Source organism: Elephas maximus, chromosome 20 (assembly GCF_024166365.1).
Source record: "Elephas maximus indicus isolate mEleMax1 chromosome 20, mEleMax1 primary haplotype, whole genome shotgun sequence".
NCBI lineage: Eukaryota > Metazoa > Chordata > Mammalia > Proboscidea > Elephantidae > Elephas > Elephas maximus.
In genome coordinates, this window is record NC_064838.1 from 39,464,023 (window position 1) to 39,607,503 (window position 143,481).

General features: G+C 50.6%; 1 protein-coding gene across 4 annotated transcripts; it reads right to left on the minus strand.

Annotated features, from left to right (window-relative positions):
• Positions 1 to 529: 529 nt before the first annotated feature.
• SLC6A6 (solute carrier family 6 member 6) lies at positions 530 to 94,479 on the minus strand. Of its 4 annotated transcripts, XM_049863486.1 has the most exons (16): positions 94,392 to 94,479; positions 79,257 to 79,294; positions 61,747 to 61,855; positions 47,692 to 47,931; positions 45,976 to 46,110; positions 43,969 to 44,212; positions 31,578 to 31,710; positions 23,172 to 23,306; positions 21,789 to 21,892; positions 21,528 to 21,652; positions 17,486 to 17,598; positions 11,289 to 11,420; positions 9,334 to 9,436; positions 8,669 to 8,769; positions 5,954 to 6,124; positions 530 to 985 (listed from the first exon to the last, which is right to left on the minus strand). In XM_049863486.1, exons 3-16 carry the CDS (start codon positions 61,763 to 61,765, stop codon positions 845 to 847), a joined length of 1,896 nt encoding a protein of 631 aa, XP_049719443.1. In that variant the 5' UTR covers positions 61,766 to 61,855; positions 79,257 to 79,294; positions 94,392 to 94,479; the 3' UTR covers positions 530 to 844. The 4 variants fall into 4 exon arrangements, with proteins under 4 accessions (XP_049719443.1, XP_049719444.1, XP_049719445.1 ...); XM_049863487.1 differs by lacking the exon at positions 61,747 to 61,855 and having other exon boundaries at positions 94,392 to 94,473; XM_049863488.1 differs by lacking the exons at positions 61,747 to 61,855; positions 94,392 to 94,479 and adding an exon at positions 94,138 to 94,367.
• Positions 94,480 to 143,481: the final 49,002 nt, after the last annotated feature.

The window sequence follows — 143,481 nt, forward strand, 5'->3', positions numbered from 1 at the left end:
AACCTGACCTCATTCTCACTGGCTCTGTCAGATCTCTCGCCCCTCCCTCTTGGATGAATGGTGCTGACAGTCCTACAGACAATCCTCTCTCAGTCTCAAAGTAGAAGACGGGATTTTGCTCCTTGTGCAACGGTTTCCACTGCTCTCAGAATCAGACTTCTGCAGGAAGGTCTCACCTTTCTTGGAGGCCTTGGTTCATTATTTTGGCATCTCTCTTCTTGGCTAAGACAAGTTTAATGAGGTGTCAACTTATGGCCCTACTTTCCTTCTGCCCCTCCAGATCTGGCCTGCAGGTGGGGCCCTCTCCCGTGCTGTTTTCTTCCACCTGAACCAGGCTTTGGAAGGTACTACACCTTTGAAATAGGTCTGCTGTCCCAGGGCAATTCCTCCCTGGGTGTATGGGGCAGAACATTCTGCCAGCCCCACAAGCACCAAAGAATTGCTTTTGAAATGAGATCTATTGCTGGCAAGGAGATTAATTCAAGTGGTCGAGTGTATACAATCTCTAAGTGTATATATAGTTATGTGTAAAAAAAAAAAAAAAACCCAAGAAAAATTTAACAAGTTCCCATAAAATACATCTAATTGGGTATGAAAGCTCTGTCGTTCCCCAGACATCTGCCTGGGGAGGGGCAGTTCTTTTTGTACAAAATATCCCCAGAACAAAACAAAACACACACGCACAACACACACACACATATATACCCCCCAATACACGGTAACATTTTCTGTGACAATTAAAAAAAAAAAAAAATCCTAGTGCAAATGTAAAGCTCTGTAAACCTGGTCCTATGAGAATCTAATGTTAGTAAACAGCAGGAAAGCGGCCCGTCGACCCGAGAGCTCACATCATAGTCTCCACAATGATGTGGGTCGGCTTCCTGAGAACGCCATTGATGGTGGAAGAGGAGTTATAGGGGAGGGCCCCCTCGTGTTCCACAGCCCAGCGGTTGGGGTCCCTTGGGGTCAGCAGGTACTTGAATCTCTGCAAAAGGAAGGGAGGAAAAAATCAGAGGCCTGGTTCCCTCATCACCTTGTCACCTTGTCATCTATCTCCTCTGGTCCTGCTCGTGTGCTGTTTGGCCCTTGTCCAACTGCTCTCTCTAGCCCAAACCCATCGCCATCGAGTAGACTGCGATTCATAGTGACCCTACAGGTCCCTCCCTTTTTCACCCTCTTGGGAAGTGAAGGGACTGAACTAAGGTGACTTCTAGGCTTCAATCAGGGCATAGCTCCTGGTCAGCCTCTGCTTACAGGTCTCCAGGTTTGGGGGCCCCACAACCTCCATGCTGTGGCTTCTTTCTCCTATGGAGCTGAAATATGCCTCCCTGTGAATTCCTTGCCCTGATTTCTCTGACTTGCAAAGCAGTCAAGTTTCAGCAATCTGTCAGTTTGTCGTACTTTGGTGGCTTGTGGGTTGCTATGATGCTGGAAGCTATGCCACCGGTATTTCAAATACCAGCAGGGTCATCCATGGTGGACAGGTTTCAGTGGAGCTTTCAGACTAAGACAGACCAGGAAGAGAGGCCTGGTGATCTAAACCAATAATTAGCCAATGAAAACCCTATGGATCACAACAGAACATTGACTGATATAGTGCTGGAAAATGAGTCCCTTACACCGGAAGGCACTCAAAACACACAGTGGCTGCAGCAGTGGACTCGAGCATACCACTGATGATGAAGATGGAGTAGGACCAAGTAGAATTTTGTTCTGTTGTACACGGGGGTCATCTTGATGGCAACTAACAACAACAACAACAGTGGAGCCACTGTCTTAAGCCTCCCATGACTCCCACTTTCCCCAAGGACAAATTCAACTCCTCTCAGCCTCCCACAAGCTACTTTTTTGCCTTATACCAGAGGCAGCTCCTGACCTTGCAGGCATCCCACTCTTCCCCTCATGCTTCATCTTAAAAGAGTGGGGACCACTGTAATCTTGAAACTTTAAACGAGAAATACCCCCGGAAAGTCTTTCTGGCTAAACGGGTAAAAAATGTCTGCCTTGAGCATTATGTTCTTTTAAGAGCTATCTATATGGAATTAAGAAGCCCTATGAGTCGGAATCGATTCAACGGCAGTGGGTTTGGTTTTTTTTTGGTGGCACAGTGGTTAAGCACCCAGCTGCTAACCAAAAGGTTGGCACTTCGAACCTACCAGAAGCTCTGTGGGAGGAAGATGTGGCAGTCTGCTTCCAAAAAGATTTACAGCCTTGGAAACCCCAGGGAGTAGTTCTGCCCTGTCCGATAGGGTTGCAACCAGTGGGAACCCATTCAATGGCAATGGATTTGGTTTTGGCTATGGGATCAAAGTGACAGGAGCAACTTGAAAGATTAGACAGGGACCTTAGCGGGCAGTGAGTTTATGTTAATGCAGGAAGAACTTGGAAAACGAGGGTGAGAATCATTGCACAACTCAAAGAAAGTAATTGGTGTTACTGGGTTGGACATGCAGAAGGGGTCAAATTGGTGTATGTTGCTGTTTATATCCTCAACAACGACAACAAAAAATTAAAGACGAAAGTAAAAAAAAAAGGCATGGGGACCACTGTTTGCATTTCCAACAGAGAGGAGCCACGGGATAGGCTGGATACAAATTCTCAGATGACTTCTGGGCAGGGTGATTTTTGGCCTCCAGCTGGTTGCCCGATCATGGAATCAATGTGGAAAAGGAGCTCGCCCTAAGGACACCCAGAAAATCAATGGGAGAACAGCTATTTGGTCCCAGGGCTCCTGCTTCCCAGTTCACCTCCTGCCAAGTATCCATCCAGAGACTTAAACAGGCCAGCAGCTGCAAACAAGTAGCCCTCTAGCATTTTACCTTCAATTAAAACTCCAAGACCTGGCAACCCCAGGCCAACACTCCCTCCTGGCCAGCACCGAGGAGGAGTATGACTGCCTGCTCCTGATGGGGGATGCCTTTTCCCCTTCACTGCCAGCTGCCAGGGGGCTTCCTGGTCCCTGAAGGGATCAGACTGGAGACCCCAGGTAAAGGGGCCAGAGGAAACACCAGCAGGAAGTGGCCTGCTTCTGCTCCTGTTTCTCCACTCTCCCCATTCTCAACATCTGTAAGATGGATGTGAATGCAGGAGTACAGCCAGGAGGCAGGCCCCGGAGGGGAGGGGGGCACCTAGGCTCCATCTGGACAGGAGACTCAGGTGCCACCACAGTCATCCCAGGACACAGAAAGCTGTGCTTGCCAGGGTCATGGCTGGGAGGTGCCTTGAGACACCTTGGCAACCTGTGCAGGTGGGAGTCCCTGAGGGACATGGGCAAAGAGGAAGGGGTTTGGTTAATGGCCAGGTCAGAATTCTAGATGTGGAAAGAGTGCAAGTCGGGGAGGGACTGGGATTCCTCACCTGTGCCCTCCCCCTTCCCCCATGCCAACCCCACTCTAACCAGACCTCTAAACTTGGGTTGTGCTAATATTGTATGGTGGAATGGATCACTTTTATATGCCCTTTCTTGCCATGGTCTTATAACTCCCCCCAAATGATGAGACTACGCAAATAAGGGGCTTGTGGCCCACCCAGGGGATTGGATAGCTTGCCAATAATGCAAATAAGGGGCATGGCAGCTTTGTGGGGGCAGGACCATGCAAAACAGTTATATGGAACCCTAACAAGGAGATTGGTCAGTTTTGCCATACCTCTAGGCTTAAAATGAGCCATCCCAGAGGCAGAAAGGGAGGACCTCACTAATGTCAAGAAGAAGAGATGGGAGTGGAACACATCCTTTGGACATGTGGTCCTTGTGCTGAGAACCTCCTAGACCCAGGGAGAAGAGAGTGAGAGAGCTGTAACACCACAGACAGAGCAAGACTGCGAAAGGAGCTCCAGAGAAATGGCAGCAGCAGAACCAGGAGATTGGTGTAAGATGGCACGGTGGGCTTTCCAGCCCACAGTGTGAGATGATTTCAACGGGTGTGCTGACCCACACAGAGAGAGCTGAGAACCTTTGGGCAGGAGGCTTCCTGGCTGAGTGGGGTGCCTCTGGGCCTTGGCGGCACAGCTAGGTGTGCCGATGCCAGGAGGGAGAGACCTGAGCACCTTTGGGCTGAGGCTTTTCAGCAGAATGGGGTGCCCTTGGGCACTCATTGGTAGAGCCGAAAAGCTTTGTAAAACTTGCCCAATCAGGGCAAGGACTGAGGGCAGAGGGGCTGAGAGGCCAAGGGCCAGAGAGAGGCCTGTCTGCAGGCACAGCTAAGAAGAAGCTAAGAAGTACTGACCGAAGAACTGTATCCTGAGTCATTCCTGATTCTGAACTGTAACCTGTGACTTCCTCAATAAACCCCATAACTGTGAGCACGGTCTATGAGTTCTATGTAGCCATTGCAATAAATTATCACCCAGCAGAGGAGTACAGGGTACCGTGGAAGGGATGGCTGGTGTCAGAATTGGTGAAAAGGCTGGAGAGTGGAGTTATGTTTGACCTCCACCTCATAGGAATCAACTTTGAGCTGATGCCAATAATGGTTCTCTCTCCTTCCCCTTTTGAAGTCAGAAAAGGAGGTCTGACGCCGTTGCCATACCATTTTTATAGTTAGCGCCATTTTTTATTTTTTACGTCTTGTAAAAATTTAAGTTAGTGGGTGTCCTGCTTCCCCCACCCAATATTTGAAATACAGCACTGCCATGGGCACTGACCAATCAGAACAGACATCTAGACACCCCCCTGCTGTGTCCAAATTAACCCTTTAGTTTCTGGGTGAGTACATACTGGAAGCCCCCAGGAAGAGGCTGGGCTGGCACGGAATATTTAGGGGAGAAAATGGGGGGCTCAGAGCAGTAGCTATTACCCCCTGACTTTAACAACTGATAGGCCATTCAGTCTCTGGCTGCATATTGGGGTCTTGCTGAAAAACAAAAGACAACAGGGGGTCCAACACTCCAGGAACACCCAGGGGCTGACTGGCTCAGACACACCCACACCCACACCCCAGCTTCATGGTTTCCTCCCTGCCACGCCCCGACTTCCTGAATCTCCGGAAAGCTGGTCCCTGTCGGCTCAGTCTCCCCTTTCCCCCCGATCAGGCCTCGTTGTCCCAACCCCACCTTCAGGCCATCTCCCTGTGATGAGGAAACGTGCCTCAGCCCAAGGAGGAGCCAGGCCCAGGACATCCTGGCTCCACATTTTTAAAAAGAGAATAACAATAAAATAGCTCAGAACAAAACAGGGACAACTTGGAGCCAGCCCAAGCCCAAAGGTTAAGGGCGATTCTGAGAAAAAGATTTCTTGGAAAGAGGCCCTGCTTTGCCAGGGCCTGGAGTCTCCAGTATTGTTAAAGGAGTTTCTCAGAGGAGGCTGGAGGAGGGCTGGAGGGCCTCGGGAGCAGAGATCTGGGGTAGGACATGGGCTGGCCCAGAGGTCTGGGCATGGGGAGGCTTGTCCTGGGCAGAGGTAGCATCCCAAGGTCTGGCCACAGAGCCGGCAGCAGACCCCACGGGAGGACACTGGCATGGGCTGGGCTTACCCTACACTTGGCTCCACAGTAAGGGGAGGCAACTGGGCAGAGCTCAGCTTCATTCCAGGGCCTGTCTCCCACCTCCCCACTTTACATACCTGGCCCCCACTGTTCCCGGATAAAGCCCGAGCTCGAGTGGGGCACTTAAAGCCACATCCATCTCTCCAGCCTCATCAGCCAACCCTGGGCTTGTCGCTGCTGCCCGAGCACTCTCATACCTCCCCACCTATGACTGCACTGTGCCCCATCCTCTCACACTCTCTGCTTGGTAAATTCCTCCTCTTGCTCAAAGGCCTGCTTTTGAAGGCCACCACAAAGCCTCCTCTGAGGTAAACTACTTCATCACCATTTTCCAGCATTGCATTCTCCTGCCCACAATCTCAACAACTCCATCCAGCAGGACTCAGAGAGGGCAAGCCACTGGCTCAAGGTCACACAGCAAACTGAGAGCCAGCCAGCCTCCCAGCCTCCCAGCTGCGGGGCCCACTTACCACGGAGAGAGGTCCTCGTGCCTGGCAAAGGGAGATGAGGAACACCAGGGGGATGCACACCATGGAGGACAGGGCCAGGCCCCAGCCCAGCCCAATGGCCCAGTCGGGGTACACGTAGACTTTGTTATACGTCAGGGGCTGGTACTTGACGAGAGAGAAGATAAAACATCCCTGCAGAGAGACGGAGGCAGTCAGGGGGGTCCTGGGCATGGGGGGCGAGGGGGCAGGGTAGTGTGCCCATGCAGGCCACAACCTGAGGGGAAGGCCTCTCTCCTTGGGCGAGGACCAGCTTTATGCCTTGCATCCTTCGCCACCCAGCTGCCATAAGGCTCTCCATCCAATGCAAATCTGACCATGTTGCTTCCCTGCTTCAAATCCTTGTATGGCTCCCCAGTACCTTCAGGATATGGTACAAACTCCTCAGCTTGGCCAGCGATGCCTGCCAGGAGCTATGCTCCTTCCCCTCTCCTCTCTTTATCTCCCACGCCCTCCTCCACATCTATACTCCAGCCACCTGACTTATTCCAGCTCCTCAGCCACCTGCCTCAGGGCTTTAGCACAGGCTGTTCCTTCTTTTCCCCTCCTCTTCACCTGACTGATGCCTCTTCATTCTAGCTTAGTTCCGGTGGCCCTGCGTCTCGGAAGCCTTACTTGCCCAGGCCCCACCCAGACTCAGGCGCCCATACTTTTCCTTCCCAGAACTACCTGTGGTTATCATCGCTTCTTCAGCACGCATCTCTCCCACCAGATTATGAGTCCATGAGGGTGTCTGTAATATCCCCCCTCCACTTCTGTAACACCTGGTGCAGTTCCAGGTACATACAATGGGTGTACAAAAAACGCTTGCTGCCGCACTAATCAAAGGCTTCCCGTCCCCTCCTCTCCGGTGCTGCCTGCCCAGCCCTGAGTCCACGGGCAGCCGGGTGAGCCCTAGGCCCAGCTGCCAGGACAGGGCGTGGCCCTGGGCCTTGCCCTGCTCAGTGGCACAGCACAGCCCTGACCCAGGCTCATGGCAGTGCCATTAGCGCCCACCAGTGGGGAGGCGGCTGGGGTCAGCTCTGGTCCTCAGAACCTGTGGAAAGCCCTAGGCAGAGACCATCTAGGCTGGCTAGAGGTCAAGGCTTTTGCTCTGGTTGGAAATGACCTGTCTCTGAGTTTCACCTGGGGCTGTCTTGGATCGATCCACAACATGAAAATGACTTAAATCCTCATTGTCTAATAACCAGAATTTGAAGAATTAAACTGGTTTAAACAAACCTACTTAAGTACAGAATTGACAATGGGGGTAGGGAGAGCATTCGGCTCCAGACACCTTCTATTGGTCACCTACCGGATGCCTGGGCTGTCACAGTTTCTGTCTCTTATACATGAGGCTGTGGCCCAGGCAAGGCTATGCAGACACTTCATACCCACCCAGGACCCGTACCTGCCCACACCACACTCCTCCCACGAGGGGGGCCCCATCCTGCTCTCGGAAGGCTGCCTAGCGCTAATCTATCTAACTCCTGAGGGGGGAGACAGGGAAAAACTGAGGGTCAGAGGTGAGAGGAGCTGCCCACAAACAAACATTAAGTGACTATGAGAACATGGGCTTGAACTCAACTCAGTTCATCTCCAACAACAAACTCACCAGCTGTTGTGGTTACTGGCTGCTAAGATTACTTATTTCTGTGGGGAAAACATGTACTGCTGGGTGAAAAGGGCATGATCATATTAAATAATAACAGTAATGACCTCGAGTTGCTAACTGCCCCTCAAGTCCCACTTAGGATCCTCCTTATTTTACAAATGGGGAAACTGAGGCCCAGAGAGGGGAAGTAACTTAAGGTCACATAGAGAGTTAATGGCAATGTTGACTTAGTCTGTGCTGGAAGCAGAGATCACCGGGGGGAGGGCCCGCTTATCCCTCAGCACCCGTTCCTAAAGGCAAGGCACATTCCTGCTATTTGTCTCCCCGCGCTGTGAGCTGACAAAGGCACAGCAGCTGTTGTCTTCCCCTGTGAAAAGCTCCGAAGCTCATAATTGGTTTCAAATACCAACGGTTAAGCAGCTTTTGCTGCAGAGGAATTCTCGTTAGCCGGAGCCTGAGTAGCACCTTGAAGGAGGGTGCCTGGCACACTCCAAAGCCACATTTCAAGACGAAGGGGCAAGACAGCCCTTGTGGGCAGAAGAATGTGGCACGTCACTGCCCTTGGCTCCTGGGCTGGTATAAAGTGTTCTTGTGTTTAGGATAACCCAGAGTAACCTTCTGCTGAGACTTCTCCTAAGACACCCCAGCCTGCCACAGAGACCCTATTTCCAATGTCCATGACCTGTCCATTAGATGTTCCAAAGAACTCTCAACTTAACCAACGACCCAGTCTAAGTTCATGAGCTCTGGAGGGCTTGAGGGAAAGGTCATGCACTCAGTCTCAGATCTCTGGATTTCTCAGTGTGCTCCAGGTACATACACCTTCCTCTTCCAGAGCTCTGTGCCTTTGCACAGGCTGGTTCCTCTACTGGAATGTCCTTCCTGACAATCTCCTACTCATCCTTTAAAACCCAACTCAAGGTAACCTTCTGGGAGCAGCCTTCCTCGACTCTCCCAGGCAGAGCTCGTCACTGGGCTTGCTACTGGCCAGCACTTAGCAGATGTGAATGGATGGTGATGAGCAGGTGACAACGTCAAGAACCAGGGAGAAAAGGCCACCCACAGACAGGTAGGATGAAACTCACAACACAGAGAACTGGAGTGACGACAGCCCAGCTGTACTTCATCCAGGGCCCAGGCCGATAGCCAATCATGTCCTCAATACCGTTATAAAAGTTATCAGCGCCTACAAGAGACAGAGATGGGTACAAGGTGACATGGCATCCAATACCAGCGTCATCCCTGGAAATGGCACAGCAGAGGATCGAGGGCCATGAGGGGGCATCTCTGGGGCCTGATCCAGGCCTCTGTCTCTATACCACGTAGACTCAAAGTGGCAGATCCTTATCTGAAATTATCTGAAATTCAAATTTAACTGGCCAACCTGTATTTTTCTGACAACGCCAGGCAGACCTCAAATCCTGGCGTGGCCAATCCAAGGTCTCAAGGAGGCTGAAATGGACCATTCTTGATTCCCAGAGCAATTAATCACAGTCCCCTGCATAGTCAAGTATGTGTTTGTCAAAAGAATATGGTCACATCTTGCATCATCAATATGGGGAAAATCTGTACTGTGGCTACAAAGATATTATTGTCGTGGGGAAAGATAATCTTGAGGAGGGGTCCACGTAGAAAGGGCCTCTGTGTTCTACTCAGGCTGAGTCCCTATTAGAATTCTCTGCTTCTGAAGTTTCTAAGTACAGTCCCAAAGGAGAAACTTGAGAAAGGATATGCAAAAATCTGTACTCACCATATACCCAGGCAATAGTAACACATTCAAAGAATGCAACCCACAAAAGGCATACACCGCTAGCTGCATAGTAGTCAAAGAGCTGAAACACATACATGCCACCCTGGGAAGAAAAAAACCACAGAGAAGGCTGATTTGTTATTTGGTATCTAATTTCCTTCATATATAAAGAGCTCTGGCATATCAATTAGAAATTAAAAAAAAAAAAAAAACCCCAAGCAAAAAATGAGCAAAAGCTGTATCCTGGTGGTTTAAAGATAAACACGTAAGAAGATGCTCGACTTATTTTTAAAAATTTGAATGAAAAACACACAAACAACCTGGAGCAAAGGAGAATGAAGAACACCAAAGACACAAGGAAAATATGAGCCCAAGAGACAGAAAGGGCCACATAAGCCAGAGACTCCATCAGCCTGAGACCAGAAGAACTAGATGGTGCCCGGCTATCACGTGATCGCCCTGACAGGGAACACAACTGAGAGTTCCTGACGGAGCAGAAGAAAAGTGGGGTGCAGAACTCAAATTCTAGTAAAAAGGCCAGACTTCGTGGTCTGACTGAGACTGGAATGACTCCAGAAGACATGGCCCCCAGACTGTTAGCCCAAAACTAAAACCATTCCCGAAGCCAACTCTTCAGACAAAGATTGGACTGGACTATAAGACATAAAATGATATTGTGAAGAGTGTGCTTCTTAGCTCAAGTAGATACATGAGACTAAATGGGCAGCTCCCGTCCAGAGGTGAAATGAAAAGGCGGAAAGGGACAGGAGCTGGTTGAGTGGACACGGGAAATACAGGGTGGAGAGAAGGAATGTGCTGTCCCATTGTAGGGAGAGTGGCTAGGGTCCCATAACAATGTGCGTATAAATTTTTGTAAGCCAAACTAACTGGAACTATAAACTTCCACTTAAAGCACAATAAAAAAACACACACACACAGAAAAATGAATGTGGAATAACATATATTTCCTAACAAAAAAATGATGGCTTCACTAAGGCCTGCTTTCAAAGGCAGTGCTTAAAACCAACTGCAGCGGACACAGGAGAGTTCAGGGGCGTCCAGCTGCTCAGTTCATGGAGCTGTAATCTGCCTTTATGGAAAGTTTTTTCAAAGGCATCGCCAGAAAAACATTTATTTTTACTCCTGGTAAGTGAAGTGGTGACTAAGAGGCTTAGAGTTGATTATTAAATGCAACCCTTTGCCAGAGAATACGGGGAGGAGGGGAGAGCAGGCAATCTTCTCTTAGCCCAATCATCTTTTTCTTTCTGGGCTGGCCTTTCACTAGATACGCTGATCTACCGATGCCTCTGACACTCTTGCCCTCTTCCTCTCTCTGCTTCCCTTTTTCCCATTCTGAACGGAGTCTCTCCACGGCCCCTACCACCCTGAACAGTGTGCCCTCCCCACCTGGCCCTGGCCCTGTGCAGGTGGTCTGCGCTAAGATGCTGGCCCAGGAATTGGTGAATCTTCACCAGGCACCACCTGCGGTATCTCCCTGGGAAGTCTGCATTCACCCTTGCAATTGTTCCACCAGCCTTCCCAGACCTGAGAAGGGCTGTCACACACAATCATGGGGGACAGAGCTATTGTTATAATGGATTTGGGCCCGAGCTCTCCTTCCTGGTGCCTCTCAGGGCAAGGGATGGGCCAGAAAGCAGAAGATAGCCACAGTAACAGGAAAAAGGGGCAGGGTAGTCTGAGGGTTGAATAGACTACATCTGGGTCAGCTGTTGGGTCCTGAGCCTCTTTGTGCTACCCCCAGTGTAGGCCCGAGACCCCTGGGCAGAGTGGGGCCCTTGAACTGGGGGTGCTGGGTAATCACCCCACCCTGGTCATCTCACCCATCTCCTGTCTCCACCCGTGGGTGGTGGTGGACCTGAACCACTCTGAGGGTATATCGGGGCACCATGCCTTGCAGAGAGAGGTCTCCTCTGCCAGGTGGGAGAGCCACTTACCTCTGTCACCATTGTCAGCCCCAGCAGGTAGCTGGCGCAACAGATGAGGGCGATGAAGATTTCCCGATGCTTCCTTAGGAAGGATGGGTAAAGGTCAACCAAGGACGTGATCTGTCCTTCAACTTCAACGAACTGAGGAGCAAGGGAGGTGGGAGAGAGAAAAAAAGAGAGTGGCTGAGTGTCAGATGCCCACTGACGCTCCTGCTCAGAGGCGGCCCAGGGACAAGGACAGCATGGCAAGGGGCAGAGAAGTGGGTCTACGTCCAGAATCGGCCTGTGGGATCAAGTCCAAATGTGTGAACCTGGCCCTCCAGGCCCTCTCTGCAGGGGGAGTCCCATCAGCTGCTCCTTGGAGCCAAGGCCCTGCACCATGTGGTCACCACACCCTGCACTGGCCCACTGACCCATACACGAAACCAGTTACCCAGTCACCATCAAGTTGACTCTGACTCAAGGTGACCCCATGTGTGTCAGCGTAGAAATGTGCTCCATAAGGTTTTCAGCGGCTGATTTTTCAGAAGTAATCACCAGGCCTTCCGAGGCACCTCTGAGTAGACTTGAACCTCTAACCTTTTGGTTAGCAGCCGAGCACAATTGCTGTTTGCTCCACCCAGAGACACTGATGCACACATAGCTTGCCAAATATTACACACCTCCATGTCTTCACTTAGGCTGTTCCTGCCACCAGAATACCTTTTCCTCATCACTGAAGAGTCTGCTCAAGAACTACTACTTCTCTGAAGCTGCTTTACCCTGGTACACCTGAGGGAAGGTGTGTGTTTACACGACTGCCTCCCGCACCAGTCTTGTCCCTCTCTGAAGGCGTGGCTGGTGCCACACTTGTTTCCTGGCCTCAAGTGTCTAGCTCAGGGTCAGGCACAGGTGGCTGCTCAACAAATATATGGCGAGTGAGTAAGTGGACCTCAGCATTAACTTGCTGGGTGCCCCAGGGCAAGTCTGGGCATTGGTTTCCCCATCAGTGAAATGGAGGGCATTCGTCAGGCTTGTGCAGTGATCCCCTTTGGGGGTTGTTAGGCCATTAGAGAATTTTACAGGCGTGTGTGCACCCCCAGGTCCACACATGTAAACCAAGTACTACCATGATTCCGGAGATCACATGGGCTCCAGAGACCCACCCGGGACTTTCAGAGATAAAGAAGGAAATGTGAAAAAGCCTACCCACAGGGAATGCTCTAGGACTGGACAATCTAAATCTATCTTTTCACCTGATCTCTATCCTGGAGGCTGTTACCTATCACTCCACAGAGAGCTGCCTCATTTTTTCAAATGGCTGAATAATACTCCAGCTTATGATACAGCATCAGGGATTTATCCAGTCCCCAAATGACAGGTATTTAGGCTGTTTCCAATCTCCTGCCACTTGTCTCTAGGCACACATGCATGGGTACCTGCAGCACAGTCTCAGAAGTAAAACTGCAAGGCTAAAGGGCCTGTTCTAGGACTTTTAGGATTTTAACACACAAAAATCCTCACAACTGGACTGATAAGCAACATCATGATAAAAGGAAAAAACACTGAAGTTGTCAAGGGTTTCATTTTACTTGGGTCCCCAATCAATATTCATGGAAGCAGTAGTCAAGAAATCAAATGACACATTGCATTGGGCAAAACTGCTGCAAAAGAGCTCTTTAAAGTGTTGAAAAGCAAAGACGTCACTTTGAGGACTAAGGTACACTTGACCCAAGCCATGGTATTTTCAATCACCTCATATGCATGTGAATGCTGGACGATGAATAAGGAAGACAGAAGAAGAATTGATGCCTTTGAATTATGGTGTTGGCGAAGAATATTGAATATACCGTGGACTGCCAGAAGAACAGACAGGTCTGTTTTGGAAAGTATAATCAGAGTGCTCCTTGGAAGAAAGGATAGAAAGACTTCATCTCATGTGCTTTGGACATGTTATCAGGAGGGACCAGTCCCTGGAGAAGGACATCATGCTTGGTGAGGTAGAGGGCCAGCGAAAAAGAGGAAGACCTCAATAAGATGGAATGACACAGTGGATGGAACAATGGGCTCAAACATAGCAATGGCTGCGAGGATGGGGCAGGACCAGGCAGTTTTCATTCTGTTGTACATAGGGTTGCTATGAGTCGGAACCAACTCGACAGCACCTGACAACAACAACAGCAACAACAAAGGGTATGTAGAAGCCTTTTTCATTTGGGTGGCTACTGCCAACTCACCCTGCCAGCCAACTGGAGTCCTTCACATGTTAAAAGGCTAAAGCCTTGTCCATCTATTGTTTGATCTGGGAGAGGCTTTTGTGAAGGATGTTTTCCCAACATTCCACAAGACAAATCTAACCACTTGCTCCTTTGGGACTCGTTATAGTAGGATCAAGGAAAGGAGTACCAAAAAAAGGAGAAAACTCTTTCATGTGCCGAAAGGCACCAGGAGACAGCACTTTGTTGCCAAGAATGCAGAGAAATTAAGGCTGAAGGTTCTCGGAAGTGCCTGGAGAGAGGGGTTGGCTTTTTGATGCCCGACTGATATGTCAACTGAAGGAGTTTGGAACATAAATAGCAAACTAATTATAGCAAACCTGCAGCTCAGACGTGCGTCTTAAGCTTCAGCAGGAGTTAAAATCAAGGGCTCTTTCCTTTCCTGAGATGGAGAATTGAGGACAGGAAGGTCCAGCAACGCTGGTGGCACAGACACCTGACTTCCAAGTTCCCCGAGCGTCTTCCGTGGAGAACTCTGACCTCGCCCCACACATGGGTGCAAATTCAGGCACCCTCACTTAATTACCACGTGACCCTGACGTCTCTGAGCCTCAACTTCCTCCTCTGTGAAATGGGAGGCTCTTGCTTACTCAGTAGGGACGATGAGAAAGACTTGGGATTCTAAGGGTAAATTGGCCACTGTAGTACCATGGACATGTTGTTGCTGTTGTTAGCTGCCATCAAGTTGGCCCCTCACTCATGGCAATCCCGAGCACAATGGAAGGAAATATTGCCCTCTCCTGCGCCCTTCCCATGATTGGTTGCAGATTGGATCGTTACGATCCACAGAGTTTTCATTGACTAATTTTTGGAAGTAGATTGTCAGGTCTTTCTTCCTAGTTCATCCTAGTCTGAAAGCTCTGCTGAAACCTGTTCAGCATCATAGCAACACAAGTGTCTTCAGTGACACATGGGTGGTGGCTGTTCATGAGGTGCATGGGCCGGGCACTGAGCCTGGGTCCCCCGCATGGAAGGGAGAATTCTACCACTGAGCGACCACTGCCCTGACCGTGCACGTACGGGGTTCAGTTCCAAGGAAGGGTGGTTACTGTCACCCCATGTCATGGGGAGCTGGGGGAGGTGAGCTTCTCAGAGATGGGCTCCAGCTCTGTCTGTTCACAACCTGTGTCCCTTGGATAACCCAGATATAAGCAGGCACCTGCCTCTATGGTGGTGACTTCCCTACCCCATCTCTCCAAGAAACATAGCCACATGGTGGTCCTGAGCCATAGTGCAACTCCCAAAATGATGCTCACTGAGCTGGGAACCCCGGGAGAGTAGTGCCTCTTCTGAGCGAGGCTCACGCTTCTTGGAATTTGATAACAAAGGTGAGAGGCCTCTGCCTGAGGTTGGTGGAAATCTCCACAGCTCAAGAAGAAGCCATACCGGGAAAGTCAAAGGTAAGGCTGACAGACTAACAGGTAAGAGGATAGGTTCTGGGAACAGGCAGGCCCACAGTCACATTCTGGTTCCATGCCTTAACTAGATGCGTGAATTCTCAATCTCTCTCTGCCTCAGTTCGCTCTGCTGTGAACCAGAAACCAGGTGCCATAGAGTCGATTCTGACGCATGGCAGCCCCATGTGTGCCAGAGTAGAACTGAACTCCATAGGGTTTTCAATGGCTGATTTTTGGAAAGTAGATAGCCAGGATTTTCTTCCGAGGCACCCCATGAGTAGACTCAAATTGCCAGTCTTTTGGTTAGCAGTCCAATGTGTTAACCATTTATACTACCTAAGGAGTCCTGTGTGATCTCAGGTGAGTCACTTAACCTCTTTAAGTCTTGAGTTCCCTGCCCTGTGACGTAGGCGGGCTTTGAGAACTAACCGACTCTCTCAGTGTGCTGGCTGACCTGGTGCTTAGCTCCAAGTCGGGCATCCTCACGCAGGCCCCACACATCACCCTGGGAGAAAATCTAAGCAAGACCCACCTCTGCTCAGGGAGCAGTTTCAAAAGCCTGAGCCGTGCATTCTAGGCCTGAGGAGATGTCATGCCTTGTCACTTATTAACCTCTCTCTGTTTTTGTTTTTTTCTTTCACTTAGAGCTCTTGAAGTTATAAAAGCCATTTGTTTGGGGCCTCCGAAGGCCAAACTCATTAACTAGAAGTGATTAATGATGTCCTCTTTGTCTGTTTATATAGCTCAAGCTGGTCAACAACTGCAGAAATATTTTGTTTTCAGCCTCCCAAATGTTTCTATTCTGTCTTCTCTGCTAATCCTGGTCCCCTTTTGCCAAATCTTTTGCTCAGTTCTTGACCTTGCTCGCTGATCGCCTCTTCTTTCTGGAATTCTTCTCCTCTGCCTGACCTTGTAAGATTTTCCCCCTACCAGGGCCTAGCTCCCCTGGAACCTACCCTGGGCACTGGGTTTGCAGAAGGTTTCCTGTGGGGAGGGCAGCTATGCTTTCTCCTGAACTGGCCGCAGGCTGGGACCTCTATAGGGTCTGTGCTGACACTTCAGAGCATACAGGAGATCCTATCACACTTGAGGAAACCCTGGTGGCATAGTGGTTAAGTGCTGCGGCTGCTAACCAAAGGGTCGGCAGTTCAAATCTGCCAGGCGCTCCTTAGAAACTCCATGGGGCAGCTCTACTCTGTCCTATAGGGTCGCTATGAGTCAGAATCGACTTGACGGCACTGGGTTTTTGTTTTTTTTTTTAAATCACACTCGATTTTCACAGTGGCCAACTTCCGCTGGTGGCCCCTAGGTGGCGCCACCTGAATGGCTTGTCTGCCTGCCCTGTAGGCCATAATGCCTCACTCCTGGAAGCATGCTCATGGTCTAAACTGCTGTCTCAAGAAGGCCCCGATGAAATGTACATTCTTCCATGGAAAGGGGACTCGGTAGCTCATGTTAACTGTCCCCCAAGCACAGCTGACCACTCTGTACCAGGCACCGTGCCTCATGCTTCATGCAAGGTAGACCACAGGGCTCTCACAACACCCGTTGGGGTGGGTACAATCATACCATTACCAGATGAGGAGAATGAGGCTTAGGTTAGGAAACTTGCCCAAAGTCACAGAGCAGCATGGTGGGGCTCGCAGCCCTGTGGAGGCCAGAGCCTTGGGAGGTGGGAGGGGGAGTTCAGAAGTGCAGGAAACAACCACAGTGTAGGAGCCCTGCCTGGGGAGGACAGAGTCAGCATGGCCAGAGAACAGGGAGGATTGGAGTGAGGCACCCAGCATTTAGCCATTGAAAATATACCGGAGGGTGCTCTGTTTTAACGGAAGGACAACACTTACCTCCTCACTCACTCTAAAACCAGTTAGAAACCAGCTGCTGTTGAGTGGACCCTGACTCATGGCAACCCCATGAGTGTCAGAATAGAACTGAGCTCCATAGGGTTTTCAATGGCTGCTTTTTCATAAGCAGATCGCCAGGCCTTTCTTCCAAGGTACCTCTGGGTGGACTCAAACCTCTAACCTTTTGGTTAGGAGCTGAGAGTTTAACCGTTTCTACCATCCAGACACTCCCCTCACTTGTTCCAGGAAGCACAAAATTCTGATTGGGGTTTAGATTTCTCCTGCTTTCATCAGGTTTTAGTGCATTTAATGGTGATGGTCTGGGAGTGTCCTCTGATGCCTTTTCCCTGAACTGTCCCTCTGTCTTGTGCCCTGGCCCCTGCCTGAAGGGACGCTCCACTGCAATTCATCATTACTGCTTCCATCTTGTTCTATTTTCCATCTATCGCTTGATTTTAACCCCACTCCCGGTCATCTGTCGTCCCCCAGATTTGGTGAAACACTTGAGCTTGGTGGCAGATGTCCCCTTCCTGCTGCCCTGTGGACTTTCCATCCCTGGGCTCCCGGAGGACCCCTCGCTGGCCCCTGGAAGTCAGATCTGCGGTGGGAAGGGGTGTGACTACCTCCCAGCCCAAATAAGAAGGCTTTTCCAGAACAAGCTTCCCTGTGGGACATCCCACCCTGGGGGCGACCCTCGGGCTTGCCCTTACCTGGCTATCCAGTCCAAGCAAGAGAAGCATAATAAAAAAAAGGATGGACCAAAACGTGGGCAGCGGCATCATTGTCACAGCCTTGGGGTAGGCGATGAAAGCCAAGCCAGGACCTAGAGGAGAGAGAAAATGGGGAGGGGGACAGGGAGGAGGATGTCAGCCACCAAGCCCCCGCCACCGGGGCTCACACACAGACACTTGGTCCTGAGGTGGGGCTCCCAACCCAAAGTGCAGGGAGGGGCCGGGTCTGAGCTCCTGCCTGGGGACGGAGCCGGGGATGCACGGGGGCTGGGCAGGGCCCCGTTTTAGCATCTGTCTCCAACACAGCACAAGCAGCCTCCTCTCAAACTGACTTCCCAAGAACACATGTTATGGGGGGCAGGATGCAAGACTGAGCCTGGAAGTCAGTCTGCCAGCTTGGAAAAGGGAGGTCCTCAAACCAAAGCAATCAAGTCAGCTTCTGCTGGAAGGAAACGAGGGCAAAAGGTCTGATTATCTGACCACTCGAGTCCTCGTGTGGAAGGGAGAGATTTCTATTTTTGAGTTGATGGCTAAAGCATTGCATGGGCGGGAAGAAAAAAGAACCCAGAGCCAAGCCCCGTAGGGTCCGCAGCATCCTCCCGAGCACAGTCTGGGGCTGGGCCTGACCAGGGCCCAACCCAGAGGGAAGTGTGGGCAGCGGGGAGATCCTGGGCCTAGGGATCCCAAGGCCTGGATCTGGTTCCTCGGCCCGCTGTTTCCTCATTATACCACCACACACCCTCTCAGAGTCTCCAGTTCCCCCCATCTCTAAGTGAGGGATTGGTTCCGGAAAGGACTCCCAAGTAGCCTTCTGTGTTCAGGTCCTCAGAGGCTGAAGCTGTTTCTCTAGTAAAGGGGTTTTGCTTTCAAGAGAGGAGACTCTGACAGAGCCCTGAGGCTAGCCAGGCTGGCAAGATAGAAGCTCTATCAGTTCAGTGCTGCCTCTCTGACTGGGAACATTCCAGAAACATAGAAAAATGTCTCCTCCTGTTTCCCAGCCATTCAACTGGCCTGAGAGAAGACCCCCAAGGGTAAGAGTTTAGTTGTGTCAGAGACCTGTGGGTCCAAGAAGCAATCAGGAGCAGTAAAAGATTGGCCTAAAGGGCATGGGCTAAAAAATAGAAAGTAAAATTCACAATTAAAAAAATATAACAAGAAACGTGAAACAAAAAGGGCTGGAGAGCAGGAAATTATGTGGACGATTTTGTAAGTCAACTATTAGAAACCAAATTAATGGCTTATGAAAAGAATGGAAAAAAAAAAAAAACAAACTTTCAAATACATTGGAACCAGAAACCACATTATACAGTGTTAACAATCACAAACGTGGCTGGGGAAAAGCAAGTCCTTTTACAGTCCAGAGTTCACTTGTCCCAGGGGAAACCTGATCAAAATGGAACATTCTTGGGGTGGCCACAGAGCGCCTGGTCCCAGGGATGCTATAAAAATCCACAAGTAGAAGGGGTGCTCTTACCAGCCCCCAAAGCTGCCTGAGAGGACAAGTGTGAGGGAAGAGAGCTGGGTCAAGAAAAACATGGTCCCCAAAGACACTGTAGAACAAAGAGCTTTGGAATCCAACTCCGTGTGGAAATCAAAAGCGCGGCATTCCCACCCAGGTCAGAACCCTCCAGCCCCTCAGCATACTGACTGGTGGGCATCACCATGGGGGGATCAAGTCCTGTGAGACAGATGTAAAATGGGGCCCCCCACAGCCCCACCCACTGGGGTCTTGGAAGTTCTCGATTCGCTCAGTTCTGTATTTCAGTTTTGCCCTTCTCAAGCCAGCCTGTGGGAGTGGCTCTGAGCTTCTTTCTCTAAAAGCGCATGGTGAACTATAGAGAGAGAAGTCCAAGTGAAAGAACGCAGCCGCTCCGAGCACCTCTGGGTCACTCTCCCTTAAGGGAGGCCATGCCACGCCACGCTGTGTCTGGTGCACTCTGTTCGGCTAAGTAATTGTCTTGTTCAAATGCACTTCGCTCAATATGGTGCTTGTTAAGAGCTGTTAGAGAAATAATCACCCCTGATTTGTCGGCTGTGGGGCTATCACCGTGGGGAATAAATGGCAAGGTCTTCTTTGAAGTGGACCGGAGGAAGAAAACAACTCAGGTTGACGATATATACACATATAAAAATACCTAGCTGTCCACAGAGAAAGACGTATTTTATGTATCTATATACATCTCTGTACCACCAAGTTCCCTCCGTGCGCCTGGCGATGCTGTCAATCAGGACTGGTTTGCAAACCCTTGACTGGAAGAAAGCTAGCTTCCAGGTGGTATTAACTGTCCCGGGCTCCCCCTCATCACTCCAACTGCCACAGGCCCAAGCAGGTTGGAAACTTCTGGAATTACTTTCTGTGTCCTCCATCTCCAGTCTGCCTCGTGGGGCTCTCAGTGACCCTTCACAGTATATCTGAAGGTCTAATTTGGGGATGTGTGGGGTTGTGCTGCCAGGGCTCAGGGTGTCGGGATGGGGGCACGGCAGGAAGTATCTTTGTCAGGTAGGGGAAAGGCAGGGCTAAGCCCTGAATGGTCAGAAGAACCCAGCAGATCCTCACACAGGAAGGGCTCCACCTTGTATACGTCCACGGTGGGGTGGTGAGGCGGGTGTGGGTACCCTCACTACAGAAGGGCCTATCTGTAGTGTGGTGAGAGGAATACAGGACAGGGTGCTGCCAGAGACCCCAGCCCTGACCCTATCCAGCTTGAACAAGGCTTTGCACTCAGGCCATTAGTCTCCGCACCTGGGAAATGGACATCTGAATGCACATGGCCAAGGTGCCTTCTGGCCCTCAAATGCCAGGGCTCTGTGCCTGGGAGCTGGACCAAACCCTGTCTCTGGTTTCACACACAGGAGATGGATGAGGACAAGGACAAAGCTGTGGGGACTCCAGCTGGACCTGTTCCTGGATCATGGTGGTCCCTGGAGCTCCCCTGGCCTCTGAGAGGAGCCTTGACCCAGGGCCCCAGAGAGGGTGTGGGGCGGGGGGGACAACAAAACTTTCCAGCCCACTTACAACCAAGTGAACTGGGCAGGAAGGGGGAGGGTAGAGAAGCTGGAAAGGCAGACTTCAAGGATGCTGGGATTCTAATGTTCTCAGTCCCGTATCGAAGCCTCTGCAGTGTTAAACCTGCAGGCTCCAAAGATTTAAGCATCCGTGGGCAAGGTCTAGAGTCTGCGTACCTATGATGCTCTGGTTTTGGAGGCTCTAGGATTCTAGCAACAGAACACCCTATATAATTCTCAGGTTCCAGCCCATCTTGTTGGAGGTTCCTAAAGTCCCATATCCCACAAACACCATGTTTCTGAAACTCTGATTCTTCACTCCTACGATCCAGGTGTCCTGGGCAAACTTGTCAATAGAAGCCACCCCCAAGGAGTGACAGTGTTCTCACATCCTGCTTCAAAACGGGATCTATCATCTGCTTCTCCAAAACTGTGCTAAAAGATGTCACCTGGAGGGTGTCCCCTCCCCCCACTCCCACTCTTTCTCTCTCATCTGTCTCATCCCCACTGGGCTGCAGTGCCCACAGCAGCTCCCGACACAGAGTAGACACTGGATAAATAAATGTCAATGGAGTGAAGGAATGAAAGGGCTCGCTGCGAGGGGGCACATGGGGGGGCAAAGTGCAAATACAGAAACCAAGGCTGCGAAGGTGGCAGTGACCTGTCAGTTGGTGGCTGGCTTGGGCCTGAGTTACGAAAGTGGTTCCTAGCTGAAACCAGGACTTTGCTGGGAAAGGGGGGTGGGGGAAAGACCACAAGCAGGTAGTTGAGTAGTTCCCAACTTTAACCACCCCCATGTTCCTGCTGCCCCTTGGGCCAAATCGCAATGAAAAGTTTTAAAATTTAGCTGTTGTACACTTTGATATTTGGGGGATGTCTTAGTGGGGGGGGGGTTCATTTTGAAAGCCAGGCTCATCCCCCCCCATTCCCCCTGGGATCTGGCTTCATGCCTACAGTACTTGGCTCAGACACTAGGTGGCAGTGCCCACCACCACTGCCACCAATACCACCATACCTGACTCAGCCACATCAGCAATGTCCACCCCTTGCTCTTGTGCCATGAAGCCCAGGATGGAAAAAATTGCGAAGCCAGACACAAAACTGGTACCACTGTTCAGGCATCCCAGCAGCATACAGTCCCTAAGTTACACATATGTCAGGGAGCAAGTTAATTCACAACACATGGAAGCCACGCTCCCTACTTCTTTCTTTTTCGTTAAACATCATCATCATCATCATCTCTAAGGGGCAGCAGGCCCGCCGGGCCGACACTTGCCTGTACGAGTTGTACTTGTACTTGTTGTAGCTTCCCAGCGAGGTCATGGCCCCCAGGCAGATAGCATAGGAGAAGAATATTTGGGTCCCAGCATCAATCCACACCTAGGCAGGGCAAGGGTGGGGTGGGAGGGGAGAAAGAAGGGTCGTTACAGGCAGCTTCATGAAGGTGGCAGCGTGGGTTCTTGGCCAATCTGGCAGTGAATGGCCCGAGGACCGGATCTCACGATGGGCCACTCTCTGTACCCCTGCCCCAGAGCCAAAGAAAAAGGAGCCTGTTAGCTTCTCCATGGCGAATGAAACCTTTATGTTGGAATCCAAGAGGCCTTTCTAAGGCAATTCTGAGCTGCAAAGAACCTCAGAAATCAAGGAAATCCCCCAGTCACCTAGCATCAAGGCTGAGGCCAGGCTTTTGAAGCAGGTGGATCTGGATTCCAACCCTGGAATGATGCTGGGCAAGAAAATATCACTCCCTGAGCCTCAGTTTTCACATCTGTAGAATGGGCTCCACTGCGCTACCCCCACACAGCTATTCTGCAGGTTCAGAGAGGACTTAGCCCAGAGCCATGGTAAGCTCAGACATCAAGGCTGCTATTATTATTGTTATTATTGGGGATCTTCAAGATGGAATAGGGAGGAATTCTCTAATGGATTATGCAGACAAAGCTGTTCTCCAGAACCTTCACCAAATAGCTCCTGATTGCCACAAAGCTGCCTTCCCAGCTATCTTTTGATGCTGGCCACCCACCAGCCCACCCACCTCTTGCACAGGGAGGATGGTGGGAAGGACCCCTGAATAAGTGCAGGCCCTTGGGAGGCAACCCAAAGGCTGAGGAGGAGCCCGAGCAGCCTGGGGGAAAAAGGTCCTCTAACGGGCCAATACAATCTCCCAGAGCTTTCTCCAACTCCCCAAGGTCATGTGGCAGAACACCAGCAGGGGCACCTCAAGTATCTGCCCCTCAACCTCCCAAGCGGTCACTGACCGTGATTTCCACTCCCAGCCGAGGAAGCCAGTGCCTCTCCCCGGCTCAGCTATCCCACCTCCTCGCCTCCTCACCTCAGCCTTCTCAGGCCGCTGTGGACAGAGGACCGGGCTGAGAGGAGGCAAGCTCTCCCTTACCTGGCACAGGGCCTGAGGCAGACACTATAATTGGCCAGCCACAGGATTGTCAACATTAAAAGATACACACCCCCCTGGAAAGGCCTGGGGATACTGGAAACAACCGCGCCCACCACAGGCCCAGTGGAAAAATACCAGGGTGATGGCCTGGCTAGGTCTGTGCATCCAAGAAGGCGAGAGCAAGCCACCAGCTGTCCCCTTAGTGTCTGCGTTGGCCTGACCCTGGGTGGGAGAGACGACAGGTACGGGGCCCACCCACAGTACCTGGGGGTCCTTGAGGCGGGAGATGTCAGGGTACAGATAGAACTTGATGCCTGCGCTGGCCCCAGGCAGTGTGAGTCCACGGACCAGCAGCACCAGGAGCATGATGAAGGGGAAGGTGGCTGTGATGTAGACGACCTGCAGGGAGACAGGGGAGGTTCAGGCCGGCCTTGGGCATCGCCGGCTGTGCTCGGCTTGAGAGCAGGAGTATGCAGGTCAAGAGCGTGGGTTCTACAGCTAGGCTCCCTGTGTCCAAACCTCACTGCACCTGGGTGGGCCTGTTTCCTCAGCTGTAACTTGGGTATAATGCAAGTACCTACCTCACTGATTTAGAGAGTAAATGAAAAAACCTCATAAATATTTATCAGCACCTATTATGTCCTGGGAAACCCTGGTGGCACAGTGGTTAAGTGCTATGGCTGCTAACCAAAAGGTCAGCAGTTCAAATCCACCAGGCGCTCCTTGGAAACTCTATGGGGTAGTTCTATTCTGTCCTATAGGGTCGCTATGAGTTGGAATTGACTCGACGGCAGTAGGTTTGGTTATTATGTCCTGGGGAGCCCTGGTGGCGAAGTGGTTAAGAGCTCAGGCTGCTAACCAAAAAGGCTGGCAGTTCCAATCTGACAGCCGCTCCTTGGAAATCCTATGGGGCAGTTCTACTCTGTCTTACAGGGTCGCTATGAGTTGGAATGAATTTGATGGCCCACAACAACAAACATTATGTCCTGGAGTGCCTGAGCGATGCACATATTAACATATTCAGCTGGTTCACATAATTCAGCTGTGTATGTAAAGGGCTTAGCTCAGTGTTTGCCACACAGCACTTTTAGGACATATTAGCTAATATCACAACTGTCTGTGTGACTCTCATGGTTAAGAATCAGAAGAAACCAAACCCCAAACCAAACCCATTGCTGTTGAGTCAATTCCAACTCCTAGCAACCCTATAGGACAGAGTAGAACTGCCCCAAAGGGTTTCCAAGGAGTGGCTGGTGGATTCGGACTGTTGACCTTTTGGTTAGCAGCTGTGCTCTTTAGCCACTGCACCACCAGGGTTGCAAGAATCAGACAAGTGTGGGTTCAAATCCACACTCACCACAGGCCCAGTGGAAAAATACCCTGCGCTTGCTATAGGACATTGGGCCTGCCGCTTAACCACTCTGGGACTCAGTTTCCTCATGTGTAAAATGGGGGTAAGAGTAGCAGAAGCCCTTCATCAAATGGTGAGGTCAGGATGCAATGGAATGATGCTTAAAACACCCCTGAAGCAGCGCCTGGAGCTTGGTAGGGGCTGGAGAAAATGGGCACGTTGCCAGCATTGTAAGCCTGCAGGAAGCACACAGGGACGTCTAAAAAGCAAACAAGTCCTCTCAAAGCTCCTCAGCCAGGGTGGGGAAGATGCCACCTGCCCTGGGCCCACAGGAGGTCCCAGCCCTTCCCTAGGTCACAATGCATGTCCAGACAAGCCATGGTCACGGTCAAGGTGGAGACAAGAAATGACCCGGCCAAGGTTTTTCACCCCAAGGGACCTACCTGCCCTCCTCACTCCCCTTCTCCTGTCCTGAAAAGCACTGGCTGGCCAAACTGTCCTGTGGCTTCAGTGCATACGGACACATCTGCCATCTTTTTATTTAACATGTGACATGTCCAGGCAGTCTTTGTGCCTGGGATAAGCTCAAAGGGGCCTGGCCGACTGGACAGCCACAAGCCCACTTTGTCCTCAACAAGGCCCCAATGTTGGTATGCCAGCAGCTCAACTCAGAGGAGGACCCGAGACTCAGCTGGTCTCAAGGCCTAGCTCAGGTCATCTATAGAGGGCAAGACTTGAACCTAGGGCTCATGGAGGGCTAAGCACCTTGCCTGGAGCCCAGGCACAAGGTATTGTACTTTACCAGTGAGGGGACATGCAGAAAGCTTGTGTTGGCATTCTGAAATGCTGAGACTGGCTGTCAGAGCCCCTGGCTACCTCTGAGGGCCTTGGGGACCTGGGAACCAGGCAGAGCTGCTGCACAATCAACAAGTCCATTTTACAGGTGAGGAAACTGAGACCCAGAGAACAGGAGGAAGATGCTCATTGCATTGAGGCCCCTGGCCTTTGCCTGCCCCTGCACAGCACTTTTGGAGCTCAGGGGCATAGCACATGCTGACAGATGCTGAGAGAGCCCCGAGCCTCACCTGTCTCACATAGGAGTCCCCCACAGAGGAGAATTTTCAGGCCATGATCCCTTTAAATAGAAACAACCAGAAAGGGGCTTTGGAAAAGGCAAGAAGGATGCTCTCAAGTCCTGCCTGGCCTGCTGCCCTCAGCCCAAAACACCAGCCAGCATTTACTGGACACTTACTATGTGCCTGGCCCTATTCCGCGTGCTGTAACTTCTACGTTCACTTGATCCTGCCGTTAACCCTTTTAGGCAGGTTTTATCACTGTCCTTATTTTGTAGGTGAGAATATGTAGGCCCAGAGAGGGTTCATCACTTGCCCAGGGTCACAGAGCATGGAAGTGGCAGAACTGGCCACTCGGCACTGCCTCCCAATGGCAACAACAGAGCAATGACAACGCTCAACTCTTTCAGTCAAAGCCTTTCGTGTCTGGCCGTTTATTTAATCCTCCTAATGACCCGAGGGAGGCCGAGCTCCCCAAGTGCTAGGGGTTGAGAGCCCTGGGTCTCGATTACAGCCCAGTGGCTGGATGGCTGCAAGACCTTGAGCAAGTTATGGCCACCTCCCTGGGTGCGTTGTTGTTGTGACGTGGGGGTCTTGGCCCGATGAGCTGAGGTTCCCTCCGGCTCTGTCGCTCTGGGGGAGGAGTACAATGGTTGAGAGGGCCTGCTGGGGGCCACCTGGACCTGCCACCCACTAGCTGTGTGCCTTGGCCTCAGCTTCCTAGTCTGTGCAATGACAGGGCTCACCCCACCTGCCACCTGGCACATAGAAAGTGCCACTGAAACCTCAGTCATTACCACAGTTGTGACAATCCTATATGGCTAAGAGGGGGCTCCCACCCCTGCCTCTCCCTGGACATTTTTCCTCCCTCTGGCCTCAGTTTCCCCAGCCAGTCTTACTTTCTTCTTCTCCAGGCAGGGCACCCGCCCAAATTCCCTAGGATGGGCAGGCAGTTGTGGAGGTCAGGGACAGGCCAGGAAGCCCCAGAAAGGGTGAAAGAAATAACACCAGCCCAGCCCCACAGCCTGCCCCTCCCTTCCTGCAGACAGGCGACCGTGACCAGTGTCCACCTCTGGGGCCCTGTCCGCTGAGCCACGCCTGGCGGCTAGTGAACAATAGTGGCTGAAAGTGTCCCCACGCTGGTCCCCAGAGGGCTGCCACTTCAAAGCCAGCTGGGGCCCCATGGACTGGGCAGCCCAGGCTGCAGCCAGCAGCTCCGTGTCAGGGACACAGGACTGGAACTAGGAATGTGGGCGGCTCCTTGTTTTCATGTATTTAACACATTGAAGAAACACTTATGCGGCACTTAAGCCTTGCACATATTAACTCATTTCATCCTTGCAGCACCTCCAAGAGGTAGGGGCTATTAGTACCTCCATTTCCTAGACAAGGAAACTGAGGCCCAGAGAAGTGAAATCATCTGCCTGAGGTCACAGGGCTGGCAGGTGGCAGAGGTGGGATTCCAATCCAGGCCGCCTGGCTGCACAGCCCACATGCTGTGTGTGTGTGTGTGTGTGTGTGTGTGTGTGCGTGTGTGTGTGTGTGTGTGTGCGTGCGTGTGTGTTGTCCTTCCCCCAAATTCAGAGCTGGCAGCCCTACCTGGTCACACCACCTCAGCCGCTTCTTCAGAAAGCTACCCTTGTTTTGCAGAATTTGGCACTCCGCGGACAAGCCCCTGAGAGGCATGTTCTCAACTTTTCTGTGACTCCCCCGGGATCCCGGCAGGAGACGCGGTGGCAGCCGCTGCCAGGGGGCCTCTGGCGGGTGGCCCAGCAGGCCTTGCTACAGGACACGGTATTTTTCCACTCTTGCTGGTGAACCTCCAGGGCTCTTCAGAGCCCTCAGCCCAAAAGCCCTATGGCCCAATTGCCCTGGAAACTTGCAAGGACAACTTCTCCCCATTCCACAAGGACAGTGGGGAAAGGGTTGGCCTGGGAGGCAGGCAGGGGCTGGGCACCAGGCTCCAGACTGCCCCTGTGCTTCCTCTGGGGACAGAGCCCTGGGCAGGAGGGGGCTGAGATGGGGCCACCCGGGAGAGATCTGGGGGAGACATCACAAGGGGAAACTGAGGCTCAGAGAGGGAAAGGGACTTGCCCAGTCATGCAGCTTGTGGGGTGGGGTGAGGGTACAGAGCTGAAATCCAAAGCCAAGTCTGTCTGGCTCTGAATTCCTCTTTGTTTCTAACCAGGGGACACAGAGTGGCCCCAAAGGTGACAGTGAAGAGGCCCCAGTCACAGGAATGTTTGCTCACTTATGAGGCTTTACTCCCCTTTGGGGCCCCAGGGCTGGACTTCCTGGGTAAGAGTCAGGACTTCTGTGCCCTACCCAACCATGTGGTCTGTGAGCAGGTCTGTGCCTGCCTCGCACCCTCCTGCATCCTCTGGCCAGTATGGGGTGAGGGCCAAGGCCAGGTGACCATTAGACAGTGGGGAGAGCATGGGAGCTGGCTGCCTAGGTTCAAATCCCAGCTTGGCCACCCATAAGCTGTGTGACCTTGGGCAAGTTAATTAACCTGTCTGGCCTTCAGTGCCTCCATCTATAAAACAGGACTAACAATTGCACTGTCCCCAGAACTATGTGAGGACTAAATGAGCTACAGAACAGTGCCTGGCACAAACACACTGCACAGAGTTTGCTGCTGGTATTATCATTATTTCTTGAATGAATTGAGCTACACCGTATTCTGGGGCCAAGTTTCAGACTCCCTAGAGGGAGGTACACAGTGATAGAAAGGCAAAGTGAGTTAAACTTGGGTCTTGCGCCTCCTGGCTGGGCCCTCCCTCCATCCACCTCCTGTGGGATGCAGTCTGGACCAGTGTCAGCCTGGCAGTGGGGCCACGGCCAGGATGAGGCTTTCCTGCTGCCTGTGGCCCGGGCTGCCGCCAGGGCTAGAAGCCACAGCCAGCGGTGGGCAGGCAGGCAGGCGGGAGGCCTCTTAGGCACGGAGAGCAAGGAAGTCTGCAGAGCCCTCACTGTTTGTCTTGGCTTCTCTAAGGCCCTGCAATTGTTCTGGGAACCACGCCTGCCCCAAGGAGGAGGGCGTCGCTAGGGGTGGGTGGGAGAACCTCCGGTAAGTCACGTCTGTGCTGCACCTCAGTCGTGGGCGGGCCCCCCATGCTTTCAGCTTTGATTCCTATCCTTCCATTCACTCCATTTTGTCTCAAATGTCACCAACTGTTCCCAGGACACATCAGCTCCTCCATCACACTGGGGGCTCCCCAAGGGTCTTGGTCAGATACACCTCAGGGCCTCTGCACTTTCCGTCCCCTTTATCTAGAATTTTTTCCTCCAGATATCTGCCTGGCTCACTCCTCGTTTCCTTCAGATCTTTGCCCCAAAGTCACCTCCTCCAAGGGCCTTCCCTGGCCACCCTATCCGAAATGCACCCAACCCTCCCTGACCTCCTTCACCACTTTATTCATTTCCATAGCTTTTGGAAGCCCTGGTGGCGCAGTGGTTAAGAGCAAAAGGTCAGCAGTTCGAATCCACCAGGTACTCCTTGGAAGCCCTACAAGGCACTTCCACTCTGTCCTCTAGGGCTGCTATGAGTTGGAATTGACTTGATGGCAGTGGGTTTTTCGGTTTGGTTTGTCACCATCTGACTCCTGAATTCAAACCCTACCCCTGCCACCTGCCAGCCCTGTGACATCAGGCAGGTGACCTCAACTCCCTGGGTCTCGGTTTCCTCATCTAGAAACTGGAGATAGTAATAGTGCCTACCTCTTCAAGCTGTTGTGAGGATAAAATGACTTAATGAGTCGAAAGCTCTCTGCACAGTGTCTGGCACACAATAAGCGCTAGGTAAGTGTTTGTTCAAATACAGCAAATACATGAGCTAGTCACAATCTGACTCTTCCCTCCAGGCTGTCCGTCGGCTTCTGAGGACAGGGAATTCTGTCTGTTTTGTTGGTCCCTGCACACCCCTGACCCTATTCCTAGAACAGTACCTGGCACATAGTAGAGGCTCAAAAGCCATTAGCGAAGAAGTAAATGATTATGTCTCCAGGCCCGGTGCTCCGCGGAAACTTCCCAACAGATGCACTTCTATGTGGGGAAACCGAGGCGGAGTGAAGAAGGGAATTAGCGTTTGCTGAACTGTCTGCTGCAAGCATTGTGCTAGGTACTTAAAACGCCTCACCCTAACCCCCACTACAACCCACTTTACAGATGAAGAAACTGATCTCAGAGATGAGGGAGTGACCTTGGGCAGATTTGTGACTACTTAACCTCTCTGAGCCTCAGTTTACTCATCCTTCAAAGAAAAGTAAGAACATTCATGGTTTTCTCCTAAGACTAAGGAGGAAATGGGGTAACAGACAGTGTGGGAACAACCTGTGCTTCCCCTCTTCCTGCCTGTCCCAGGGTCAGGGACAGTGTTATCTGGAGCCTCTTTGGGTGCATGCCGAGGTTTCTGAGGCTTGGCCTGCTCCCTTTCCAAATGGGCTTTAGGATCACACTGTTGCTCCGCCTGAAGGTAGGCAGAGGGGTGGGTGGTACAGGACCCACTGTCCGGGACATTCCCATTTCACCCTGCAACCCCAGGGGCACAGCTCTTGCAAAGTGCTTGGGTCTGCTCAGATCAAGGATTTCACCGCTGAGGTGGCTTTTCATCCAGGGCACGGTACACACCTTGATTCTAGATTCAACTACGGGGCTGGGGCAGCAAAGACCCTTTCTCCAATGCCTATCACCGTGGCTGCAATGCCACCTTCAGATATTCTTTCGACCCTTCAAGACTTTTTGATCTTAAAGAGATTTTCCCCCTATCAAGATGCAACTATTTCTGAGAATGGTGACTCTAAAGGCAGATGACCGACACCTTGCTATGGGTTATACCTTGGGTTAGGACTCACACCTGGCCTTTGGCATCAAAAGCACCACCCTATCAGCCAGGAGCTAGGTTATCAGATCTGCTCCACTCTCACGAGCACCATTGTTAACAGGTAACATTTTCACTGTTGCCAATACACCAATTAGACCTAAAACCTTAGTTAAAAAAAGAAAAAAAGCCAAACCAGTTGTCCCAACTTCACCCCATTGCTGCAAGCCCGTCGTTCTGTGCATGGGCTCTAGGGGCAGAAAAAAAAAAAAAAAAAAAGACGTCATCGAGTTGACTCCAACTCAGGCGACACCATGTGTCAGAGTAGACCTATACTCCATTCATTAGGTTTTCGACGGCTGTATCTTATGGAAAGGAGCCTGGGTGACGAAAATGGTTCCACAAAAATTCTGTAAAGACTACAGCCAAGAAAAGACTATGGAGCAGTTGTGCTCTGACACACAGAGTCGCCAAGACTCAGGGGCAAACTCAACGGCAGCTAATAACATTCTTACGGAAGTAGATTGCCAGGTCTTTCTTCCACTGTTCCACTGGGTGGATTTGAACCACCCCAAAGTCAACCTTTTAGTTAGAAACCGAGGCAAACTGTTCGTGCCATGCAGGGCCCTTAAAACCTTAATTACAAACTAACATTTTGATTATCAGTTACCACATTCGTTAATAGCTAACACCATAGGCTATGTAATATATTCACCAGCAGCAGATATCTGTTATAGCCGATACCTTGGCTAACCGCTAACATCTTGTTTATTAGCTAATGATTTCATTATCAGCTAATACCAGTAGTTACCAGATAAAATGTTAGTTAAAAGATAACTCAGTGCATCTTGAATGAGCAGCAAATATCTAAGTTGGTTCTTCTTAAACCACAGTGTGCATTCAAACTATCTGGGGACCGAGTTAAAGGGCAGATCCTGATTCTGTAGGTTGGGGGTGGGTCCCTGGGTCTGCATTTCTGACAAGCTCCCCCGTGATGCTGGAGCTGCTGGTCACCACACACTTTGCGAAGCAAGAGTCCCCATGTCTGCTAGTAGCTCAGAATTAGCAACACAGCTGCTGGCTAACCTTGCTACCAGCTAACTTACTAGTTACAACTACTCTGCTTTTCTGCTAACACCTGCCTTGACTGCCAGCACCTTGACGTGTGCGAAACCTGTGGTGTACTGGAGCTGCTGGCATGGCTCAAGAGTGGACTGCTAAATTTTCAGGGATTGTGCAAGCTGGTTGTGAAGCCATTAATAACTTGAAATGAGACATGATGGGAGTAATTTACACCATGAAATGGGCAAGTTCTATAAGCCAGGGCTCTTTTATTTTTCGGAGGACTGGTTCTCAGCACACCACTGGCCAACTCCCTCCTGGAGGCTCCCTGCTGAGGGCAGGGGAGGGACAGAAGCACGACTTACTTTCCCCGTGGACTTGACGCCCTTCCAGATGCAGAAGAAACAGACCAGCCAGACAAGGAGGAGGCAGAGAGCGAGGTCCCACTTCAGAGCCCCGGGGCGGTCGATTCCAGAGGACAGACTCAGCACGTTGCGCCTTTAAGCAAACAGAAGGAGAATCAGTCAGTGCGGGCTGGGGCGTGCAGACCAGGGCAGGGGGAGACAGACGTGGCCTGCAGTCCAATAGGCTGAGTTCAGATCCTGACTGAGGCGCTGAATTTGTACAAGCCACTCTACCTCTCCAAGCCCTGGAGTCCCCATCTGTCTCAGGGACATGTCACAGGGTCACTGAGAAGTCAAGAACGGGATGGATTCAGACTCCTGAGTCAGGCAAATTTGAGTTCAACCCAGCCTGGCCTGGAGCAAACCAAGTAACCCCTAAGCTTCAGCTTCCTCATCTGTAAAATGAGTACTGTATGGCCTCAGCAAACCCTTCTTCAGCACCTGAACGCAAACCAAACCCACTGAGTTGAGACATTCAAGCAAGATTTTTGTTCATAGGTGTGTCCCCAGCACGTAGGATGGCACCTGGCACATAATAGGGGCTCAATAACCATCTGTTGAATGAATGAAAGAGCTCAGGTGGAATGAACAACAAATGCGAGTATCACTTTGGGCCAATCCACGAAACACTCCCAATAATGAGCCTTAAAAGAGCGCCTGGGTGGTACAAACGATTAACATGCTCAACTATTAACCAGAAGGTTGGAGGTTTGAGTCCACCCAGAGGCACCTCAGAAGAAAGGCTGGGTGATTTACTTTCAAAAAAATCAGCCACTGAAAGGCCTGTGGTACACAGTTGTACTCTGACACAAATGGAGTTGTCATGAGTCGGAACTGACTTGATAGCAACTGGTTTTAACGAGTCTTAAGAAGGGGCAGCTCTCTGAATTTTCCTTGCTGGTCACAGCAACACCTGTGGGTCCACTTGGAAGGGTAGGATGCTGCATGCTCAGGATATTGTTGGCGATAACAACAAGAACAGCCAGCTACTGCCAGCTTGCTAAGGCCTTTTCAGTGTATCTCAGCTGATCCAAGGAGTATAGGTTATTTATCCCATTTTATAGATGAGGAAAACTGACGCTGAGAGTCTCAGCTTGCCCAGGGTCACACAGCCAGTAGGCAGCAAAACTGCTGCCTCAAACCCAGGCCTGCCTGACTCCAAAGCCAGCAGTGCTCTCTCTATGCCACACGGAAACTGATATAAAAATAAAATAAAGCCTTTAAAAAGAGAGCTCTCTCTAGCCTTCTGCTACGGCCAGGTGGCCTGGAGCCCTGGGGTAGGGGACACCCTGTGAACCTGGCTGTCAGCCAAGCACATCCCACTGTGACCCTGCCAAGCACGTGGATCTGGAGGCTGCAGCAGCCTCAGAACAACAGCAGGTCCCCATTTAGCCTGCAGCCCCTGGCCTTCGATGTGCCCCAGGACATGGTGGGCAGGGAGCCCGGGGCCTCTCCATGAATGAGCAGAGTGGGAGAAGCAGCTCCCCCCCACACCTCTGCACCCTCCCTAGTGGCCAGGTGCTCCCCCACTAAGCTCTGAGGCTCCGGGAAGCCTTCTCCGATGTTTCCTCCAACGATGACCAGAAGGGGTCCCTATCTGTCTTCTGCACTGCCCTCTCACTCTGAAGGAAGTCCATTCTCTCCTGAAATGTCTACCCTGCCCACCGGCCTCTGCACCCAAGGATACGGCACACAGTAGGTGCTCAGTTAATGCAAGAGGCCCACTCGTGAGCTGGGCAAGCTGACTGAGAAGCTTATGCCCCTAGAGCCCTGCTTCTGACCCTACCCAGCCTGGAGCCAGTGAACATGTCACCTCTCCGCTCTCCTCCAGCACCACGCTGGACAGACAGGTGGTGCCCCTGCTGACAGGGGGAGGGGAAGGCACGATGCAATGGCCTGTGCCGTGCGCCTGACTGACTACAGAGGTCCCCCCAGACACTGAGTCACACCCTCGCTCCTCTCTTGTTGGCGGCAGGCCCTTTGTAGTGGCTCATGGCGCCATCCAGGAATGTCTTAGCTCATTTTCTTGGACTCGGTGATTCCACTTTCAAGACTCTCCTACAACTATACTTGCACACGTGGGCAAAGACACGGCGGCGTCTACCCAAAGCCATTCATCCCGGCATTGTCTGTAAGAGCAGCAGATCGGAAACAAGCCAAGTGTCCCCTCAAGGGGCCCATACAGCACGGAGCAGTACACAATGGAATACTACATGGTGGTAAAAACAATAGGGAAGGGCTCCTCGTACTGATAAGGAAGTATGTCTCAAAGATAAAATAAGTGAATAAAGCAAGGAGAAGACCAGTACATATGGTAGGCTACCTAACGGCACAAAATGAGGGGGATACACATTTGCACTTGACTATGCATGGACTGGAAAGGGTCAGCAGTTCAAATCCGCCAGGCGCTCCTTGGAAACTCTATGGGGCAGTTCTACTTTGTCCTATAGGGTCATTATGAGTTGGAATTGACTCGATGACAATTGGTTTTTGTTTTTTTTTATGCGTGGACTGGAGCCCTGGTGGCAGAGTGGTTAAGAGCTCAGGTGCTAACCAAAAGGTCGGCAGTTCGAATCCACCAGCCGCTCCTTGGAAACCCTGTGGGGCAGTTCTACTTTGTCCTATAGGGTCGCTATGAGTCAGAATCAACTCCATAGCACACAACACGAGTGCCAAGCACTGAGCTAATAATCACAACAGTCAGTATTTTGTTGCTGTTGTTAGCTGCCATCAAGTCGGCTCCAACTCACGATGACCCTACTCACAACAGAACAAAATGTTGCCCAGTCCTGTGCCATCTTCATGATCGCTGGTATGCTTGAGTCCGTTGTTGCAGCCACTGTGTGCTTTGAGTGCCTTCCAGCCCAGGGGGCTCATCTGCCAGCTCTGTATCGAACTGTATTCTGTCGTGATCCATACAGTTTTCATTGGCTTATTTTCAGAAATAGGTCTCCAGGACTTTCTTCCTAGTCTGTCTTAGTCTGTAAGCTCTACTGAAACTTGTTCACGATGGATGACCCTGCTGGTATTTGAAATACTGGTGGTGTTGCTTCCAGCATCACGGCAACATCCAAGCAACCACAGTTCAACAGGCTGACAGATGAGTGATGAAGTCGGTATTTACTGAACGTTCGCTATGTGCCAGGCACTGCTCTGATCACTCCACGTGGGCCAAGTCATTCATCCATCTCTATTATTTTTATTGCTCCATTTTACAAATGAGGAAACTGAGGCTCAGAGAGGTTAGGTGACTGGCCCACGCAGCTCAGATTTAAATCCAGGCAGTCTGGCTTCTGAGTGTCAGCGCCGTAGAACGCCGGCCTTCATGTTTTACATATACCAGCGGTTCTCAAGGTTGCTTTGATGACTCCTAGGGGGCCCCTAAGAAACCCTGGTGGCGTAGCGGTTAAGTGCCAAGGCTGCTAACCAAAGGCTCAGCAGTTTGAATCCACCAGGCGCTCCTTGGAAACTCTATGGGGTAGTTCTACTCTGTCCTATAGGGTCGCTATGAGTTGGAATTGACTCGATGGCACTGGGTTTGGTTTGGTTTTTTTTAAGGCCCTCTTAGGGGATCTGAGAGGTCTTGCCCTCTTAACTACATATCTGTGTGAAGCCAGGTTTTCTTCATATGCTTTAACCAAACACCAGATTAACTACAGAAGCAGATTAAGAGAATCCTATAGTTGTCTTCTGTTAAGTCAGACATTGTGCATGGACTACTCCGACTCGACGGCAGTGGGTTTTTGGTTTTACTTTTGGCAGGGTACACAAACCACGTGTCATGGCTGCCTCTCAGGAGGTGACACGGTGGCAGGGGCATGGGAGTGGGACTCACTTTTCCATTAATATCTTTTCTTCTATTTAAACCTTTTAATGTGTACATATTCCCTTTATAAAGACTATTTTAAATGTCTAAAACGTGTTTTATGGGCCCTGTACATGTCCTGGGAATGGGATAAACGCATCTCCCTGATCAGGGGCTGTCAGGACGGAACTCCACACAGGTGGAACAGAGGTGGGGGGCGCCAGGTCAGATGGGCCTGAGTTTGAATCCTGGCCGAGACCCTCACAAGGTCCTTCCCCTGTCCTCACCCAGAGGCAGACCAGGTCCCTGTGGGCCCTGTAGTACGTGGGGGCGCTCAGCAAACCGCAGAGTGCCGTGCCCAAGGAGCCTCCTAATCACTCCAGCAGGAAACAGGCTGTTACCCCAAATCCCTGGTCCAGGGCCCCAGTGCTCCCCAGGACTATCTCAAGAGCCTCTTCACTGGCTTTCCTGCCTCCACCATTGCTCCTGACAGTCTGGTCCCTCCCCTGCTCAACACCCTTCCATGACTCCCACCTCCCTAGTCTACCAAAGCCCTGCAGATCTGTCCCGTTCCTCTGTCACCTCCCTGATAGGGTGACAAAATACTCTATCATTCAGACCCAGGTACTTCAGTGGAAGGGGAGCCTATCAATGGTGATGTCAGGACAGCAGGGGTTAACTGGGATTGTCCTGGGCAAACAGGATGGGTGCTCATCCCATCTCTAACCTTGTCGCCCATGCTGCTCCCTTTACTTCCTCCTTCAGCCAGTTTGTTGTTGTTGTTAAGTGCCATCGAGTCGGTTCTGACTCACAGTGACCCTGTAGGACAGAGTAGAACTGCCCCACAGGGTTTCCAAGTAGGGGATGGTAGATTTGAACTGCTGACTTTTTGGTTAGCAGCTGAGCTCTTAATCACTATGCCACCAGGGCTCCTTCAGCCACACTGGCTTCTCATATCATCTCTGAATAGGTTGTGTAGGCTCCTGCCTCAGGCTCTTTGCACTGGTTGTTCCCTCAGCCACACATCGCATCGTTCGCACACTCTTTTCTGTCAAGTCTCTGCTCAAATGCCACTTTCACAGAGCATGTAAGAAGCATGTCTGTCAGCTCCATGGGGGCAGGGACTGCGTCTGTCTTGTTCACTGTTGGATCCCAGAACAGCATCTGACACGTAGTAGGTACTCAATATATAGCTGAGTGACCTCATTATACCCATTTGGGTGATGAGGAAACTGAGGCTCAGAGAGGTTTAGGAATTCACCTGAACTCACCTAGATAAAAATCAACCCTGGGGCAGGGTTCCTTTTTCCTTATGCCACCCGAGGGACCAGCCAACCCGTGTGCTAGTCCTATACTGCCTTTCTCAATGGCCCCAGCCTCCCAGGCATCCTCACACCCCTCAGACAAGAAGGACAAGCCCGAGAGGTGAGCTGCATTCTTGTCCAAGAATAGTAATGATTCATTCCAGGGCAGGATCCAAAAAAGAACTGCCTGGACGCCTGTTTTGAGCCCGCCGCCCTGCTGCCGTCCAGCCGGCACTCAGAGATGTAAATACGTCCTCCGAGTGGGCCAAATCGTTTCCTTTTGACTGTGGTCCAGCCGTTTATTGGCGATGGCTCTCCCCTGGAGACCGGCAAAGGCAACAATTATAAAAACGTCCGTCCACCAGAGCACGGAGCAGCTCAAGGCTCGCACTGCTGTCCCCCTTTCTGACAGCTGCAGGGGAAGATTGGCTGTGCAGGGCTTGTTTGCAAATATGACTCATTTCTTTGATTCTAATAAAGTCTAATGATACGTGCTGAACTCCCGAGGGCTTTGGAGGAGCCGGGGAGGAAGGCACGGCTCCGGCCTGATGAAGGGCATTGGGCCAGGGGTAGCTCCGTCTGTCCTCGGGGGCCTGTGGGGAAGCAGGGTCCTTGGGACAGAGGCAACCCCAGAAAGCAGGGACCGGGCAAGAGGGATGCGGTGGGGGCTGGGGGCAGAGCTGTGCTTCCTCATCACAGAGCAATACAGAGGTTAATTACAAAGCCAACGTGAAATGGCAGTCTCTGGGGCCCAGCGGTTTCTCATGGGGACCTGGAGAAGGATGTCTCATCTGCTCCTGCTGAGAATGGTAGATCAGCGTTGGAGATGGGGTGGGGTCTAGGCTGAGAGAAGACCCCACAGTCACCTGGCAGTGCAGTCACCCAAGTGGCACAATGTTACCTGTGTCTGGGGCCTGGGCTCTGAGGTCTTCCCTGGGCTTATGGCTGGTGGGAGGGAAGGGAAGACACAGACAAGGTTGACTGAATTGGGGGGTCAGTGTGGAAGGTCAGAGCTGAGAGCTGTACCTCTTCTAACTGGGAATGTGACCTTGGGCAAGGCACTTGACCTCTCTGGGCCTTGGTACCCTTATAAACAGTGCCTGGACGCCCTGTCCTAGGCCCTTGCTCGTCTGAGCTCATTAATCCTCCAGCAAGGCTGTGAGAGGTTGGGGCCACAGTGTGTCCAGTTCACAGAAGAGGATGCTGAGGTTTGGAGTGAGGAGGTGGCTCACCAAGGGCATGTAGCACGGAGGAGTAGAAGCCAAGGCGTACAGCTGGGTCTCCCTCCTCCGGGGAAGTGGAGCGTTACCCATGGTGGCTCCACTACCTCCTCTCTGTAAACCTGGGAGGGGGTGAAGGGGACCAGCAGGTAGAGTCACTAAGAAGCAGCCAGAGAGGAGTCCCAGTTCCAACCCTGCCTCGTTAGCACTGATGCCCAGGGAGAACCTCTTGTGCTCCATCGGTCAATGTTTGTCAAAGGCAAGGTAGGGCCAGGGATCTAAGCATCTGGGGCAGGTAAAAGAAGGGGAAGGAAGCATCGGTTGTAGCTGGGTGGGCGGGGGCAAGGCACTGGAGACCAGCCCAGAAGAGTGACCTTGCTGCTCTGCAGCCCAGCTACGGTTCCAGCAGGTGAAGCTGCGATAATGTCTGGGCAGCCCTACCCAATGGAGACCCCGAGTTACGGTCATTGCAGGGTTGCTGGCTGTTTTCAGGGGAAATCATCTAAGGTAAGGTTCACATCAAAGAGAACCCACGCTCACTGATGGCTGAGCCCCCTGGGGCCCTGTACATAGTCAGTGCTTAATACGTGTCCCAACATCTCTCTCCTACGTGTGGATTCCCTAAGTAACGTCCAGAGAAACAGATTCCATTATGTCACTTTGTTCTCATATGCCTTTCATGGATCCCCCTCTTATAGAGCAAAGTTCAAACTTATCAGCCTACCCTTCCAGGCCGTCCCTTATCACCAGGCCTCAACCTTTCTCCCTGGCTCTACCTCTTGTCACCTTCCCACAAGTCTGCCTAACTCTGGTCAAACCAATTATTTGCTATTCCCAAAAAGTCACATGTTTTCAGAATGCTGTGTCCCTGCATGGGCTGTTTCTTCTGCCTATAATGTCTTTTTTCTGCCTAGTGAGCTCCTGATCATCCCTCAAAGCCCAGTTCACATGGCCAGATGGAGAAACAAGGTCAGAGAAGGGTGGTGACCTGATGCTCCAGGTTGCAGAGTCTAGTGGACGCAGACATGAAGCTAAGAAGAAGGATCAGCACCAGGTGAGCACTTACCTTGTGCCAGACACTGCGTCAAAATACCCTTGCTTAACCCCTTCTGGCAAGGTCAGGTCATAAAAAAAAAAAATTTTTTAAAAAGGTCATAGTGTGCAGAAAATCACGAGAGGGCTTTGAGTGGTAAATGACCTGTCCGGGCTCATATCTGATTAGAGAGATGCAAGGGTAAAGCAGGAAGAGCAGCAAGGAGTCAGTGCTGGAGTCCAGGAGAGCAATGCTGGGGTCCCCCAGTGACGTGGCAGCACAAGCAGGGAGAGAAGACACACTTTGAAAACAGAGCCAAGGGGATACGTGCACTGAGGGTAGGAGCTGAGGTAGGAAGAAGAGTTTTTGGAAGATTCCTAGATATTTTCCCAACTTAGTGTCTCTGCCAAGACTGCCTGGGTGATGCAAACGGTTAATGAGCTCAGCTGCTAACAAAAAGGTTAGAGGTTCTCGTCCACCCAGTGGGGCCTCAGAAGAAAGGCCTGGTGACCTTCTTCTGAAAAATCATTCATTGAAAACCCTACAGAGCACAGTTCCCCTCTGACATACATGGGGTCGCGATGAGTCGGAGTCAACTCCACACCAACTAGTGGTGGAGGTGGCAAAGATTAAATAAAAAGTGGAGCAAATTCCTAGCACCGTGCTCTTGGTGGTCAGTAGTTATTCCACATCAGTTCTCCTTCCTTCTCAATGCTTCATGCAAAGAGAACAGCAGGCTCCTGAAGGCAGGAGGCCACCTTCCCCTGGCCGGCTCACCCCCACCCACAGTGCCTGGCTCGGGGCTGGAATGAGCTGTTTGACATCTCCTTGTCCCGTGTCTGGCCTCGGACTCTCCATTCACACAGGCTGCAGGACTGGATCTTTCACCGAAGTCTCCTTCCTGGGCTCCTTCTCTGTGGACCCCAGTCCTCCCAGGGTTCTAGAAAGATGGCAAGTTATTCATGGATAGTCAGGTGGTCTCGCGTGGCTCTGCTAGAATCCGGGAGTGTGCAGGGCACAAAGGCCAGATGGGAGAGAGGCCAGCGCCAGGCAGGCGGCCAGCGTGCTGTGGACAGAGCAAATCCATCTGGATCGTCTAAGGGACTTGGGAAGGTGCCTGTGGAACCAGGAAATGTCCAAAGATAAACAACCATCTCAGCATCTTCTGTGCCAGAAAAGGAGGCGAGGAGCTCAGGTGAGTACTATGGAAGGCAGGGGACTCAGAATCCCCCAGGAGGTCCCAGGGTGGGGGTGTGTGGGGAGAAATGGAGGTGAGGCCTGGGCACCCCAGAACCTCTCGTCTCTCACGTGAGCACCTTCCCTAAGACCACTCTGGCCTGAAGATCATGGGGAGGTGAACAGAGAAGGCGGCCCCGGCACAACAGAGGGAGGGCCTTATGGGCATTGAAGAAGAGATGGTTCTTAGTCCTAGGTGTCAGCAGCATCCCCTGCCACTGTGACACTTCGACACATTTCCAAAGGCCCCTGGGGGCAGTTTTAACCCCTGTGAGGATATTCAATAATAACGACCCACATATGGATTTTCTACCAGGCTCTAGGAGTCCCCAAGTGGTGCAAACTGTTAACACGCTCGGCTGCTAACTAATTCCGCCCAGAGGTGCCTCAGAAGAAAGGTCTAGCAATCTACATCCGAGCAACCAGCCGTTGAACATCCTGGGGAGCGCAGATCTACTCTGGCACACACGGGGTCACCACACAATGAAACAGGCTTGACTGCAACTGCCTACCAGGTTCTAAGGGCTGGCCATGTGCACTCTTGTTCACTCAGGCCTGCCCTATGGCCCTGGGAGGGCAGTGCTATGGTACCCTACTTATAGACAAGGACCCCGAGGCCCAGAGAGGTGAAGGCATATGCCCAAGCAGAAAAGACCCATGAAGGTATGACCCCAGGAAGTCAAGTCTGTGCCCGAGGTAAGGAGGCCCTGGTAGCCACTCACTAAGCAAAGGCTGCTGTTTGGAGCCAGTGTCTTGGGTGAGTCAGGCCCTGGTTTGTCCAGCCTGTGCCAAGAACACCATAGAAAGGACAGGGCTGTGACCTCAGGCCCCATTCAAGTGAGAAGAATGAAATGCCAGCCGTTCTTTGTCTCAGCCTCCCTAGGCTCCAGGCCCTTGTAAACGCAGCTTGCCAGACAGTGGGGAGCTGAGGGGGCGAGGAATGTGCTTTTAATGCCCTCTTTGTCTGCAAGTGGAAAATATATACACAGAAAGTAGCCTCAGGGACCCATGGGCATATACTGAATGCCCACGTGTCGTAAGAGGGCCATGAGCCACCCAAATGAGGGCTCCACACCCAAGTGAGGGCAGCTGACCCTAAGCCTGTGACTTACCAGCCCTGGCCCAAAGTGTGGCTGAGACCAGTCAGGCAACTCCCTCCTCTCTGGGCCTGCTTCCCTGGCCAGGTTCTACGGGGTGGACTGTTGATGTGATTAGCTGCTGTGCAGTCAGTCACAGACTCATGGCAACCGCATGCACAATGGGATTAAATTACTGTGATCCACAGGGTTTTCACTGGCTCATTTTCAGAAATAGACCGTCAAACCTCTCTTCCTAGTCTGTCTCAGTCTGGAAGCACCATTGAAACCTGTTCAGCATCATAGCAATATGCGAGCCTCCACTGACAGACAGGTGGTGGCCGTGCATGAGGTAGGTGCATTGGCCGGGAATCGAACCTGGATCTCCTGCATGGAAGGTGAGAATTCTACCACTGAACCACCACTGTCCCCAAGAAGTGGGCAAACATCCTGAAAACAGCAAAGCCACACAGTAAAGAGGGAGATGGTAACTAAGGGCCACCTCCTTCCTTTACAGCCTCCGGTGCCCCTGGCTCTCAGCCCTCCTCCTGAGCCTTAGTTCAGCCATTCCAGGGTTGAGGGGGCCACAGCTCAGTGCTGAATCCCCAAATTTAAGAGCTCATGAAGAGCAGGGAGTGTGATGTACTAATATACATTTTGATCAGCATCCAAACACTGCATTAGGACTTCCCCATATATCAGCTTACAAAGAACCAAAAAAAACCACCCAAACCCATTGTCCTGGGGTCGATGGCGACTCACTGCGACCCTATAAGACAGAGCGGAACTGCTCCATAGAGTTTCCAAGAAGCGGCTGGTAGATTCGATCTGCCAACCTTTTGGTTAGCAGCTGTAGCTCGCCGTAGCTCTTAACTACTGCACCAACAGGGCTCCAGCTTACTAAGAAAAACCAAAAAGCCAAACCCATTGCCATTGAGTCGATTCCAACTCACAGAGACCCTATACGACAGAGTAGAACTACCCCCATATGGCTTCCAAGGAGCACCTGGTGGATTTGAGCTGCTGACCTTTTGGTTAGCAGCCGTAGTAGCTCTTAACCACTATGCCACCAGGTTTCCAGCTTACTGAGAGTTACCCATGATTCAGACCTCCACCTCTGCCTTCATGGTGCTTGTCCTATTTGTATACCCCTGGCAGGGTTACTGATTAGATTGTGGCATATTGAAAAAACCGCCCATACTTCTCCACTCCTCTCAGAAAGAGGCAGAGTCTGTTATGGGCTGTGTTGAAACCCTAACCCCATACTTGTGGATGTAATCCCATCTGGAAATAGGGTTTTATTTGTTATGTCAACGAGCCCATGTTAGTGTAGGGTGTGTCCTAGACTTCATCACTACTGAGTTATGAGCAGCAATATAGACCCAGAGGCAAGAAAGCAGACAGAGGGGAAGGCATGCTATCTGACGATGAAGGAGGTAGATGAATCCACAAGCCCAAGAACTCCATGCACGGCCGGCTACTAGAAGCTGAAATAGACAAGGAAGAACTTTCCCGTACAAACACACCCTGAATTGGGACTTCTGGCCTCCTGAATGATGAGAAAATAAACTTCTGCTCCTTAAAGCCACCCACTTGTGGTATTTTTGTTACAGCAGCACTAAGTCACTTCTTGAATCTGAGTTAGCCATGTGATTCTCTTTGGCCAATGGGTTATTAGCAAAAATGATGCAAGCAGAACCTTCAAAAGTCCTTCTACACTGGGACTTTCCTATTTTCTGTTCTTGGAATGCTGAGCCACCTGTGAGCAAGCCCAGGCTAATCTGCTGGCCACGTGGACCAGATGCCCCTGGAGCCCCAGCCAAAAGCCAGCCAATCCCAGAAGAGTTACCCTGATGACCACTGCATGGAGTTCCTGGACTCATGGATTCATCTACCTCCTTCATTGTCAGATAGCATGCCTTCCCCTGTGTCTGCTTTCTTGCCTCTGGGTCTATGCTGCTGCTTATAACTCAGCAGTGATGAGGTCTAGGACACACCCTACACTGACATGGGCTATAGCTAACCGCAGACACATGAGGGAACCCAACCAAGACCAGAAAAACTGCTCAGCTGAGCTAGCCCAAACTGCTAACCAGCAGAACTATGAACTAAATAACTGGCTGTTGTTTAACGCCGCAAGCTTTGGAATGATTGTTACGCAGCAAAAGCTAACTGACGTACGTACACTTTTTGCTCTGTCTGCTCACCTTCTCACTTAAATAACTACTGCAGCTTCATATAAGCATTTTCCTCTGTGCAATTAATTACAAGTCTGATATGTTATTTCTTCTCTAAAATACAATAAGAAGACCATAGCATTTTCAGACAACATATGTTTCATCTAAAGTAAGTACGAGTCTGTATTTGGGAAACAATGTTCACAGTGATCCCATGGGGTTAAGAATGATTCATTTTCCTTACGTGACAGGTAAAAGAAGCCAAGGCTCAGAAAGGGGAAGTGACTTGCCTAAGGTCAAATGGCCAGTAACACAGTAGAACTGGAACTTGATTTCAGGCCTGCCTGAGGCCAAGGGCAAGGATATATCTCTAAACCCATGCCTCTCTCCCCTTAAAAGACAGCAACTCCCACATCCTTGGGGAGAAGATGAGGCAGTAGGTTGTCCCCTTTGCCCCCACACCCATGCCCTCTTTCCCTCCATCCACGAAGCCAGCCTTACTCCCAGAACTCGATGACGGGGGAGGTGTAGTTGGTGGTGTTGCTGGTGCCAAGGGCGAGCCACGTGCTCTTGTTCTTGCGCATAGTGTCTTCCATGCAGTGGGGCGTGTTCCAGCTGTGGTTGCAGTGTGCCCAGGGCAGATCCGTCTGGAAGGAGTGGAACAGGTAGTACATGGCCCAGGCCAGGATGATGATGTAGTACACGTTCAGCAGGGACACGATCACGATGGAGGCATAGCCAATGCCTGCAGGTGTGGGCAAGCAAGACAAGCATCAGGAGAGAGGCTGGGCCCACTATGGCCACATACTCAGCTAGAAAGCCACAGCATCCCCAGGGGCCTGGGGCCAGAAGTGGCCCTTCAACAGTGACCAGCAAATTATGGGCGGGAAGAATGGATGATTGGATGGATGGACAGGTGAAAGGATGGATGGCTACATAAATGGAGTGGTTGGAGGAATCAAAAAATAGGTGGAAGAAGGGATAAACAAATGCATGGTGTTACGGATGGAATTGTGTCCCCCAAAAATATGTGTTGTAAATCCTAACCTCTATACCTGTGGTTATAATCCCATTTGGGAATAGGTTATCTCTGTTATGTTAACGAGGCAGGATTAATGTAGGATGTACCTTGGGTCCATCTCTTTTGAGATATGAAATAGATTAAATGCAAGCCAGAAGCCGAGATGGGGTAAGATAGATGCCAAGACACATGGAGATCTCTAAGAAACCTGAAGCAGAAGCTGAAGAGACAAGGACTTTCCTCAAGAGCCAACAGAGAGAGAATGCCTTCCCCTAGAGCCGGTGGTCTGAATTGGTACTCTGAATAGCCTCCTAAACTGAGAGAAAATAAAATTTCTGTTTGTTGAAGCCACCAACTTGTGGTATTTCTGTTAAAGCAGCACTAGATGACTAAGACAGATGGTTAGGTGGGCGAATGGTTGGTTGGTCAGAAGGATGAATGGCTAAATAAAGGGATAAGCTGACAGATGGTTGGTTGGCTGGATGGATAGATACCTGAATAGATGGATGTCTGATGGATAAATATTGGATTTGTTGGATGGGTGTATGGATGGCATTTGGCTGGAAGCTTGAGTGGATGAATGGATGGATAAATAATGAGTGAGCGAATGGGTAAAATGGATGGATGGATGGTTGCACGGAGGGATGGTCTAGTCATCGAATGGTTTAATGTAAAAAGTGTTCGATGGATGGGTGGATACATAGATTTACATGGATGGCTGAATGAGCAGACTCATACATACTCTCATCTCTGCCATTTATGATCATAGCTGACTACTTTATGAGTGTAAATGTCATAATGTTTAATAAAACCCAAAAAACCAAACCCACTGCCGTCAATTCGATTCTGACTCATAGCGACCCTATAGAACAGAGTAGAACTGCCCGTAGAGCTTCCAAGGAGCACCTGGCGGATTCGAACTGCCAGCCTTTTGGTTAGCAGTGGTAGTCCTTAACCACTATGCCACCAGGGTTTCCTAATGTTTAATAAATAGCTACCATTAATTTGGTGCCTACTACATGTACGAAGCATTTTTACACGGCTATGTCATCTTGTCTTCATGGCAGCCCTATGAAGTAAGCATACTACTTCCATTTTACAGATGAGAATGTGGAGGCACAAAGAGGTTAAATGACTTTCCCAAAGTCACAAAGCTACCAAGAGGAGGAAGTGGGACTTGAGCCAAGGCTGAAAGGCTCCTGACCCTGTGTGCCGATTTCATCCTTCAACAGTCCTGCAAGACAGCACAGTTGGTCCTTAGAGAGAAACTACCATGTCCCAGCTACTCGCCATGCCTCCTTCCCCCTACTATTACTCAGCAGTGGAAGCAGCAGCACAGGTATAATGGATTGGCTGCTACCTTGTATCAGGCAAGGTGCTGGGCAATTTCATGAGGATTCAATGTGCCTGGCAAATAGTAGGTGCTCAATAAAAACCTGCTGAACCAATGAACACCAGGGCCCCAGTGACTTCAGTCCCATACTCACCAGTGAACAAGGGGCAGATCTTTTCCCAGCAGGTGATACCCCCTTGGGAGGTGTACTGGCCAATGACCACTTCCAGGAAAAACACAGGCAGGCCGCCACCAAACAGGAAAATAAAATATGGTATGAGAAACGCACCTGCAGAGAAAGCAGAGTAGGGCAAGAGTTGATCAAGCTGTGGCTGCCATGGGGCCGATGCTCCTGAGAACTGCAGCTGGAAGACACTCCCTCCCAAGCTTCTCTAGCCAACAGAATTAGAGAGAACAAGTGAACGACGTGAGGAACATGAGAATTCTGCAGGCCGTGCCCCCGTGTGGCTGGCATCCTCTCTGCAGTGTGCCCGTGACTTCTCAAATATTCCACGGCCTCTGAGTCTCTGCTTAAGCTGCACCTGCCTGCTTTCTCGCATCCATCCATCTGAATAAGTACCACTTAGCCTTTGAGACCAATCTCAAAAGTCACTTCCTCACTGAAGCCTTCACCTCCCTTTATCCAGGACTGTCCAGGGCAGGAAGTTAAGAAGAACTGTCTGGAAGGGTACAGTGTTAAGAAGCAGGAGGCGGGTGTCTCCAGCCAGGGAGTGGGAGCCAGCAGAGGAACGAGGGGCAAAGAATCTGGGTGGAGCTCCTGCCTGGCCTCTACTGATGGTTTCAGCGGTTCCATGAACCCTTTGAAGCTGTATAACTTGAGTCTATGAGTATAAGCTTTGTTCTGGAGAGTGGCTAAGGCTCTTAGAGTCTCCAAGAGGCCGGAGACCTACAAAAGGCTAAGAGCCGGGCTCTAATACAGACTTGCCCCAACGTGGTAGCACATGGCATGCCCACTGCTGGCCCAGGGGCATATGTGGCTGGCATCAGTCCCCCTCGTTATATCAGCCAGCACGACTCTATTCAATACTGCCTATCTTTAACACCACAAACAGGAGATGTGTTAAAAGGGAGAGGAGTCTAGCTCAGAGCTTTCAGCAGGCCAAAACACACACACACACACAAAACCCCCTCAAAAACCCAAACCAAATCAACCAACCAATCAGAGACCTCATATTAAAAAAAAAAAAAACTTCACAGCATTTTGTTTTTCTGGATGTCTTTTCATTATGGCAAACAATAGTGGCTTTCCATTTATGGGGGAAAACAAAGCTTGCTTTTGAACTATGTTTACTTTAGTTAAGTTAGAAAGCCTGTAGCCATCGAGTTGATTCCGCCTCATAGCGACCCTATTGGACAGAGTGGAACTGCCCCATAGAGAACAGCTTGTGGATTCAAACTGCTGACTTTTTGGTTAACAGCCAAGCTCTTAACCACTGTGCCACCAGGGCTCCTACGTTAGAAGCAAAAGCAAATACAAGGAAAGACATCAAGTAAGGACCCATCAGGAGGCGTGTGATCATGGGGAAACTTGTGCAGGGGGCATGTGAATATCTGTGGCTTGGGAGACATGGGTCTAACCTAGTCCCACCTCTTTGGAGATGGCAAACTCAAGAATCAGAGAGGGAGAAGGACCTGCTGAAGGTCACACAGTAAAACCCCGACAGAGCACCATCTGAGTTCACCTGTCTCGGAGTTGAGGCAGGAAGGGGTCAGGGCGGGGACAGGTTAAAAAACAAACAAACAAACCAACAACAACAAAAAAAAACCCATTGCGGTCAAGTGTATTCCAAGGTACCCACGCTTGGGCCCCACTCATCCTCTCCCCTTCCTCGGCCCGGCCCCGGATTACCTCCACCATTTTTGTAGCAGAGGTACGGGAAACGCCAGACGTTGCCCAAACCGATGAAGCCGCCAGCCACAGAGAGCACGAAGTCGATCTTGCTGGACCACTTCTCCCTCTGCGGGTGCTTGCCTTCTGCCTCATCCTCGGGCCTCGTGCCTGGACTCTTCCCTGGTGATGGCTTCAGGATGTCCTTGTGGAAATCTTTCAGGCACTGCAGCTTCTCCTTGGTGGCCATCTCCTCGCCTTCTATGGGGACAAAACCAAATCCAGCACAAGGTCAGTTGACAAGGCATCACCACCTCTTCCTTCTCACCCATGGGCTGGCTCTGACCTGCCTGGGCTGTGGCAGGAGGCCCAGCTCTCCCGACTGCCCACTGCTCTGCCCACAACACCCTGGGTCATTTGGATCCCCTGGGATCCGGGACCTCATGGTTCAGGCTGGGGACACTGGGGACACTTGGGACCCACAGAATTCACAGGCTCCATTCCCTGGGCACCTGCTGAACAGATGCACTGGGGATCCTGAGGGTTACACTTCAGCCCGTAGCTACTAGCAGTTAAGGGATGAGAATGTAAGGGGGCAAGAAAACTAGATTAATGGAAGTGGAACAACCCGAACAGAAATGAGAATGTTGACGCATTGTGAAGAATGTAACCAATGTCACTGAACAACTTGTATAGAAATTATTGAATAGGAACCTAAACTGCTGTGTAAACCTTCACTGAAAACACAATATTGAAAAAAAAAAAAAGAAAGATAAGGTATCTATCTGTCCCAGTGAGGGTTATGCCAAAGGGCTAGCCATCTTCCATCTGCCTCCTCTTCACCCATTCCCTGTCTGGCTCTGGAACTTGGGAGGCTGATCCCATGAATGCACCTCCCACCCCTAGGCTCCATGCCCTTGGCTCTCTGTTGGGTTCAGCCAATGCGAGGCCTCAGAGGAGGTCAGGGAGTGAGAAAACCAAACCCATTGCCATCAAATCGATTCCAACTCACAGCAACAGAGTGTAAGTGCCCCATAGGGTCTCCAAGGCTGTAATCTTTAGGGAAGCAGACTACCACATCTTTCTCCCTTAGAGAGGCTGGTGGGTTCAAACTGTCAAACTTTTGTTTAGCTGCTGAGGTCTTAACCACTGCGTCACAAGGGCTCCTTCAGAGAGTGAAAGACGAGGAGTATTTCTCCCCTACCACCCCCTGTGGTGTCACATGTTTCTGGTGGTAGTTGTGACCGTTCTTGACCACAGCCCTGTCGGTGGGTGGCCCCTCCACGGCTCCAGACCTCTCTCCAGATTCTGTTAAAAGCTCCCTCCACTGTACCTTCAGGCCTCCAGGTGTTAACAGCTCCTACTACTGCCAGGCTCTGGGTGCTGCATCATCGCCCCCTCTACTGGCTTCCCTCAACCCTGCCCAGTAAAGTCTCTGGAAGCAACTAGTCAGGCCCTGAGTGATCCAGCAGTCAAGTCTCCAAAGTCCTCAGGAGCTGCTCACAGCCACCTCCATCCCATCCCCACTCGGACACCACTCTAAAGGGGGCCTGCCACCAGCCAGGGCACAGCCGCCTCTTTCTGTGCTTCCTCAGGTCCCTGAGTCTGCACCCTCCCTGGCAGCTCAACCCTGAGGGCCACAGTCTCATCCAGCAGCTGCAATCCATGCCCAGAGAACTGACCAAGGCTCACCGGAAACACCAGAGGCCCAGCCTAGAGGGAGAGAACAGAGGACAAGGCTGGGTCCCTGCCTTTAAGGGTTTACCATGAAATGGCAGAGAACCATGGAGACAGAAAGGTGAGCTGAGGAAAACCAGAGCTACTGTGCCTACTTAACCCTCTCTGGGCTTCAGTTTCCCCATCTGCAAAATGAAGTAAATGACAGCAAAGGTGGCTGACTCACAGCCAAGCAGCCCAGGGCATAACTTGTTTGTCTTCATGATCCAAACTGGTAGCCAACTTGAAATAGCAGAAGAGTTAGTTCAGGGTTCTCTTAAAATACTGGAGGGTCTGGCAATATGGGGCTCCTACTTCCTCAGAGCAACCATCAGCTGGAGCTGATGTGGCCACTCTTCACGAGGGCAGCCTCAAGCCAGTCCACCCATGTGACCGACTCGCCTGTCTGGTTCCAGTAGGCATCCAAGCTTGTCTTTTCGTCAGAGCACTCATCACTACCTGAAAATACCCTGTTCATTTACCTGTGTCTTTGTTAATTTATTCCTCAACTAGAACAGAGGCTGCAGGAGGGCAAGGACCTTGTCCGCCTGGTTTATTCCATGTCCACCAAGATGGCACATACCGGGTGGTCATGCAGGAGCTGATGGCTCACAGAGGGGAATCTTAGAGCAGGCAGTACCAAGTTCAAATCCCGGTACTGCATCCTGACTGTGAGCTTGGGTGAGCCCCTCAGCCTCAGGTGCTCCCTTCCCCTGCTTCCCAGCACAGGGGAGGTAGTCCAACATCAGCTCCTGTGGGGCCAGGTGGGGGCCAGACAGGGGCTGTGTAAGGAGTCCGAGTCAGGGCGTGTGGAGGGGACATGGGGACGGTGTGGGCCTGGCCACGGCAGCCAGGGCCATGTGGGGCCGTGCTAAGGAGCTGAGACATAGCGCACACAGAAACCCGTTTCCCCCACGTCTCCTTCCTCTCCTGGGGTGGGGTGGGGGCTCCTGATTGTTTAGCTATTTGGCGGCGAGCAGGACAAGAAAAGGTTTCCTGGAGGGACTGGCCACTCGCTAAGGCCTTGCCCAACCCCTGGAGTGCAGACGCGCGCCTCCGCGACGGCCCTGAGTTGGCACCCTGCGAGCCTTTCCCTGCCCTGCTCCCTTGGGGTGAGGCTTGGGCCTGGCCGGCGGCAGCTCCTGCAAAAATAGCCCGAGCGGTGTGGCGTGCGCATTGTTCCAGGGCTGATGTGCGCCTGATGGTTATCTGAGGGCTCATTGTGGCCTGCTCCACGGAGCATAATTGGAGGATGTAGGACTCAACTCCCTCCTCGTGAAGAAGTTGTTCAGGGAATGACCCCCGGGGCCTCAGCTCCCCAAAGGGCTGGTTCTGCTCTGTAGGAGCCAGCTCGGATCGCAGAGCTGGAAGGGGCTTCACAAGTTCAGCCAGGCCTTCAGATTTAAGGGGACAGGGGTGGTGTCAGCTTCTTCTCACATTCCCAGTGAGGGACTCCCAACCTCACAGTAGGTCTTCCCACTAGAACTGGGTCTGCTTCCCTGTGGTGACCTGGAGAGGCCTGGCTCTGCCCTCTGGACCCCCAGGCCCACCTGCCACACTGGCACTCAGAGAATGTTCTAGAAACTTGGGAGACAGCAATTGCAGTTCCCTGAGACTGCTTTGCTCCAGGCTCTGGTTTCTTACAAAACACATTCTCCGGTCCCTGCCACTCTGGGCACCTCTTCTGGTGGGACTTGCCTCCCTGGCTCCCTTGGCTGAGCTAGAAAGTATATGTGTGTTGGGGTAGGGAGGGAGTTTGAATGCGCAAGGCAGGGGCCCATCCTATACCTTGTGGTGTGGGGATCTCTCCACGCCTCGTTCCCACGGCACCCCGTGGATGTGCTCCACCTGCGTTGCCTCTGCCCTCACCTGGGCTTGCCTCAGGCTCCCCTAGGGCCAGCTGCAAGTGAGGTCACTGCCCATGGCCTCGCCCAAGCCTAGATGAGATCAGATGAGGTCGGACACAGGCGCAGGCACCCCCCAATGCCCTCTGGGGTGTGTGACCAGACCTATGTCTGTAAAAGCCCATTTCAGTGGGACCCACAGATGCTGCCTCCTGAACTTTCCTGGTAGCCACCCACATCTCCATTACCATGGCAACCACCGTGCTCAGGGCATCAGCCCTCACAAGGGCATCTGCACAGCCTCCTTGTAGGTCTCCCCACCGCCACTCTGCACACATCCCCATCTATTCTTGACACAGCAGCTGAAGGGAACTCATGCCAGCACAAGTCAGACCATAATGCCCTCCCAGCCCAAACCCTCCAGTCACACAAAGATCCTCACCCATGCCCCTGCTGACCCTCAGGCCCCATCTGTTCACTGTCCTTTCTCCTGGGGATCCCAGCCTTTAGTCCCTCCCAGGCCTCAGGTCCGGGTCACCTCGGATCCTTCCCATTTCCTGCTGTGACCTCCACCTGCTCCAGGCCCTTCTGGGGGCTGCCTGGTCCCTCCAGGAATCTGAGAGTGTGAGCCCTGGCCTAGGAACTGAGAGCTACTTCCTGGCTGGGTAACCTAGGGCAAGTTACTCAACCTCTCTGGGCCTCAGTGTCCTTATCTATAAAATGGGCATAGCCGTGCCTACCTCATAGCGATGTTGTGAGGACTAAATGGCGGGTGTGTGTGTGTACTGAATGCACTTCAGACAGCATCTGGTACGTGGCAGGAGCTCCATGAATAGTATCTGCTGTTGTTAGTACAGCTATAATTATTATCAAGCCCACGCCTGCCCTTAGGGTTCATACGGCCTTAGCCCTACTTAGGGTGAGATCAGCAAGGCCCAGAGACGCCAAGGGACGCCCCCGAAGTCCCTCAGCTGGTAGTGGCAGTGACCGGTGATGTTGTGCCCAAGCCCTCAGCTTCTGCCTAATCACTGTCCCTCCGCCCACCTGGCCTGACTTCAGACAACACCTTCCCTGGAATATCTCCATCCACCTTTGCAGACTCGCAAATGGCCTATCAGTTCTCGCCCATCAGCCCCAACAACCCATTGGCCCGTGTGCAGTAAGTGCTTGGGAACAGGTCCCCTCCACACACATTTGAGCAGCCTGCTTCCCTGCCAGCCACCAACTAAAGACAGAGCTGTTTTCCTTGGCACTGGGCCCAGGGTTATTTTGTAGCAGCTGAAATACATAATTCCCCATTTTAAGAGCTTCCTCTTTGGTTATTACAGCTACAAGGGATTAGAGTGGGCTCTGATAAAGAGTCTCCCGGATGAAGCCTCCCTCCCTGCCTCACTGAAAACTCTCCTTGTCTCTGTTCCAGGCAACCTGAGCCAGCCATGCCTGAAGACCACCTTGCTGATCATCTGGTAATTTTGGCACAAGTGTGGATATTTAACCCAGTTCCAGAGACACCATGGATTTATCAGATGTTCCTTCGCTCTCCCTTTTTAAAAAACCACCAGGTTTCTGAGTACTTCCTTTGGGCTGAGCTGATTACAAACATGATTTCCTATTCATTGCTCAAGAAACCTTATTATGGAAGGGGTTTTTAGTTTTGTTTTGCACATGAGGGAAGTTGAGGCTCAAGCAGGGAAGAAAGTAGCCTGCCTGAGGCTACACAGTTGGAAGAAGGTCAGAATGGGAACTCCCGAGGCTGGTGTGCCTAATGCCTAAGGGACAGACAGAAACTTAGAAAGGTTTGCAGGCAGGGAAGCTGACATCCCAAAGGGAAAGGACATGCAGATGCTCTGCCTGTTCCCTGTGCCCCTCAACCCAGGGACCGTCAGGAGCCCACACAATGGCCAGTTTGACCTTGAACTGAGTTGTAGGTGCCGCTGTGGCTGCTTCCACTAGCACCTGCCACTCAGTCCCAGGCTTTGGGGAAACCAAGTTCTCGCCTCTTTGTCCTGGACAAGCTGTCCGGGGACTCTGGAGTCCTCCATGTGGCTCATCAGCCTGCCTCACCCTCCCCTGCAGAATCTGAATTTCCACAAGGAAACAATGAGCATCAGACACGTCTCTGTCTCTGGTACAGTGTAAAAATGGTGCACAGTGTCGCCAGACCTCCTGGTCTAACTTTACAAGAGGAGAACGAATCAAAATCATCAGCCCAAGGCTGATTCCTATGAGGTGGAGGCCAGCATGCTTCCTTCTCCACCATCTTTACCAATTCCGACACCAACTGTCCCTCCCAGGGCGCTCTCTACTTCTCTGCTGGGTTCGATAATTCATTGCAATGGCCACAAAGAACTCACAGACCATACTCACGATTATGGGGTTTATTAGAGAAGTAACAGGTTACAATTCAGGATCAGGAATGACTCAGGATACAGTTCTTAGATCAGGAAAGCTTCTCAGCCGTGCCCGCATGCAGGCCTCTTTCTGGCCCTCGGCCTTTCACCCCTCAGCCCAGCCTCTGCCCTGCTCAGGCCCGTGTTACAAAGCTCTTTAGCTCTGCCAATACGCGCCCAGAGGGAGTCTCTTGCCCAAAGTCACCCAGCTCTCTCATTCCGTGGGTAGGTATATCCACTGTACCCGCCTTGTTCCGTGGGCTGGGAAGCCCACTGCACTGCCTTGCACCGGTCTCCTGGTTCTGCTGCTGCCGTTCCTCTGCCACTTCTCTACTGCTGTGTCTGTCTCAGGCTATCTTCAGTGTTACGGCTGTCTCCAGGGTCTACGAGGTTCTCAACGTAGGGCCCCTAGGTCCAAAGGATGAGCTCTGCTTACGTCTCTTCTTGGCAGTCCCCCTCTGCTCTGGGATTGGCTCTCTATTAAGCTAGCAAGATGGCAAAACTGACAAATCTTCTCATTAGGGTCCCACTCCCACAGAGGTTCCATGCACCTTATTTGCATTATTAGCAAGCTGTCCAATCCCCTTGGTGGGACACAAGCACCTTATTTGCATAGTCCCACTTAATCATTTTGTAGGAGTCACAAGACTATGGTGAGAAAGGCCATATAAAAGTGATTCATCATACTGCTTATGGAGGGACTGAAATCTAATTATCACTGACTTAACCACCTGTGACCTTCCACCTTTTTTTCCAGGAGGGCAGGTTCTTTGTCTTTTTCCTCTTTGGGGTGCTCCCCTTACCCCAACAGCATAGAGCAGGCCTCTAAGAAAGGTTTTATAGTTCACTGTTTCTCAGCGAATCTTAGGGGTGCTGCTGTTTTGTGGGTTGGGCAAGTGGCTTCCAGAATCCCAGAACTGTGGGGCAGGAGGAGACCTGGAGGACAGACCCATTTCACAGGTGGGGAAATAAATTTGAGCAGCCTCCAGCCTGTTAGGCTCACTGCAGAAGCAAGCAGGTGGCCAGACACCTTGTCCTGCCCTTTCTGGAAGAGATGTCAGTCCTCTCACTCTGGGCTCACTGGGGTCACAACTGAGCAGGTGACAACCTGTGCCTCAGTTTCCTCATTGAAAAATGGGGATAAAAATAATACCTGCTGCACGGGGACTTTAAATAGGATGATGCCTGTAAAATGCTCAGCTCAGGGCCTAGTACATACAAAATTACTAGCCATTATTGAAGAAAAAAGCTGACCACATTGGAATTTTATTATACTGTATGCTAGGCGTTGTATCCTAAGTGTTTAAAAAAATAAGGTGCATTTAATGAGCATTTACGGCATGCCAGGCACTGTGCTAAGCACTTGGCATGCATTTTTTAGTCTCCTCCATGGGTGCTGCTGCCACCCCATTTTGCCGATAAGGACACCAGGGTGCAGAGGGGTGAAGTCACTTGACCAGGGCTACGCAATACAGTAAAAGGCTGCTTAAGCTGTGATGGGCTTCCAGGCCTGTTGTGTCCTTCAAAGTCCATACTCTCAACCCCCTGCTATCTTGGGTCACTTGTTTTGGTAACTTCACAAAGTGAAATGGAGTCTGGCTCCTTTCAAAAGTCAGCCCCAAGCCTCAGGCCAGGCTGACAAATTAGGGAAGTAGGTAAACAGGGAAGTGAGGACTATGTGATAGAGACAAGAGGCCAAGCAGGGCTCCTGGGGAGCAGGCAGGCCCCAGGGCCACAGGTACAAGTTGGGCAGGCAGAGAAGTCCTTTGTGCTGATTAAACAGCATAGAAGCAGGTAGGACAGTTGCCACTATGGACAAAAGCCTTCCTCTAGCAAACCCAGGTGTCTCCAGACTTCCTGGTAGATTTGAAGAGGCTCCTTCAAGCACAGTGTCCACAGATTCCAAGGTGAGGCACAGGTTCAGTGAGGAGTGCTGGGATCAACTAGTCATGTCTGCACAGGCATGCTACTCACAAACCATCCCGGGCCACAGTCAGTGGGGGTGGTAACAATTACCAAAAAAACCCAAACCCATTGCCGTCAAGTCAACACCGACTCCTGGTGACCCCACGTTTCAGAGCAGAACTGTGCTCCATAGGGTTTTCAATGACTTTAATTTTATGGAAGAAGATCACCAGGTCTGTCTTCTGAAGCGCCGCTGGGTGGATTCAAACCACCTGCCTTTCAGTTAGCAGCCAAGCGCAAACCATTTGCACCACCCAAGTAACAATTAAGTACTGGGGCAAAAAATAAAATTTAAGTTCTGTGTTAAGAGCGTTCTTTCACACTGTAACTGGGGTAGTTGTTCTTGGAAAGAAAGGAGAAATTAATCCTAGAAAGTTTTTTTTTTTTTCTCATAAAAAATTATACCTTCAAAAGATTGAATAATTTGGTCCGATCATGTGGCTAGTATCCTTCTAGCTTGTCTATCTCTTCTTGAGGAAAGGTTAACTCAAGCATGACAAGCTTGAATGCCTCTGGAGCTTGGCGGGCAAAGGCCATAAGGCAAGTGAGCCCGGTGGGAGGCAGCAGGGAGGAGTGGGGACTTCGGTAAGCTGAGGGGCGGCTGCTCCTCAGCTCCAGCAACTGCAGCTGTCCTTTGGGACCAGATCCTCCAATTTCTCAAGAGATGTTGAAATCTGGATTTTTATGTGCATACCCCCCCCCCAAAAAAAACCCCGTTGCCATCAAGTCAATTCTGACTCAGGGCGACCCTAAAGGACAAAGTAAAACTGCTCCACAGATTTTCCAAGGAGCACCTGGTGGATTTGAACTGCCAACCCTTTAGTTAGCAGCCATAGCTATTAACCACTACACCACCAGGGCTTCACAGTTTCCAATTTTTAACACACTGTGTGGGCCAAACATAGACACAAGGAAGGCCGGACTTGGCCTGGAGCCAGTTTGTCCCCTCTGGTCACACCTTCGCTCCAGGTCACCTAAGGTGGCACAGTGAAGGGTAGACGGGCTCGCCAGGAGCTGCTACTGAGCCAGCCTCACAGCCCTCCTCGCTCTTCCCAGTGAGGTCATCCGGGAACCCAGGCGTTGTTTTGCCCGGAACAAAGCCGAAACAATGAGCAACAGTCTTCTAGCTACAGTGAAAGTGAAGATCGTTTGAGGACTTGTTCTCAGGGTAACACTTCTAGGGACAGGGCTTGTTTTCCACCTGGGGGCCAGGGTCTGTGGGCAAGATCCTCCCACCTCCTTATCTAACTTCGCCACCCTGTGACAGCATGGCGTCTGCCCATGGCAGCTCCACGCACCTATGCTCCTGGCCAGCCCTCAGCCTGCAGAAGTTTCTATTTCTCCCCAAGACTCCTTCTTTCACAGATAAGGAAACCGAGGCTCAGAAAAGGGGAGGGTCATGCCGTCGGTCACACAGCTAGGAGGTGGCGGGTCAGGACTTGCACCAAGGTGACTTCTGGATCGGGACCTGTCAGAACCAGTACTTCTTGGTCTGTGGTTTGCAAAGGAAACGGTGGGTGAGGGTGGGCAGGTTTTGTGAAGAACTGGCCTCTGGGACAACATGGGGTTTGGGGACAGGATTGGGGGCCCAACTACAGCCACCTTGTCATCTTCTGCACACAAGAACTTCTGTAGGTAAACATAAGGTCTAGGGCCTGGGTTGAAACAGTTTTCTTATCTCCTTGGAAGTCGCAGGATTGACCCCAAAGCCCCAGCGGTCAGAAATAACAGAGAGGAGGACACAAACCTGCAAACCGTGGACACCCCGGACAGGTAAGGAAGGCACAAGCTGAGGCCGCTCTGCAGGGCTGGGACCAGTGAGGCACAGAGGGGCAGAGGCACAGAACAGCCAGCACTGCTCCCCTGAAGTGAAGACGGGCCGGGGGACAGAGGCGCTCCAAGGCATGGCCAAGCCAGAGGCTGAGTCAGGGGAAAGAGCAGTGGGCTGGGAGTCAGAACGTGGTTCTCAACCGCTCTGCTGGGTCACGTGGGTCGGGCCACTTCCCCTCTCGTCATCTCAGCGGTCAGGGGAAAAGGAGAGCAGGGTGAACTGGGGCACGCCGTGACTGTCTGATAAAGACTTACTGAGAACCTACCCCACTGTGTGGGTGCCAGCACTGCACTAGGAACCAGGGGCCCAGAGGAGAGTCCTAAGGAGCCGACATTCCAGAAGGAAGGCAGACACGAAATAAGCAATTGAATGAATACTCCTGACAGTGTTGTTTTAGTTGTCGTGTGCCATTGAGCAGATTCTATATAGGACAGAGTAGAACGGCCCCAGAGGGTTCCCAAGGCTGTCATCTTTACAGGAGTAGATCACCTGGTCTTTTCTCCCTCAGAGCGCCTGGTGGGTTAGAACCACAGATCTTTCAGTTAGAAGCCAAGTGCTTAACCACTGTACCACCAGGACTCCTTGACAAGCACGTAGGAAACATTGAAGCAGACAGATGTGTGCGTGACGTGGCTGGGGCTGCTTTCACCTAACAGCAGACGCTTACTGAGGACTCTCGGTGGGCCTGGCACTGCACTAAGCCCTTCCCAGGCACGATTCATTTTCTCCTCAGTATAGGCAATGAGGCCCAGAGAAGGGAAGCCCCTTGCCCAAGGTCACATAGCTGGGTTCACGAATCCAGACGCTCTGCCCCAGGCCCATGCTTTTAATGTCACTGAAGCTGAGATCTCTCTGGCAGAGATCTGGGGGAAGGGTGTTCTAAGAACAGGGAACAGTGTGTATAAAGAGGGTCACGCTGGGCACATTAAAGGAACAGAGAGAAAGCCAGTGTGGGACAGAGACGGGAGGGGAGGCCTGGGAGGTCATGGTTAGACCCTAGATGTTGTCCCGCAGATGGTAGGGCTAGAAGCCCCAGCTTGTCTGCGACCGCCCGCCCAACTCCCCCTCCACTCTGGGAGAGGCAGAAGTTGCCTAAGTTGGGCTCTTTCCTGTAAGCAGTTGCAATTTTTTGGTAGGGGCCGACCTGTAGAGTCTGAGTCTGAGCCCCTACACCCTGAAGCTGTCAGCTTCGCCGTCATTAGTGAAACACCTCTAGGATGGGTTGGAGGTGATGTCTTTTTCTGCAATTAGGGACCAACCCAGGACAGGTGGCTGAATTCCTTTCCCTAGGCCAAGGCCAAGGGCTGATAACACTGGTGACGCAGATAAGAAACTGTGTCTGTGTGTTAAGCTAAATCACCTCCCCAGAGGGTCAAGCCTGTGGCTTTGGAAAGGATGGGGTCATCCTTCAATGCTATGTGACCTTGAATAAGTCACCTCCCCTCTCTGAGCTGACATTCACCTGAGGCCCCCATTGTCATCTGCCCCATGCTCCTGCAGCATGCACTGAGCACCTACTATATGCCTGGTCTAGGGACACTGCTAGAAACCCAAGGTCACCCTCCTGCCCTCATGGTGCTAATGTCCACCCACAGGTGGGAGGTGCTCATTGTTCTAAACAACACAAGAATTATTCTGCACATTCAGAGGCAGGATAGGAGTGCCACGTCTGGCCAAGGGCACAGAGAAAGTGTTTAAGGAGAAGGTGCTGTGACGCCACTGAGCTCGGCCTCACAGCCTGGTTGAAATCAGATTCCTGAAGGAAGGTGACAATCCAGGGGAAGAGAACAGTTAAGCCTCACAGATCCTATCTGCAGGGACTCAAACCCCAAAGACCGCTCGGTAAATTCCCTGGCACACACTGTAACCATAGCTGAGCAAAAGCCGGAGGAGGAGAAGGAGGGCTGCCAGGGTGTCTGCAGTGGACGCCGGGGCCTGCTTTCACGTACAGGTGACAGGGCTCCTAATCGCACATCTATTGATGCTGCACACGGGGGCTCAGGAACACCTGGCACCTGACCTGTGTGTCATCTGTGTCTTCCCTGGACAAACCGTGGGACTGGCTTGTCACGTTGAGGTGTTTGGTTTTGTTTTCCTGTTGTTTGGGAGCCAGTAACAGTACAACAGTCAGACTGCAGCCTGGCACTGCTCTAGGGTATGGGGGGTCAGCAAGGCCCCTCTTCATCCCCTTCCCCACACCCTGGTCTGCTCCAGTCAGCGGCTGGAGGGGCCCAGCCTCAGAGCGGGTGAGTCAGCAGGCAGTGGCCTCCCGGCACTGAGTCACTGATGACACGCTTGTCACTCCTTTCAGTTTCCCCACCGCTCTGACATCCCCCTTCCCCCCGCCAGGCAGCCTGGTTTTGCAGGAAGTGGGGGTGGGTGAGGTCAACCATGATCCCGGGCTCTGTAGAACCCAGGATTATTTCTGGAGGCTGCAAAAAAACAACAACAACAACAAAAAAGAAAGGTTTGGTTTCCATTTCCTCAAATTTCCCATTTCAGCTGTAAGCACTCTGAAGCGGCCCTCTTCTCAAGGCCTGTGAAAAGCAAACAGACAGCTCCGCCCTTGCTCTACAGCAACTGGAAGCAGACAGGCCCTCAAGGACAAGGTCAGTCAGCTAAGGGTGCCTGTGGCTCAATGCCACCCAGAGCCCAGTCTCCCCGGCTGTGTCATGGAAGCCAGTCAGGGCATTCTTTGCAATGCCGCTTTCGGCAAATCACCTTCTCTCTCTCAGCCTCAGTGTTACCATCTGTAAAATGGGCATAATATCCAGTCTAAAGTGAGTAAAAACTCCTAGCTTATTAAATGTAAACAACCTCCATGTCCTAGTTGTTCCTCTTTTAAACATGTTTCTCCTCAAAGAGGAAGGACCTTCCTATTCCTTCCTATCTCCACCCTTACCTCATACTCTCTCAGAAATTTAGCTCAACAAGAGTTTGGTGCCAGTGAAATGAAACAGCTAGGGATTTAGTAAGACAGAAGTGATAACTGATCAACAATGTCTGCATCTGGTGCCTGAGGTAACAGGTGGAGATCGACTAGCAATGTCTGCCACTGGTGCCCAAGCGTATCACGTCTGTCCCAGGGCAAAGTGGTTTGTTGCTTGAAATTTTGCTCCACTTACTTGGAGACTGGGTTTCTGGTACCCTCCACCATCGGAACCCACCCAAGACCTGCCAGGGGTTACTGAACCACGGACTCCAGGCTTTCTCAGGCCTCCACACCTTTGCAGCTATTCCCCTGGTGAGCCCTTCCCCTGAGTAACTCACAGGCAATCTTCAAACCTCACCCGGGGACCAGCTTCCAGATCTACTGCCCCAAGCGCTCACAGAGCCTTCCAGGCTCTGCGGCCAGGCCAACTCCACCCTAGCCCACACTGTAACTGCCTGGGACAAGCTTGTGGGCAAGAACAATGTGTTATTAAGCTGTTTCCTGACACTTAGTGCAGGTCCTGGCACAGCAAGTATTGTGTCGCACTGACCGTTGAGTGCTCTGGGGATGCGCAGCCTCAGGGCAAAGAGCCCTCACATCTCAGTAGCTCTGAGGGCTCCTCTTTAGGGTGAGAGAACAAAGAACAATGGCAGATGGCAGAATACTGCCAGAGAAAGGAAGGGTGGGCCGTATCCTCTGCTGAAGAAAGAAAGGACGTGCTCCCGGCATTTGAGCATAAGTTTCCACAAAAGTGTTCACAACTCTATAAGCTCTGCCTTTTTTTGAGGCAATCTTTAAACCACTTGCCACTGAGTCAATGTGTCAGAGTAAAGCTGTGCTCCAAAGCATTTACGGTGGCAGATTTTCTGGAAGTAGATCACCAGGCCTTCCTTCCCAGGTGCCTCCGGGGTAGATTTGAGCCTCTAACTTTCTGGTCAGCAGCTGAGTGCATGAACCATTTGCAACGCCCAGGGACTCCACAAATCTTTAGGAAAATCCATTTTCCTAAAGTGTTCCCTGAGCATCTTCCAAAAAGGACTTTGGAGTGAATTTTCCTTGGCCCTTTCAGGGTCTGCCAAGTGCTGGGGAAAACCCCTGTATCCCACACAAAGTCAAAGTCTCAAAATGGAGTTTAGAGGTCTTTGTGTGTCCATTTGCAAGCCCATTTTATAGATGAGGAAACTGAGGCCCTGGACCCAAAGCAAATCCATGCTGTACCAAAGGGGCGCACACCAGCCTCTTCCACGGATAGACCCTCAGAGCTGGGGGAACTTGTGTCACAGACTAGGAAACTGAGGCCCAAAGGAGGTGGTGGAGGGTGTGGATGTTCCCAACAACCCCAACCCTGTAAGACACGGTGGGTGCCAGAGGCTGAAGGTTAAAGCTCTTGTTCCAAACCTGGGTGGAGCGGATTCATATCTAATTCTCTCAGGTTGCAGATGTTGGTGCAGCGGTGGCAGCGGCTCCCAGCACTACAAGATGGTGCCTAACAGCAGCTACTGCTCAGCTAGAAGAAAAACTCAGTGTTAAAATCCACACCAGGGGCGGGGTGCAGGCTCAGGTGAAGACTGACAGTGCTTAACTGCGCTCTTCATACAGGGGAAGGCCATCTCCCGGGGCAAGGGGCTTCCCAACCGCCAAACATTCCCTGCCTCCATTAACATTTCATTGCAATGCTGTGTAAGCTTTAACGGCTTCCACCTGCCAGAGGCACAGTGGCAGGGAAACAGTGCTGCCTTCTCATAGCCTGCTACTTGTGCTGCATCCCAAGACAAAGCCATCCCAACCACTGGACACTCCCTTGGAGGTACATCCTGCCCTCGACTCCCACCACCTGCCATGTCAGCCCCAGCTCAAGAACAATCAGTGGCTCCCAGCTGCCTGAAGAATGATCTCTACATTTCTCCACCTTAAATCCAAGGCTCCTTACCCTTGTCCACCCCTTCTCCTCTTGCCCTGCATGAGTCCTGGGGCCTCCCCACTCAAACTTGTGTTTTGCTGGTGGGCTCTCTGTCTAGGTGGATCCCACCCACCTTGAAGACCTGGCCCAAGTGTCACTTCCTCCTGGAAGCCCTTCCTGCCCACCCCAGGTTCTCCTTCTTGCCGCCTCCAGCCCGCGCCGCCCCACCATTCACCAGGCACTGGGGTCTCAGAAGGCTGACTCTCACTCAGAGACATGCAACTCTGGATGAAGTCCAAAGTTCTCCTTAAGGGGGAAACCTGTTTCCTCATCTTTAAAATGGTCCCTGCTGCAATCTCTGGGCTCTTGGAAGGAATTGGTAGATGACCAAATTTTCCACATGTCTCTGCACATCACCTAAAAATGCAGACTCCTGGGCCTACCCCAGACGTACCACCTGAATCTTCAGGGTGGGGGCTCAGGAATCTGTACTGTTAACCTGCTCCACAAGTGAATCTTAGAGTCAGGGGAGGCTGGAATGCTAATGGACTGGGAGATGCTTGGTAAAATATAAAACAAATCAACTACGAAAGAGATGATCACTAGCAGATTGTAATATGTGTACACGTGCACAACAATGTACACACGTGTGTGTATGGCTTCCTTTGCCAGACTGTGAACATCTGGGGGTTGGCATCAGGCTAGGGTTCACTTGGGCCAGCCCCACTAAGTCCAGGCCTAACCCAATCCACTTGCCAAAGACTTGACAGTTTTCCAGAGGTTCTCCTACTCCCTATTGTCTCTGCTCCTGACAATCCCCCTGGGAGATGGCACTCCTGCCTCCATTTTACAGATGAGACAACTGAGGTTCAAAAAGAAGATATGACCTGGCCCCAGGTTACCCAGTGAACAAGTGACAGTCAGGACTGGGGCCCAGAACATGGTCAACTCTTTCAGCCACTTGCTAAATGGCAGAGGGATCACCCGGCGCTGTGAGGGTTGGGAAGTCAAGTGGCGCCTGTTTGTTCTGATCCTGGGGGCCAATGTCAGAGCACTCCTCCCCCCAGGGGCAAAGGAGGCCAGGGCCTGGCTCTGTGCCCTGCAGAGGAGCAGTGTCCAGCTGGGCAGGCCGCAGGCAGGCCCTAGTCCACAACAACAGCTCTGGGAGCATGTCCAAGGGCAGGGATAAGCCCCACCGGGCACATCACCTGGGGCTTGGGGCCCCTACTGCCATCACCCCGGAGGGTAGTCACTTTCTCCCTGAAGTGGAGACCTCCAAAAGGAGAAACACTTGCCTGTAAGATACCAGTTCCCTGAGCACAGGACCAATAGCAGCAAAGGCCACAGGTGGCCCTGGGGAGTCCCCAGCCCTGCCACTCACCACTGTCTGACCAGGGCAAGCCCTGCTCCTCTCTGGGCTGTGGTTTAGACCAGCTGATCTCACACACACACGCACATGCACATGCATACATGCACACACATGTACGCATACATGCACACACGTGCATTCATACAGGCCCCTCTCTGTGGAAAGGCAACCCCCAGCAGAAGAAATTGCACAGTGCATATAAATCTCTCTGTGCCTCAGTTTCCTCAAATACAGAAGTGGGATCATAGTTCCTACCTCTTAGGATTGTTGCAAGGATGAAAAGAGCTAATGTGTACAGAATGCTTAGAGCAGCGTCTGGCACATAGTAGGTGCTTACAAAGTGTGAGCTCTTAGGATTTCAACCAAATTGATAACATTTCTCCCTCAAAGTCAAGTCCCTGCTGAGCAACTCCTGTGTCGGCTGCTGGGTGCTTTGGCAGGTCGCCTCACTGTAACTCTGGCAAGGGCTCTTTGCCGCCGAGGAAACGAAGGCTTGGAAGGGAGGAAGGTCCACACAAGATTCAAACGCAGGTCAACACAGGTTGAAAATTCAGGGTTTCCCCCAATACCCCTGCTTCTCCAGCTGCTCTTTACCTTCTATTCCAAATTCCTCTCCCGGGCCTCCCAGGGCCTCAGCCTCCCCTTCTCAGAGTAAGCACGATCAGGTGACCCTGGGGTTCCTGGCATTATACCTGCTGACTGAGGGATGGTGGGGGTCCAGTGGGCCGGGGGGTCCTGGGGACCTGAGCATGACATCAAAACCTCCTTTCACTATCACCTCCTTACACAGCCATGGGGTATATATGGGGGGAACACTTCTGGCTGCCAAAGCAGGGGCCTGCAGTTGGTAACCTTTGGGCCCATGGGGGGTGGCATCCACCAGGCTGGGAAGAAGGATGTTATGGGGGCCTGCGCTGGACCAGAGGACAGAAACAGGCTTTGCTGCCAACACCGCAGGCAAGCAGGGTACAGAGCCCCCACCGCCAGCCTGGGCCGCCTGCAGGAGGGACCGTGCACCAGCTACCTGGAGCAGAGGGGTCAGGCCATCACAACACAGCCCAAGACTTTGGGCGGCTGTGAATGAAACCATCGGGAGAGGAAGGTGGCCTTACTGGTGCTCCCAAGGCCAACTGCCGCTGTAGAAATCCGATACTGTGACCCACAACCCAGCAACTTCAAGACCCGAAGGTCCTGGCTGAGGTCCCTGGGCCACTGAATAACAGCTCCACCCAGACATCCAGCCCCAGAGTTTGAAGACCAGGAGAGAGGCAGCCCAGGGAAGGGAATCGCCAGGCCGCCGACACCTGCTGCCTAGCCACACCTACCTTCTGGCAGCTCAGGGGCCCGAGGGGCTCCACTGAGCAAGGATGTGGGCTCAAGTGGTGGAAAGCAGAGGCTGCCATTGGGGGCTGACTGGGGGGGACTCGGGCAGGTGGTCCTCAGCAAGGGGAGCCATGCCTTGCTCCAAGCCAGACACTTCTGAGAAAGACCCCCAGGCCCCCAGCCAGGCCACACAGGTCCCCGAGAGCTAGGAAGCACTGAAGGGCTCCCCCATTTGTCCCTGCTCCCTCTCCCACGCTGACACCCTAACGCTGTTTCCCAGGTAACCATGGCTGTCAGTGACCTCACAGGGCACGTCATAGAGGGCAGCCGGGTGTGGTTCTGTAAAGGGACAGAGGACTCTGTGAGCTGCGGGGACATCGCAGGGCACTGGGAAACAGGGAGTGGAGTGGAGGAGGCCCAGCACCTGGGTTCTAGACTCAGAGTACCTGGCGATGAGGTCACAGTGCAGGTCACAGCCCAGGGTTGAGGGGCTTCACTGTGGAGGGGGCCTGGAGACTATGTTGTCCAGAAAACGCCCATGAGGAAAGCTCTTAGCAGCACTAAAATCAGAAATGGGTGCTGTAATCCTGGAACTCGGGTTCTCATCGCACACATAGCTGGCGTCTGGGAGGCTGTCCCAGGCCCTAGAATACACGTGCCTGTACTTCTCCAATGGCACCTCCTCCAGGAAGCCTTCCCTGACCATTCCCTGCCGGACTCTGCAGAACAAGTAGCTCATTACTCAGTTGTAAGCCTTGTTTCTTCATTGGTGACCCTCAACAGATTGAGGTCACAGACTGCACAAGAGCAAGGACAGACCTCATCCCAGGCAGGGATGAGAAGGGACCTGTTTTACCATTGTCGTAGCAACCCTTCCATTCTCCTAATTCCAACTGCTCTCAGTCCCTTGAAATAATAGCAGTGGTAGGAATAATAATAGCAGCTGATGTTGTGTGTCCGGCACTGTGCTGAGCACTTTATATAATACTAGCTGTGATGGACTGAATTGTGTCCCCACAAAATACGTTGCAAATCTTAATCTTTATGCCTGTAGTTATAATCCTATTTGAGTTGTCTTTGTCGTATTAATGAGACAGGGTTTGTGTAGGGTGTGTTTTGAGTTGATCTCTTTTGAGATGTAAGATTAAACAAGCAAGCCAGTAAACAGAGTCGGTGGAAGAGAAATGCCAAGATGCACAAAGATCACCCAGGGGCAGAAGCTCAAAAAGAGACAAGGACCTTCCTCCAGAGCTGACAGAGACAGAAAACCTTCTTCCTGAGCCAGCACCCTGAATTTGGACTTCTAGTCTCCTCAACTGTGAGGAAAATACAATTCTGTTTATTAAAGCCACCCACTTGTGGTATTTCTGTTAACAGCAGCACTAGATCATTGAGACACTAGATAATAAAAATAGTAATGGTTTAATTCTGCTAAATATTTTTCACATTTCCTTCCTTATTGATTTCACTATCTCCTAATTGGTCCAAAGATAATGACGCTATTGTATTTTCAGAGATTTTGAGATGACAAAAAACACACCTGAAATGCTTTAATTGCAGGCAAAATCCCCAAATCACGCAGCCCAATACCGGTGAAGGGCTCCGGCACCCCAGGCTGAGCTCGGTGGGCCAGGCCTCATCTTGCCTGGCCCTTTCCAGCCACCCAACCACCTGATGAGATAAGGGAGGGATCTTCCCTCACTTCGCAGATGTGAAACTTTGGCTCAGAGATGCCAAGTGACTTGACCAAGGTTGCACAGCCATGCAGGGGCGGACTCCAGAGTCTTGGATCCCGGGTCCTTAACCACTGGGCTCTGGGATACTACATGGCCATGTCTCATTTAACTCCTAATAGTGACCATCAGGTATACCTGCCGTGATGACTAAATACTGCTCCCTCTCACCAGAGTGGAGTTCTTAACCATTTAAAATTCAGCGGGGCCTGAGCAGTCAGGCAGCTTATGTCCAGGGTGTGTCTAATCTCAATGAGCTGATGATGGGAAGGGAGAGAAGAACGCAGGTGTTCTGTCTCCCAGCCCACACTCTTTCTAGAAATGTAATTGTTGCCTCCCTGCCTGCCCCTTGCACGCCCCCTTATTACCCCCACCCCTGTATGCCTCCTCTGCATGTTTGTCACCTGGCCCTCCTGCAGTGTCCCATCCTGCTGCAGCCCAGGGACCTAATCAGCTTATTCACCTGGTAGATGGCCTGGGCCATCTGAAAAAGTCTCCTTTGCACTCCTTGGGTACAAGGATCCTTGAGATTTAGGCCACAACTATAAATAGAAAAGAGAGCCACCATCTTTTTTAATTAACTCATCCATTTACTTGGTCAGTCAGTTCCTGCTGACCCCCAGATGGCTGAGTTCCACATAACGCCTCCCGGACACTGTGGGTGAGGAGGAGGGGCCTTTGTCACTTCTCCAGCCTTATTCTCTGAGTCCTCCAGCAGGGACGTCCCTGCGAGACTTTGCTCCCCAAATATACCTCGCCTGGTTCCATCTGTGCCTCTGCTGCATCGTCATAAAAGATTCTAGTTGGAACCTAAATCTGCCACTTGCCAGCTGTGAGGGTGACCTCGGAAATGTCACTTCCTTCTTGGGGCCTCAGTTGCATCACCTGTAAAATGGGCCATCTCACATGACACGGGGGAAGACAGACGGAAGTGCTGCAACACACGCGTGAACTGGCTCTCAGGAGAAAGATCTGGCATCTTCCCTTGCATGCAGTTGTGCAGCAAACACTGACTAAGCCCCTTCCTAGCATCAAGCTAAGTGCTGGGAGAGGCTGAAACTGAAATTCTCAGGGCTCAAGATCCGCCACGCAGGCAAAACAGAGAAACAGTTTCTCCATCTGGTGTTCTGTGTCAAACAATCAGCATCCAAATGGAGCCGCACTAATTGGTGCTGCCCCTCCTCCACCACTCCTGAGGGACTTCACACTTTCCCAAAACCACGTGAGTCAGCAGAAGTAGGTTAGAAATCTCATTAGAGTGGGTTTCCCCCTGGGACTCTGTGATTCTCCTACACCTGTTTGGGCGAGGGCTGGGCTTGTCTGTTTTTCTTCCTGAGCAGAAGCCAGTTGTCAAAACAACTAAACAACAGCCACGACCTTTAAGCGGCACTTGCGGCCATTGATAATTTAATGCCCTCTGGTTCTAGACTGTTTCCCCAGAGTGCACTGAGACAACTGCTCAGTCACATTTGAGGTCATCAAGCTAGACCACCGACATGTCCAGCTCCTCCGCCCTCCCCACTGTCCTGCAGACACGACGCTCCAACCAAGCCATGCTCCTATGCATCTAGAACACTCAGTCCACACTTTCACTCTGCCTCCGGGCCTTTGCATGTGCCCTTTCCCTTCTGGTAATGTTTTCCTGCCTCATCCCCACCTGGCGTGCTTTTCTTTGTTATTCAAGTTTTTCCAACTTTATGTGCCAAAGCACCCTCAAGAGGTGTGCTGATGGATGCCTGATTTACAAGGTCTTCCCGATACCTGGAACACAGTGCTGCCATCTCCGGTCCCCAGGGCCCGGGTCACAGGAAAAGTACACAACTTTTTGATGACTGGATGATCAGACTTTCACTCTCAATTTTCAGATGCGTAGAGGTTTTCCCCAAACTTTCCCTGACATCACATACTCTTGCCTGGGCCTTTCCCCTCTCAGCAGGCCTGGAAGGGGGATGAAAACTTGTAAAGTTCTCGGATGGTCCTACACTGGAAAGGACAAGGGGAAATGAAAGGTCTCCACACCATGAGCTTTAAAAAGTTGGGGTGATCTTTCTCTCCAGAAACGTCCCACAGGCACGTTCCTCAGCTATGGTGCTCCCAGGCTGGGTCATATTCAGAGATGTGTGGGGATCAGGGCCAAAAAGCAGCCACCTCGGGGATCTTGTCTGGCAGCAACATCTTTTTGCATGCTCTCTAGTTTTGTCTCTTTTAGTATGAGTCTTTGCTGAGTGTCTAGACTGTTAAATGTAACTAAATCACCCCCTAAAGTGCATTATTAATAAGATATATTAATAAGAAATATTTGCAGCAAGCTTTTCAGTACACCAAAGTGTTTTCTCATAGGTGCAGCAGTTAACCCAGTGAGAACACTGTCTCCATTTTACAGATGGGGCAACTGAGGCCTAAGCAGAGGACGTGACTTGCACGAGATCACACAGTCAGACTGTTCTCTTGACAGCACGACAAGAAAGTGGACTTGAGAGGAGCAGGGGCCCGATGTTACAGGGTGCTGTGTGAACTTGGGCAGGTCACTGCACCTCTCTAAGCCTCAGAGGCCCTTTATGAGGGAGGAAGGATGGGAAAAGTGGAGGCAGGCAGGTTCATGAGGAGGAGTGGCTCACATCTCCAGATCTTTCCCCTCTGCCGTCCTGAGACAAGGCCCAACCTCCCAGTTATACACACTGTCTGAGTCTCTGGGACCTTCATCCCATTTTGCAACTGAATAATTGTTTGTGTGGTCACTTATGGAGCCCTGGTGGAGCAGTGGTTAAGTGCTCAGCTGCTAACCAAAAGGTCGGCAGTTTAAATCTACCAGCTACTCCTTAGAAACCCTATGGGGCAGTTCTACTCTGTCCTATAGGATCTCTATGAGTTGGAATTGACTTGACGGCAATGGGTTTGGTTTGGTTTTTGGTGGTGGTTTATACCACCCCTTCCCGAGGCTGTGAGCATCTCACCTGCTTTGTTCGCCCTTCTGTCCCTGCTGCCTAGCACTGCACCTAGTAAATAGTGGTGCTCAATAAATACTTGCCAGTGGAACAAATGAACGAACATTGAATGAGTGACTTGGTTCATTCACGTGTGAGGTCATCCCAGGGGCTGGGGCAGGTCTGGGGGACAAGTCTGGAAAGGGCACCAATGCTCTACAGGCAGTGCCCCTAAGAAGAGGACAGGCAAGGAACATGGGCTCTGACACCAGCAAACCCATCTCTCACTGTGCAGTCTTGGTGACATCGCTGCTGCCCCTCCGAGCCCCGGCAAGGAAACGATGGTAATATTCTGCGGCGTAGCAGGTGCTCAGTGACCATCTCTAAATCAGAGCTGGACCTAGTAAAATCGACCAGGCTGATCCCTTGTTCTCTGGGTGAGGAAACAGAGGTCTGGGGTAGCAGGACCAGGACTAGAATCCACTGAGACTAGAGTCACAAGATCCCAGTCCTCAAGAAACAGTTCTATGAGTTTCCTTGAATAACCGTTTCCTCCCTGGGCTACTGGATGAATGAGGCTCTAGAGCTTGGGTTGCCAGATTTAGCAAATATTGTAGGGGCTGTTTATACGAAATTCTAATTTAACTGAGTGCTCTGTATTTTATCTGGCAACCCTATGCAGAATGTCCTTAGGGATCTCTGTGTTATCCGCCCCTTGGCACAAAATATGAGACTCAGGGAATAAGAGTGATCAAATCCTCTGCTCTCTGGCTGTCTGGACTGAAACCCTCTACTGAGTGCAAATTACATGACTCTGACCTAATGGTCACACTTGTTCCTAGACACGCTTCTTCCTCCCACCCACAAGAAGCCTCTTGCCTGCTGGCTGTCTCACACTTATGACAGTCCTCTCTGTTCCTCCTGTTTCCACGTGGTTTTTCCAAAGCAGGTGTCCCTTAGAAGGATATCCCTCAGACGGCCTTCCTGCCACCTTCATCTAGCCTGCCCCCTTGACAGACATTGCTAATCGATCACAGCATCTTCCACCTGATTTGGATCCAGCCTCAGATTCCTCATCAGAACTTGGTCTCAATGGGCCTCAGGAACTCAGTGGACAAGAGACAGCCCCCATTTGGGGGAGATGGCCTGAGAAGATGGGGCCCCAGAAAAGACCGGGAGGTGAGGGGATGGCAGGGCAGTGAAACAGGCAGGCGCTCACAGCATGACCCCGAAGAGATAAACGTGAACCACACTGGCCTGACTGTGTCGGGGGGCACCAAGGGGAAGAGGTGTGAGCCCTTCACAACATGGCAGCCCTGGTGGGAACCTCAGAGGGATGAGGAGCTGAGGGATGAGGAGATAAATGAGGAGGGAAAGGGAATTTGGAGGCAAGAGAGAACCCAACTGGGGTCTGGGAAATGAAGGGCAGAGGATCAGGCCACCAAAAAAATACCTGGGGCTACTCCTAGGGACTAAGGTGGGAGGGTGAGAAGCCTCAGTATGCAGGCCCCACCCAAGCTATTCAAGGAGCTGCAGACCAAGCGGGGGCAGAGCTTTCCTGAACACCCACCCAGACCTGGGTGCACATACACTTCTGCAGGTCTTACAGAATGCTCAGCTCAGAGAGGAAGGCCACTCATACCAGCCACACAGCTAAGATGGAACAGCTGAGATTCAAGTCCCAAGCTCAACACTGCCATTCTGAGAGAAGCTACTCTGGGAACAAATGAATCCAGACCCCTTGTTTTACACACGAGGAAACCCAGGGTCCTGAGAGGGGAAGTGACTTGCCCAAGGTCCCCCAGAAAGTTGGTGGGGAAATGGGTGGGTAAAGGAGGTGCCGAGGGGTCCTTCCGGGTAGCTGGGCCTGAATACTAATCCCAGGGCACCCTTCTTTAGGAGAGCCCCAGGGAGCCAGCCCCTCCAAACCCAGAAGCTGTCTGCCCCCAGGGATCCAAGAGGCTCCTGCTTTTGGAACCCTGGGTTTCTGATGGTTAAGAACAGGCTAACAGATAGGAATATCTTCTGGAAACCTGTCTCAGGTTTCACCACGGTGGGCTGCTCCGGTCTCTGAAAGGCCCTGTAAGTTTCTGGGGAAAAATACCCTCTCCCTGAAGAAATTCCCATTAGACCCTTGTTTTGGCTGAGGGCCAAGACAGGAAGATACACCCAAGGAGTCATTCCTCAACCTGAGGCCCAAGCTTTCCCGCCACAGCTAAAGCCAGAGGAGAGGAGGCACCTATGCGTCCTGGTCTCCCAGTCCAAACTCAGGATCCTCTCCTGTCCTGACACATGGCTGACCTCGAGTTTGTCACCGCCTCTTCAAGCCTCAACTTTTTCATCTGTAACATGGAGATAGTAGTAACTACTTTATCAAGACGATATAAGTACTAAAGACGGAAAAAATTTGAGAACTGCAAAGGACTGCAAACGCTATTATTGTCCATATATCCAGACTCCTCTGAGATAGAGGGGTCAAAAATAACAACAATACTAGCACTAGGATTCACAATAATGACAACTGCCATTTATGGAGTAAGTATTATGTGCCAGCCACTGTCCCAAGAATTTTCACAGTTGTTCTCCCCTGATACAACGACCAGAGAAAGGAGATTCTACATCAAGCCCATTTTAACAGAGGACCCTGGGGCCCAGAGAGATTAAGCGATGTACCCAGGGTCACACAGCAAGGTAGAGATGGAATGACATCCACACCTAGGCTCACGGTACAGCTGAGCCCAAGGTCTTAACCAGGAAGCTCCTCTCTCTAAAGGGTGGTTCTTTACCCTCCCCGCCCCCCAAGTCTGGTGCAGTATTCATAACCATTTCCTTCCCCAAATGAGGCAGGCTGGTGGACAGGGAGCTGCTTGTCTGTGATGGGTGATCTGACACCCTCTGTTCCCTAGAGCCCTGAAGGCAGGGGCCAGGGAGTTGCCCACTCGCTCTTGATGCCTTTGTGGCTGCGACTGATGGCTGATGGGAGTGCAAATTAGGGGAACTACTTACTAGAAGGGCAATTATTGGGCACCAGGTGTCCAGAATCTTACAAATGTGCACCCCCTTTAGCCTTGCAATCCCAACTTCTTGACCAGGCCCGTGTGTAAAGACGCCCACTGGAAACTGGAAGATGTTCACTGCAGAGTGGTTTACAAGAAAGACAAACTGCAAATGGCCAGACCCCCATCACTAGATTAAAGAAAGAGTTTACCTAAACAGTCCACTACTACACACACACACACAAAAACCCCAAAACTAAACCCATTGCCTTCGAGTTGATTCCGACTCATAGCGACCCTATAGGACGGAGTAGAACTGCCCCATAAGGTTTCTAAGGAGTTGCTGGTGGATTCGAACTGCCGACCTTTTTGGTTGGCAGCGACCGCTTGCTGTAGCTCTTAACTGCTACACCACCACACTGTGGGTCCCCGAGCCAAACTCAGTGGTCTGTTTTTGCAAATAAAATTTTACTGGGACGCAGCCACACCCATTCATTTGCATGTTATCTGTGGCTGGGTTGTCCTACCATTGCAGTTGAGACTATATGGCCCACAAGCCCAATGTGGCCCTTTAAGAACTTAGAAGATCAAAGACCTCCCCCCCAAAAAATGCTCAGAAATGTTACTTGAGGGGAAGGTAGGTTCCCAAAGTTGTGAACTCAACTTTGACAAGAAAATTTAAAACTATTTCTCTTCACCCACTGTTAGGCCACACCATGGTTATCTTTGGATGTGGGAACATGGAGGAGTTTTCTTTTCTTCTTTAGACTGTTCTTGGCTTTCCCAGTTTTCTGTATTAAAAACATATTATGGTACTTGTATAATCAGGGCAAACAAACAATAAGTATCATTTTATAATTATCTTGGCCTCTCCCTGGATGGAAGGGCGAGCTTAACGCTCTTGTGTAACAGGCCTGAAGGTGGCATTTTCCAAGGACACTAGAAGTCACAGGTCTGTTGTGTAAGCCCCACCTTGCCAAAGTTTACAGGCCTGTTGGGGGAAGCAGGAAAGGCCCCAAGAAAAATCTCATACCAACCCTTGAGAGGTTCTGCTGTTAAAAATCTCCTATCTTCCTTAAATTATCCGAGGTACCAGGGAGGGTGGATCAGATTTTTGGGGATAGTCCCAAGACACTTGGGGCCAACTCTGTTAGCTGAAGGGGGCTGCTCTAAGGGGCCCCACCTGGGAGGATGAGATGAGAAACTGTACGTGGGTGCTTTGCGCTAAAATTGTTCGGCACATGGGGGCTTCAAAACTACTGTCATCAAAGTGATGAAGTTACCTTACCCCTGATGCTGCTGTCTTTCTAATCCTCTTGGGTGCAGTTATTGTTCCATTCTACAGGTGAAGAAGCTGAGGCTCAGAGAGGTTCAGCGATTTCCCTCAAGGACACACAGCTGGCATGGTCCAGAGCCTGAATTTGAACCTGGGATCAGCTCTTCAGCTCCACAGACTGTCCACTACATGGACTGTCCCTGTCAGGAACAATTTTTGTGGCTGGTTCATAAATAATAACTCAGGCCCAACTGAGTACTAATGGCCCAGACCCCTCAGGGATGAAGGTAAAGAACAGCCAGCTGAGGTGCTTGCTGAGGACACAGGGAATATGGAATGGGTAGTGGAAAAAGGAAGCTATAAATATCAGCTATGACCATGTGACTAGTTGCAGACATGAGGACTGTAATTATTATGAGTATTTCTTCCTTGTTTTGTTAATATATTTTTGTGTGTGTATATGTGGAGTAAAGAATTACTTATCTCAAGTAATTTGTTCCTGAGAGATAACTCTAAACCCTTGGAATTTCCTAAGTAGTTAAAGTGCCTTTGTTATCTAGACCTCTAGACCACACCTGGGGGTTTGTGCTAATGCGTGGAGCTGGCCTAACCAGAAAGACAACCATGTGGCCTCCTATCAGCTGACATCAGGGGAGGTAGGGGGGTGCTGATCCAATCTGAAGCCAGTAAAAGCTGTGGATCAGGAAGCCTGTTGGGAAGCCCATGGAGCTTCCCGGTTGGTGGAGGGAGAATGATCCTGCCCTTGTTGGGAGATGGAAGCTTCGTGCTGGGAGCCCTCCCAGACCTTGCCCTGTGCATCTTATTTGTTTTGATCCCGGCATGTATCCTTTTTGCTATAATAAATCTGTAATTGTACGTATAGCACTTTCTGTGAGTTCTGTGAGTCATTCCAGATAATTCTGGAGCCTGAGGTTATGGATTGAATTGTGTCCCCCAAAAATGTGTGGTGACTTGGCTAGGCCATGGTTACCAGTATTGTGTGACTGTCCACCATTTTGTCATCTGACGTGATTTTCCTATGTGTTGTAAATTCTGCCTCTATGATGTTAATGAGGCAGGATAAGTGGCAGTTATGTTAACGAGGCATCAGGGCTCAATCTACAAGGTTAGGCTGTGTCCTGAGTCAATCTCTTTTGAGACAGAAAAGAGAGCAGTAAGCAGCAAGACAGGGGGACCTCATACCACCAAGAATGAAGAACCAGGAGGGAAGCATGTCTTTGGGCCCAAGGTTCCTGCGCTGAGAAGCTCCTAGACCAGGGGAAGATGGATGACAAGGATCTTACCAGAGCCAACAGAGAGGGAAAGCCTTCTCCTGGACCTGACACTCTGAAATTGGACTTTTAGCCTCCTAGACTGTGAAAGAATAAATTTCTCTTTGTTAAAGCATCTGCTTGTGGTATTTCTATTATAGTAGGACTAGATAACTAAGATACCAAGGGATTATTGGGAGCCAGCAGGTAAGAAGTAAGAGAGCTCAGGAGAACCCTGAACTTGCAGCTAGAATCTTAAAGGAACAGAGGAAAACCCCTGAATTTGGAGGCCATCAGCTCAGAAATGAGGGTGTTGTGGGGACTCCCCAAACTTGTGGCTGGCATCTGCCTATTTGGCAGTCTGAAGGATGGTGTCTTTTTAACTTATGAGGTCTGGCCTCGCTCCAGGTAGCTCCAGTAAAACCCAGTGCCGTCGAGTCGATTCCGACTCATAGTGACCCTATAGGACAGGGTAGAACTGCCCCACAGAGTTTCCAAGGAGCGCCTGGCGGATTCGAACTGCTGACCCTTTGGTTAGCAGCCATAGCACTTAACCATTACGCCATCAGGGTTTCCATCTAGGTAGCTAGGGTCAGAGAAATAAGTGCTGTGAGGGCAGTTGGCGTCAGAACTAACAGAGAAGTGGAAAAAATGGGATTTTGATTAATTTTACTTGACACTCCCACACAGCATAGACATGGATTTGCATATGTAAATCTTTGTTTTCCTCCCTCTCTTATTCCATTATATATCATAAAACATAAGATGCATTAACTCTGCATCATCTCTGGAAAAGGGGTTAGTGCATTTTTAATGGTAATGCAGGATAATAGCTGTATCATATTAGGCAAAGTAGGGCTTTGTTATTGTCTTTATTTGCAAATTATGTATGGTTTAAGGAGATGCATGTGGGTGCCAAGCAGTCAAGGGGTGGACCGTGACGGTTAATTTTATGTGTCAACTTGGCTAGGCTATGGTGCCCAGATATTTGGTCAAACGCTAGTCTAGTTGCTATTATGAAGTAGTTCCGCGTGATTTAATCAGTTGGCCTTCAGCAAAGCAGATTATCCTTCATAATATGGATGGGCTTCATCTAATCAGTTGAAGGTCTTAAGAGCAAAAGGGGTATTTTCCTAGGGTGTGTTCTGCCTCGAGACTATAAATAGACATTTTGTCAGAACTCCCTCACTCTTCACTCTTCCCATCACCTGACCTATGGACTTGGGCATATAAGCCTTTCACCTGACCTACGGATTTTGGACTTCCTAGGCCCCACAACTGCATAAGCCAATTCCCCACTGGTTCTGTTTCTCTAGAGAACCTTGACTAAGTCATTTTGGTTACTTCTTCACTTCATAATCTCTACCTAGTGGCACAGGACCCTGTGAGGGGCTCATGAGCAATTATCACCCCCTTTCTCAGATAGAAATCTGAAGGTCAAAGGCACCCAGTGATCCACCCCAGATAGGAGAGACAAACACTAGTAGTCCTCACACTTCAGAGGTGATAGCTTCTGCTCTTCCATCCTGGTCCTCTAAAGACTCCACCTCCAAATCCCACTGCCTACCATGTCAGGGAGCCAGGGAGCTCTTACAGAAAGACTAAACCAAGAGGGCTGCTTGGAGGAGGCATCAGGTAGGCCTGAGAGCAAACCCACCTTTTAGCCTCAGCTGCTTCTCCTATAAAATGGGCTCCCACCTCAGTGCAGACAGATCAGCAAGCCTCGAAAAAGAGGAACAATGGCTGGACTCCATCCGTTTACCACCTATAAAGCCACCAGCCTGGGTGGGGGCTGGGGCTTCTTGCACAAGACCGTCTTTATCTGGAAGCAGAAGTCACATTCCAGCTTCACAGCAGCAGGTATCTTGCTCCCCATTGCCCTCTGCTACTCATTAACCAGCAGCCAGGCCTAGAGAAGGTGCTGGACCGGGCGCCTACGCCCAGCATGGAGGTGGGCCGGGCAGTGTTGGGCAGTGTGCACAGCAGCATCAGATCAACCAGGGCTCAAATCCTTCCCAGCTGTGTGACCTTGGGGGACTACACTCATCTCTCTGAGCCTCAGTTTCCTCACCTGGACAACGGAGATAATGTCCGTGCCCACCTCACAGGGCTATAGGAAGACAGCATGAGTTCACAAAGTGCTTAGCAATGCCCGACACGCAGAGTAAGCACTCAATAAATTCATCTGTCACTTTTACAGAAAGAGTAAGAGTACCCATCTCACAGGGTTCTAGAATGAAATGAGCTAATACATACTGAACCTCTTAGCACCATCTTAAATGAGCACACAGTGACGACTTCCATAAATGTTGGCAATTGTAAGTATTGACATTGATTAGGATTACAATGATCATTCTGGAGGCAGATGTCGAAGGTCATCCTCATGCCCACTCCACAGCTGCTCAGAGAGGCAGGAGACACCAAGGGCACACCTGTCTGATTTTCCACGGCCAGTGTCATGGGGTGAAGAACACATCTCCCTGGGGTGGGCGGTCTGTGGCTGCTCATGACAGAGGACCTGGGCTGAGGGCAACCGATCGTTGGGGCCACAAAGTGGCTTTTTTCTCAGTGTGGCTTCAGAAAACCTGTTGCTATCAAGTCGACTCCAATTCATGGTGACCCCGTGGGTGTCAGAGTAGAACTGTGCTCCATAGGGTTTTCAGTGGCTCAGTTTTTGGAAGGAGATTGTCAAGGCTTTTTTTCGAGGTGACTTGAGTGGACCTGAACCTCCAACCTTTCAGTTAGCAGCAAAGTGCGTTAGCCATTTGCATCACCCAGGGACTCCCTATCCGACCCGCATTTCCCTGGACCAGTGGGAATCTGGCCGGGGGCACTACTTTACCTCCTAGAAATTTCTGCCCAGAAGGCGAAAGCCTTCAAATTCCAGAGTAGAATCTACTAGCAGGCCGTGAAATCAATGTAGAGTCAGGACTATCATGTTTATGGAACAGAACCAAATGGAATAGGGCAGTGCAGATGGTGACCACAGGCCTGTTTGGTAAAACTTTGGTTTCGGTTTCACACGTCTACGTGTGTGAGCTCTCACTGCATCCTGTTGTAAAACGTATTTCTTACTGAATGTCCTGATTAAGAGACTTTCAATAGTAACCAAGACAACGTTCCAAACCAGGGTGAACAAGATAAGACAGTCGCACAAAGGGCAGGTTCTTGCCCCATTAAACTCCTTTTAAAAGCATTACTATGATCCTAAACTGGAAGAAAAAAAAAAAAAAAGTTGCTGTAAACATGGAGACAATCAACAAGATGCCATTAAGGCCCACAGATTAGATAAAAGAATTCTGTCAATGTTAAATGTCCTGGAGTTGATAATTGTGCTGGAGTATTATGAGAGAGTGGCCTTGTTCGTACAAAATTTACGCAGAAGGCTTAGGGGTAAAGGAGCATCGGGCCGGTAACTTACTCCCCAGTGATTCAGCAAAAAAAGGCATGAGAAGAATATGACGTGCCTATGTTGACAGTATATATTATAGACAGACGAAGCAGGTGTGGCAGAGATATAACAAGAGGAAAATCTAAGTGGATGGGGAGATGGGAGGTCACTGTAATACTCCTACAACTTTTCTGAAGGTTTTCAATTTTTTTTTTAATAAAAAGTCTAAAAAAAAAATACAATTGTGCCAACAGCCCCTATTTCTGGAATATCTTGCCTGTGCTCTGTGAGGAGCCAAGCTCACCCTTTCCTATACATCTCACTCCTAATCCTCAGAATAACCACGCCATGAAGTGCCTTAGAGCCTTCCAGAGGCAAAGCAGGGTCTGAATACAGCCTCGTTATCCAGTTTGCAAACAAGGAAACCGGCTGAGAGAAGTGAGGAGCGTACTTGCCCAAGGTGGTGCTGTAGCAGGGTCAGGATGGGACCCAGCCAGGACTCTACAACCAGTGCTTGGCCTTTTGGCTGGGCCACCTCCCACGTGGGGTCTGAGTGGGCATAGGTGGCCAACCCAGGCCTGGGGACCACCACTCGGAGGTGATGGGTGAACCAGGTCCTGGCATCTCAGGGGCTCTGTCCTCTCTTCCTGGGGTTCCCACCTCAGGTCACCCACCACACATCAGCAAGACAACACCATCACAGACAAGATCAAGATGCCACTTACGTTTTGAAGTCTCCTCAGAAAGGACGGTTGTTCTTGACCTATTGCAAAGAGAGGAAGCAAAGAAGGAAAGAAGATTCCATCAGGGACTGACTGTGCACAGGAAGTCCTCTTCTCACTTGTGACCACCAAACATAGCATGTGCTGGGGAAGGGTCATATCAACACCGAGACTGAGAAAGCTGGGACACCCTGGCCTACACCACTCACACGCGCACACACTCACATTCTCATATACACATGCTCACACACACATACACACATATGCTCTCACAGACACACAGCCTCCCAGTCAGACACACATGTATATTCTTACAGACACACACGTTCACACATGTAGTGTCACATACAGACTCACACACTCGCATATACTCTCATGCACAGACACGCACACACACAGAGGCATTCACACGCACAGTGTTACACAGACCCACACTCAGACGTGCACTCATACACAGACACACATATTCACACTCACACAGAAGCTCACTGTCACATACACAGAACCACATGTACACATACGCTCTCAGAGACGCACAAATACACACAAACGCAGACACACGTGCAGATATGCGCTCACACATACACTCCCACACACCCATCTCTTTGGTGCTGTGTCCCTGAAACCCAGTGGGCAGCAAGAACTGGCTAATTGCCAGGCATCCTCCTGCCTGTGCTGAGAGAGGCAGGGGCCCAGCCAGTGGTCACAGGGGAAAAGGTCTATGGGTGGCTGCCCCTAACCCTGACAGCCCCCCAAGCTCAATCAGGAGACCAGGCCTGTGACAGACTCCCCCCCCATGAGCTCAAGGAAGCACCAAGGCTAGCTGGAGGGTTTGTGGGAGGCCCCGGAAGCCCCAGGTTCTTGGAGACCATGATGCTTACCAACCTTTCAGAGGCTCTGAGAAGGACCGCCAAGGAAACCTGCGGACCTTTGCTGAGCTGAGGGGTCTCCAGTATGACTGCCCATAGATCCCCTTTTTTTAATATAACACCTCTTGTTCTTTGGAACTCAGTTGGGGAAGTAATACAAGTGGGGACAGGTCACCTCGGCTTCTCATTCCACCAACAAAGCTACTTGCCTGAGGCTGGAGGTGCTCGAGGTTGCCCAGAATCTAAAAATGTAAAAACTAAGACAGGCTCCTTATCAACCAAGATCTTTCAGCTCAATGAACAGTTAAATTGGGATTACCAGACAAGAGAAGGGGGTCATGGAGGGAGGGGGAGGGCAGAGAAAGCCTCCAGAGCTGGGCACTTCTTTCTTCTCTTTTTAAACCTCTTCTTTCCTCCTCCTCATACCTGTAGCCTTGCCCTTAAGCCTCTTCCCCAGAACTCAAAAACACCAGAGTCAGTAAGCACTGGTCCCAGACCACATCCTTCAGCAGCTCACACAGGTTCCAGGCACTGCAGGGTAGGGACAATCAGTCAACGATTTACTGAGCACCTACTATGTTCCAAGCACTGTTCTGGGCACTAGGAACATGGCACTGAATAAGACAGCTGAGTTCCCTGCTCTCACAGAGACTGGAGCCATACCTGGGTGGACACCTGGCTCCATGAAGACTAGGGTAGATTAGCAATGTCTGCCTCGGGTGCAGGGGGTGGAAGTGCCAGCAGGTACTTTTCTATACTGGACTGTACCAAGGGTAGAGGGAAACCGTGAAAGATGAAGTTAGGATGTTGCAAACGCAATTACAAAAGGAGTGTTAAGGGAGCCAGGGGAAAGATAGCATAATTTTGTCTGGGGTGAGACCTTACCAGGTGCATGAAGCCAGCCCAGCTCAGAGAAGAAGGTGAGAACGGCACTAGGTCACCTGCTGGCACCCATGCACTTCTTCTGGGGACAGTGGGCATCTCTTCCACGTGGAGACCCATGCACCCTGCTCTCAGTCCATGGGGTTCTGGTGGGCTGATCCTACCTCCCACTTCCAGGGATGGGTGGTGAGCCATGCCTAGCCAATCAGAGGGGGCTGCTGTGATTGTCCAGGATAGTACTTAAGCTCCAACCTGGATAATGTGAGCAATGACTGGGACTTTTGCTAAAAATATTATGAAAAAAGAAGGCTCTTTCTCTGATTGCTAGGTTGGGAGGGCGTTTGCTTGGAGCAGCAAGAGGCAGTCCAAGGAGAATGGAGCCAACACAGAGGGACGCGGAGCCCAAAAGTGGAGAAAAAGAAACTGATTCCCAATGACATCTCTCAGCACCTGGATCCAGCCGTGCCTGAAGTATACACTGAGCTTTTCAGTTAGGAGTCAATAAATGTTCTTTTTTTTTTTTTTTTTAGGTTAGTTTGAACGGTTTTCTGCCACTTGCAACCCTAAGAAGCCAGACCTACGCCCTGCCTTGATCTTGCTGTATAACTTTATGCATGTCCCTTTTCCTCTCTGACACTCAGAAAAAGAGGCACACAGATGAAATGACATCTGTGGTCCCCCGTGGCCCTAGCCCTAGCTATCACATGTGCATCGCAAAAGTTAGGACTGATCCCAACCCAGGCATCCTGCCAAGATGTTGAAAACAGCCCTTCTCGAAGTTAAACAGGCATAGAATCACTGGGAGGGCTCATTAAAACACAGACTGCAAGGCCCCATCTCCAGGGAACCTGAGTCAGCAGATCTGGGCTGGGGCCCGAGACCCTGCTTTTCTAACCTGCTCCCAGGTGACTCCCGAGCTGTGGGTCCGGGAATCATGCTGAGAAACAAAACTCTAAATCTCTGTCCCACTCTTCCTAGTTCCTGAGGGCAGGTGCTCAGTGCAAAAATAAAACCCTCGCCAGGCAGGAGACCACAGCCTCTCTGTCCTCAAGCCAGGCCCCCAGCTGGGGAAAACACCTGAGTGGTTTCAAGGATGGATTAGTCTTTAAGTAACTACAGCGCCAGGCCCCACTGCCGGCCCTTCCAGCCAGTGCTCTGCCCTGGAATTTGTCTAAATAATGGGGGAGGCTGTGAGCCTGACTCCAGCAGGCCCCATGCTAGCCTTCCAGGAGCTGTGAACACCCCCAACGGCGCCCCCATCACCAGTCCACCAGCACCAAATCCCACTGTGGGTCTTAATCTGACACACTGCCGGCTGTCAGCAAGTTTGGCCTGCTAGGCTCGCCACTGATTTACATCTGACTTGGCTCCCTTGAAAAGCCGCCTGTGGTTTTTGGACTGTGGTCACTGCTCAGAAAAGGGCTTTTCCCATCTGCATCCTTTCCAAAGTGGCAGTGGCTGCCTTCCAGCTGCGTGACCTTGGGCAAGTTACCTGCCCTCTCTGGAGCCTCAGGTTTTCATTTGCAAAATAAAAACAATAGTATCTTTGGAAAAATTCAAGGAGATGATGCTTATAAACCACAGGGCATGATTTGGGGTCTGGCTTACGCTTATAGGCACCCAGTACCTGTTGTGGTTGTTGTCAGCTGCAGCCTGCCCCTGACTCACGGCAACACCATGCATTACAGAACAAAACACTGCCCGGTCCTGTGCCATCCCCACGATCGGTTGCAAATTGAACTGTTGTGCTCTATGTGGTTTTCACGGGCTAATATCTGGAAGTAGATTGCCAGGCTTTTCTTCCTAGTCTGTCTTGGTGTAGAAGCTCCACTGAAACCTGTTCAGAATCACAGCAACATGCAAGCCTTTACGGACAGACAAGTGGTAGCTGCGCATGAGGTGTACGAGCCAGAAATCGAACCCAGGTCTCCTGTATGGAGGTCGGTATTGGTTTTTTCCAGTCGGCGTAATTCCCTGGAGGTCCACCCAGGTTGTTACATGCTATCAATAGCTTGTTTCTTTTCATTGCTGGCTAGTATTCTATGATGTTGATATACCACCGTTTGTTTAGCCATTCACCCATTGAAGTACATCTGGGTTGTTTCTTGTTTCAGACTAGTACAAATAAAGCTACCGTGAACGTTCATGCAAGAGCCAATAGTTTTTAAATGTGGGCATTTTTGCACTTGTACCTGGCCATCTGGTTTCTCTAGACACAATGGGGAGATGTAGCAGCCCTGGGCCCACCATCCCTTTGGATGCTCTGTTGGACAGTGACATGGCCTGGCCTCCCCAGTGTGCCCAGCCCCGCTGACCACCTCCTCACTATGTCGTGGCCTGGCCCTGGAGGTATGGCAATGTGTCACCCCTCACTGCTGAAGGTTTGGGAACAATCCCTGCTCCAGTTAATTCAACAGAGCCATGCAGCAGAGGAGAGAGTGATTCATGAACTTCCTTATTCAGAATTCTAACATGGGACCACCACTGCCTCATCAACAGTGATCATTCATCGCCTTTTCTCCAAGTGTGGTCCCGCAGATCGATGGCAGCATCAGCAGCACCGGGGAACTGGTTAGAGGTCCAGGATCTCAGGCCCTACCCTAGACCTAGGAAAGGGCATCTTCGCAAGATCCCCACGTGATGGCTACATGCTTTCAGGCCTGCGGAGAGCTGGGCTATGCCGTTACTATTATTGCCATTGTTGTTATTGCTACAGTGGTTCCAAGATGGAGCCAAGATGCAACCAAACAAGCCCCTGAGCTGCTTCAGCTCCTGAAGTCCCCGCCTAGGGTAACGACAAGCAGAGGTCAGAGGTGTAAAGAAATGCTGAAAGAGGGGAGAAAAATTATCTGGTGTCTCTCAGCCTCCAAACCAGTTACCAGGAGGAGCAGAAAGCTGGGTCTGTCCTTCTGCGAGACCTGGCGAGCAGTTACCCTCCCCAGACTCAACTCCACAGCCACGGTAACAAAATATACTGAAAACAACATTCCAGGTCTCAGATGTGGGGCTTGGGGAAGACTCTGGCGGCCTCTGTTCTCTGCGCAAGGCTGAATTTCTTAAGTTCACGAAGGCACATTGTCTGCCGTCTTGGCCCAGCTGGGGTCTGAACTTGGGGTGTGCTGCCCACAGTTCAAAGCAGACAGGGGCCCAAGTGCAGCCCTGGATAGGGCATCACCTGGCATCCGACCAGAAACATCTCCAGCCTGATGTGGATCTCCCATGGGAGTGTTTCAGGGTGCAGGACCATGGGGATTTCCCCCGCTTCAGCCTTGAACTGTCTACTGATGAAAGTGCTCGAGGTTGGCACCAGATACAAGTAAGTCCATAAATTCAGTGCGCCCTGAACCTGGACCCTGAACTGGAGGACTTACCTCCAGTTTGAGGGGCTGTAAATTGAAAGCATAAGGAAGTTCATGAATCACTCTCTCCTCCGCTGCACTCGGCTCGGTTCAATTAGCTGGAGCAGGGATTGTTCCCTAATCTTCAGCAGTGAGGGGCGCCACACTGCCACACCTCCAGTATGAGATAGCAAGGAGGTGGTCAGTGGGGCTGGGACACACTGGGAAGCCTGGGCCATGTCTCCGTCCAAGGGAACATCCAAAGGGATGGCAGGCCCAAGGCGGCTACATCTCCCCATGTGTCTAGAGAAACCAGATGGCAAGATGCACGGGCAAAAAGTGCCCACATTTAAAAACTATTGGCTCTGACATGAGTGTTCACAGCAGCTTTATTTGTACTAGTCTGAAACAAGAAACAACTCAGATGGCCTTCAAAGGATGAATGGTTAAATAAACGGTGGTACATCGACATCATAGAATACTAGGCAGCAATGAAGATGAACAATTGATGACATGCAACAGCCTGGGTGGATCTCCAGGGAATTATGCTGCCTGAAAAAAGCCAACACTAAAGGGTTACAGGCTGTCTGATTCCCCAGAGATGGAGAACTGATAACGGTCAAGGACAGTCGTTAAGGCAGGGTGGAAGACGGACGTTGGCACTGCTACAGAAGGGCAAAGGAAGAATCCTGGTGGTGATGGAAGCGTTCCGTATTTTGACCATACCAGCTGCTGTGGGGTCAACCCCGACTCATGGCGACCCCATGTGCGTCAGCACAGAACTGCACTTCACAGGGTTTTCAGTGGCTGCTTTTCCAGAAGTGAATCGCCAAGCCTTACTTCTGAAGCACCCCTGGGTGGACTAGAACCTCCAACCTTTCAGTTAACAGCCGAGTGTATTAATCGTTTTGACTGTACCAATGTCAATATCCTTGTTTGATATTGTCCTACACTTTTGCAGATGTTACCATTGGAAGAAACTGGGTCAAGTGTATACAGGTCTCTCTTTATTATTTCTTACAGCTGCATATGAAGCTAATACCATTTCAAAATAAAAAGTGTAAGTATGTGTATATTTAAGCTTTATATAGATATACATTGATAAACTTTTCATACGAAAAAGTTAGCTCAAATTTATAGAGCTCTGTGTGGACAACACACAACACATCTGTGGCCAGAGCTGCCCCCAGGAGACCTTTCTGGGTGAGAGTGGAAGCCAAGAACATGACCTCCGCTCACATCTGCACAAAGAGGCTGCAGGTGTGGAATATTTTCTCTTCCTTTTTCTTTTTTTTGAGGTCTGTTCTAATTTATGTTCTTCTACCAATGGTGGAAGAAAATTCCACTGTTCCCTAAGGAAATGTTTTTGACTAGAACTCCAGACCCCAGATTGAGAAGGGTGCCTCCTTTCAGATTGAAAGCTGAGGCATCTTGAAAAACCAACAGGAGGGCAACCACTTCCTTCAGGAGACCCACAGGTACAGCCACCCACGTGGTAACAGTGACAGCGTGCGTTCCCACAACAGAGAGAAGGAAGGGTCTTTTCCTCTTTACTCAGCAGGGAATTCCTCCAAACATGATGCTGAGCCAGGCCATCCCTTACAACATTAGGAAACTGAGGGCCAGAGAAGACTTGCCTAGGCCACACAGGAAGCCAGCGGCCAAGGATGTTGTGATGCCCAACACTGGGTCTTTGATTTTAAAAGGGCTCCTGTTATACTTCATTAATCATTTGTGAGTAATTTTTTGTTTAACATCTATCACCTCTACCAGAGAGTCAGCTCCATTAGGGCATGATTTGGTCTGTCTTGTTCACCTGCCATATCCCCAGTGCCTAGCACATGGCCCAGAACAAATAAATGTTGCATGGGTGAGTGGGTGGGCAGGTGGACGGGTGGATGGACGGGCAGACAGACGGACGGACGGATGGGTAGGTGGACGGATGGATGGGTAGGTGGACGGACAGACGGACGGACAGACATACGGATGGGTGGGTGGGTGGATGGGTGGATGGTGGATAGGCAGATGGGTAGGTGGATGGATGGGTGGATGGTGGATAGGCAGATGGGTAGGTGGATGGATGGATGGGTAGGTAGATGGATGAATGAACGGGTGAATGGGTGGATGGGTAAGTGAGTAGGCATGTGGGCAGGTAGGTAGATGGTAGGTGGGTGAATATAATTTCCAAGCCTGGACCCACTCAGATATTCAAACTTCAGCCTCTCATTTCAGGATAGAGGGAGTCAGATACTCTTTATTACTTGTGTACTGAGCACCTACTATGCATCAGGCCCTCTGCCGGATGCTGGAGTCACCTCTCAAGGTTGATGGATATAAGGCAAGACCACAAAGGTCTGAGCTTGGGCCAGAGAAAGGGCCACAGGGTCTCAGAGCAAGGAGAGATTCAGGCCACTTTGACTCAGGTCATCTTTGAATGCCTGGCACTGTCAAATGGCTCAACAGAAGCTTTCAGAGCAGGCAGCATCGAGTTGGCCCTTAAAGACTGGGACTAAGAAGAGAAAGCCGAAAGTACATTGAGGGCCAAGAGAATGGCAGGCAAGGCCGAGGGATCCCATTGCTCAGCCAAGGAGTATAAACCCGCCAAACCACAGGAGAGAGGAAAGAAGTTGAGAAAGATGAGGGTAAACATTGGGAAAGAGCCAGATCATGAAAGGCCTCAAATGCCACGCTAAGTTTAGACTTGATTTCACAAAGCACTAGGGAGCCACTGAAGACTTTAGAGCAGAAGAGTGACATGCTTACAGCTGTCCCCTGGGTGGTGCAGAGAAGCTCCCAGGAAGCACAGAGGCTGATAAAGAGGCTGCTGTGTTAAGTAGTGATGTCCGGCTGGACAGGAGATACCAGATGCATCTGATGATGGAATGCCTTTGAAATCATGACTTCAGAATCTTCCCTCAGGGCTGAGCAGCTATCTTCTCTACCTACCAACTGGCTGTGGGGCCAAGAAAGCAGAGCCCTCAAGACTGCCCCTTCCGGTGCCCTTCACTCATTAAGCATGACTCTGCTAAAATCCACCAACCAGCACACCCCTCAGCCCCCACCAGGCACCAAGGCATCCTCAAGTTAAGGACTTTGCTAGAAGGGCGATTGAAAATGGCAGTGAGTCATTTAGCACTTACATTGTGCTCAAAAAAGTCTTGGGTAAGGGTGGGGACTCTCAGAATGTCCCAGCACAGTGATCACAGAGATGAGGTCCCACCCCTCCACTTAATGGAGGCTGAGGCTCAGGGGAGGGGGGAAGGGAAGCAGGGAGGGCCCAAGTGAGCAGGGTAAGAATTCAGCTCTCCTCCTTCCAGCCCAGGCCTACTCAAACCCCACTTGAGGGTGCAGGCAGACCACCACCAGGCAGGTGGCACTTACCCTCAGCCCCTTCAGCCCTCTCACAGCCACCTCCTCAACGCTGTGCCAAAAAATGTGGCCAGACCTGCTCTCCACATGCCAGGTTCATGCTCATCTCTGAGCAGAAGGCCCTGCTTTCCAGGAACCCCCATCCTGGACTCTGGAGGCATCTGGGGGCAGCCAAGCCCTAAGGAATCTTTGTACAGCTTGGATCTCTGGCCCTCTTCCCCATTAACTGTGATAAAATCAGCATTGAGAACCATGAGCACAATCATCAAAAGGCAAAAACATTGTCCTTAATTTCACTTCTGCAAAGGGAAGTTTTATATAATCGCTGAATGCGGGGCAGAACTGGGGAAGAACAATCCATTTCTGAACGATAGCCCTTACGATGGCTTTATAGTCCTGTGTGGATACAGGCCTCACTCAGGAAACTTCAAGCTTCTCATTCATAAAGTGGGTGGGCAGAGAAGGTTAACTCAGTGATCCTACACTCCAAGTTCCCAAACTCCACAGAGAAGGGACTACTCTCCCTGACCTTCCAGGGCATTCCTTGCTCTTGGCATAAACCTCCTGGGATTGTACATTAACTTCTTCCAGATACAGATCTTCTCCCCTCCCTGCACCCTACAAGACTATGAGCTATTTGCACACGGGGGCCATTTTATTTATCCCTGTGCTCCTGGCCCTGGCAACATGCCTGACACACAGTAGGTACTCAGTAAACATTTGTAGTGCCATCAGTGGAATGAAGATGGGCTTTGGTGTCAGGTGGCCTCTGGTCCAAATTCCCCTTCCACCGTTTCCTAGTTGTGTGTGCTGGGTCAAGACACTTCTCTGAGCCTTGATGAATTCTTCTGTAAGATGAGAGTAATAACCCTTACCTCACAAAATAAGTGCAGGAAGATTAGACAAAATGCAAGAAGAGAGATAAAGTACAGTGGTCACTCAATAAATATTGGTTCCCTTTCTTCTCAGAAAAATGAAGGAGCTGCTCCTCTGCCCATCCTCCAGAGCAAGTTCAAAGTCAATAGGTAGGTGTGTTTCATTCACTGAGTTGGCAGCACTTGGTGTAATTAAGACCAGTGATTCAGAATGGCCTGGGTAGATCTGTTCATTCTGACACACAGCAGGTCCACAATGGTCTGCTATTTTGAATACAGCAAGTGACAGAATGAAATATTGTATGATGTCATTTTTGTTTAAAACAACAACAACAACAAAACTAGAGCTAGCTTGCTGAATAGATTCTAAACAGATCAAAGAGGAAGTCAAAACCGAAATGAAAATTAATCTAGAAGGTAATAAAAAGGAGTATTCTGCACACAGAAACAGTTAAAGCTGTATGCAGAGGAAAATGCACAGCCTTAAAGATCTTTTTTATTATTATTATAACGCAAAGAAAGCTGGATAATGGACAGATGGTCAGATGACAAACTAAAGACTAATTGGTTTGCAATTTTTTTTTTAATATAATGATCTGAAAGAATATATGCCAAACTATTAAAGTGGTGACCCTTATGAGTGGGCCTTGAATCAAGGAGGGGGACCAGTAGAACTTCACTTTGTTAGTTCATAGAGTTTTGTATTGCTTGAGGTATTATTACTGTAGTATTTAAAAGATCCTAGAATGAATGAAAGAGAAGCCTTTGGTAGTTTCTTATAAAGTTAAATATACATTTACCCTATGACCCAGCAGTTCCACTCCTAGAGAAATGAAATTATATGTTCACAAAGAATTGTACACAAATGCTCACAGCAGCATTATTCATAATAGCCCCAAACTGGAAACAACTCAAATGTCCATCAACAGGAGAATGGATAAACAAATGTTGCACACATCTATACAATGCCATACCACTTGGCAATAAAAAGAAATTAACTATTGATACTCTCAACAGCTTGGATGGATCTCAACAACGTCAAGACAGAGAAAACGATGCCAGACCCGTAAGAGGAGACACTATACAATCCCATTCAGGTGAAGTTTTAGGCTTGGCTAAACTAATTTACGGGGATAGGAGTCAGAAGGTGGTTGCCTCTGGGAGGGGAAAGCCACAAGCAAAGGTTCTGGGGAGCTGAAAATGTTCTATATCTCAGGCTGGGTGGTGGTTACACAGGTATACCAAAAACCAAAAAAAACCCAAATCTGTTGCCTTCGAGTCAATTTCAACTCATAGCGACCCTATAGGACAGAGTAGAACTGTCCCATAGGGTTTCCAAGGAGCAGCTGGTAGATTCAAATTGCCAACCTTTTGGTTAGCAGCCCAGCAATTAACTACTACTCTTAAATTTGTCAAAACTCACCCAACTGTAACAGAATCTTTGCATTTCATTTAAACTATATCTCAATCTTAAAATAATAATTTTTTAATCACATGAGAAACTTTAAGGAAATACAGATTCCCAGGCTCCACCCACCCCCCCCCCCCCCGAAGATTTTGATTCAGTATGTCTAGGTGGAGCCTGGGAATCTGAATTTCTAAGAAAGTACTTCAGGGAAGTCCAGTGCCTAACCAAGAGCTGTGAACCACCACAGTCTATCATCTACTGTAGCCCCCAACACTGTCTTTCCCTCCCCCTGGCCCTTTTGTTATTTTGGGTGGCTGGCTGGTGGTTTTTGCAAGGGTTGGTTGGCCAAGTCCTACAGAGCTTTAGGAATATAACATCTGCTTGTGACTCTCTCTGCCCTTCCCCACCCCGCTACCCCCCACTCTTACATCAGTCTCAGCTCAGGTTTCCAAAGGAAGTCTCTGACCCGGTGAGGTGGGAAAAGAAACCCCACAGGCCTGTCCAGAGCAGACATAACTCACCCTTAAAGACGCTGGGGCTGCGTGTTCCCAGGAAGGTCAAACGCAGCAAATTAATGGCATGTGTACCTGTTAAGGAAACCCTGGCGATGTAGTGGTTAAGTACTACGGCTGCTAACCAAGAGGTTGGCAGTTCGAATCTGCCAGCCGCTCCTTGGAAACTCTATGGGGGCAGTTCCACTCTGTCCTATAGGGTCACTATCAGTTGGAATCGACTCAACGGCAGTGGGTTTCGTTTTTTTTTTTTTTTTTGGTACCTGTTAAACAGCACGTTCAGGCCTTCACCCTGTGCTCACAGAAAGCACTCAGGGCAAGACTCACTGGCACAGAAAAAGCTCCGTGCCCTGTCCAGCAGTGGCCCAGTCACCCTCTGCCTCCTATACCAGCTTCATTCCTCCCTCACCATCAGGGCTCTCCTGGCCTCCAGGCTTGCCTGGCTTCTCCACCATTGTTCCCAAACCCAGTCTGAGCCTCTTTCAAATCCCTGCTGACCTCAGAATAAAGTCCAAGCCCTTCTACCCCACATTCAAGGTCCTTAACTGTGGAGCTACTGACAAATCCAGCCCCGGCTCCTTTTCTTCTCTCCAGCTGAGACCCTGGGGAGCTTGTTCTACAAACATGCTTGGCTACTTCATGCCTCTGTGCCTTTGCACCTGCTATGTCCCCTGCCCAGAATGCCAGTCCATCCTGTTTTTCCAGCCTCAGATAATGCCAACTCCGACATCACCTCCTCTAAGAAGCTTTGGGTGCCTCCTGCCTACTGCCCGACCATCAACACACACTCTGCACCCCAGAGTCTTCTTCAGAGCACCCCACAGACAGCATGGTCACAGCAGCTGCCACACTATCCCAGCTCCCTTGAAAGCCAATGTTCTACCCCAAATTAGTGCCTGTCCAAAACACACAAGGTTAGCCAAGGTTTATTAACCAACTAATTGAGCCACATTTAAAAAGAGCTCTCGTTTTCCCTTGAAGCCCACCCTGGACATTTCCATACCCACAGCTCTTCCCAGAACCCACACATTTAAACAAAGGCTTCAGCCAAGGCAGACTGGCAAACGCGGAGAAGCGAGACGCAGCCCCAAAGAATCTGACTCTCACTTATGACCTTCTGCAGAAGCAGGGGACCAGCCGGTGCTTGCTGGGGCAGCCCTGGGGCTCCAGGCCAGCCCCAATCCCCACCCAAGTCCCCCCCTGCTGAGACCAAGCTGCATTCTGGGATGTCCTTGAGACTTATTTCCCCTACGTAGAAGAATGTGCTCAATGACTCCCAAGTGTCTTCTCACCCTGGGACCTTCGGAAAGACTTTCAGAGAAGTACAGCTCCCGGATCCTTTGACAGACGGACAGACAGACAAACTGAGGCTAGAAAATATGGTCCCGGAGCCCAAACTGCCTCCTGGGGGCTGGAACCTGGGAGGCACTGCATCAGGGGAGATGCTAGGCTCCTGGAGGAGGCACAGAGAATGGATAACTAGGGCAGAATCAAGGTGCCAATGGACCCACGAGCTCAGCTTCCAACCCTGAGGACCAGGATGCCTTCGTCCCTCATTTACCCCAGGCACTGGTCCAATCCCAACTCCCCAGGCCACCCGGAGATCAAAGTCCCATGGGGCCAAAACTCACAGCTGGTTAAGGAAAGGCTTTTCAAACTCCAATTCCGCCACCGCCCAATCAAGGCTATGTCCTCTTGGTAGCTCTCAGTCTGCCCATCTGTAAAATGGGCACTACCTACTAGCACCTCTGGATTCTGCAGAGCAGATGTGACCAAGTCCCTGCAGGATGAGATGACGGGGGCAGGGCAAGGGAGGCCATCTGCAGCTGCACCACAGGTCAGTATAATGGTATCCCCCTGAAGGACTTAGCCTCGAGAATGCACCTTGGCCCTTGCTCATACAACAGTGACCTGGGACCTCGTGACATCTGCTAATCAGCAGCTCTGCAGCCGAGCCCGGCTTTGCAGCTTACCACAGGCTTATTCAGCCTCATCTCCCTCAATCCCCTCAAGGACGCAACGACGTGGGTGTCGGCGTCCTTGCTGCCCAGACAGGAAAGCCGAGGCTGTAGAGGCCAAGAGGACACGTCCAAGGTCACCGGCTGATTAAGGCAGGGAGCAGTACTGGGACCCAGAAACCTGGGGATAAGCTCCTGCCATTCAGTCCCCAGCTTACCCCATAACCAGGATCTACCCCACCCATTTTACAGATAAGGAAGCTGAGGTCAAAAGAAGTTTGTTCAAGATCAGCTGGAGACTGAGGCAGGTCTAAGACCGCTAGCCTCTCTGCCAATCTCACCCTAAGGCGGGTTCTCAGCCGGTGCCCTCGTTCTCCTCCTGTATCCCACAACACCATCCTAATGAAATTCCTTCCCTCGCCCCTACTCCTTCATGCCCACCCCACACTCCTGGGATGACTCTGTGGTCGAGAGGGAGGCAGGCGGTTGCTAAGCGCTCACCCGCACTCTGTCTCTTAAAAATAAACTCCTTCTGGCTGGGAGACTTTGGACGAGATGCCCTCCCTTCCAGCCAACAAAAAATTAAAAAGAAATTTTAAAAAAAGATCTCCATGACATTTATTTGAACATCAGCAGTGCCAAAGCAGGGGCCAATTTACTCAAATCCAAATGGAGCTACGTGCCACTAAACCCAGAGACCCTCCACTCCAGCATCTGTCTGGGCAGTTACTGAGCTGATTTATCTCCCAGGGCCAGGAAATGGGGATCCAGGCTGTCTCCCAAGCCTTTAAGGCTGGTCCTGGGGGAGACCACGGCCTGGCAAAGGCTGGCAGTAACCAAAATAGCCAGGCCGGTGGCCTTGCCCAGCACACACCTCCCTCCTTGTGCCAGTGAGGGCCACCCACAGGTCCCCCGCCGTCCAGGCTGAAGTCTAGCCTTTGGGTTGTATCCCTCGGGGCTCCAGGCTGGAAGAGAGGCCCCTGGGATTCTGGTTCTAGCTTCCCTGGTGGAAGGGGGATGAGAACCTCCTACCCAAAAGGCGAATACGCACAAGGGAGGGGAAAAGTCGGGAAGATGATGTGTCTGTCAGGCTGACCCTGCCCTCCGCCCACCTGCCCTCCAGCTGTCCCTCCGGGCCTCGGTCCTGCGGCTCAGAACTATTGGACACTGGCACCACCACCTGCACACTGTACGTGGGCAGCACCCTCAGAGACACGCCACCTCTCTCCTCTCAGTGCCTGCCCCAGAGAACCAGCTCTGGCCCTTCAACCCTCTAGGCACCGGGAACACTCTCAGGTACAGTCAGGGACCCTGAGACACAGCCGCACTCGGAGACACACGTGCACACAGCCAGGGGCTCAGTCGCATAGCCAAGGACTCAGTCAGAAGCAGAGCCACACTCAGGGGCATCCAGACACTTACCAGAGCACACAAGTGCACACAGTCGAAGACACGAGACAGCCATACTCAGGTATCACAGCCACACACGGGGACACACCGACACACAAACACACACCAGGCACACGGACCGTCCAGAGCACAGAGAACAACAGACCTACACTGTAACGCACAAGTGCACAAAACTGCAGATATAGAGAAACAGCCACACTCAGGGGCACAGAGACATACACAGGGTCACGGGGATGAACGGACAGACGGACACACACACACACCTGCCGCCTGCTCTAGAAGCCCCAGCCCCTTCGCCGAGGAAACAATAACAGCCCAGCCAGCAGGATCTAGCAGGCGACCCTCCGTGCCTCCCCGGTTGTGAAAGGGGCGCCAGGATGGGGTACCCGGTAGCGGGGAGGCCGGGCTGGCCAGCACGCCAGGTGGCGGCTCGCAGCGCGGGGCTCAGGAGGGGGCTCGGGAGAGCAGGCTGCGCTGGCCCCCGCGCTCCGCCCTCGCCGCGCCCTGCGGTCCGTACCTGCGGTGGCCGCCGCACTCCCCGCGCTGCGCTCGCCCGCGCCGCCTTCCACTCGTCGGGCGCCAGAGATCCGGCGGGCTCCGCGCTCAGCGATGCTTCTCCGCACGCCTTGGCCTCGGGATCCCGCGCCCGCGTGGCTCGGCGCTGGCGGCGGCGCGCGGCTGTCGCCAGTGGCCCGAGCTCCGCACTTGCAGCGCGGAGGAAGCGGCAATTTACAAGCCGCTTCTTCCTGACCTCGAGTGTCTGTTGTCTGAGCGAGCAGCTCTTAGCATCACCCATCCTGCTGGGTGGAAAAATACCAGCTCTGCCGGGCAGGGGGCGGGGTCAGGGGCGGGCCGGGGCGGGGCCTGGGTGCCCGGCCCCGCCTCACTCGCGGAGGCACACACTTACACACACACACACACACACACGCAGGCACGCGCGCACTGGCTCGGACACACAAAGAGCCCGGGCACGCTGAGCGCGCACACACCTTCTAGCCTGGCGGCGAATATTCGGCTTCTGCTTCCCCCATGAGCGCGCACTTTGCGAGGCAACCGTTCCCCCCAGATGCTAGAGCCAAGTGGTACAGCCCGTCCTCAGTACCCCTCCAGACTTCAGGTGGAGAGCTAGAGAACCCCCCACCGCGACTCTCCCCTATCACCAGCCACCAGACGCCACCACGCGCCCAGCTACCTGGCTCATTGGGTAGAGCCTGAGATTCCATGAATTACGAGGTCCAAGCTAGACTAGGCTAACTAACACTGCACTGCCCTCTTGGGCCAGACATCCATATTGGAGTCCCGGTGCCTCCCTCTGAAAAATGGGCACAGTTGCCCCTCCTTCCCTGCCTCCGCCAGTGGACTGACGGTGAACTGAGGTTGCGGTTGAAGACAGGCAAAGGGCTCCTGGAATCCTGTCTTTGCCCGGTCTCCACTGTGTAATCTTGGGTGAGTTACTCAAGCTCTCTGTGCCTAGGTTTCCTCATCTGTAAAATGGAGATAAAAGTAGTAGAAAGGATCCCCTTGGCTTGCCCATGAGAATTCAAGGTTAACAGTGTGAAGCACGCAGACCAGCACCTGGCACCTAGGAAATGCCAAGAGTGTGCCAGCCAACTGGACTATTTTTAAAAGAGGATGGGGAATGTGCCCTTATTCTTGTCCTTATTTGAATGAGCAGGTCCTGGGAGACCATTCCCTACATCCAGCCCTGACAGGCATGAGGGGGAGACTGTGGGAGGAGAAGCTGGCCTTTCTCCTCTCTGGGTGACAGCTTTCTCCTCTCTCTCTTTCTTTCCCTCTCTGTCCCTGGGAAACTGAGATGAGCACGTGGATCCTTCCACCTCTTAAAGCAAGAACTAAAGAAGAAATACCAAACAGGCACAGAGAGCCATCCCCCAGTCAGGCCTGGCCCAGGCTAGACCCCTGCCTGGAAGGGCCACAGTGACACCCTTGAGGGGGCACAGGGAGGATGAGGAGCAGCATTCCGGAGGTGACCCTCATCTCTTCCTGGTTTCCTCATCCAAGCCCCCTGCCCCCTGGTTCCAACTTGACCTCCAGCAGGTTCCTCCCACTTGGCCTCCAGGCAAGGTGGCTTAGCACATGCACTTCCTGCCCTCCTTTGCTGGCCCCAGGTACCCCTTCCTCCAGGATGCCCCCAGGGATCGGCAGTGCCAGCAGTACCACAGCTACCCCAGATGGCACCCATTCTGGGCACCTCGGCTCTCCCCTTTGAGCCCAGGGTAATTGCACTCTTTTTATAGGTGAGAAAAGTGAAGCTGGAGAAGAGAAGAAACTGAGGCCCCACCTCTCTTTGGGCTGAAGGAGCAGATGTCAAGCACGGACTCTATACCGCTCTGCACATGTGTGCCTGCAAGGGGCGGAGGAGCTGAAGCCAGACAGCAGGGCCCTAGCCTGGGAAGTAGCTCAAGAATTGAGGTTGAGCCAAGGGGAGGCTTTGACAGAGCCAAGAGGGGTGGGGGGGGGGGAGGGGGGAGGGGTGCGTGTTCTGGGCAGAGGAAACTGCTTGGGCAAAGGCCTGCTGGCCAGAGCAGTGGCAGCACTAGGCGGAGGTGGCTTGGACCACGCTAAGGGTTGTAGAGGAGAGTGAGGGCAACGGAAGCCATGAATGGCTGAGAGGAGGGAGTCACATGCTCGGGCTGCAGTCTGGAAAGGCCCACGATTGTCTGGCCTTCTGTAGGCCAGCAAAAGCTGCAGCATAGAGATGAGGGTCTTTGCACCAGGCCAGTGAGCCAGGTCGGGTTTGGCTGGAGTGACCTTGAATCTCATGCCACTGGGGTCTGTCTAGCTCTGGGTAAGGTGGTAAACCAGCACAGCTGCTGGCTAGCCCCCAGGAAAGGGGCTGGGTCACCTCCCCCTCTGGCTAAGATGGGAATTGGATCTCAGCTTCAGTGAGAAGGGTGAGTCCTCTGAGCTATGGGGACCACTCCTGGAGTCATTCCTTCCACGGCAGAAGCCTCCTCATGTGTCTCCCGCCTCCCCTCTTATCCCTCCACTTTGACCCCTAGCAGTCAGAAAACAGACTTGTAAAACCCTTTTGATAAATGCTTGAAATTGCAAATATTTTGTTATATGTATTTCACTACAATCAAAAGAAAAAAAAAATACTTTGATAGCTTCCAATTTCACTTAGAAGAAAACCCAGAAACCTAACAAGGCCTGGAGTACTAGGGCCACCAGGTGCTCAAGAGCTAGGTAAGCGTTTGGAGAATGGATGGGGGAAAGAACAGGAAGAGAAGAAATGGCAAGAACCCAGGGGGAAAGACAGCTTCTGAAAGGAGAAGGGGCAGGCTATAGTGAGGAGTGGAAACTGAGGCAGGGCTGGGCTGGGGCGAGTCGAAGCATTATGAGCAGACAGGACAGAAACACAATCCAAGTAGGAAAGCTTTCTGCATTAGTTTATTGAGCAGAACCAGCATAAACATCTGTGACCAGCCTCTCAGGAGTATGCCTGGCCCTTGGAGCCAAGCATGGCCCAGCCCTTCTTCAGTAGATGAAAAGTGGCCAGAGGAGGCTGTAGTGTCTGTGGGGGGCTTTCAGGACACCCAGTACAAGGCTTGTCCAATCATTTGTCTTCCTCCTTTAGACTGTCAGCTCCAAGAGAGATGGGACCTGATCCTTGGGTTCCTCTTGGAGTACCAGGTTCTGACACAGGGCCTGGCATACAGTAAGTATTCAACAAACATTTGCTGAGTTTATTTTAATTAACAAATCCTTATATTGTGCCCGGCACAGTTAAAAGCACTTGAAATATGTTAACTCATTGAATCCTCACGATAACCCTATGAAGTTGGTACCATTATTTCTCCCATTTTACAGAAGGAAAAACTGAGAAAAGTTAGGTAACTTGTCTAAGGTCACTCTGGCGCTACAGGCCACATTCTTGAGTGAGGGGATTTAGGGCATGGTTAATTGCCAGACAGAAAACCTAGCCCCAAAAGGCAGGAGAGAAAAATAAGGAGGCAGGAAGTACTCCACCCTCCGCCCTCAAGAGAGGCGAAAATGAGGTGATGGGATGGTCAGACAGGAAGTGGGGATGCAGGGGGAGCCAGATCCCTGAGGCCAGGGTGGGTGAAGAGAGCCGGTCACGGGAGTGGAGTCTCCCAGCTCACATTCCCTGCTCCTCGTGACTCGGGCCAGATATCCCTACTCTCTGAACCTCAGTTTCCCCATCTGTAATATGGATAATAAGCCCTGTCTTGTTGGGCCATGGTGAGAGAGGTCAGAGGTCTCAAACTGGAGGTCCCTGGGCTGAATCTAGCTCCCAGATATGCTTACCTGGCCTCCACTGGGCTTTACAATATCTTGAGTTAATCATTCTGAATATAAAAGTGGGAGACTTCACATTTTCAAAATCCAAATGTCTGGTTTCTCTTGAAAAATGGGAAGATGGGGGCTGCCCCAGACTCACCCATCCCCTGTCTAGAATCACCTGGAGCTGAGTGGCATCAGCTACCACCCTTGAGGTGGAGCACAGGCTCCCCAGGCGACCAGAGTCCCACCTGCCCAGCCCCTACAGGTGGCTGAGTTTAAGACCCCTGGGGCATTCAGTGTATAGCCTCTGTCCCCTGGCCGAGAAACGGGTACTGGAAACTCCAGGAGGAGGCTGTGGGCACTAAGAAGAATGAAAGTGCTGGCAACAGGGAACGACCTTCAAGGAAACCCAGGCAGAGCTTTCCTGCAGAAGCCAAATAGTAACAGGGAATTCCACGGAGACTTGGGCTTCCTCTTCCAAGAATGGAGCTCTATTGCCAATGAGAGCTAATGGGAGGGGTGTGAGGAGCAAGGCCGTTGTTTTGGACATCAGTCCACAGCCCTTAACTCAAAGGCGGGGAATGAGATGTTTTAAAGGCTGCTTAGTTATAATTTTTCAGCAACTGGCAGCAGTAAAATAAAATTGATCCACGACTTCGAACAAAACCCTTTGTCCCTTGCCAGAGAGTTTATCTCAGCTATCAGGCAACCAACAAGACTTGTGGCAATGGTGCCGGAGGTCCAGGCGCCGTGGGGTCCTCTGGCCAGCTCGGGGAAGACCCCTGTCCCCGTCCCCGTCCCCGCTGAGGCCAGCCTTATGACTCTCAGAGCATCATTCCCAGAACAGCTGTGAAGAGACCAAGGGACAGTGTCCTGGTCACTCTCACTTCTGGGCACACTCCAGTGTGTCTCCGCACCTCTGGAGGTGTACAGACCGTGTGCCACCCAGGCTGACCGTAGCACCTGGGCCTCCGCTGACCTGCCTCCTGCCTACCTACGCTCCTCTTGCCTGCTGGCAAATCCCAGCTTTATACCTTGCTGGCTGTGTGACCTAGAGTGAATCCTGTGACTCTGTGCCTCAGTTTCCTAATCTGTAAAACTGGACTAATAACAAGCGCTACGCCACGGGCTGCTGTGAGGATTAAATGGAAATGAGGTGACTTGTGTGGAGCGTTAAGCGGGCACACGGACGCTCAGCAAACATTAACAACAATGCCTGCCATTCCTCCCCCACTCATACTTGGGCTGTCCCACCTCCAGGCCCTCCCTCACTTTGTTCCAGCCACCAAGCACTTTGCCTGGTGCCCCACTGCAGCCTGGACCTCAGGCCAACTTAGAGCCACCAACCCAGAGCCCCTAGAAGGCAGGGGTCCCTAGCAGAGCCCAGCACGGAATTGACTTGCGGATGTGGTCTGTGGGCCTGTAGGCTCACTTCCTCCTCTCTGCTGGTGGCAGGGCCCCTGGGGACGGTTTGCTGTGTCTGTGCTGGAGACAGAGCTGGGAGACACACACACATTCACCAAAGACTGTGACAAACCCTTCAGCCCCACAGCCACCCCAAAGCCAGGCCGCCACGGTCTCCCCCTGGGTGGCCGCAAAGCCGCCTCGCTGGCTTCCGGCTCCACCCCCTCCCCTCCCCCAACCCCAACCCATTCTCGGCTCAGCACAGGGGGATGGGGACTCTTGGGGCAGCGGCGGAATGGCTCAGCCACTGTGGACCACTGTCTGACCCTTTCTTATAAGGTTAAACATACACATAACCTATGAACCAGCAATTCCACTCCTAGTATTTAGGGACAAGAAATGAAAACACGTCCAAAGACTTGGACAAGAACGGGAATAACAGCACAATTCATAGTACAGCAAAATGGAAACAGCCCAGGTTATATACCTCAACAGGAGAAATGAAAAAAGGTACGAGGACTACAACTCAGCAGGGAAAAGGAGCAGCTACCAAGACATGTAAAAACGGAAGTGAGAGACGCCAGCCTCGACAGCCCACACGCTGGTGGTGTACGTGAACTTTTGAGTTAGGCAGAACTCCTTGGTGGGGATGGGAATAAAAGAGTGGGACCTGGGTGGGGGAGTTACTGCAGAACCGTGAGGGACCGTCTGAGGGATGGAGATGGGTGTGTCTGGGTCTAGATGAGGGTGACATGGGTGTAGACATATGTAAGACTCTGTTGCACTATAGACTTTAGATCTGTGCGTTTCACTGTGCAATTACACGCCAGTAAAAAAAAAAAAAATCAAAACAGGTTCTCTCAGATCCCTCTCCTACTTTCCACAGCCCCATGGATCCCACCACACCGGAGCTAAACCCACACTCCCTGCACATCCCTGTCTCTCCTCTCCCTCCTCCCACAAGGGTCTCCTGACTTTTCCTCAGACTCCAAGCTCCCTTCTACCTCAGGGCCTTTGCTCGTGCTACCCTTGGCCCCCCCAGTACTTTCCCCTCAATCCTCCCCGAGCTGGCTCCTTCTCCTCCCTTAGGTCTCAGCTCCACTACCTCCTCCTCGGAAGACTTTCCCTGACCTCTGTGTTTCATACAGTCACCGCCTCTGCCCCCAAACAGCACCATCATCTCATTTTATTTTATTTTATTGACTTTTTAAAATTCACTTCTTTTTAGAGAAGTTTTAGGTTTAGAGATAAATTATGCAGAAAGTACGGAATTACCATATTCCCCCTCCACCCCCTCAACACTGTTTTCTTATTACTAACATCTGGCTCGGTAGGTACATTCATTACAGTTGATGAACCAGTATTGATACCTTATTATTAACTGAGCTGCATAGTTGACATTGTTGTTGTTAGTCGCCCAGGAGTCAGCTCTGACTCATGGCAACACTATGAGCTTCATTCTTGGTGTTGTACAGTCTGGTGGGTTTTGACAAATACATCACGTCATGTGTCTGCCTTTCAGAAAAGTTTCACTGCCCCAAAGTGCCCTGTGGCCCACACACTCATTGTATTTTCATCATAACTTGGGTAACCATGTGAGTGCCCCTTGATCATTGATGTGTTGACCTGTTAGTGTGCGTTTCCCCAACTAGACTGCCCACTTCACATGGGCAGAGCCTTGTCTGCCTGGCCTGGCCTGAATCCCCAGGGCTTAGAGGTGTGCTGGGCATGAGGTGGGTGCTCCACAAGTGTCTGTGGCATGATGGGGCTGAGGCTGCACACAGTTGCCACACATGCCCACCTTGGGAGCACCCCGCACACATGCCCACTTATGGGAGCACTCCACACACACGCCCACCTATGGGAGCACTCCCACATGCCCACCTATGGGAGCATCCCCACACATGCCCACCCATGGGAGCATTCCCCACATGTGCCCATATATGGGAGCATCCCCACACATGCCCACCTATAGGAGCACTCGCCACACATGCCCACCTCTGGGAGCATCCCCACACACGCCCATCTATGGGAGTACTCCACACACACCCACCTGTGGGAGCACTCCCACACACACCCACCTGTGGGAGCATCCCCCCATACACTCCCACCTAGAGGAATACCACCCTCCACACACACAAGCTTGCCTGTGGTAGCATTCCCCTCACACACACACACCTACAGGAGCACTTCCCCCATACATGCTCTCCTGTGGGAGCACTCCCCCACACATACCCACCTACAGGAACACCCCACACACGCCCACCTATGGGAGTATTTCCCCCATGCATACCCACCTATGGGAGTACCCCACACACATGCCCACTATGGGTCACCCCCCATACACACACATACCTATGGGAGCACCCACATATACACCTACAAGAGCACCCAGCCACCACACCCCCCCCACAGACCTATGGGAGCACTCCCCTCATACACACCCGCTTATGGGAGCACTCTCTCCCACTCACACCTCCACTAACTGCAGAACTGATCCTTTGGATAGTCTTTAAGACTGTGCATTCAGCCCTACTCACAGGTGCCAGCCCTCCACCATCTTCCCTAGAAAGACCCGTATCTCAGCCCTGAGGAGATCCTTCACAGCTCTGTGATCCTGGGCAAGACTCCCCTCCACGGTGTCAGTCTCCCCATCTGTAGCAGAAGGTTAGAGGAGGTGCCTAGACCAGCCCTCCTCCAACTGTAATATGCATATAATCACCTGGGGTTCTTATTAACTTGCAGAGTCAACTCAGGAGGTCTGAGCTCCAGGGAGACCCTGATAGTGCTGGTCCCCAGAGCCCACTTTGAGTCACAGGAGTTCAGGAGAATGGTTCTCAGAGTATGGCCCCAGACCAGCAGCATCAGCATCACCTGGCAACTTGTGAAAAATGCATATTCTTAGGCCCCACCTTGACCTCATGAATTAGAAACTTGGATGGGCCCAGCAGCCTGGGTTTTAGCAAGCCCTCTAAGGCATCACCCAGGAAGCTTTAAATCATTCTGATGCCTGGGTCCCACCCTCAGAAACGCTAGTCTAATTGGTCTGGGGTGTGGCCTGGCCATGAGGCTTTTTTAAAGCTCTCCAGGCGTTTCAAATGTCTTCTCAGAACCGGTGCCGAGAATCCTTGACCTAGTGGGTCCTGGAGACTCGTCCAACACCCACCACCTCCCAGACATCCCTGGGCAGGCCTAATTCCTTTGCATTCTTGCCTGGGCCTCTACAAGGCTGCCTTCTTATATTTGGTTATTTTTCCCTCCCTCCCCAAACACAACAATTCAAAATATTCCCAGCTCCCAGACAATAAACAAAGCCGGGGAGAAGAACTCCCTGCCTGTTTTGTTCCCACTTATGGTCTGATCCCAGGCTGGGCCTGATTGGACTCTGGGGCTGGTCCTGATTGGACTCTGGGGCTGGTCATCTGAGCCACAGCAGTGGGCCCAGGCTCAAAGACGGCCCAGCTCCACTCCTGAGACCCCAGAATTCCTCAGTTCTGCATGACCCCAGATGCCCTCTGAGGTTACTTCCATAGGGAAGTGGAGGCTCAGAAAGGGCAAGTGACTTGTCCCATGACACACAGCAGTGCTGAGAAGGCCATTTAATCTGTAGCTGCTGGCATGAGACAGGATGTTTGGGCTCGGGGGTCAGAAAGATGTGGGTTCAGTTCCAGGCTCTGCCACTTACCAGTGCCTCAGTTTGCCCTTTTGTAAACTGGAAAGACACTAGAGCCCCGTCAAGACTAGTGTGCCAATCTGGGCCTGCACAAGATGAGTGCTCATAATTATTACTATAATTCTAGTTATTATTGCCACAATGGCAAAACTAGCTAGAATGTGCAAGAGAGAAGACCACATGGAAGATGGTAGAGAGGAGGAGATTGGAGGTCCTCCATCTAGGTCTCAGATGCCTGATCTAGGAAGGGCTCCTTTCAAGGATGAGAAGGGAAGAGACAAGTCCAAGCTATCAGGGGGATTCCTAGATAGGCCCTGGGGAGGGAGAGGAAGCCAATGACCTCTTCATACAAGTGGGGACACGGAGGCACCCTGGCGAGGTGACTTGCCATATGAGACTCGAATCCAGCCCCCTGGCCCTGTGCCTCCACCGGCAACATTATCAGATGTGCTTTGATGCTACTTGCAGGTTTTAAGCCTGTTACTCTCCACGGTGTATGGAAAGGCTTGGGCCCAGCACGTTCCTTTATTTGACAGACATGTTGGCCTCTGTGAAGCAGTGTGATGTAGTGGTTGAGAAAACAGGGGTGACACCAGGCACCTTGACCCTTGTGAGGTCTGCAGCAAGGCTACAGGTAGAGGCCCACACACATCTGTCTCAGAAGTTAAATGTTATTTACCAAGCGAATGAACTATTAAGTAAAATTTGCTGTCCTCTCCTACCTTGGCCAGTGTATTTTCACGATGAGCTAGAGACACCGTTCAAATTTAAAATTTTCAGACTCCTCGGAGTTTCATGCCAGCAAATGGTGGCATGGGAGAACCAAATGCTGAGGTCTGAGGCTGTGACCGAGGCCCCATTCTCTCTTGCTGCCCCCAGGCTCTATCGCCTACTTGGAGCAGCTTTGCATGCATGCGGGTAGGCAACCCAGGCTCCTTGAAGCTCAGCCATGCCCCATAACCCTTCAAACAGCCTCTTCATCCACCCCAGTGCCTGGGCTGCACACAGATGGACTCTCCACCCCAGATGGATGGTTGAGGAAGAGGCCTATAGGCAGGGCCTCTGGGGTTTGGAGTACCGGAGTGTGAGCAAGAATGGGGAGGGCCTGCTCTGAGTGGGCGATCATCCCTTTGGCTCTGTAGAGTCCTTATCCCGTGGGGAAGTGGGCAGGCAGAGGAGTGCCACTGAGGGGCCCTCTAGGGCACAGACCCTCTGGCCAGGGACTAAGAGTAGTAATAGTACCTCTTGTTCACAGCTGGGTGAGAAGAGTAAATGAATTAATGCAGGAAAGACTTAGAACAGGCCTGACACACAGGAAGGCACAGTTCACATTATAGTTGATGGTATTATTTATTATTGAAAACTCCCAGGGTAAGCTTTGCATGGGGCAGAGAAAAACCGAGCTCACAGTCTGGTGGGGTGTGGGGGTGGGAGAGAGATGAATATTTACTGAGCTTCTACTGCGTGTCAGGAGTCCCTGAGTGGTGAAAACTGTTGAGTGTTCAAGTGCTAAGCAAAAGTGATGATTTGAATCCACCTAGATGCACCTTGGAAGAAAATCCTGGCAATCTGCCACAGGTACTCAAAACCCTGTGGAGTGCAGTTCTACTCTACGCACATGCACTCAGAGAGTTGCATGAATAGTCGGAATTGACTCAAACGCAACTGGTTTTATTATGTGCCAGGCAGCAAGCCAAACACATTATTTAGTTGACTCCCTCCTCCCTAATAACCTGTCACATAAGGGGCCCATTTCATGGATGAGGAAACTGAGGCTCAGAGATGGTGAGTCACCTACCCAAGGATACACAGCAGAGCTGGGATATGGATCCAAGTGTATCAGACTCTAAGACATGAGCCCCTCTTCCTCATGGGCCAAAAGGGGCAAGGAAAGCAGAGAGGAGAAGAGAGAGAAGCAGAGAGGCAAAGGAGAAGGTGGCCTCCTGGCCAGGACAAGGGACAGGGGGTGCACGGGTTTGGAGATTGGCACCATGACTACTATCACTTAGCACGTGCTCGTATGTGACAGGTTGTGGTATTGGGACAACTTCCCTCATGGATGCTGATGTAGATGGCCCAGTGGAGTGAGAAGAGAAAACTCTCATGATCAGTACTTGGAATATAACGCTCTGTGTGAGCCAAGTCTTACCCAGATCCAGTTGTCTAGAAGCACAGTGATAATTCTACGCAGCTTTCACTGGTAAGGAAACCCTGGTGGCGTAGTGGTTAAGTGCTATGGCTGCTAACCAAGACGTCGACAGTTCAGATCCGCTGGGCTCTCCTTGGAAACTCTATGGGGCAGTTCTACTCTGTCCTATAGGGTCACTATGAGTAGGGATCCACTCGACGGCAGTGGGTTTGATTTTTGGTTTGGTTTCGCTGGTAATGACTGTTCTGTGATTCCACCATGAGACTGAGCCTATTTGCTCTGCCTTCAGAGTTTATGCTCCTGCTCTGTGCCCAGGTACTCAGCCCATGGCCACCTGGACACACAGCGTGGGATTCCTGGATAGGACCGAGAAGTTCCTGGCATGTGGTTTCCTGGAGAGCACATAGGACTGCAGGCTCCAATCCAGACTTGGCCACCAGCTTGCTCTGTGACCTTGGACAAGTCCCTGAACCTTTCTGGGCCTCAATTTCCTCAAATGTTAAAGGATAGTTGGGAGGGTGGGGGACACCCACCGCTGAAGCCACAGTGATTGGAGGCATCCCAGGATGAAATATTTCTGGGCAATAGGGGAGTTTTTCTCTTTTCCATTCTCTTTTTATCCCTCAGATAAGTCAAGAGGACGTCTCAGCTAGTGAGTTAGTGTGTTTTCAACACCCTTTTCAACAAAGAAGCCCCCAGAGCAGAGCCTTCCAGCAGCAGCACCCAGCTAGAGCAGAATCATATAGGCTGGGTTTCACTGTCTTTAGTTTTAAGGTACCTTGTATTTATGGAAAGGATCCTGGCCTTCCGTTTATAGCAGTGATGGAAACTTTTCTTTTTAACAAAATGTGGGCAAGTTGTTTTAAAATGAGTCTGTTTGAAGGAAAAAGAATTCAATGAGTAATGATTTAGGTGGTTTGCAGCAAAAAGGAGACTCAATAGACAAGTGCTTGGGAAGCTCAGCCGCAGCCCAGAGAGCAGTGAAGAGGGAGTTGGGGACTGAGCTCCCCCTGCCCTGTACCTCACGCCAAGTACCTCAGGCAATCCCGCTGTCCATCCCTGAGCCTGAGTTCCCTGGGGTTTTAAACTGGGTTCCACAGAGCCCCAAGAGGACCTGGGGGACGTGGGAAGGAGGTAAAAGGACTCCAGACCACTCAACATCACACCACTTTGCTCCAACCATTAGATAGTGGGAAGATATTTTATTCGATGAAGAGGCATCAAAATAATTTAAAAAATAACAACATTTTGAAACCACTGGGTTATCAGACCCGCGCGATTCCTCCCAGCCTGATCCCTCCCAGTCTGACACACTCTGGTCCTAATTTCATTCCCTCCTCTGGTTAAGAGAGACTCTGCTGCTGCTCAGTTCTCCCTGGAAAGAGTGTGGGAGTGAGTGTTTGCACTATTCCCCCTCTGGAAAGGTCTGATCCAAAGGGGAAGCTGTAGGGGGGAGCTCAGCCTTGCTCCCAACCTTGCAAGAGAATCTTCTAGTCTAACTTGATGCTGAGTGTCTTCCTGCCACAGGGAGATTGCAAGTGCCATTCCCTGCTGGGTACATGGTCTTGCCCCTTCTTTACCTGGTTGCTTCTGCTCATCCTTCAGTCTCGCCCTTGGGGAAGCCTGCCCTGATACTCCGTAGCTAGCTAAGCCCCACTCCTTCCTGCTTTATAAAGTTTATTACAGGGCTTCATCCCTGGCTGTGCATTAGACTCACCGTTAGGGATTGAACTGTATGCCCCCAGAATGTGTGTCAACTTGGCTAGGCCATGATTTCTGGTATTGTATGATTGTCCTCAATATGGGGAATTTCGTCATCTGATGTGATTTTCCTATGTGTTGTAAATCTTACCTCTGTGATGTTAATGAAGCAGGAATAGAGGCAGTTATGTTAATAAGGCAGGACTCAATCAATAGATTAGGTTGTATTTTGAGTCAATCTCTTTTGAGATACGAAAGAGAAAATCGAGTAGGGAAACAGGGGGACCTCCTACCACTAAGAATGAAGAACCAGGAGGGGAGCGTGTCCTTTGGACCCGGTGTCCCTGGGCTGAGGAGCTCCTGGACCAGGGGAAGATTGATGACAAGGACCTTCCCCCAGAGCCGACAGAGAGAGAAAGCCTTCGCCTGGAGCTGGCACCCTGAATTCAGACTTCTAGCCTCCTAGACTGTCATCTATAGGGTCGCTATGAGTCGAAATCGACTTGACAGCACTGGGCTTGGTTTTAGTTTTTCAGATTGTCATCTGCTTGTGGTATTCCCATTAAAACAGCACTAAATAACCTTGACGCTCACCTTTTTTTAAAAAAAGAAAAAATGCTGATGACCACCTCCTGAGATGCTGATTGCATGTCAGGCCCAAGAATCTGCATTTTAACAAGCTCATTCTAATGAGCTATCAGGGTTTGAGAATCACTGACGAGTACTACTAAGGACCCAAACAATCCCTTATCTGTAATGCCCCTAATTTTTTTTTTTTTTATTGTGGTAAGTATATAGATAACAAAACCCTTGCTATTTCACCATTTTTTCCATGTACGGTTCAGTGATGCTAATTACATTCATGGTGTTCTGCAGCCATCACCACTAACCATTTCCAAATTTTTCTGTCACCTCTAACAGAAGCTCAGTACCCCCAAGCAAGGACTTGCTCTTTTCATATCTAAAATTTTTTGGAAAACAAAATTTAAAAAAAAAAAAAAACTAATTTAATGGCAAAGATTGAAATTCTGTGAAGCTGTCTAGAAACATTTCTTACCCCACGTACTGTGAATGGCCACAGGTGTCGCTGCAGAAAGATCAGTTTGGCTGATCCTCGGGCCTACTCTGGAGCCCACTAGGGCTCTACGTAGTACGTGACATAGTTACCATGTGGCCTTTCTAGTCCCCAAGCGAATCTGGACTCAGGGTGTGGAGAGGGAACTGTGGACCCTACCCTATAGATGAGGGTGGCTAACGTTTCTAGAACACGTCCCGTAAGCCCGGCCCGAGACAGTGCTTTAAATGCGTGCTCTGACTTTATCCTCATCACCGCCCTGTGAGGAAAGCAGCGTTTCCAACGCCATTTTACAGAGGAGGAAACCGAGGTTCAGAGAGGGAGGGAAACTTGCCCTAGGTCTCGCACCTAGGAAGTAGAAAGGATGGAACTCCGTGATGGTTAATTTTATGTGCCAACTTAGTCGGGCTGTGATGCCCAGTTGTTTGGCCAACACTAGTCTAGGCTCTGTTATGGAATAGCTACGTGTTATTAAATCAGTTGGCCTTTAGTAAAGCAGATTACCCTCCACAGTGTGGGTGGGCTTCATCCAATCAGCTGAAGGTCTTAAGAGCAAAAAAGAAAGTTTCTCTAGGATATATTTGCCAGAACTCCTTCACTCGTCACTCTCCCCGTTGGATCTGGGGGCTACAAGCCTGCAGGAACCTCCAGCCTGTCCTGTGACGTACAGATTTTGTACTTGCCAAACCCCCACAATCTATCAGGCAGGCTGAGGCCATGCCTTCAGAAGCCCCTTCATTTCTCAGCCTTGGCCGTTAGGATAATTGCAATGAAGAGATTATTGGGAGGATCACATCTCAGGCATCTGTCTGACCTACGTGCCTGACATGTAGAAGGTGCTGAGAATTCCAAGGGGACAGGCTGGCAGCACTGGAGCCAGGCAGCTGCCCACTCCCCCCACCATAGGCCTGCATTTGGCATGGAGCCTCCTGCTCTGGCCATCCTTCAAACCCCAGGGGTGGATTTAGTGCCCTTAATCCTCCTCTTTAGTCAAGTCCCTGCTTGCCCACAGCTGCCTGGGACCCATAGAGCTGCCTCTTTGGTGAGGCCTGTCTTGCCATGCTCAAAGGCCTCAGCTCAAAGGATGGGGCTGAGGTCAGGATCTGTGGAGGGGGCCCTGGACTGGGAGTCCAACAAAGTGTGCTTCACATCCCAGCTGTGTTGCTTGCTAGCTGTGTGACTCTGGGAGATTGGGAAATGGAAATAGTACTTTATAACTAGGGTCACAGAGCAGGTCAATGTTTTGGACAGCCTTCCAGTCAACTGGCCCCTGCCACCCTTTGTGAGTTGGCAAGGCCAGGAGAGCCTGCTGGGTCCCCTTCCCCATTTATCATAGGAGAAAAAAACTGTTCTCAGTAGCTATGTTCTTAGCTGTTAGGAGCTGTGGAGTTAATTTTCAACTCACAGTGACCCCCAAGTGACAGAGTAAAACTGCCCCATAGGGTTTTCTAGGCTGTAATCTTTATGGGAGCCGATTGCCAGGTCTTTCTCCTGTAGAGCTGCTCAGTGGGTTTGAACTGCTAATCTTTCAGTTAGCAGCCAAGTGCTTAACCGTTGTACCACCAGGGCTCCTTTACTACTGTACATTGTTGCTATTGTGTGCCATTGAGTCAATTCTGACTCATAGTGACCCTATAGGACAGAGTAGAACTGCCTCACAGGGTTTCTGAGGCTGTAAATCTTTTTAAAGGAAGCAGATTTCCATATAATTCTCCTGTGGAGCAGCTGGTGGGTTCAAACTCCAACCTGTCAGTTAGCAGCTGAGTGCTTAGCCATTGTGCCACCAGGGTTCCTTTTAAAACACATGCGGTCACCATAAATTGAAATTGACTCCATGACAACTTGTTTTGTTTTGGTCCTTTATGAAAGGACTATGTTTCCCGGGCCAGGGTGTTAATTCTCAGGGAATGCATGAGACCATCTAGAAAGAGAGTGTTTTGAGAGAAGAGAGTCCCCATCTTGAAGGGGTAAACATCAAAAGAAGAGCTCACGATAGAGCCTGAAGAGGAATAAGAGATCGAAGGAAACCAGAAGAGGGATGTAATGGAAACCAATGGAAGAGCATAGGATTCATGAAGGAGGAGGGGTCAACAGCGCCAAAGAACAGCTTAATGAGAGGATTGAAAAGTGGTGATGGGATGTGTCCTCCTGGAGAATAACTGTCAGTGGCCCTGGTCTGACCTCCTGTAACTTCACAAGGAAGACTCAGCCCAAGGCAGATTCCTATGAGGCAGAGGTCAGACATGCCTCCTTTCTTTACTACCTTTACCAATTCTGACACCAACCGTCCCACCCACAGCCCTCTCTGCTCTGCTGGGTTTGATAATTCATTGCAGTGGCTGCACAGAACTCACAGACAGTACTCTCAATCATGGGGTTTATTAGGGAAGTAACAGGTTACAATTCAAGTTCAGGATACAGTTCTCCCATCCGGACAACCTCTTCCCAGATGTGCCTATAGGCATGCCTCTCCCTGGCCCCTGGCCTCTGCCCTGTTCAGATAAGCGTTACAAAGCTCTCTTAGCTCTGCCAATAAGTGCCCAGAGGTACCCCACTTTGCCAGTAAGCCTCGGTCCAAATGCACTCAGCTTTCTCCCTCTGTGGGTTGGGAAACCCACTACCCTGTCTCCTGCTGGTCTCTCCTGCCGCAGTTTCTCTGCCACCACTTCTTGCCATCTTCAGTGTTATAGCTCCCTCTCTCTCTCTCTCTCTCTGTTTTCTGGTTCCAGGAGCTTCTCGGCACAGGGGTTCCAGGTCCAAAGGATACGCACCACTCTTGGTTCTCATTTTGCGGTGGTAGAATCCTCTTTTTCTCACCTCCGGGATGGCTCATTTCAAGCCCAGCAGGATGACAAAACTGACCAATCCCCTTGGTGGGCCACAATTACCCTATTTGCACAGTCGTATCCAATCACTTGGGTGGGAGTTATAAGACCATGGTGAGAAAGGCCGCACAAAAGTGATCCATCACACCACAGGAGGAGACGGAAGCCAAACATAGTGGTCCAGGGAGTAAGCTGAATGAGCAAACAAAGGCATGGTGTGTAGACATATTATGTTCCTAAATACCCTTTTATGTCCTTTTAATATTCTTTTATGAATATTCATATTCTTCTATGAATATTCTTTTGTTCAGCTCCCATCTACAAGCACCTCCTAGGCTAGGGACAGGAGGATACAGAAGTAAATAGGGCAGTCCTCTTCTTTAAGAAATTTGCAATCCATCAAGAAACACAAAGATAATTAATAAATGAATGAATGAGCCAATGAATAAATGAAATCTACTGAGTTCAGTGCCCCAAGGCCTAGCCCTTTCCCCAGCACAGTGCAGGGTCCAGCCCATGGGTTCTAGAGTCAAACAAGCCCCAGCTCTGGTGCTTCTGAGTTGTTTCACTTTAGCAAGTGACTGCATCTCTCTGGGCCTTGGTGTCCTCACCTGTTAAGTGGAACTGTGATTGTCCCTCTCTCACTGGGCTCTTTGGTGAGGAAGAGCAGTGGGAACCCAAAGAGGGAGAGTTCAGATGATAGTAGTGAGGATGAGGAATTGGGATTTCTACCGTTTGGGTTTTATAAAGCACACCTGGCCAGGTGGATGCTTATTTTCTCAGAAAGGAAAAAGAAAATGGGGACAAGGGCTGTGTGTGGAGGTGGAGGCAGAAAGGAAGATAAAGGGGAAGGAGTGAGAAGAAGAGAGAGGAGGGGTAGTGGCAGCAGGACTGTATGCTGGCCCTACTCTTAGTTCTCTGTAGGATGTCAATTCATTTAATCCTCAAATAGCCCAGCGATTATTGTTGTTGTTGCTAGCTGCTGTTGAGTTGGCCCCTGACTCATGCTGACTGTAAAAATGGTGTGATGGCAGCAACTGATCTCATCTAACTTCACAAGGGCAAGGAAAATCAACACCATTTTCCAAGGCAATTGCCCTATAAGGTGAAAGTCCAACACATCTCCTCTCTCCAACCTTTTTACCAGTTCTGACACTAACCATCCCTCCCATGGCCCTCTCTACTTCTCTGCTGGGTTTGATAATTTGTTGCAATGGCCACACAGAAATCCCAGACAATATTCACAATTATGGCATTTATTAGGGAAGTAACTGGTTACAGAGCAAGCTATCAAATTGCAGCAATCTACACCAGCTCACAGTGTCAAACATCTTTCCCTTTATTTGTTTGGGTACTGGTCAGCTCATCCTTAGCCCTTGTGGACTAGGTCAGTGCACTTCAGACCAACCAGCCCCTTCTTTCTTTAATTCCTAGCCCCAATAGGCTCTGTCAATAGGTGTCAATGGAACATGTCCAAATTTAGCCCATCTCTTCACTGCTGCCCCACTTTCACACATTAGTGGACCCAGGTGGTCACCACTGGCAATTATACCAGCTCCATTTAATTTCCAGTCCTTTAAGGGGGCTCTTCTGATGCACGGACTTTTCCTGCCTTAATGCATCCAAAGGCGAACTACTTGCTTGCTCAAAATTCAAAAAGTAGAAGTCTTTTTTTTTTCCTGCAGGTTCTTCTTTCCAATGCAGATCTGCTCTCTCATCAGCTCTGGGTGGGTCTGCATGTCTTTTCAAATGCAGAATTCCTGGATGGGGCTCAGATTTTTGACCTAAGGCCCTGATACTCTATACACAGGGCTACTGCATTCAAACCCACAACCTGTGGTTCTTTCAGGCAAATTCTAGTTCCCCTTTTAGCTTTTTTTTTAAGTATTGGCTAAAGATGGCCTTACATGCTCTCTGTTATCCATAATGCCCAAAATTCATTTCTTTCATACATTTAAGTCTATAGGGCAGTTCTACTCTATCCTGTAGTGTTACTGTGAATCAGAGTCAACTCAATGGTAATTTTTTTTTTTACAACACTAGGTGTATTCAATATCCATAGTACATTCAAATAAATACAGAACCATTTTTTAAAAACTTCCAGTTTCATCTTCTCCACTCTTTGACTATCTTCCCATTCATATGCATATGGCCTCAGGCCTCTGGCTGGGTGGAACCAGTAGACCCTGGCCTCTATCAATCAACTTGTTTAATCAACCTGGGTTTTTCCCCAGGCCACTCCATAACATCTTTTTGTTTCATTTCAGCCATTACAGGTAACAATAACCAAAGTAATCACCTATGAATCGAAATTTCACTTCTCGTGCCCCTTCGATCTTTTTGTTACCAAGTCGCGTGCTTCTGTGAGTCTGGAGCATTGCAACAACCTCCCTTCCTGACGCCAACTGTAAAAATGGTGTGACCTCCTCGTCTAACCTCCCAAGGGGGAAGGAGAATCAACATCAACAGCCCAAGGCTGATTCCTGTGAGGGAGAGGTCAGACATGCCTCTGAAATGACTCATTTGAAGCCTAGAGGAATGGCAAAACTGATCAATTCACTTGTTAGGGTTCTATATACCTCATTTGCTTGGTCCCACCCCCCAGAAGAGTGCCATGCAACTTATTTACATTATTAGTAAGCTATCCAATCTCTTTCGTGGGCCACAAGCACCTCATTTGCATAGTCCCACTAATCATTTAGGGGGACTTACAAAGACTATGGTTAGAAGGGCCATTTTAAGTAATTCACTGCATGGCAGTGGCCGATGCACAATGAAACACAACAATGCCCATTCCTGCACCACCCTCATGGTTGGCACAGATTGGATCACTGTGATCCACAGGATTTTCTCTGGCTGTGTCTTAATTATCTAGCGCAATAAAAGGTTGAGCCATGCCTTCTTGGATTATCCAAGAACCTCCCCTCTCTTGGCCTTTTCCTGCTCTTCACTGGGGCTCCATGCCCACCTACTCAGCCCCTAGTCAGTTCCTCACCCCCAGGTCTACCCACACCCCACCCCCCCACTACCCCGGTGACTCTCCCCCTAACAGAGTGAGCCTAAAGCCCTGTTCCTGACTTAGGCCTTGCCCCTCAATCCGTCCCCTGGTGGTACTCTTCTCACTTGCTCCTCAGTTTCCATTTGAGCCCCTGGGGAAAAGCCAACTCACCATGTCACTCTATTGCCACTGGCAGCTGGGTGGGGAACAGCTGGAGCCTGACCACCCACCCCAGGCCTGCATTTGATCAAACCCTAGCTCCTCAGCTCAGTCCTCAAGGTCTCCCATATCCTACCCCTCCTTCTCGACTTCCTTCCACTCCTGCTAAACTCTTCCCACCAGCCACACGCAAGAGTTCATTTTTATCAACCTGACTTTGGTTTTCACATTGTTGTGTCTTTGCCTGTACAGGTCCCATCCTCCTGTTCCCTAGGCAAAGCTAGCAATTGCTCTTGAGTTAGGCACCAGAGCTTTGCTAACCCACCTGCCCAGAGGGTCATCTTGTACCCACAATGCCAGCACCACTTTGGCGGGTTGAGGAAAGAATCACTTGGTGGTAGAAGGCCTTAGCCCAAGAAGCCCAAGGTGCTCCGGAGGCCTGGGGTCCTAGTGGTGGGATGGTGGGATGGCAGGCAGCAGGCAGGAGGGGGGCTCCAAATAGGAGTGAACTCTCTCCTACAACGGAAGAAGCCCACAAGGAAGTCAGCCAGGGCTTTAGAAAATTGGCCTCCCTGAGGTGGTTGTTGCCAACAGCTCATTCTGCTATAAAAATCGGCTGCCCTGTGCCCATTTTAATGATTCATAGAATCTTATCAATTAGCAGTTGAAAGGAAGCTTCAGCTCACCACTCATCCTCTGGGTCTGGCTGGGAGGACTCACGAGTGCCCTTTCACGTACTGTTTCATTGAGACCACAAATTGCATCCTGTGAGTAATGAGGGGTAGGAGGCCCCTGGTGTGGGGGCCTGGTTACTGCACCTCCAGGAGGCTCTGCCCAGGGAGGTGGAGAGCTTGGAGATGAGACCATGCCAGGGCAGCGGCAGGGCTGGGGGCACCTGAGAGGTAGCCCAAGGTCAGGTAGGGGTGAGACGGAGTCATCTCTGGTCCCAGGAACTCTTGAGCTGCTAGCCACGACTCAGTGGGGCTGTGGGTCAGGGGGTCACAGGATGCTAACACAAAGGCTCTCGATTTTTGGGACATTGTGGTGATGGGTCAGACAATCCAGGTTCAAAACCCAGCTCTGCTGCTTTCTTAGCTGTGGGCCTTGGGTGAGGATCTTCAGATAGTGTGACCCTCACAGGAGGCTGGGGAAACCAGCCTGTGAAGTACCTGCTGTTCTCAGCACCAGGAGGCCCTGCAGGGACTGTTCAAATGCTGGCAGCAAAACAACAAAAATAAAAAAAAAACAAGACAACAATAATAGCAAATTGTCCCAGGCATGTCGCCTGCCTCAGTGCCTCCCCTCACCCGCCCAGCCCAGAATCAACTCCCGGATATGGCAGCTAGGACCAGCCACCCTGTGCCCTGTCTCTGCCAACTCTGGCTTGAGGTGGGGAGAGCCAGGACACAGCTGGGTTCTAGAGGACTTCTCTGACACCCACTTCAGCTTTTAGGCTCACCTCTCCCTCAGCTTCTAGCTTCTAGGTGGCACCATGGAAGATTCCAGCATTGGCCCAGAAGAGCTGGCGGTCCCACTGGGCGAGAGGGGCTCTGGAATTGGCTCAGGTGCAGAGGCTGAAGAGCAGACCCCAAACCCTCCACCAAGACCTCCCTCCTGGGCCTGTTGAGGGGGCTTGAGAGGGCTGTAGTTCTGAGGATGGGTCTGGAGTCTCTCTGAAGCTGGCTTGGCCACTCACTGGGTGATTGTGCCAACTGTCCCCTTCCTCTCTGCTTCCTCATCTGGAAATGGCATAATGGAACCACAGCTACCTCTGAGGAGTAAAGTGCCTGAGCCCTCACCTCCCCCTAGCCCTTTCAGGCATTTTTGTTTCAATTTAGGAAGGACCTTTGGTGCCTAAAGGTGAGGGTGGATGGTGGACTCTGAGAGGTCAGGGCAGCTGCTGGGAACAGCTTGCTGCTTCTTGCTGGGGCACCAGCCAGCCTCCTAGTGGCTTCTTGGAGTCTTGTGGGAAAAGTGCCTGCCTAAACTAGGCGGAGCTGTGGAAGATTCCAGTAATGGCCCAGGAGAGCTTGGTGTCCCCCCTGGGCATGGGGTGCGCTGTGATCGGCCTCAGATGCAGAGGCTGAGTAAGCCTCAGAGATGGTTCAGGCTGACCCTTCTCTCAGGGAAACTGAGGCTCAGAGCAGGGAGGGACTTGTCCAAAACCACACACAGGTTAGTGGAAGCAGTAATCTGACCTGTCTTCAAGAGCCTGGAGCCAGCAAGAAGGCTGTTCTCACTTCCTACAGCACTGTTTTTGCAGCTCCTCAGGGCAATCTCCCATCAAGGTCGGCTCACTGGGCTCCCCCCCCACCCCTCCCTTCACCCTCCAGGCCAGGCAGACCAGTGGCCATGGAGCTGACTCTGACCTATGGCGACCCCACATGTGTCAGAGTAGGATTGTGGTCCATAGAGTTTTCAATGGCTGATTTTTCAGAAGTAGATTGCCAGGCCTTTCTTCCAAGGCACCTCTGGGTGGACCACCAACCTTTTGGTTAGCAGCCAAGCTCATTAACTGTTTGCACTACCCAGGGACTCCCATCCCCCTCCACAGCCTCTCTAACCCGCGGGGCTTGTCCTTCAGATCCGTGTGACTGTTTCTTAATGTTGTGTTCCCCCCATTCCCTGCCCCCACAAGGACATTGCTGTATTCCACGAAGTCCATAGCTAACATTAATCACGTGCTTTACACTGTTAACTCATTTAATCCCCAAGACAACACCCTGAGGTGTGGGCTACTCCCCTTCTGTAAAATGGGAACCCTATGCTACCTGCCCCAGGACATGTGGGGTCCAAATGGGCCAGTCAGTGCTGGTGGAGAGCCTGGCGCAGGGCCTAATATACAGCGGGAGCCTGTAAATGCTGAGAGTTAGCTTCATTATTACTATTGATGTTCCTAGTTCACAGACGAGGAAGCCACAAGGACACAGCTAGTCAGCACAGAGCAGAGGGAGCAGGAGGAGGCCTAGCTGTTCTGGCTGCAAAGCTCAGGCTCTTAACCACACCACGATTTGGCTTCGATTTACTTACTCAGTGGATGTTGGATGAATGGATGTGGGAATATAAGAATGAGAAATCGCATGTTGGATTTAGGATAGGTAGAACTTAACTGCCAGGGCTAGAAAGTGCTGAAGTGGGTTGCCAAGGGAGGAAAGAGCTTCCTTTCTTGGTGGTTTCTTCCTGAAAGAAATCCCTCTACCCCAACCCCCCTCCCCTGAGCCACCTCCTTTCCAGGCTGACAGCTCTGCACCAGCCTCCTCTGAGATCTCCTGCCTTCCATCTCACCTCTGCAGTCTTTTTCAGCTCACTCTGCAGGGCCCCTTCCCTCTAGAACCTTCAATGGCTCCCCGCTGTATGCAGAACAGAAATAGGCTCCTTTCCCTTACTCTAGATGGCCCTGCAATCTGGCTGGCCACATACTGCTTTCCAGTTTCCCTCCTCCATTCTCATTGCCCAAAGTGCCTGGTCCTGTCTCCCTCCTTGCCCTCACTCACTCTGTTCCACCCTTTGTTGAAATTTCACCCACTTTCCCAGCACCATCAGGTCTCGCCTCCTCCACGAAGTCTGGAGGAGCCTCCCAACCCAGCGGAACCTCTCCCTTCCTAGATGTCCATGACATTTTGCCTTCCTTGTCCTTGCAACCTTTCCACTTACAGAGAATTTGGGGTTAGACCAGCCTGGACTGTATGACTCTGAGTAATTCATTCCACCTCTCTGGACCTACATTTCCTCATCTGTAAAATGGGATTGGAGGCCACGAGCTGCTCCCAGGCCTGATGAAAAGATTAAAAGAAGCCACAGATGCAAAATGAGCTTGACCATCTCCAAGCTCCAGAAACGTGTGATGACCACCACTGTGATTGCCTCCTCAACAGTCATCCTCCTCCTCCTGGCCAAGGGAACTCTGATGGGTGGGGGAGGGATCAACATACCCCACCCAGGGGACAAATCTTGATTGGTGTAGGCAGTCTAGACATTCCTTTCCCCATGGCTGTAACTGGTAGGAGCGGAACAGGTTCTGACCAATGAGACATAAAAGGAAGCCCACTGGGGAGTTTTGAGAAAGATTTCCTCCTGGAGAAGGAAGATAAGCACCTCTTTTTATTTCAGAGGAGGGTGCTGTTGACTCATTTCACCCTTCTTGGGGAACTTGATACCCAGAGCTGCCATCTTTTTTTTTTTTTAATTGTGGTAAAAATATACATAACAAAACATTTGCCAATTCAACATTTTTTGCATGTACGATTCGGTGACACTGACTACATTTAGCATGTTGTGCAACCATCACCGCTGTGTTGGTCACTTAGCTGCTATAACAGAAATACTACAAGTGGATGGCTTTAACAAAGAGACATTTATCCTCTCCCAGTCTGCTAGGCTACAAGTGAAAGTTCAGGGCGTCAGCTCCAGGAGAAGGCTTTCTCTGTAGGCTCTGGAGGAAGGCCTGTGTCATCAATCTTCCCTTGGTCTAGGAACTTCTCCACACAGGAACCTCAGGTCCAAAGGACATGCTCTTGGTGGTACGAGGTCCCCATGTCTCTCTGCTGGCTTCTATCTTCTATATCTCAAAAGAGATTGGCTTAAGACACTTATTTAATCTTATAGATCTCATCAATATAACTGCCACCAATCCATCTCATTACATCATAGTGACGGGATTTATAACACATGTTGTTGTTGTTAGGTGCCGTTGAGTCGGTTCCGACTCATAGTGACCCTATGCACAACAGAACGAAACACTGCCCGGTCCTGCGCCATCCTCATAATCATTATGCTTGAGCTCGTTGTTGTAGCCACTGTGTCAATCCACCTCGTTGAGGGTCTTCCTCTTTCCCGCTGACTCTGTACTCTGCCAAGCATGATGTCCTTCTCCAGGAACTGATCCCTTCTGACAACATGTCCAAAGTATGTAAGATGCAGTCTCGCAATCCTTGCCTCTAAGGACCATTCTGGCCGCACTTCTTCCAGGACAGACTTGTTCGTTCTTTTGGCAGTCCATGGTATACTCAATATTCTTCGCCAACACCACAATTCAAAGGCGTCAACTCTTCTTCGGTCTTCCTTATTCATTGTCCAGCTTTCACATGCATATGATGCGATTGAAAATACCATGGCTTGGGTCAGGCACACCTTAGCCTTCAGGGTGACATCTTTGCTCTTCAACACTTTGAAGAGGTCCTTTGCAGCATATTTGCCCAATGCAATGCATCTTTTGCTTTCTTGACTGCTGCTTCCATGGCTGTTGATTGTGGATCCAAGTAAAATGAAATCCTTGACAACTTCAATCTTTTCTCCATTTATCATGATGTTGCTCATTGGTCCAGTTGTGAGGATTTTTGTTTTCTTTATGTTGAGGTGTAATCCACACTGAAGACTGTGGTCTTTGATCTTCATCAGTAAGTGCTTTAGGTCCTCTTCACTTTCAGCAAGCAAGGTTGTGTCATCTGCATAACGCAGGTTGTTAATGAGTCTTCCTCCAATCCTGATGCCCTGTTCTTCTTCATATAGTCCAGCTTCTCGTATTATTTGTTCAGCATACAGATTAAATAGGTATGGTGAAAGGATACAACCCTGCCGCACACCTTTCCTGACTTTAAACCAATCAGTATCCCCTTTTCTGTCCAAACAACTGCCTCTTGATCCATGTAAAGGTTCCTCATGAGCACAATTAAGTGTTCCGGAATTCCCATTCTTTGCAGTGTTATCCATAATTTGTTATGATCCACACAGTCAAATACCTTTGCATAGTCAATAAAACACAGATAAACATCCTTCTGGTATTCTGTTTTCAGCCAGGATCCATCTGACATCAGCAATGGTATCCCTGGTTCCATGTCCTCTTCTGAAACCTGCCTGAATTTCGGGAATTTCCCTGTCGATATAATGCTGCAGCCATTTTTGAATGATCTTCAGCAAAATTTTGCTTGCGTGTGATATTAACGTATTGTTCTATAATTTCCACATTCGGTTGGATCACCTTTCTGGGGAATAGGCATAAATATAGATCTCTTCCAATCAGTTGGCCAGGAAGCTGTCTTCCATATTTCTCGGCATAGACGAGTGAGCACCTCCACTGCTGCATCTGTTTGTTGAAACTTCTCAATTGATATTCCATCAATTCCTGGAGCCTTGTTTTTCGCCAATGCCTTCAGAGCAGCTTGGACTTCTTCCTTCAGTACCATCGGTTCCTGACCATATGCCACCTCTTGAGATGGTTAAATATTGACTAATTCTTTTTGGTATAATCACTCTGTATTCCTTCCATCTTCTTTTGATGCTTCCTGTGTCGTTTAATATTTTCCCCATGGAATCCTTCACTATTGCAACTCAAGGCTTGAATTTTTTCTTCAGTTCTTTCAGCTTGAGAAACGCTGAGCGTGTTCTTCCCTTTTGGTTTTCCATCTCCAGCTCTTTGCACATGTCATTATAATACTTTACTTTGTCTTCTCGAGAGGCCCTTTGAAATTTTCTGTTCAGTTCTTTTACTTCATCACTTCTTCCTTTTTCTTTAGCTGCTCAACGCTCAAGAGTAAGTTTCAGAGTCTCCTCTGACATCCATCTTGGTCTTTTCTTTCTTTCCTGTCTTTTCAGTGACCTCTTGCTTTCTTCATGGATGATGTCCTTGAGGTCATTCCACAAATCGTCTGGTCTTCGGTCACTAGTGGTCAATGCGTCAAATCTATTCTTAAGGTGGTCTCTAAATTCAGGTGGGATATACTCAAGGTCATATTTTGGCTCTCGTGGACTTTCTTCAGTTTCACCTTGAACTTGCATATGAGCAGTTGATGGTCTGTTCCACCGTTGGCCCCTTGGCTTGTTCTGACTGATGATATTGAGCTTTTCCATCGTTTCTTTCCACAGATGTAGTCAATTTGATTTCTGTGTGTTCCATCTGGCGAGGTTCATGTGTATAGTGGCAGTTTATGTTGGTGAAAGAAGGTATTTGCAATGAAGAAGTCGTTGGTCTTGCAAAATTCTATCATTCGATCTCCTGCATTGTTTCTATCACCAAGGCCATATTTTCCAACTACTGATCCTTCTTCTTTGTTTCCAACTTTTGCATTCCAATCACCAGTAATTATCAATGCATCTTGATTGCATGTTCGATCAATTTCAGACTGTAGCAGCTGATAAAAATCTTCTATTTCTTCATCTTTGGCCCTAGTGGTTGGTGCGTAAACTCGAATAATAGTCGTATTAACTGGTCTTCCTTGTAGGCGTATGGATAGTATCCTATCACTGACAGCGTTGTACTTCAGGATAGATCTTGAAACGTTCTTTTTGACAATGAATGCTACATTATTCGTCTTCAGGTTGTCATTCCCAGCATAGTAGACTATATGATTGTCCAATTCAAAATGGCCAATACCAATCCATTTCAGCTCACTAATGCCTAGGGTATTGAGGTTTATGCGTTCCATTTAATTTTTGACGGTTTCCAATTTTCCTAGATTCATACTTTGTACATTCCAGGTTCCGATTATTAATGGATGTTTGCAGCTGTTTCTTCTCACTTTGAGTCATGCCGCATCAGCAAATGAAGGTCCCAAAAGCTTTACTCCATCCACGTCAGTAAGGTTGACTCTACTTTGAGGAGGCAGCTCTTCCCCAGTCATCTTTTGAGTGCCTTCCAACCTGGAGGGCTCATCTTCCAGCACTGTACCAGACAACGTTCCCCTGCTATTCATGAAGTTTTCACCGGCTAATGCTTTTCAGAAGTAGACTGCCAGGTTCTTCTTCCTAGTATGTCTTAGTCTGGAAGCTCAGCTGAAACCTGTCCTCCATAGGTGACCCTGCTGGTATTTGAATACCGGTGGCATAGCTTCCAGCATCACAGCAATACGCAAGCCCCCACAGTACAACAAACTGACACATAGGGAAATCATGTCAGATGACAAAATGGTAGGCAATCATACAGTACTGGGAATCATAAGATAGCCAAATTGATAGATATTTTGGGGGGACACAATTCAATCCATGACAACCACTATCCGTTTCCAAATGATTCCATCACCCTTAACAGAAATGTGTGAGGACCACCCCTGTGATTGCTTCCCCAACAGCTATCCACTTCCTCCTGGCCAAGAGAACTCTGATTGGGGGGGGCCACGGGGTTGGAGAGACAACAGTGCCTCCTAAGGGGGGGGCAACAGTGCCTCCTAAGCAATGATTTTCCTTCCCTAGCTGCTGGTAACCACTAATAAGCTTTTGTCTTTATGCATTTGCCTCTTCTAGATATTTCATATGAGCGTGATCATTCATTACTTGTCCTTTTGTGACTGACTTATTTCTCTTAGCATAATGTTTTCAAGGTTCATCTATGTTGTTGCATGTATCAGGACTTCATTTCTCTTTATGGCTACGTGATACTCCACATTTTGTTTATCCATTCATCTGTTGATGGACATTTGGATTTTTTCCACCTTTTGCCTGTTGTGAATGGTGCTGCAATGAACACTGGTGTACAAGTGTTTTCTTCATTTCTGCTTTCAATTATTTTGGGTGTATACCTAGGAGTTGCAGCTGCTATCTTGTGTCCAAGAGGGAAAGTGTGACTGACATGCTAAGGGGGGTGTTGTGGGAAGTCGGAAAGTGCTGGGCTCATCTGGGACAGCACTGGGCCACTGGGTCTCCTGGGAGCAGAGCTGAGACCTGAGTGACAAGAGCCATCCATGTGGGTATCTAGGGGAAGGGTGTTGCAGGCAGAGGGGACAGCCAGTTGCAAAGGCTCCCAGGCAGGAAAGTTTGGTGTATTCTGGGAAGAGTGAGGAAGGTGTGTGTGTGTGTGTGTGTGCCTGTGTCTGTGTGTGTCTGGAGCAGGGAGACAAAGGAGGAGCGTGATGGATGAGATCAGAGGTGGCCGGGGCTAGATTACATAGGACCTCACAACCCACAGGCAGGACTATAGATTTTATTCATTGTCCTCCAACTTTTCTTTGTAAAAATTTCCTGAAATACGGAAAAGTTGATGTGAATAAATACTCATATATATTCCACCTAGATTCAACCATTATATTTCACAATATTTACCTTATCTACATATACATCATGCTTGGCAAAGTACAGGGTCAGCGGAAAAGAGGAAGACCCTCAACAAGGTGGATTGACATAGTGGCTGCAACAATGAGCTCAAGCATAACAACCATTGTAAGGACGGCGCAGGACCAGGCAGTGTTTCGTTCTGTTGTACATAGGCTCGCTATGAGTCAGAATCGACTGGACGGCACTTAACAACAACAACAACGTACACATGTATACGCCTACCCCTCACTTATCGACTCTCTCTTTATCCAACATTTCCCACAATAGTAAAAAAAATCTACTATCTGACTGTTTTGTGCATTGGTATATATCTGGCAGTAATGAATGCTGAGGTGTGAGGCAAGCCTAATGCTGGTTGTGATGATCAAAGTTATGTGTCAACTTGCCTGGACCATGATTCTCAGTGGTTTGGCAGTTATGTAATGATGTAATTGGGCAGTTATGTAGTGATGTAATTTGGCAGTTATGTAATGATGTAGTCATCCTCCATTTTCTGATCTGATGTGCTTGTCCTCCATTTTTGCATAATGCTGATTTTCACAGAACGATTTGATCTTTGGAATCTAACCATGTTCGTAAGTGAGGAGTGGGTGTATATATAGATATGTTTAGCTATCTGAAAGTAACTTGAGGATTTAATGACTCCTTACTCCTAAATACTTGTCTTCTGGTAGCCAAGATGGTGTTCCTCTATGTAAGCACATTACCATTTACATCAGAGAAAATTAAAATAATTATCTAATAAAAAAAAATTCTGTAATACTCAATCCTTATTCAAATTGTCCTCAAATATTTACATTGCTACGTCTCCATTATTTCTTCCTCACTGCCTGCCTCACTCCCTCCTCCCCTCCCTCTTTCTTCTTTCCTTCTTTTCCTTTCGTGGAGCTAATGAAGGTTTACATGTTGCGTTAAATTGCTATGTTACTTTAAAATCTTTTAAACTATAACAGTTTCCCACCTATTTCCCCCTGATGTTAATTTCATAAAAGTTTAATCTTTTAACTTTTATAAGTTTATTTATTTGGTTATCTTTAAAGATTGAGTTATGACACACATAGGATAAAGTCAGTACAGTGAGCAAGACCAGTATGCGGCTTGGTGAATTTGTACATATAAAATCACTACAAGATCAAGATACTGAACATTTCCATCCTTCCAGAAGGTTCCTCTGAGCCTCTTCCTGGCTTTCATCACCCCTGCCTGAGGCAGCCGCGGTTCTAATTTCTGTCATTGCAGATTGGTTAGGCCTATCCTAGGACTTCATATACATGGGGTCATATAGTGTGTGCTCTTTTGTGTAAGGCTTCTTTCACTCAGCATGAAGCCTGAGAGACTCATCCACATTGTTACGTGTGTCAGCACTTTGATCCTGTTACTGCTGAGATGTTTACTCTGCGATGCATTCGCCTGTTGATGGACATGTGGGCTGTTTCCCATTTCTGGTGATGACAAATAAGACATTGACTTTGGTGAAGAGTCTAGACAGTTGCCACATCTGAGTGTTTCCTCATGGTGTTCTTTAACGTGTTCCTCTCTCCCCTGATTTCATATGCACTGAAGTTGAATGAAGCAGAGTGAATAAGTTGAGGTAAGTCTTCACAGGTGGGGCAGTGTTCCTCATATCACATCCATTCAGAAGGCTCAGAATGCCATGAGGCCCCACTATTAGCGATGCAAGATTGGCCGAGTGGTCCAGGTGGAGACCCCCAGATCTCTCCACTGTAAAGGTAAGTGTTGGCTTTTATGTCAAGTTTGGTGGAGGGTGTTGATCTGATTTACTATTTGTAAAGAATGCTGTGAGTTCCATATGGAGAACAGACTGTGCTAGTGGGGACGGGACAAGGGCAGAAGCAGGGAGACTGGCAAGGAGGCTATTGCAACAATCCAGGCCAGCAAGGATGGTGGCAGCGTTGGGGGCCAGAAGTGGCTGGATTCTGAGTGTGAAGGTGGGGCCTGCAGATGTGCTAGCCCCAGCACCCACACATAGTGGCTGTGCAGTCAGTGCTAGTTGGCCTGGGCTGAGCTTCCAGAGGGCAGAAACTAGGGCTGGTTCACCTCTGGTGCCCAGCCTGGATGTGCCAGTCTTGCTGGGGTGCACCTGAATTCAGGGAAACTGTCACTTCTTGGGTTTGATGCTGCAATAAAAAAAACAGGCATTAAAGCACCCCCTGATTCACAGCATGGTCAGCCTCTCCTCCCTGACTACCACGGGTCACCAGAGGCCCAGTGTCTCCCACTCTGCCTTCAAGGAGCATCATTCACGTCACCCCAAGGTGACAAACAACATCAACAACAGTCAGCTGTTCTTTTGGGGACAGAAAGTTCCCAGATTGGGGCTGGGGACCAAGAACTGTCTCCTTCTTCCCAGGGCTCATGGTCACATCTCCACACCTTTGTCCAAGAGGTGGGGTTCAGGGCTCTGTGTTGTCATCTGCCCCTGGAAACCTGGGGGCAGCTCCTGTCTGAAGTCCTGGTGGTTCCAAGGGACACAGGGGGAGCCCAGGCTGTCTGTAACAGTTATTCATCACTTTGTAACAAACTGCCCCAAGGAGGGTGTGTCACAGCAAAAAACATTACATCTTACGTTTTCTGTAGGCCAGTGTTATGTATTGCATTGTGTGCCCCAAAAAGCTATGTTAAAGTCCTAACTCCTGTACCTGTGAACATGGCCTTGTTTGTAAACAAGGTCTTTGAAGATGTTAACTTAACATGAGATCCTACTGGAATAGAGTGGGTCCTAATCCAATATGAGTGGTGTCCTGTGAAAGAGGAGAAAAGACAGAGAGAAACACAGAAGTGAGGTGGCTATGTGAAGACCAACGCAGAGATTGGAGTGTTCTACAAGCCAAGGATCCCAGGCTGTCACCAGAAGCTAGGAGAGAGGCATGGAACAGATTCTTCCTTAGTGCTTCAGAAGGAATCAACATAGCTGATGGCATGATTTCAGACTCCTATTCTCCAGAACTATGAGGCAATAAATTTCTGTTCTTATAAGGCCCCCAATTTGCAATACTTTGCCACAGCAGTCCTAGGAAACTAAGACAATTAGGAATTCAGGAGCAGCTTAGCTGGGCAATTCTGGCTTGAGGTCTCCCATGAGGTCGCATCAAGATGTTGACTGGGGCTTCTGTCATGGGATGGTTTGACGAGGGCTGGAGCATCTACTTCTAAGGTAGCTTTTTCACAGGGCTGGGAAGGTGGTGTCGAATGTTGGTGGGAGGCCCAGGTTCCTCTGCACAGGCTGTGTCCTCCATGGCAGCTGGCTTTCCCCAGAGGAAGTGGTCCCAGAGAGTAAGGTGGAAGCTTCAATGCCTAGATGACTTAATGTAGTCGGAGGTCACGTGCCGTTTGACGTTATCTTATTCATCACACAGGTCACCCTTGTTCAGTGTGAGAGGGGACTACATGTGGGTGTGACTATCAGGAGGTGAGTCATTGAAACCTATCCTGGAAATACCGTTTGATGTTATCTTATTCATCACACAGGTCACCCTTGTTCAGTGTGAGAGGGGACTACATGTGGGTGTGAATATCAGGAGGTGAGTCATTGAAACCTATCCTGGAAATACACATAGAAGTTAGTCCCAGTGAATGGAAGGAACCTTACTACCTGGTCCATCTGGTCTACCTGCCCATTCTTCAGAAAGAGAGACTAAGGCCCACACAGTCATCCTGTGTGCCAGGCACTGGGCTAGACCTTGGCATCCAAGAGTGAAGTAAGCAGGCCTGGCCTCATGGAGCTTCCAGTCAAGCACAGAAAGAACGTATCCATTCAGAGAGTTTATTAGGTGAGCAAGGCCCTGTGGACACATGAGAATGAACAAAGCCACTGAAGCCTGCAACAGCCTCCTTAGCAAGGGTAAGAACCTCACATTCAAGGAGTGCTGGGATGAAGGGCAACAGGACCTGGGAGGCCAGAGAAAGTGTCCCTGCCAGGAGGGAATCAGGGAAGCCTCCAGGAGGAGGTGGCATTTGAGCTGGCCTTGAAGGTCTGGGAGAACATAGGCAGGCAGAAAGGACAGTATCACACAAGGGTCAGGGTAAATATAGAATTCAGACCCATGCCAGGGGCCTTCTGAGACACAAACCCCCAAATCCTACTTGGCACAAATCCATCGATCACAAATACAGTGCCTTGTGCCAGGCTCTTTGCTATCATAACCCCATTTGACAGCTGAGGAAAATGAGGCTCAGAGCTCAAAGCAACTGGCCAAGTTCACAGAGGCAGACAGAGCTAGTGCCAGCCTTCAAAACCAGGCCTTGTAACTGGGAGCCTGGAGCCCAGATGGATCCTCAGTCCTGCTCTCAGAAGTGTTCTGGACTCCAGGTGCTGTCTGGGCCTCTCTTCCCCACTGGCAGGAGAGACCTCTCAAGCCCAGGGCTCAACAACAGTGAGTGGGAGGAGGGTAGTGTGAATTTGTGTGATCAGCCTCAGTGCTCAAGGTCAGCCTTGTGACCGATTAGAAGGGCCCACGAGTCACATGGGGAGGGATTTTCAGAGATTGCCAGGGAGCAAAGTGTCACCAGGCCTGACCTCCTTCCACAGAGGGAGCTGCAAATGCCCTGGCCCTGATGGTGGGCTATGGAGACCCTGAGCCTCGGAGCTCAAGTGAACTTCCCTTCATCAGCCCCCATCTTGGTGACGACCACAGTTACTATGATGGTCCCTTGCTTACTGAGTATTTTGGGGTGCCAGGAATACTGTGTGCTTCACCTGCATTATTGCACTGAATCCTCGAAGCACTCCACGCACAGTGTGTTCCCCATTTCACAGATGAGTAAACTGAGGCTCAGCCCCAAATCCATCAGTTGGCTTGTCTCCACTGGAAGGCAGCTAGGTGACACAACCCCTGGGTCACAGGGTGTGTTCTGGCCTGTAAGACATCTCCTGCCTGGGACTTGGAATAAGAGGGTCCTGAGCTGGATGTTACTCCAAGCCTCAATTTCCTCATCTGTAATATTTCTGTTGTTAGGTGCTGTTGAGTCAGTTCCCACTCATATTAACCCTGTGTACAACAGAATGAAACACTGCCCGGTCTTGCACCATCCTCACAATCGTTGTTATGCTTGAGCCCATTGTTGGAGCCACTGTGTCAATCCATCTCGATGAGGGTCTCCTTATTTTTCAATGACCCTCTACTTTACCAAGCATGATGTCCTTCTTCAAAGATTAATCCCTCCTGATAACATGCCCAAAGTACGGAAAACAAAGTGTCGCCATCCTCACTTCTAAAGAGCACTCTTGGCTGTACTTCCAAGACAGCTTTGTTCGTTCTTCTGGCAGTCCACAGTGTATTCAGTATTCTTTGCCAACACCATAATTCAAATGTATCAGTTCTCTTTAGTCTTCCTTATTATTTGTAATATGGGAATAATCATTGTACATGCCCCAGAGGAAGGCTTGAACATTGTTTGTTCAGAGCATCTGAGATTTAATGATCCTGAGGTGCTTCTATTCCAGGTTTGTCCAAATTCATTCCTTCATCAAACACATGCTGGATATCTGCTATTCACCAGGTGCTAAACAGGCCCTGGGCATCCAGCTAACCAAAGCCCGTTGCCGTCGAGTCAATTCCAACTCATAGAGACCCTATTAGATAGAGTAGAACTGCCCCAGAGGGTTTCCAAGGCTGTGATCTTTACAGAAGTAGACTGCCATATCTTTTTCCAGAGGAGTGGCTGGTGGGCTTAAACTGCTGACTTTTTGGTTAGCAGCTGTGCACTTAACCACTGTTCAACCAGGCTCCAGGGTAGAGCAGAGGACAGCAGCAAGGTGAGCCTGTGGGGCTCTAACCCCAGCCCACACAGGGAACTAGCTGTGTGACCCTTGGCGGGTCTCTCCTCTCTGCACCTCTGTTGTCTTCCCTGCAGGACAGGCTTTATGCGGTGCCTAGACCCTTACCTGGCTACAGGGAGGGGGTATGTCTTCCCTCCCCCACTCCAGGCAAAGCGAAGCCTGAGTCCCTCTGCCAGAGGGAAGCCTTGGAGGCCACCAGTGATCATCTTGGAGACAAGAGGTGCTGGCTGCAGCCACAGGCACAGTAAGCTTTCAGCTCCTGCCCCAGACAAGTGAGCGCTTCACCCCAAGGACAGGCCCAGGGAAAAGCCCTCCTTCCCCAGAGTCTGCACCACCATCCCCCCGCTCCCTGGGAAAGGCAGCTGCTGCTGTCAAAGTTTTTACAGGCCGTCCTACCTGCCCACCTACCAGCAACCATCAAGCTTGGAGCCTGGCACAGGCCCCTGTCCATTCTGCCAGGGGCGGCCACTGCCAGGGAAGCCTGCCTGCCCTCACGTCGCTTGGGCATGAGGCACAAGCTTGACAAAAACATGAACTGGACAGGGAGAGCCAATTCAGGTCATCCTCAGCTACAGCGCTGCTCAGACTGCTGCAGGCCCTGGCTGGGAAATCCTAGTGGGGTGTCACCTGGTACCAAGGCCCTGTTTTTCCTTTCATTGCCCCCCTCCTTCCTTGCTTTGTCATTCTTCCACTTCAAACTTCATCTTCCCCTACCTCCCAAATCCCCTACTGCTTTGTGAAGGCTCCACACTGAGGTGGTTCAGGCTGAACAAGGGGAAACGGCAAGGTGGATTCCAGAGTGTGGGAATCAGGTCAGACAGCCAGGGATCTGTTCTTGGAGCTGCCACCCTGGCTGTGTGATCTTGGGCATGTTGCTTGGCCCATCTGAGCCTCTCAGTCTTCTCATTTGTCCAAGTGGGGACAACGCCCCTTCCTTGGGTGGTGGCATGGGATTTGATGGGATGCTGAGGAACACAGTGCCCACAGAGGGGCTGACACAGAGTCAAGGTCAGGGAGCAGAGTTTAGAAACAAAGAAGTGACTATGTCCCAGAACTTATCCTGGAGGGGCTCAGGGAGTCAGGCAAGAACACACTAGTTACTCCAGGGGATGTGCTGACAGTGAGAGAAGGGCGCCTGGGCCATGGGGTCATGTGCTGAGTTGGATGTGACCCTTAAGTATTTGCTGGGAGGTAGTGGCAAAGAGGGGGAGCAGTGATTCAGTGGTAGAATTCTCGCCTTCCATGTAAGAGGCCTGCATTTGATTCCTGGCCAATGCACCTCATGTACAGCCAGCCACCACCAGTCTGTCAGCGGAGGCTTGTGTGTTGCTCTGATGCTGAACAGGTTTCAATGAAGCTTCCAGACTAAGACAAACTAAAACGAAAGGCCTGGCAATCCACTTCTGAAAAATCAGCCAGTGAAAACCCTATGGAGCAGAGCAGTTCAATCTGCAACTGATCATGAGGATAGCTCAGGACTGGGCAGCATTTTGTTCCACTGTACATGAGGTTGCCATGAGTCAGAGCTGACTTGACGACAGCTAACAACAACAGTGGCAAACAGAGAGAGAGAGAGAGAAAGAGAGATAGGGGCAGGGATAGTAACAAGGACAAAGAGAGACCGAAAGATGCAGAGGAACTGAGAAAGAGACAACCAGAAAGAGAACGAGAGAGGGAGACAAATAGAAGGGTAGAGGGACAGGGAAAGGTGATGACAGGGATGGGGAGAAACAGAAAGGCAAAAGGAACATCCTGGCAGGGGATGGAGAACCCAACACAGTTCCTTGAAGAAGGAGCATTTGAGCTGAGCCAAGAGGATATGGGCAGAAGAGTTAGATTTTGGGGGTGGGGAGAGGGCCCACTAAGAGGTTGATCTGACCAAGAATACAAGGTGATGAGTCCACCAATCAGTGTCCCTCAATGCCAATAGACAGACCATTTCCAGAAGGTTCCAGGGTCAGAGCCCACTGCCTCAGCCCAAGCAGAGCCCAGGCTTCTCCTTTCCTCCCTACACCTCCAGACAGGGTGGCCCACCCAACATTTAGCACATAAACAGGTGTGATGGTTTTTTGCCCAGATTTGCCAAATTTGAACTACATCAAAATTGGAAGGGACTTTGGAGTTATATCATTTTCCAGATGGGGAAACTGAGCATGGAGAGAGTCAAAAACTTGCCTGTGCTTCCCCAAACAGTCCATGACTGAGGTGGCGCAAGGCTCCAGGAGTCCTGCTTCCCAGGTGGGGCTTGATGGCAAGATCATAGTATCAGCAAGCGGGAATTTCTCCTGGGCTAACACATGTAGAATTGACATCTTCTCAGTCAGAGAAATGAGTGGCTGAAGCCTGTTTTAATTTGTCCCTTGTAGCCAAGGGAATAGTAATTACAACACTAACAAGGAAGAGGACAAGGAGGAGGAGGAATATGGCAAACGCATCGTGCCTACTCTGTGTCAGGCACTGCTCTAGCCACTTAAAATGTTAATTAATCTTTCACGGCAGTCCTAAGAAGCAGGTGGCATTATCCTCATTTTATGGATGAGAAAATCGAGGCACAGAGAGATTAATGTGAGATAGCACAGGTCTGCTGAGCACCTGCCATGTACCAGGCACTTGACATCTGCCTGCTGGGATGGGTGACTAGCCCCATTTTTACCAACAGGGGCCTTGGCTTGCCCAAGCCCACACAGAGGGAAGGGGTTGAGCCAGGCTTGACGAGGTCCGGGACATTGACACCTGTGTTGTTAGGCCTCACATCAGTGGGCTTATGGAGAGAAGCTGAAATGTGGGGTCTCCGAGAGTTCAGGCCAGGGAGGAAATCTCAAAAAGAGACCCCAATCACAGTCCTCTGAGGGCTGGAGGGATCATAGAGGCAGAGAGGGACAGGTGGAGAAACTGAGGCAGGCATGTGACATCTGCCTTCCTGACTACCTCTCCTGGTGTCCAGTGGGTTCTCCTTGTCCTGAAACTTCTGAAGAGGCTGCTCTTCACTAAGCAGAGTCTTTGGCCCTTGGCGAGCAGGCCCCTCCTGCAAGCCTTGGGTTTAGTTGCTGTTTAAATGTTTACGTGGCTATGGGAGTTGAATAGAAGGGGTGGGTCTCCAAACCCTGGAGGCTCTGTGGCTGGTGTGCTCCTTGTTGGATCTGTGGGTAGGAGTCATTTCGCACCCTTTCTCATTGCTGAGTGACCTTGGCCATGACTCTGACTCACACGAGGCCTTGGTTTCTCCATCTGAGGACAAGGTAGTCTTGGAGGCATCTCCAGCTGAGTTTCTGCCCAGTTTTTTAGTATTTGGAATGCCCAAATATCTGAGCAGCAAAGAGCCATTGGCGTCATTTGTCTCAGAGATGGAGAGATACACACACACACACACACACACACACACACAGAGCAGGGATGAGACATTGCAGCAGAGATTGAGAGGGAAGTTGAGAAAACAGAGACAGAAGAGAGGCGCATATAGGCAGGGACAGAGTAGAGAGAACAAAGACAGACAAACATGTAGAGACACGGGGGTTGGGGGGAATAAGTGAGTGTAGGGGTGGGAACAAGGGAGCCCAAACAGGCCTGCCCCTCCCTGACAGCAGGCACAGGGCCCTTAACCCAGGGCAGCTGGAGGCAGCAGCTGGAACACCCCTCCTGCCAGGCCCTCCCTCTACCTTGTCCACCATATCTGGCTGGCTTGGCAGGGTCCCCAGGGTGGGCCAGGGGGAATGGAGGGACAAGGCCAGTTACAAACTCCTCCCTTCTCTCCCAATTCTGTGTGAGAAGTCAGAATTCAGCAAATATTTCCTGAGCACCTGCTGTGTGTCAGGCCAGGGTCACCTACTCACTGCCCTTGCCACACCCACCTCCTGCCCACATTCTGTTTTTAGTGGACTTTTGTCCTGAAGCCACATCTACCTCCAGACCAATGCATGGGCTGTTTCTACTGCCTGGAATGTTCTTAACTCCTGCTCCTCCTCATTTGAAACACCTCTCAAAGGGTACCTCCTCTAGAAAGCCTTCCTTGATGGCTAAGCAGCATTGGCCCCTTCCTCTGACCTCTCATTCTACCTCAGTTACATAGCATTTGTCATATAATATTCCACTGAATTATGAGACTGTCTCCTTACTGAGGAGTGAGTTGTGGATATGAGAGAATGGAGCTAATTCACCCAAATCCTCAGCATAGACCAGCATGCTGGATGGATGGTTGGATGGAAGAATGCATAGGTGGGTGGATGAGTGGATGAGTAGATGAGTGGAAGGATAGATGGATGGATGAACAGATGGGTGGCTAGATGGTCAGAGAAATGGAGAGATGGATGTTGTCTCAGTCTTCTAGTGCTGCCATAACAGAAATACCACAAGTGGATGGCTTTAACGAAGGGAAATTTATTTTCTCACAGTCCAGTAGGTTTCAAGCCCAAATTCAGGGCGTCAGCTCCAGGGGAAGGCTTTCTCTCTCTGTCAGCTCTGGAGGAAGGCTTCCCCTTGTCGAGGAGCTTCTCAGGCACAGGGACCCTGAGTCCAAAGGACATGCTCTGCTTCTGGTGCTGCTTTCTTGGTGGTATGAAGTCCCCAACTCTCTGCTTGCTTCCCTTTCCTTTTATCTCTTGATAAAAGGTGGTGCAGGCCATACTCCAGGGAAACTCCCTTTAACTTGGAGCAGGGAGATTACCTGAGTAAGGTGGTGTTACAATCCCACCCTAATACTCTCAACATAAAATTATAATCCCAAAATGGAGGACAACCACACAATACTGGGGATCACTTCCTGACCAAGTTAACACATACTTTTGGGGGGACACAATTCAACCCATGACAGATATGTAGATAGAAAGATGGATGGATGGACGGATGGATGGATGGATGGATGGATGGATGGATGGATGGATGGATGGATGGATGGATGGATGGATGGATGGATGGATGGATGGATGGATGGATGGATGGATGGATGGATGGATGGATGGATGGATGGATGGATGGACGGATGGACGGATGGACAGACGGATGGATGGAAAAATGAGTGTATGGGTGGATGGATAGGTAGTTGGATGAAGGGATGGAAGGATGAGTGGGTGGATGGAGGAATGGAAGGATGAGTGTGTGGATGGAGGAATAGAAGGATAGGTGGGTGAAGGGTGAGTAGAAGAATAAGTGGGTGAATAGATGGAGAGATAGATGAATGGGTAGGTAGGTGTATGAGTTGCAGTGTGATTGATCACTTTTGTGTCTTGCCATGGTCTTGTATCTTGTAATCACTTGTATGGGACTGTGCAAATAGTGTAATTGTGGCCCACCAAGGGGATTTATCAGTTTTGCCATCCTCCTGGGATTGTAATAAGCCATCCCAGAAGTGGGAAGGAGAGGATTGCACCACCACCAAAGAAGGGCAAAGAGCAGAGTGCGTCCTTTGGACCCAGGATCCCTGCACTGAGAAGCTCCTGGAACCAGGAGACTGAGAGAGAGAGACAGACAAACAGACATAACTGTAACACTGAAGATGGTGAGAAATGGTGGCAGAGAACCTTCGGCAGGAAAGACCATCAGGAGATGGTGTGATGTACTTCCCAGCCCATGGAGTGAGAAAGCTGAGTGCCTTTGGGCAGAAGGCTTGCCGGCAGAGTAGGGTGCCTCCGGGTACTTGGTGGAACTAGGTTTGCTGACCCACAGAGCTGGAGCTGAGTACCTTCATAGTGACGCTTACTGGCGGAGTAGAGTGCCTCTGGGCACTTATGGGCAGAGCTAAAAGAGCTTCGTAACACTTGCCAGAGCAGGGCAGAGGCTGAGGGCCAAAGAGAGGTGTGCCTGTGAGCATGGCTGGGAAGAGCCTGTCCTCATGGGAGAACTGTATCCTGAGTGCCCATGAACCTGAATTGTAACTTGTTATTCCCTTAATAAACCCCATAATCATAAGTATTGTCTCTGAGTTCTGTGTGGCCATTGCAATGAATTATCAAACCCAGCAGAGAAGCAGAGAGAGCCATGGGAGGGACAGTTGGTGTCAGAACTGGTAAAAAGATTGGAGGATGGAGGCATGCCTGACCTCTTCTCATTGGAATCAGCCTTGGGCTGTTGATCTTGATTCTCCTTCCCCCTCGTGAAGAGAGAGGAGGTCAGATGACACCCCTGGATTTTTTTACACGGGTGCATGGGTGGGTGGAAGGATGGATGGAAGGGTGGATAGATGAATGGATGGTTGGCATGAAAAATGAGTAGATGGGTGGGTGGGTGGGTAAATGGATGGGTAGGCGGATGATGTATGAATGAATGAATGTATGTATGTATGCATGGGTGAGTAGATGGATGGAAGGAAAAATTAGTGAATGGATGAATGGATAAGTAGGTGGGTGGATGGAAGGTGGAATGGGTGGCTGGATGGGTGGATGAGCAGGTGAATGAAGATACATGAGTGAATGGATGGATGGGTCGGTGGATTGACGGATGAAAGAATGGGTGGGTAAACAGAAGGATGGAAGTAAGGGTAGGTTGGTGGGTGGATGGAAGGATAGGTGAGTGGAGGGGTGGAGAGACGGAGGATGACAGAACAGATAGATGGATGGGTGAATGGATGGGTGGGTGGGGAGGTAGATATATGGGCAGTGGGTGGATGGAAGGATGAGTGGGTGGGTAGGAAGATGGATGAATGAGGCAAAGTTCCTATCTTACTTCCACCCCAGACATAAAGGCTCTGCGGTCCAAAAGAGGAGCCTGCAGATTTCCAGAGAGAGTGGTCTCACCCTTAATCAGTGGCACCCCATTCAATTCACTTCTAAAGAAGCCCTTACTCTGTGTCTGGCAATGTGCTAAGCACAGCATAGGGTGGTGGATATGGAGTTTGGAATCAATCAACCTTGGACTAGTTCTGCTACTTCCTAGCTGTGTGGAACTTGAACAAGTCACTTCTCCTCTCTGGGCCTCAGTTTCCTCATCTAAAATGGGTATATTTAGAGATTGTACCACATAGTGGTTAAGTGATATGCTGTGGAGCCATACTGCCTGGTGTGAATCTGGCTTGTCATTTATTATGGTGTGATCTTGGGCTGCCACGTGTTCATCCTGTGCCTTAGTTTCTCCACATGTAAAATGGGAATAATAACAGTCCCTCTCCAATGGGGTTCACTTGAGGGTTAAATGGATTAATACATATAAAGTACTTGGGACAGTGCTTGGCACAGAGTCCCTGTTCAGGACGCGTTAGTCATTACCCACGTCACAGTGCAGTTGGGAAGAGAAAGTGAAATCACGGTTGTAAAATGCTTGGCTGGGTGCCGGGAGCTTTGGAACTGCCCAATAAATTACAGTATCCCTAATCACCAGCATTATCCTATTTCCCAGATATGGAAACTAAGGCTCTGCGTGGAAAAGTGACTTACCCTGGATCACGTAGCACCTAAGTGTTGGAAGCCACAGCTCAAACCCAGGCCTGGCTAACTCCTTGCTCCCAGCTCTGCCCAGGATGGTGGCAAGCCTGAGGCCTCAAGGTATGAGTAAGATTGCAGCAGGTGACGGGACAGGGCTGGCCCAAGAGGCCTCTGGGTTAGGGGGCAAACCAGGAAAGCATGAGGCACATTTGGACAATCGCGTGTCATCAACCTGGTGGGACCACAGCCAGAGGCAGCAGGAGAGGACTTGAGTTCCAGGGGAGAGGCGGGGAGTGGGTGAGGGCTGTGAGAAACCATGGGAAGAATCCAGCGCGGGCGGGAGCCAGACAGATGTGGGGTCTAGAAACTGCTCTGGCCCCCTGTGGCGGTGGGTTGAATTGTGGGTGTGCAAACATAGGCATGAGGGTGGGAGGAGGGAAGTGCTGGGAGACCTTGCTGGATAGTGATGTTCGGAGAGTTTAGAGCAGAGTCCTAGGCGGGATGAATTTTTTTCCATGCACACTAAGACCAAATACAGTAGCAGAAACCACCCAGTGGAAGGCAGGGTGCCCCCTCCCGTTTCAATCTCGCATAGATGATAATAGACCAGAGAGCACAGCCATGGGAGGCTGACCATGGGCCAGGCACATGGCTTAGAAAATCACCACAATAACCTCATGTGGAGGGAACTATGACTGCTCCCATTTTGTGGATGAGCGAACTGAGGCATGGAGTGTAAAGTCACTTTCCCCAGGTCGCCCAGTTGGTGACCCAGGTCTGACTGTCCTCTGCTGTCTCTCCTTGCCCTGGCCAGCCAGCCAGGTGGTAGGTAGTACCTCTTGGTGTCTATATGTGTGATGGGCAGAGGGGCTGGGTAAGACTTGGAAAGACAGCAAAGAATTGGGGGGAGGCATTCCTGGTGAGGGTTCCAGCCAAGGAAAAGGCTGAGAGGTAGGAATGCGCAGGGTGGGTACAGGGCACACAGCGGGGTCTTTCAGGTCCCCATTCAAGGCCAATACTGGAGGTGGATACAGTGAACAGCGATGAACATGTGATCATAACAGGCTCCAGGCCTGGGAGGCAAGGGCAATTTGGTACCCATTTCACGGGTGAGAGATAGGCGTTGCTGTCCATTTCACAGGTGGGGAAACTGAGGTACAGGTCAGCGGAAGAGTTGGGCCTGGAATCTGGGGCTTTGAGAGTCAGGGCTGTGGGGGAGGTGCTGGGGGCAGAATGGTTAGGGGCCAGAGAATGGCTCCCAGGCACAGGACAAAGGCTGAGAAACCTCATTGCCTGTTTTCCATGCCTGGAGCTGAAGGCCATGCTGCAGGGGGCTTTTAGGGGGCGGGCAGGTAGTGGCAGGCCCTCTGGTGGGGTGGAACAGTGTGGGGCGGATGGCAGACTGGCTGGTGTTTCCCAGGCCCCAGCCATCTGCAAATTGTAATGTCTGCAAGTCACCGTGTTTATTCAACACTCACGCTCTGTGTCCAACCTCTTTCTCAAACAATTCCATGGCAGGAGGCGACGCTGCCTGTGCCCTGTGTCCAGCCCTAACACTGCGGGCATCAACTCTCACAACAGCCCTAGAACCAGAGGCAGGCCCTGTGGCCATCCTTACATTGGACACATGAGGAAACTGAGACAAGGAGAGCACTGCCTGAGAGCTCACAGCAAGTAAGAGGCAGAACTGGGACTTGAACCCAAACTGCCTGACCCAAGTCCTCGCACTTAGCCCCTCTCCTACCCGCTCCTATTGCTTAAGTCCGCATGTTTAAAAATGAAACGTGATGCTGTATCCAGGAAAAGGCTGCTATAAAGAGAAGGTACTGAGAAAATTAATAAAGATGGACTGAGGTTTTAACATTTTCTCCAGAGGCTCAGAGCCAGGGCCCTGCTTTCTTTTGTTAAAGGGACAGAACAGCAGGTATCAGAGAGGCGCCAGACATGGTGCCCCAGGCTGAGCCCTCCTCCACTTTTCAGGGGACTGATGGGCATTGGAAAAGGGATGCGTGCACTCACAGGGAGGCATTGTCTTCTGGCAGTGCCAGGCTCTGCTTCTATTAGCTCATGTTATTCTCGTGACTGCCCTGTGAGGCCCCACTTAACAGGTAACAAAGTGGAGGCTTTGTAGTATTGGGCACTTGCCAGAGGCCACCCAGCCTGGATGGGGCCTGACCAGCTGCCCAGATCCCTGCTCAGTCCCCAAGGGCACTTCTTCAGGACAAGGCTACTCTACAGGCGTCTGCTAGGCAGCAGCCCCTCATCCATTCCAGACGTCCGGCCCAGGCAGCAGGGCCACACCAAGAACTTACTACGTGTCAGGCACTGTGCTAAATGTTTCACATGTATTAGTGCTCCCCGCCCCCACCGCCAATAAACTCCACCTTATAAGGTGGATACTATTAGAATTCTCTTTTTACATGGACAGAGGCCCAGAGAGGTAAAACGACTGGCCCAAGGCCTCGCAGCAGGTGTGTGGCAGAGCCGGGATCCAAACTCAGGCTGTCTGGCTATGGAGCCCACACAGGTGTGCCCCTACCTCTGGTCTCTCAGGGCAGACAGCATGTTGGCAATCAGCTATCTAATGGGGGAAAATGTGTGCTAGGTGACCAAGGACAGCCCCATCTCCTGCTGGTTTAAGCCATCACTAGGTGCCGATGGGCACTGTGTTGTCAGTGTACCTTTTTCTTAATAACTCTTGGCCCTAAACTGCCAAGTACGTTAGAGGAGAGAAGAGACTGATGACCATGGCTTGCTCAGCTTGCAGCTGCAGGTCAGGCAGGGACCGCCCTCAATTAGCTTCTGGTTCCCAGCATGGGTGTAGGCTTGCCTCCACACCACCCTTCCTGGGATGGCAAGTGGGTTGGCCAGTGGGTTCTCATCCTCCAGGTGTGCTTTGCCCACACCTGCCTCTAGCCTGTTTGTTGGAATGTAGAGCCCTGGCAGGGTCATGAGGCCCAGGTATGGTGGATGAGGCCTGAGCAGGGTTGGGGGGTCTCTCACGGGGAGCTGGGGTAGCCCTGAAATAAGTGACCACTGTGTTTGAATCCTTGCTCTATCATTTCCTAGCTGGGGAAACCTGGGGGGTGTCTCTGGCCTCTCAGGGCCTTGGTTTGCTCTTCTGTGAAATGGAGATGCTAATGCCAACCCCACAATTTGTATTGTGAGTGTTGAAATGAGAGGGTTTGAAAAGCAACTAGCTAGTGCAGGGCACATGGCAGATGCCCACAAATAATCAGCCTGCGTTCCAGTCCCATTGGGCATCCAACCCTGATAAATGGGAATGGTGGCTTGCAGGTTTGGACTGAGGAGGATTCTGGGGATCATTTTGTGATCAGTGAGAAACAGACCTCAATTGGATGATGTCTGCATGGACTAGGAGGGAAAAGAAGAGGTGTGTGTCATGGGTTCACCATTTTTTTCTCTCTCTCCAGTTTCTGTTGACTTTACCTTCCAAACAGATCCAGAATCCAACCACTTCTTACCACATCCATCCACTGTTTCTACTCTGGCCCAGCCCCCCTCATGTCTCTTCACTGTTCTGGTTGCTTTCTCCCTTGGTGGTGGCAGTGGATGGCCCTTCAGCTTCTTTTCCTCACAGGGTCCAGAGGGATCCCGTTATTCCCTAAATCAGGGCACACCCCTCCTCTGCTCACACGCTCCCATGGTTTCCACTTCACTCTGGGTAAAAGCCAAAGTCCCCACAATGGCCCACAAGGCTCTGCATGGCCTGGCCCCTTCTCTGACCCCTACACCTTCCCTTCACTCACTCGGCTCCAGCTGCTCCTCTCAAATGCAGGAAGAGTCTTGCCTCAGGGCCTTTGCACTTGCTGCTCCCCCTGTCAGGAATGCTCTTCTCTCACCTCCTTTGGCCTTTACACTAATGTCCTCTTGTCAGTGCAACCTTCTCTCATCACCCTATTTAAAATAACAATCCGCAGGCTCCCTCGCACATTCTTAGTCCCTTTCTCCACTTTCCTTTTCTCCTTAGCACTTACCATTTCCTTTCTTATTATTTATTCCCCCTTCAAGTGAGCACTCCAGGAGGACAGAGGCTCTTGTCCCATTCCCGTATGTAGCCCTAGCACCTAGTGCCTGGCACACAGTGTGCAGTGAATATTTGCTGAATGAATGAATGAACAAAGGCATGAATGAACTGCTTGTCCATGAAGCTGCCTAGGGCCTATAGCATAGATAGAGCTGAGGGAGAGAAGGAGAGGGCATTTCCCTGGTCCAGTGGCCAATGGGATGTGGACAGTGAAAGAAAGGGTGGAGTCAAGGTAGACACTGGGTTTCTGGTCTGGACCCTGGGACAGTGGCAGTGTCATCTCCTCTGAGTGATGATCCTTACCCAGTACCCCCCCAGAACCTAGGCTGAGCCTCAGCCTAAGAAGTGGGGTCCCCTTGGCCTCATCATGGTGCCTTCTTGACTTAGAAACACTGGGGCCAGATCTGGGCTGCCCTTGTCCCACCTAGGGCAGGGGCTGCCCAGAGCTGGGAGTTTCCTCTGGACATCCTTGTAGTTGGCTCTATGCCCTGCTCCTAGAAGAGAAAGGGAGAACAACTGTGAGAGAAGCACGAGGGGCTGGCCTGAAGAGGGAAGACCTGCTCCTGGACCCTAGCCCCCATTACCCATAATAATGATGCCTAGTTGAGGAGCCTGAAGTCTGGAGGAGACGTGACCTGCCTGAGGTGGCCTGGTGCCCAGTCTTGCCCCCTCCAACCCAGCCTTCTTGCTTCAACCTGACCATGTCACTGGCCTCTCAGTGGAAAACCTTGCCATGGCTCTCCAAACCCCAGCATAGGATCATGTGCTTGGTCTGGGCCCCACCTGTCCCTAGCTCTCCTCTGTGCTCAGACATGTGCTCCAAATGGCTTGTCCTTCCCTAGAAGCCCCCTTCTTGTCTGACCCCTGGGTACTTGCATAATCTGTTCCCTTCAGGAAAACTCCTCCCCAAACCACCCTTTCATCCACCTAATTCCTCTTCATCTTCCAGGTCTCCACCTAGACTTTCCCTCCACAGGCCTCTCTTCTGAAACAGTCCAGATCGTGAGCCCTCAAGGGCAGGAGCCACTTGTACATTGCGTGTCATTGTGTCCACGTGCTGCCCCATTCCTGGCAAATGGTAAAACCAGTTGCATTGAGTCGACTCCAATCATGGCGGCCCCACGTGTGTCAGAGTAGACCTGTGTGCCAGAGGGTCTTCGGTGGCTGCTTTTCTGGAAGTAGATTGCCAGGCCTTTCTCCTGAGATGCTTCTGGATGGACTTGAACCTCCAAACTTTCGGTTAGCAGCTGAGCACTTAACTATTTGCGCCACCCAGGAAGTCTTACAAAGGTGATCAATAAATGCGCAGTGGAAGATTTGCTCACAGTTGGAAGAAAATAAATTCCTGCCTTCTTATCCTAAGCCCCTTTCCTTTCCTACCATCCGTGTTTTCATCTTTGGAGAGGAGTGCCATTATTGTAACCGTAAGTGTAATTTGTACAGTCCTTTATCGTTCTTCGGAATTGACTCAATGGCAGCGGGTTTGGTTTTTGGTTTATCGTTCTTTTACAAAGTGCTTTCATGTTGCCATCTCTTAACTGCCCTGTGAGGCTAGCAGCTCAGAGAGGTGAGGTGACGTGCTCCAGGTCACAGAGCTGCCGCTTTCCTGGCCAAGGAGACAGAGCAGGCACCAACTCTGGAGGCCCTGAGGATGCCCCCATGGTGTGACTGAAGGCCCAAGGGCAAAAGTGGGGTTCCTCACAGCTATGACAGCAAAATATCATGTCAGGGTATAATTCTAGGAGTCTGAAAGATTCCTTACTACCCAGAAATCTGAATTATTTGGCCCCAGCTGGCAAGAGGACAAAAGGAAGTAGGGCCTAGGGTAAAAAACAAGGGGGGAACTCAGGGTTGGGTTCTGTTCACACCAGCACCCTTGCCCCCACCCTGCAGTTCCATTCTGCGACCTCTCCATGATATGTACACAGCATTTCCATTGGCACATCTCCCCAGAAACTTCCAGATCTTTCCTGTGGTTGGAACGAGGGGTGCTAGCTAGGCAGATACCTTTCCCACGATAACCTTTGAAGAATGTAATCCTCAGTGGACCAGGCATACTTGGAAAATTCTCTGACTTCCCCATCCCAAACCTTTTAGAAAGTTTTTGTGGTCCATCTCTCCTTTTTAGCACCACAGGGGAAGTTTTTAAGATCACCAAGGCTTAGAGCTTTAAAATTCAAAGAGTGCTAAACTGTAAATGTTCCCTTTACAGACGAAAACCTTCCCCCATCCTTCATGCCCTTCGAAGATAGAACTATCATAGCTAAGCTTTCCTGATCCATTCAGGGCCATCAAGATACTATCTACCATCTATGCAATATTGTATCAGAAGTTCTAGCCAGAGCAATAAGACAAGAAAAAGAAATAAAAGGCATTCAGATTGGAAAAGAAGCTTAATTATCTCTATTGATGGATGACATGTTCCTGCATATAGAACGTCTCAAAGAGTCTACCAGAAAACTTCTAGAGCTAATAGAGGAATTTAGCAAAGTTGAAGGGTATAAGGTCAACAAACAAAAATTAGCTGGTTTTTTATACACCAGCAATTAGAAATCTGAAATTAGGGAAACTATTCCATTTATAATAGCATCTAAGAGGATAAAACACCTAGGAAATAAATTTAACTAGGGATGTGAAAGACTTACACAATGAAAATTATAAAACACTGCTAAAAGAGATTAAAGAAGACTTAAATAAATGGAAAGATGTTCCATCTTCATGTACTCAGAGTCTTAATATTGTTAAGATGTCAATACTACCCAAAGCAATCTATTGATTCAATGCAATCCTGATCAAACTTCCAACAGCCTTCTTTACAGAAATGGAAAGCACTTTTCAACTTTATGTGGAATGGCAAGAGGCCCCAAATAGCTAAGGGAATGTTGAAAGAGAAGAACAAAGTAGGAGGTATTACACTTTCTGATTTTAAAACATATTCTGCAGCTACAGTAATCAATACAGCCTGGTACTGGTATAACCATAGACACAAAAACCAACTGAATACAATTGAGAGTCCAGAAATAAACCCACACATCTATGGTTAGCTGATTTTTGACAAGGGTGTTAAGTCCATTCAATGAGGGAAGAAAGCGCACCCTTTCATGTGTTTATCGGT

What these genes read in the sequence shown, in the direction of transcription:
- SLC6A6 (XM_049863486.1), bottom strand. An exon ending in TACAAGTACAACTCGTACAG is followed by an intron (nt 21,653 to 21,788) that starts GCAAGTGTCGGC and finishes TGTGTAACTTAG; the next exon opens with GGACTGTATGCTGCTGGGAT. An exon ending in TACTATTGCCTGGGTATATG is followed by an intron (nt 8,770 to 9,333) that starts GTGAGTACAGAT and finishes TGTCTCTTGTAG; the next exon opens with GCGCTGATAACTTTTATAAC.